This window comes from Drosophila willistoni, assembly GCF_018902025.1.
Source record: "Drosophila willistoni isolate 14030-0811.24 chromosome XL unlocalized genomic scaffold, UCI_dwil_1.1 Seg142, whole genome shotgun sequence".
NCBI classification, from domain to species: domain Eukaryota; kingdom Metazoa; phylum Arthropoda; class Insecta; order Diptera; family Drosophilidae; genus Drosophila; species Drosophila willistoni.
The window spans coordinates 714530-858708 of NW_025814053.1; the positions used below are offsets into that span (position 1 = coordinate 714530).

Below are 144179 nucleotides of genomic sequence, written 5' to 3' on the forward strand. Positions count from 1 at the left end.
TACAAATATTTTTATTAGTACTAATACTACTAAACTATATATTAAAAAAATATCAAAGAAGCTAACATCGGCTATGCCGAAGTTTATTAACCCTTGCAGTCCTTGGTAATAATAATTTTACATGTTTGTTTTCTGCAACTCAATTCATTAATATACAAACAAAACAATTTTACTCTCTATTTTACAATTTGTTCTTCTTCCCTCATTCCCAAAGCAAAGCAACGCACGCATACACATACAGTTTATGTAGCGTTGCGTCTGTGTGTGTATCCATGTACTCTGTTGATGACGAAAGACGTAGTAGACAGCAAGCAGCGATGCTGGGAGCCGAGCCGATTATTATATTGACTGTAACTTGTGTTATATTTATCCGATCACATTCAAATTTTGGGATCTGGGGTTTTATATCCAATATTATCACATACGTAAATTTCATAGCATACTCCAATTTTTATGAAAATGTTTCTTCTAGTTCTTCTAGACCTATATGATATAATGGTCCGATCCTGATGGTTTTCATACTTTATTTTTCCCGGGTAATAAATTTCAGCCCGATAGCTCTTAAGACGGCTGAGTAAAACGCAAACGCACAGACGGACGGACGGACGGACATGGCTATATCAACTCAGCTTCTCATGCTGATCAAGAATATATATACTTTATGGGGTCGGAAACGTCTCCTTCTGTTACAAACATCTGACCAATTTTATAATACCCTCTGCAAGGGTATAAATATATTCGTTTGCATTCTTATAACTTTATTGTTTACGGATATTAATGTTTTTAATCGACAAATATAGGAGTATCTTTATTAAAAATTTGATTGATTGCCATTCTGGCCAATAATTTGGCTAGTGATAATAAATTAACAAAAAATGTCTGGAAAATCCTGTTTTTCCTTGTACACTGCGGGTCAAAAGGTAAGACGCATTCTCTTACTTACATTAGATTGTTTTAAAACCAATTATAAAAAGTCGATATTGGTAATTTAATTACTTTTTCAGAATAATAGAATAAATAATGTACATACATATGTCAGAATGCGTCTAACCTCGTATATCTCTGACTCTTCGTGACTTTCTTTTGGCCTTGTTTCTACCGAATTGATGAAAAAATTATGCAAAATTTGGATAGTTTCGATATTTGGTATCTTCATTTCATCCTCAGTTTTTAAGCAAATCCCGGGCTTCAGCTACTTTAATATGGTATTCGCAAGCATAGATTTTTATGACCTTACATATTATTAGTATTAAATTTAAGTGTGCCGAATTTGATTGCATAAGGTAAAAAAATACGGGAGATAATCAAGTTTTTCAAATTACGGGGGCGGAAAAGGGCGTGGCAAAATTTTTATACATACAAAATGGGTGCATTTACTAAGCGAATATACATACCAAATATGGTGTCTCTAGCTGGAATAGTTTTTGAGATAAACGCTTTTTTTAAATTGCGGGGGCGGAAAGGGGCGTGGCAAAAATTTTAAATAAACTTGATCACTCTACATACTACACGAGTCTACATACCAAATTTGGTGGCTCTAGCTCTTACAGTCTCCGAGATCTAGGTGTTCATACGGACAGACGGACGGACGGACGGACAGACGGACAGACGGACATGGCTAGATCAACTCGGCTGTTGATCCTGATCAAGAATATATATACTTTGTGGGGTCGGAGATGCTTCCTTCTGCCTGTTACATGCATTTTGGCGACTTTAATATACCATTTCACCCTATGGGTGTATGCTATAAAAACCAGAGGGCCGGGGCTAACTTTGACCGCGTCAAAGTTTGTATACCCTTGCAAGTTTTTTGTGTAAAAGGTCTAATGCTTGCGAAAGAACGGCTTAGGAAATAACGAAGTTATTGATCAAAGTCACTGTTCACCACCGATTGTTCCTATGGGAGCTATATGATATAGTCGTCCGATCTTAATCAAATTTGGCACAGTCATTAATAGATATGCTAAACTGAGATATATAAATTTTTATGACAATTGCGTCAAAAGTAACGAAGTTATTGACAAAAGTCACTGTTTTCAAAAGATCGTTCCTATGGGAGCTATATGATATAGTTACCCGATCTTGATCAAATTTGTAATTAACTCACCAATATTAAATTTCACGACAATAGCTCAGAAAATAACGAAGTTATTAAGAAAAGTCACTGTTCGTGACTTTGTCATTTGTATGGGAGCTATATGATATAGTGATCCGATCCGGCTGAATCCGAGATATACAACGGCTGCAGTATATCCAAGCCTACATGCAAAATTTCAGCTCTGTAGCTCTTACGGTCTAGGAGGAGTTTGCGTTGATCCAGACGGACGGACGGACGGACGGACGGACATGGCTATTTGAACTCGTCTCGTCGTGCTGATCAAGAATATATATACTTTATATGGTCGGAGATGCTTCCTTCTATGCGTTGCACACTTCTGACCAAAATTAATATATCCTTTTTGCAAGGGTATAAAAATACAAAGTAGGTTTTTTTTGTTTTGAAGCAAATCTTAAAAGTACCTTGGAATTTAAAGCCTTTCAGAATCGCCAATATCTCTGTATTTGGCGTACTGTATTGAGTCATTATCTCATAAAATATTACAATTGTTTCACTCTCACATTTAAATCGTGTTTTTTGGCTGATGTCCTCCACATCTAATCGAACCGCCGTTGAATGGTTTGGACCGAAATTAATTTAGAAAATATTTGCTAGATATCAGATGCAGTTTATACAGTATTTCTGAAGCGATTCTAGAGACTCAGTCAATTGTGCTATTTTGTCTGCTTTAACCGCAATTTAACGATTCGAAACATTTTGTTCATCCAATGTGACAATTGCTTTTCATTAATCATTAACTGTAATTGTTGCCAAGTTAAAACTAAGCAATATGCCAACAAATTATACAAAAAGAATTGTGGGGCCTTCCCGAATGAAACAGCAATTGGAGATAACCCAAGCTAGAGAAGGCAAATCAAGTTTTATTAAGAAGTGTAATTTTTCCAATTGTTGTTTATATTGTTAGTTCTATCGTTAAAAAATTTTAACTTTTTTTTAATAGTCAAACTTACATGAAGCTTTTCTGCTGTTGTTTGCCAATTTGAGCGTGCTGATCTTCAATATGTACTCAGTTGCTTCCCAGAATAACAATCATTAAGCCGTTTTATTTTTATACCATGCACCCATAGGGTGAAAAGGTGGGGGCGCTAAGGTGCTCATATGCTTGACTGATATATGCTTCAATACTGAGATATGCTTGTAAAAAGCATGTGAACAGAATTTTGTATAAATACATACATACATAAATGCATTTGTTATAACAAATTCTTTAACATTTTTTGGCTTTGATTCTATTTCACAACTTTAAATTATATTGATGATCTATTTTCTTGTTACTGCATAAGAAAGTAGAGATAAATACGCGTCGAATAAGTTGATAAAATAATAAAAATTGGCTAGAACATTCTTCTAACATCGTCTCTATACCATCTGAATGACCCCTACCAGAAAAGACAGTAACTCCTCATACAGATTGAAAGCAATTATTGTGCATGCATTTTATCTCTACCCTTTTAAAGGTTTTGCATTTAAAGACTCATTTAAGTGTGCATGCATATGTATGTGTTTGTGTCGGCTTTAATTGCATTAACTGCTAAATCTCTCTACTACGCAACCCTATTGAATTAATGAAAATCATGGTGCAAGTGGCATAATGGCAAATTATTTGAGTGGACAAAATAATTAAAGTCGCTGCAGTGTTTGAGTACGATTTTATGTAGTGATTATGCGAGCAACGCACAAGTGAGAACAAGTGAACCGTCTAGCACTCCGCGGGCTCAGACGGTGCACCGCACAGTGGGGCCGCCCCTGACCGGAAAGCGCTGCACAAATCATATTTATGATTATTTGACAAAATAATACAATATTAATTGAAAGAGAATCCTTCAAAGATTACGAAACCAAAATATTTTTTAAATCAGTTGATATATTTTTAGAAAGTACCAGTAATGATAATTTTTAAAAATGTCCTAACTCTGAAATGAAAAGCTTCCGTTAAGCTTCCATAGAAATAACTGTTCAATATCGGGTGAGTGTACCAACCAACCAATAATTTCGATATTTTTCATGATATAGTCATAAAAATTATTTTATCAGTTTAAAATACTTACAATCGAATGACTATGCATATCATTTATACAAACTTCGGCGCGGTCGAAGTTAGCCCCGGCTTTCTATTAGTAAATAAAATACTTCTTAAGCTAGACACGGTGGTGTTCCACTTAGGTGGAATAGAACTGTCAAGTGTGAACGAGTTTCAAAACGGAACCACAAAAGTGGGCCATACTATTAGTATACCATTGTTTAAAGTTGTATTAAAAATACTATCTGGTTATATACATAAGTACACTATTTACGAAATGTTGATCTTCTAATTAACCCTTTGATTACGGTTTAGTTTAATTTTTTCCGGCAATGAATGGGCTGCTACGAATATGGAATGTCTCTTTTGTAATGAAATGTACAGGGTGGCGCAAAAGAAGTCATCCGGGTCAAAAGAAGTCACCCGATGTTGTTTGGCTCTAATTTTTTTTTTTATAAAAAACTTTGGTTCTGTTTTTAAATTATGTTTATTTAAACATTGAAAAATTTATTGGCCAAATAAACATAAGTTTTTTTTATTTAGAAAAAAATGAGAGCCAAACAACATAGGATGACTTCTTTTGGCCCGGATAACTTCTTTTGCGCCACCTTGTATGTGGGATGGGATAAGGTAGTTGCAGCATGGTGGCAACTCCCTTATGCAGATTGGCAACGCAGCAGCAGTCGTGAAGTACTGTGTGAAGTCAGCAGTCAGTGTTCAGCAGTCAGAAGTATCAGCAGTCGTAAGCAGCAGAAAGAAGCCGATAAATTACACAGAACCTGAGATTTTACTTGCATATTGTAATCATTATTCTACGATTTATAATACTATTAATAAACTATCAATAATACATTTGGGCACTCATTAGAGGGCTCCATCTTACATGTATAGGATCTATTTGGGGACTCATTAGAGAACTCTATCTTACATGTATAGGATCTATTCTGAAGCTAATCTACACACTACCTCTTCTTGAGGAAATACAGAGTAGAAAGGAGGTTATACAAACTAATTTCTCTCGGAAGCTAGGATTAAAAGTTTAATAAATCACGGATACGGAAATATGAATGATGAAAACAAGTCCAGGTGATTTCCCGAAAATTATCTTTCAGATTTTCAACTACGGGTGTTAATCATAAGATAATTAAAAGCTTGATTGTTATCCTAAAAGTTATAAATTGCAAGGAAATTATTATTATTAGACTGAATAGTGTCCTCAGAAATAACTTACTTCAGTGGTGTACAGGATTCGGGCTCAAAAAGAGGACTAGCAAAGGAGTTTTAAGCCAAAAAAAGTTTAATGCACTGATACATTTTTAAATTTCTCTCGCTAGACCAAATTGTTTTATTGTAGTGCCCGGTACTGTACCTCTGTTTCCCATTTATGATTTTTTCCGCATTATTATCTCAATGTTAGATATTATTTATAATTCAGAGTTTACATGTTTTATGTGTGAATGCAGCTGACATTTTGGACAATGTTTGATGTTTCAATGGTATAGGAAAACATCAAAGCATAGAAGGCACTGTAAGTAACTGTCAACTCATTTGTTAAAGCAAATGCTTTTGTAGTAGTAAATTTTGTCGTTAAGATAAGTATGAACTCATCTATAATTTGAAATATGCAATAATGTGGTAAGTTAATGATCTTTTCAATTTGAAGTTTCCTCAGATTTGTTTTAACTGATATGTTCAATGGTTTGGACATTTTTAAGATAAATGTGCATAAATTCCATAAATAGTTATTTTCTCTCTCCAAAACTAGTTCCAAATATTAAACAGATCGATTTTTATGCCGTTTAGTCAAGAGCTGTAGTTAGGTTAGGTTCAGCCGGCGGATATCCAATCGAAGTCCCACATAGACATAATGTGGTCTATGGATTTGGTTTTATTAGTAAGTACTGAGCTTAATATTAAACAGACATCAATATAAAGTTGTGGATGAAGGTAAAGATATTGTAACAAACAGGCGCTCGGAAAGAACCCACATGAACTCAGACGCCAAAAAGTTATTCAGTAGATTTGCCATAATATCGTGCAATACTATTTCGAAAGCAGCTACGACCAGCGGATGGCGAGTTTAATGTACCATTTCACTCTTTTGGTGCGCGGCATAATAATCACAGATCTTAAGTAGTTTTTATGGTGACTCACAGTTGAGGCAAAGCTATTGACGAAGCTTTTTCTGTGGCTTAAACAAGTATAATCCAAAGTTTATACCTTGACGAACGCCAAAACTAAATCTATCAACATTTTTTCGCAATTAAACTATACGAAATCAAAAACCAACTTGTGTGCATTGCGTCGCTCTCGCTCCGTGCGGATGGTCGGTCAATGCCAAGGGCGCACAATTTTTGTCGGTAACAAACAGACGACATTGCGTTGCGACGAGGTGAATGAAGCAATAAAAAACCAGCGGAACAGACTAACTTTGACCCATGCCGAAGTCTGTATGCCCTTGCTGGCAAATAAAGCTCTACATGTAGCCCACACACCGTGCAATTTTCTTTGTAGAAGAGCTATAGCTTTTTCTAGACGGACAGACAGACGCACGGACGGACATGATTGTATTAAGTGATCCTATTGGTCTGAACTAGAATATTAAGGCTTCGATCTATGCTTTGAACAAACTAATATACTCTTTTGGCAAGTGTACCTGAAGTTAAGAAAGAGAAACATCGCGGATGAAGAGACAACGCTTCAGACAATTCCAAAACTTAAAAAAAACAACAAAAATAGAAAGCCAAAAAGGTGTCAACCATTAAAACCTTCAAACGACAAAAAAAAAAAAAACAAGTATACACAAGCAATGCGGAAGAAACAAGAAATACCGGAAAATTTTTTTTTTCACGGCAATAATACGAATGCTCTAGGATTTTAAAATATTATTCTGCAATCTATTGGTTTACCCTAAAGCAACCACGTGCGGAGAAAATGAACTACATAATAGTTTAAAATTCAAATACCTAAGTGACGAACGTTTGCCTCAAGACACGTAATGACTTGGATATCTGTTAAAAGTAAGCTGACAAGGCTGATCAGGAATCAATCAGCTTTATATAACATCATCAACGACTTTTCTTTGCTTTCGAAAAATGGCAGCACATGCGGAAAGAATCAAAAAAATAGGAATAAGTTAAATAGTTTTTCAAACGATTGGTCATTGACCTATTAACAATGTTGATTTGTATAACTAAAAACAATTATTTAGTAAGTGTTACGATCAAACGAAGTAATTATTAAACAATTCACGTCCCAAAGTCAATGAACATCGATTAAGTTGTCGAACTTAATAAATAGTAACACAAAAAGCTAAGATCGAAATTTGTATACCCTTGCAAATTTTTTGTGTTATTTGTCGGTCTAATGAATTTTCCGTTGGTTAAGATGGACGGACGGACGTTAATGGTAATAGATTTTGCTCGATTGATAGATAGATAAAAGCTAATGAAAATTCTATTCAAATCCCGGCTAATAGTCTTAACTTTTAAAATATAAACAAGTTCTAAAATAAAATTTACAAATTATTACGTTCATGTATAACGCAATGCAATCATCTACGCACTCGCTTAGCAAAGAGTATTAAAATTGGCGCCAATCTTTGTAGACTCTTTGCTTATCAGCGACAATGGCAAACAATTCTTATCAGTTGAAAACTGACACCGTTTAAATGATCATAAAACAAAGCTAATTAGTGCTAGGTGGGCCAAGTCATTCTACGTTGAATGAATCAGCAGTGAATGGGAATGGAGAGATCAGGGGCCAACGGGGTTTCCCACGTGCAACAGGAAACAAATACAAATTTTTAATTTAAATTTTAACTCAAGATCGTTGATAGACTTAAAGCATGCAGGGCTAATGATGAACTAAGTACATTTTACTTGATTGAATAACTCGCTAATTTTGTAATCATATTTTCAACAGTATTAAAACATCTCTAGCTCAGTCCTCCACTTCGGGATCATTTTTGTTAAAAAAAAAAATTACATTCAATTTAAATAATTAATAATGATTAAATTAAACAATTCAATACCTATACCCGTTAATGAATCGAAAATTTGAGTAATCTTTGGTTATTCAACATCTGGCCCCTGTTCTTCTAAAACTTCTACTCGATTTACCATAGTATACCAAAACAATCATTGAATTGTTAACTAAGTAAGAGTCACACTTCTTAAACTACGCACAATTTGTTAGCCATTGGTACTAGGAGACAAATCCCAAAAAATCCACGTACCTAATATTAACGCGGAGACGAGTGACATACGAATAGATAACATCATCATTCTTGAAAGCAATGAAGTGAAATATTTGGGTCTTACCCTGGTTTGGAGGCTAACTGGAAGACCTCAGAGAACAATACTCGACGGAAGATTAAAGAAGCTGGCTGCAGCTGGAGGACACAAATCCATCCTAAAGCTAAATATACGCTTAATCTCCCACATACCCCATTTCCCAAATTCGAATTATTTTCCATTTCTATGTCACTATTACTTAATCATTATCTTCAATGAAAGTTATATATTTATTGCACATAAAACTAACAATGAATTGAAAAGTTTATTATTATATTTGATGTATATTATTTATTCACTTCAAGCGATTGATTAGATCATTCGATTATTAAACTTAATTAAAAACACTTAACCAACTTTGTAAATAAGTATTGAACATTGCATTTTGTTTGTCACATACTTAGGTACTAATACTAAATGATAATAAAAACCAGAGGGCCGGGGCTAACTTTGACCGCGTCAAAGTTTGTATACCCTTGCAAGTTTTTTGAGTAAAAGGTCTAATTTTTGCGAAAGAACGGCTTAGGAAATAACAAAGTATTGATCAAAGTCACTGTTCACCACCGATTGTTCCTATGGGAGCTATATGATATAGTCGCCCGATCTTAATCAAATTTGGCACAGTCATTAATAGTTATGCTAAACTGAGAAATATAAATTTTTATGACAATTGCTTCAAAAGTAACGAAGTAATTGACAAAAGTCACTGTTTTCGAAAGATCGTTCCTATGGGAGCTATATGATATAGTCACCCGATCTTGATCAAATTTTGCATAGTCGTTTATATGTGTAATTAACTCACCAATATTAAATTTCACGACAATAGCTCAAAAAAAAACGAAGTTATTAAGAAAAGTCACTGTTCGTGACTTCGGCGTTTGTATGGGAGCTATATGATATAGTGATCCGATCCGGCTGAATCCGAGATATACAACGCCTGCAGTATATACAAGCCTACATGCAAAATTTCAGCTCTGTAGCTCTTACGGTCTAGGAGGAGTTTGCGTTGATCCAGACGGACGGACGGACATGGCTATTTGAACTCGTCTCGTCGTGCTGATCAAGAATATATATACTTTATATGGTCGGAGATGCTTCCTTCTATGCGTTGCACACTTTTGACCAAAATTAATATACCCTTTTTGCAAGGGTATAATGAAATACGTAAGTCATCTCGCCGACTTTGGTATACCATGTAGCAAGTGATACAACTATCTTGAATGCATAAGACCAAAATTGTGCGAATAAATTTTGTCTTACGGCTCATTTTTAGTCCGATTTTAACATAATTTGGTTCGTTAATAAATGTAATTAATTAAAATGAATAAGCCAAATTTGATTGGGAAAGAAGGAGATACAAAGAGCATCGTTGTTTTTTGCCGACATTTCAAGGTGTTTTCCGATGATATTAAAGTCGGCAAAATGTACGTAACAGGCATAAGGAAGCTTTTCCGACCCCTTAAAGTATAAATGTATATGTAGGTACATCTTGTTCTTGATCAGCATCAACAGACGGGCCTAGATCCAAGTATGTAGACTCGTGTATGTAAATATATCTGACATTTATATCCAGCGACGGACTAAATTTGATAAAAATCAGACTGACAGTAGCCAAGTGATGTATTTAGGCGTTTTTCTCTAGGTCGCTCCTGCGCTTGTTAGAGCGAGCGAGATATATGCTTACTAAACATCATGGAAACAGGATTTTAAATACATTGATACATTTGCTATTATTCATATTATTTTTGTCGCACTTGGTGCATGGTATACCGAAGTCGGCAAGACGACTTACTTGCCTCATTGAAAAATTGTTGTCATGTTCTTATACTAATACTTGAACGTTAGAAACTTAAAAGTCTGAAATGAAAGCATACGATCTTTCAGTTATTATGGTGGCGAGTTTGTCATCGAGAAATAAATGTAATTAGCAATGCTCTTGAAAGCAAAGAATATTGCTCTATCATACCATACACACGATGGAATTTTGTATAAAATAAAGAAACTGCTTCCTGCTATTATTATCATATATTATTCAAGCTATTTCTATGTTCGCCAACAAGGAACAATTTCAAGACTCTTTACTATAAATGCAGGAGTTCCTCAAGGAACTGTTTTAGGCCCTGATGTTTATACAATATTTACATCTGATTTGTTTAAAGCATCTAATACTAATGTTGCATCAAGTATGATCCCTATCAGAACAACCTTTCAAGGAGAAATTTACTTAATTAAAAAATGGTTGCACAAATGAAAAATCAAAGTCAATTTACAAAAGTCTTTCGAATCAGCATACACCCTAAGAAGAGGAACTTGTCCAAAACTCACAATAATCAACAGTGAAATCTTTCAAAGTTAAATATCTAACTTGGAAGACACATATCAAAGAGAAACAGAAACAGTTAAATTCTAAATCCAAAAAATTTACTTACCATTAGGACATAAATCCCAGTTAAGTATTAAAAACAAAGTACAACATTAGAAAGCATTCTTGAAGCCTGTTTGGAGTTGTGCGCTGCAACTTTGTGTCACAGCGAGACAATCAAATATGGAATGTGTTCAATCTTCAAATTCATAAGGACCTTAATAGATTAAATAGCGGTTATTAGCAAATCTGTACAACTTATTAGCCCTAAGTCTACTTCATAATAACACAACACCCAGAAGACGTAAAAGAGAGTCTTTACATATTAGATCTTTCAGATAGACTTTAACTTTGATCTAAATATCATATTAAACAATACAAGTTGTTTAGTTACTAATGATTCTGCTTTAAAATAAAAAAAAAGGTTTGATGCACTCTACTGTGGCCGGCATCTGAGCCACTCACAACTAAACGAAATTGAAATGTTGATAGCAAATATAAAGAACATTCTGTTTTGACAGAATTTATAGAATGAATTTTGGTATATCCACTCAGATAGGAAAACTGAGTCTTTCTTCAAATGTCTTTAGTGTATTTTGTACATCATGTTTGAAAATAATTTATGATTAATTTATTCATTTGAAAAATTTTCTCCACGAAGAATCACACTTCCATTTCATACCCCCCCCCAACACTTTCGTCTCACCGTAGTCGGTAAATTTTAAGATTTTAGCACCTTTTTGATTCGTTTCAGAAACCAGTTTATCAATACGTAGAATGATTCAGATGTCATCGAATATAGGCAACAAGTTCAAGGTTAACTCACCTGGTGGCATCATGATGATGATCATTTGGAGGCAATGTTGTTGTCGTCAATGTGATGTGATTGTTGTTGTTAGTGTTCTTTATTACAGTGACAACCGGTAATGAAGCTTCCGACGGCACAGGCCTATAAATCAATGGTTTTACATTATGCTCAAAATCGTCCAAGAAGACAACATCATGAACAGGTATCAAACGATTATCGGTTGCATTAAAATGTAAATCTCGAAACGGCCCATTGAAGAGGCAACGCAAGGGTGACGTCACTGCATGTGCATCCGGCGGTGGCAACTTTATATACATGGCAAAAAATAAAAAATGTCCGAAATTATTAATTAATTTTATTGTAAATACATAAAAATAATGAGATATTGTTGCAATTTATCGATATTAGAACAGAGCCAATTCACATTCAATTCAGCGATAATATTTTATATTATACTCTTGCAAAAAAAGACTACTAATTTTTTTAACAACCAGATAAAATCCCCCAATAAAATAAATAAATAGAATAATTTTTAAAATAAAGGTTTAAAAAGGAAAGTGGAGTGAATTTAGAGAATTAGTCTAGAAATTAAATCCGTCACAGGTAAAAAGTATATAAGTTCTTAAGCTATTGAAAAAGGTTTGTACGTATAATTTGGCTTTATCTAATCCGATTTAAAATTGATATGTTGATAGGTATTAATAACAGCAATTAGTGTGTTCAATTTGATTGTGATAGCCAAACCAAAGGCTTACTGCCGAAGTTTTTATACCTCTCAAAGACAAAATTATCTTACCAAAGTGGAAAAGAGATGTAAGCTAAATTTAAATGCTGTAGCCTTAAAGGTCTAAGAGGAGATGTGTTAATCTAGACGAACATGGACAGGGGCATAAACAATCTCACTTCATATCCTTTTTGCAATGGTATGAAAATTGTGGGAGGCAATCAACTTGTTTTCCGTTACGGGAGTGCGCGGGTCAAAAAAAAAATGAATGAAAAACCAGAGGGCCGGGGCTAACTTCGACCGCGTCAAAGTTTGTATACCCTTGCAACTTTTTTGGTAACTCTTTCCTTACCTATAGCCATCAAAATGGAAAAACGTTTTTTCTAAAAAGGCTAAAGTTTGCAAAAGAACGGCCTACAATCTTAGCATAGGAAACATATTGATCAAAGTCACTGTTTTCCACCGATCGTTCCTATGGAAGCTATATAATATAGTCACCCGATTTTATCAAATTCGGCACAGCCATTAACAGATATATTAAACTAACAAATGTTTAATTTGAAAGCAATCGCGTCAAAAGTAACGAATTTATTCACAAGAGTCACTGTTTTCGAAAGATCGTTCCTATGGAAGCTATATGATATAGTGACCTGATCTTGATTAAATTTGGCACAGTTGTTTATAGGTATAATAAACACACCAATATTAAATTTCACGACAATAGCTCAGAAAATAATGAAGTTATTGAGAAAAGTCACTGTTCGGGACTTTGCTGTTTGTATGGGAGCTATATGATATAGTGGTCCGATCCGAATCTGAGATATACAACCCCTGCAGTATATACAAGCCTAAATGCAAAATTTCAGCTTATAGCTTTAACGGTCTAGGAGGAGTTTGCGTTGATCCAGACGGACGGACGGACATGGCTATTTGAACTCGTCTCGTCGTGCTGATCAAGAATATATATACTTTATATGGTCGGAGATGCTTCCTTCTATGCGTTGCATTTTTAAAGAATATGATTATTTATATGGCGAACTTGGCTATTTTAAGTATTTGGTATTTTGCTGGATATGAATAAGGTAGAAAATTACGGGCGATAGTCGAATTTTTCCAAATTACTGAGGCGGAAGGGGCCGTGGAAAATTTTTACACATACAAAATGTGCGCCTTTACTAAGCGAGTATACATACGTACCAAATTTTATGTCTCTAACTAGTAAAAAACCTGAGAAAACCTTTTTTTTTAAATTGCGGGGGCGGAAACTTTATCAGTTTACATAGTACACGAGTGTATCTACCACAATTGGTGGCCGTAGCTTTCATAGTCTCCGAGATCTGGGTGTTAATACGGACGGACAGCCCTATGAGTGCTTGGTATAAAAATCCATATATTTTCCCCAGCGAAATTGCTATTTACGGGGTTTGCAGACTGAAATATGTATGCTTGACATTTGACAAAAGATAAAAATAACTCAAAACAACATAAACCTCTAAAATAATGAGTCTTTTTGTCAATTGCTTTACCATAAATCTAAATAGTTAATGGGTTGGAGCTTTTTCGTATCTACGTACATATTGGGGAGGGAGAGGGAAAGTGGGGAATGGTATTATTTCTAAGGTTTTATACTTAAGCGTTACATTGCAAATAAATTGTTTAGTTAAGTGACGGAGCACTGAATTTGTACAGAACCTAGTGGAAAAAGTTATTTGCTAGTATTATTAAAGAAAAGGAACTTTGCTCAAAGTCGTACAAAAAAAAACCAAAATCATAACCTAAAACCTATAGGGTGAAATGGTATATTGAAATCGCCAAAATGTATGTAACAGGCAGTAGGAAGCTTTTCCGATATATTCTTGGTCAGCATTTACAGCTGAGTCGATCCAAGCATGTACGTCCGTATGAACACCTTGATCTCGGAGACTATGAGAACTAGAGCCGCCAATGTAGACTCTTATAGTGTGTACAGTAATCGAGTTTATTTTAATTATACTAGCTAGAGACACCAAATTTGGTACGTGTACTGGCTTAGCACGGGCGCAAATATTGGTTGTTTAAACGTTTTCCCACACCTACCTGGTGCATGGTATACCAAGGTATATCGGCGAGACGACTTACTTAATTTTAAATACATTTTATTAATAATATCGTTTTTATTAACTTACACAAAAAAGAGGCATTTTCATGAATTTTTCTAAACTTATACGCTAAAAACTGATAATAAAAAATTTCAATACTTTTAGCCTTAATTTTAAAACTAGTAATTTGTTGAATAGAATACAAATATTACTGGCTAGGGACGGTAAGGCATTGATATTACAACTATTTCAGGGTAACTGGAACCTATTTTTGCCCATTCAAGTTAAATCATCAAGCTTTTGATGATATTTCTATGTGGTTTAAGTCGGGACTTTGTGGTTTGGAGAGCGTATTACAAAATTGGTCAGATGTTTGCAACGCCCGGAAGGACTCGATTCCGAGCTTATACTTTATATATATCATCGAACTTATCGATCAGCATGAGAAGTTGAGTCGATAAGGCCATGTCCGTCTGTCCGTCCGCTGAACGTCTGTTCATCCGACCGTTTGTCGGATATATACATATGTATATATGTATCTATGCCGTTGGGGAAAGGCCGAAGAAAAAGAAATTGGTGATAAAGCAAAATAGAAAGGGACAGAGTAAGAATTTATGCATGTAAAAATATTATGGACAACGTCTGCAAGGGTATAAATGTATGAATACTTCTTAGCTTCATTGATGTTACATAAATATGAGATATATAAATATATGTGTATGGATATGTGGGATATTGTTTTTCTGTATTTCGAGTTTCGTTTAATAGTTTAATAAAACTCCTAAGTAGTTTTACGGCACTTCGACCTTAGTTTCTTTATTTATTTTAATGGCTTCTTTTATTTTAAATTACGCGACATCACTGGTAACCTTACAGCATTTTTTGCTTGTGTTCTTTGGTTTTGAGAGCTACACGGGGCAATTTACATTTTTCCAAAACTAGAGATGCGCCAGCTTCAATTCCCATGTGGTAAGACTGATGACCTTCTTGTTTTTTGGCAAGTTCCCCACTCTGCCGTCATTTTAAAAGCCCTATCACCGTCTGTATAGTGGAACGGCTTCTGGGAAGTATTTCTGATACTTAAGTGTTTTAAATGCAAATTTAAAACTTAAGTACGCTCCTCAACTGGCTAACTTTGTAAGCCGTCTGACCACCTGGCTCCGTCCATGGTACATATGTACCAGTCGACGCGTCGATATGGACAGGAAAAAGTAAAAATCACAAAACACGACCTAACAATATAAAAATGTTCCCTGTTGGTGGTTGACTAAACTTTTAGAATTTTGAATAGTCTCAAAATTAGACGACACTGAAAGAACTTAATAAATATATGTATTAACCCTCTTCGAATTGAGAACAAAAATGTTTTTATGCAAATATGTGTTTATTTTAGATATAGTAATATACATTTTGACAGTTTTTTACTATTTATATTAAAATAAAAAAAAATTAAGCCCTATGTACATATATGTCTTACTTAATGTATTTAATACTAATAAGTTAATGTCCTGAATGGCTTTCCGCTCGTCTCGTCGTGCTGATCAATAATATATATACTTTATATGGTCGGAGATGCTTCCTTCTATGCGTTGCACACTTCTGCACTTCGTTTTGACAAAGTTGTCTATTCTTCATTCATCTCGGAATGTGACCAATGCTCTCTATACTGTCTATAGACTAAAAATTATTACAACATAGAGTTTTTCACCAACATGGTTACTTTGAACTTGGCAATAAATTCTGTTTGTATAATAGTAAGCTGGTAAGTGACTAACGTCCAAATCTCTTGGGGACTTTCATTGGTCTGCCTTATATAGACATCTCTATATATATATATATTCCTGTGCGGCTCTATTTTATTATAACTTTGAAGCGGATCACCGATTTCGTTGACGTATTGAAAATATCCGTAAATTAATTGTACATTCATTTCTAGCAATTTAATTTTTACATGTGTAGAGAATACATTATACTATGCATTACTGTATGAAGAGCCATATATGGCACAAATAAGTCTTTATAACGCTTACCTTACAAACAAATTATATATTTTTTATGAAAGATAGCTGTATATTGTTCTAAAAAAAAAAACAAAAAATATTACTTAACGAAAAAAAATCATTTGTTTTTTGCTTAATATTCAGTGAACATTTTTTTTGTCCATCCACGTAAGACTTTTGATCAAAGTAAAGCAATTTAAAAAATTCGTCACTCAAATTTTCAACAGAAAACGGTGCAAAGAGAATTACCGATGGGAATTGACATTCTTTGTGTACCGTTATGGCGAAAAATATTTTGATATACATAAATCAAGGATTTATTTCATTTAATTAATGTTAAGTATGCAAACAGAAATGAAAAAAAAAAAAACAATTGGAAATTGTAGATAGGGCTGCTTAATGTTTCAAAGCTTTTTCCGATTTTTTGTATGATTTATCGTGATTCTATGACGAGGTAATTTTTCCAATTGGGACAAAAACAAAAAAAAATTAAATTTCACTTATGTAATATGCAATTTTATGCAATTATGCAATTTTGACTAAGTTATGAATTCTTCAGTTGAATCAAACTAAACTGTTTTGTTTTATCGGTCTAAAGTCTGTCGACTTTTTTCGAAAGAAAAACACTCTTTGAAAACAATTACAAAAATGTTTGTTCCTTTATCTAATCTAAAAAGCATCTTTGAGTTTTTTTGAATCCTTTCACGTTCTTTTGTTCAATATCAGTTATTACCCACTGTGCACATTTACATATAGATAGGTGTGTGTGTGTGTGTTTTTTCATTTCATTCACCTTGATTTTGCCATTGGATGCGGAGAACATTGAGATGAAACTGTAGGCAAAGCTGATAGATAGCCGTCCACAAAATACCACAATGGGGGCGGATGCATTTACAAACAACACCAGCAATAAGAGCAAAATGCAATATAAGTGAACTTTTTTTTAAGCACGACAAACAAGCACAACACAAATTAAGAAAAAAAAAAAAGGAAGACAAACAAAATATATTTTTAAAAACAAACAAAAACAAAACTTTCGACACGCGTGCGTACGTTGCGTTGGTCGATCTGTGCGAGGGGTCGGTCGGTTTTGGAGGGGAATACGGTTACAAGGGTTGTGTGTGTGTGTCTGTGCCTCTCTCTCTTTACAATTAGAAACACTTGCACAATGCAATTGAATTAATTTAGATTTTGCAGCTGCGTCTGCGCCGTTAATTTTGGCTTATTAACCAAAGCATTTTTCATTTAAGTTAGCAAGAGGAGAATTCAATTTATTATTTGTTTTGGATATCAACACGCGTGAAGGGGACACACACACTATACACGACAGCGAGGCGGGGGAGGAGCAACTAAAATTATTTCCAAAAATCTGACTGCTTCGGCCGATGGCGTTGCCGGACTGCCAAGTATTTAATTTGCAATTTTAAATCATCGTTTCAAATTGTTAGTCGGCAATCAAACTCGTTAAGTATGTTAAATTTAACATATAACTTAATCTCTGATTATTTTAGTTGAAACGATCATGTTAAGTTAACATACGTAAACAGTGAAGACTCTCTCACTCCCTCTCTCATCTGTTCATGCTAACATTTTACGCTCTCTCTTGCTCGCTAGTAGAGCTGGTTATTTATTAAAATATCGATGTTTAAGCCACTAACACATCGTGAATCAAAATAAATGAATAAAAATAAAGTGAACAAACACTAGATTTTATTTGTTAGTTAACAAGCATACATATGTACTTTAATACATATAAACATAAATTTGTTTTGTAGTAAGATAAAATTCCATCAAGCACAACATGTCTGTCACAGTCGCAGTGAATACCACTCATAGCTAGACTCCTCACTAGTGCACGACTTAATGGTAACCAACACTGAATAACTATCGAACTTGCCTTTTTAAATTTAATACCCTATCGAATTTTCACTATTTGTTAAATTAGGTTTTTTATAAAACAAAAGGTCTAGTGAAAAAATTCTACTTATGGACAGAAATCATGTTTACTATTTTAGTTCGAAAATTTAAATTTCTCATATCTAATTAACTATCGATGGCTAACAATCGATACTATCGATAATTTATAAGTTCTATGAAAACGGCAAGCAAGCGAGGTGAATTGTATTATTGTTAATATAAATTAAAAATTGTCGTATATACATAAGTATAAATAAGAACGCTGATATTGTCAACTTAGAGGTAAGTAACTTCAAATTGCAATTGTAATTTTGTGGAGTAACAAATATTTCGAGCCCTTGCTGCTTGCAACTTGCATTTGCAAGAATACGATGTGCGTGTTTTTTGTACGTTCCGAAGCGGCAAAAGGAAAATGTGTATTTTGTTGATTTTTTTAGATTTACATTTACATAAACAAACAAACAAATTGATTACATTCTACATTTATTGTAATATAAAATGGTTGTACTCGATGATTGCAAGAAAAACTCAACAAAATCTTAATATGCCGACACATACGTATAGAGATCTATGCTTGGGCTTGTGCATTTGTGTATGATACAGTGCTGGGTGAGAAGGTGAGGACGAGAATGGACCACACACTAATAAATAAACATATTTTCAATTCACAGGCAGTATACTAACTCCCATTGCTGGAGTCTCGGAGAAAAAACCGCAACAATATTAACAATAACAATTTGGGTAAACTGCCGTGTTTGGTGGTAAGCATTATCAAACCTATTGTCTCTCTTTCACACACACACATATATATATATATATATATATATATATATATGCACACACTGTATCTCCTTCAAATTAGATTTAAGAAGGAGAACTCCAAAAAATCAAGTAAAGTATCAGTTGGTTGAATATATATTATAGTTACGAATTCTTCCTAAAATGAACATTGATTCAAATCGCTAAAATCCTCTCTAAAAAATAAAACTATTCATATTTAAAATAACTGAAAATCTCCTCCTATTACAGGTAAAATCAAATTTTTCATAATAGAGCAACGAGTGAAAAAGATGTCCCACACCATTTTATTGGTCCAGCCCGGAGTGCGTCCGGAAACACGTACCTACTGCGACTATGAGAGTGTCAACGAGTGCATGGAAGGGGTATGCAAAATCTACGAGGAGCATCTGAAGCGCCGGAACCCAAACACTCCAACGATCACCTACGATATTAGCCAATTGTTCGATTTCATTGACACATTAATAGACATCAGCTGCATGGTATATCAGAAGAGCACCAATACCTATGCGCCCTACAACAAAGATTGGATCAAAGAGAAAATCTACGTGCTGCTGCGTCAGGCGGCTTTTAGTCCAAATGCTTAAGGACAATACTGAAACCAAAATCAACAGACTATTACTACACACACACACACACACCAAACACACACACCCGCACACACACACACACACACACACACCGAACTATTAATATTAAACGTATAGATAATAGTTGACAAAACCGCAAAACGAGTAGAAAAACCAGAAATTGAGGAATACAATGTCAAAAATATCGGGAGAAGTGAAACTTATTTAGAAATCGATCTTAAACATTATACACACTCACTCACCCTTTATATATACATACATGAATATTTATGTAATTTAGTCATATTCGCCACAAATCTCTACATTTATACATTTAATTTTTTTTATTCTGTCCGAGTGTGCGATCGTTTTCAAAGTTCTTGAGAGGAAAGTCAATATAATGTGAAACACTTGACAAATGCGAGAAAAACAAAACAAAAAGAATGAAAAGAAAACAAATGGATTCGTAAATGTAAGCAACCATTTACATTTAATAATAATGTATGATGTATATACACTTAACTAAACCCACAATCGTTTTTAAAATTATCAATCAATTTTTTGGGAGGAGTTAAATCACGTATTTACATATTCTAATCAAATGTTTAGAATCGCCCAAGGTCAGTAACGATATAGAATATAGCCGAGGAGGACTGCAAGTGAGTGTCTTTTGATCGGCAAATTATTTAGGCACTCATTTCCTTTAATTTTTATCACTATTTACTTCAGGAGTAATTGACAAACATTTAATTTACATTTGGAATTCGGTTATACGGACGGGCTCCCATTAACCGGAGATCGTTATTAGCCGGAATGAAGTTGAGTTTGTCCCTTTCCCTTGTCTCGCGTAACCGTGATTACCTCTATTGTCCAGGATAGGCAACTAAATTATTTCTTCTAAAATATCAGAGCACATTCGGGTTTTCCCCGAACTATATTAATGGCTATAGCCCAAATTTATTTCCAAATAAATCTTCAGTGATAGAAGCAATATAGACTTTCTTCGTACGGACCTGATTAAGCTTTAGGAATCTATTTTACCTGGCTAGGAGCTCGTTGTGATTCTTCAAAATATCAACCAGCAGGAGGCGTTAAGAAATGTTGAAATGTTGTATATATTTTCAGGTTGCAGAAATTAAATTAAATTGTTTGTTTATGTAATCTTCAGCTGATTAAATGAAATTAAAGAAATCTCGAACACTTGTGCCATATGGTGGATATATATTATTTGTTTTACCAGGATGCCATGAATCATAATTTGCACTAATACATTTAAATTACCAGACGAGCCATTCAAGCACTTACAATGCCGAGTATTCCGGGCCTACTTCCTAAGTAACTTCAAAATAGACTAAAAATACAAGTACAATAGAGTTTCGAGTATACAAAAACTAGTACTTTTGGTTGCTTTATTCCGTTTTGATCTATAATACTTAGTAGGCTTAAAATTTTGAATTTAGAGCTGATATTAAAAAATAAACGGGACTGTGTTCGTTTTTGATCGGATTTGAGACCTGTTCTCGATTCTGATTCCAGCCAGTAATAAGTTTCAAATTTTCTTAAAAACTTATGTAAATTACGGGTTTTCAATATTTTTATATTCATCTGTAAAATGTTGAGAACAATTCCAAGTATTAGTGGAAAATTTCTTTCTAACAATTAATTAACAAGAAATGTTCTTAACAGTCGCTTCCGATGTTTAAAATTGACTACAAATTAAATTCATTTTCCAAGACTAGAATCAAATTAGTTTAAAAAGCTCTTACAAATAAAATCGAAACTATTTTATTCGGGACTTGCACTCAAAATCAAAATTTTACCTAACTAAAGAGTTACGAACAAAGCTTCGAAAACGATTGACTCGATTTTACTTGGAAATGAGATTAGCTAGTTCGAACATGTTGCGGAATTGATCTCGATTTACGTTTAAAAACGAAGCAGAAACGAGAACAAGCTTAAAAATTTAAATATGTATAAAAAATGTAGATAAATTAGTCGCACATTTTTCAAATTTATTTTATTTGTTTAATTAAAAAGATATTACAAAAAAACCATTAACTGTCATTCATCAATATCTATTGTCAAAACAGAATTTACCTAATCAGGATAAAATACTCGAATCAGGTCACAGCTCTGAATGAGTACAACAAATATGTACATTCGATATTCAAACTCGTTCGAAACAACAGATTTGAAAACAGATTGAGTTTGCAAAATTTTCGAAAGTACTTCAAAACAAATACATACATACATATATGTGTGTGCATATGTATGCGTGTTCATATGTTTATGTTAGCAGCAAATAGAACCTTTGGTTTTAGCCACTCGTCACAATGCGAGTTGTGCGATCATCAGATTCTTGGCAAAGAGAATGAGCTTAGCGCAGCTCTAACTTGGTTTTAACCGTAAGTGACCTTGAAATGGTCAAGCTTCAGCTGCATTGAACTTGGCGTGTGATTTTTAATTAGCCCCAGCCAGACCAACTTGAAATTATATATCAACTATTTTATGTAATGTAACTCGATTTTATTTTTTTTCATATACCTTGTAGCCATAAGTATGTTAATGAGTACATTCGGTGTTAGATGTCTCAAATTCAAGTCACTAACCATATTAAGTTCAATTCAATGGAGCAAAATATACGGAAACAGTTGAACCAGAGGTAAATATCCTATTTTGCGGGTCCGAAATATGCATAACAAATACCTTAAACATTTGGTAATCGATGTGTTCATCGAGGATAATACCTGCTATAAATAGTCTTTTTTGTAGACGGTATACGAAAGTCGTATTCAGATGTTCACCTGGTTCTCTCAAGCGCAATGGCAAGATTCAAGTTTGTCCATATAGGAGAATAGTATGCCCCGCCATATATCTTTCTCTCTTTTGCCTGTTCTTACTCTATTGTCCATCTCTTTCGATTTCATTCTCAAACACACATTTCATAATTTTCGTCGTTATTTAATTTTAATTTAGGCAAATATATTTAGTTATATATACATCTATATATATATATTTAGATGGATCTGTGGGAAAGCACTCCTTATTCATTTCACTTTGTACCTGGCTAATAACGCACTTCCCTCTGCGGAGCCTCAGTTTCAACTTCATATTCGTATTCCACCTCCAATCTGGGTTTGGCACGACGTCGTTTCGTCGTTCCACTGGCTGTCGATTTCCTTTCTGATGCTGATGCTGAAGCTGAGGAGGAGGAGGTCCTCGTTTTCTTTGTAGGCACTTTGGCACTTTCCTGTAAATTGGTTTTTAATTTAGTTTTTATTTAAATGATTCGATGATTCAATCAACACAAACAAACAAAAAACAGTTCTAACAAAAACCCGCGCGCGTACCGTCTATTTTTTATTTTAACTTTTTTTGGTGTATTAAATGTTCTCTCTAGATAGAGCTACGTCCGAGCGGCTACTGGAGATGTCGAGATGACGTTCGCCGCTCAAAAAACTCTAAGCGTAGCCGACTGAAGAGCTTTATGGGTTCCGGTCGGGAGGAGGGGTCGGACTCCCGGGTAAAATGCAGCGACAACGTTGCGTCTCATTGAACTTGTTCGTTTTGTAATTATGGTAATTGTGAAATAAAAATCAACAAGTTCAAAATATACATTAAATAGAAAATAAAACGAGGGAGGGAGGCGGTGGAATTTACCGAATAACTAGCCGGGCGAGCCTCTCTCTCAAAGAAGGTAGCTAAATTCATTATGAACAAGATCGGTAAAAGTAATCAAGGCGAATATGTTCGATACCATTTCTGGTTTCAATGTGTTTGGATATGATGCAGAAATGGGATGTTCATGAATTCTATTCTAGAATCTAAATATAATCATTTGTAGCAATATTCATTTGGAATGATATGAGTCTAAGTCCATCAATCAAAACTAATTGAACTAAAGAACTTTACTATTGACAAATTATTTCGATCTTTATAGCGATCAAAAACGTAAGCGAGAAAGCAAAAAACTCGTTTCCGAATAGCTACCTCAATATCTTCGCCATCGTCGTCGTCCGACTGATCGAAATCGCTATCCATTTCGACTTGCTCTCTATGCCCAGAATCGCTATCATAGTCATCTTCCTGATCGGTATCAGCTTCAACGAATTCCTCATCCATCAGGGCGCGATGCAATTCAGCCGCTTCTGCTGGATCCTGATCGGGATCCAGTTCCATTTCATGTTCCAATTCCAATTGCTGTTCCCTCTCCGCATCTTCTTCATCCTCCTCCTCGTCCTCGTCCCCGTCAACACGTTCCGCTTCCAATGCCTTATTGAAGGCAGTTTGTGAGAAATTATAGATATCACGATATGTGCCATGCTTGAGACGCTCCAACAGCGCCTTCTCGATGTGATTGTCAATTTTGGCCGCTATCAGTGCCTTTTGTTCGCGCCGCGCTTCACGTCGCTCGATTTTAGTGGACAGGGGCACAATGAGTTTCTGTCTTCGCAATTTCAATTTTCTCATGCGCATCAGATATTGGGTGATCTTGAGGAATCTCTGCTTATTCTTGGATATCATGTATTTTGGCCAAAAGACCAAGTTTTCATTGATCTGTTCGATTGCCTTTTCAAAATTACGCGACAATTTGATGCGTTCCCACAGTTTGTTGGGCATGTGCGACCTTTCTGCCGTCTTTATGAACAAATAGATGATGCCCTTCTCCTCCCGAACAGTGGCATACTGCGAGTTGGCCAGTGGGCATGTGCGGCGTGTGCAGAGACCAGTCAAATTGTATTCATGACGGCAAAATGTCCGCGTGTCCGTCCTACGAAACAGGAATTAAAATCAGTTGAAAGTTATGTAGTTGCAAGAGGAATCCAAGAAACTTACTTGACTTTGTGAGAGCAAAACGATTTGTTGATAATACTCCAAACTACCTAAATGCGGCAAAATAGATTCATAATTTATTAGACCATTTAATGCTTAAGATTCGCTTTCTCTCTTCACTTACATCGTCGTTCTGCATTTTGTTGCTGCAGCTAAATCAATTAATATAAGTAACAAAAAAAACACGTGCAGGTAGCCGCTGCTTCAAAATAAAGGAAAACAAATAATATCGATTAATTCGTTATGTTATCGATAGACGCACATGTCATAGCGATGCGCAAAGCGTCGACTATTCGTTTCAATGAGTGCCAGGGATTTTTAATACGCGCCAATCATCCCTAACAAACCATGCTAATCGCGTCTGTGTTTTTCTATATTTAGCAATTTAGTTTGTGGTTAAGTGCGTGAGGAGCGCGCAAATATTTCATTTAAGCTCTCTATAGTTTTAAGTAGCTAAGTTCAAAGTGAAGACGGTTAAACAATCATAACCATACTGCCCTCCGTGTAAAATGATACATAACATTTTACTTACACTGACCGCCACTGCTGTGCCGATTTTGGCGCTAATTTTCGTAGCCGGATTGTTCACATACAAATTGTATATATATATACGGTAAATGATCATCAATCTCATCTTACTCCCACTCTCACTCTGTAATTTCAATTTGGTCTCCCATTTTGCAGCCGCCGCTACAATGCAACCGTAAATTGCTGGTTCTGCAATGAAAACTCAAGAGTACCGTACGAGGAACGTAATAGTTTTACCTGCCCATATTGTGAACAGTATAATGGTTTCACCAAGGACGGAGACTACAATCGGGATATGTTTATGCAGCGCGACACTTCCAAGTGTAGCAATAATTCGTCATCCAGTAAATCGGTCTATTACACTTCCACTGCCGCTGCCACAGCCGGCGCTGTCCCATCGGCGTCTGCGGCGCCCCCTTTGACCAATGGACTGTGCGATCAATGCAATGAGGCTCAACGCTTGAAAGTGGAAAAGTTGGCACAGTTCGAGCCCAAACATGAGTCCCGATTTGAACAGGAGCTTGCCGTCTACAGGTACAATATCCTTATCACAATCACTTACTGTCTTAATATGGAGTATCGTTACCAGAGGAGATAAGAAAGTCAACTAACTGTTGATATGTAGTATGTACATACATATATGTATAAGGAGTCGGACAAAAGTGTCTGTAAAAACAGGTATCATTTTTGAAAAGTGAACACGAAGAAGTAGCTTGTCACAAGTCTACTTACTCTGTAAATTGATGAAGGAATAGCCCACAAGCAAATCCGGACCTTTTCTTTCACAACTTGCTTCTTCGTATACACAGTGGGCCACGAGTTTACAGCATTTAGTATTTTCGAAATTTGTTTCTGATTTTGTGCACTCCCAAGTAAATCAGGCGATAAAATCTTATGTAATTCTACGTGTTTTATCCGAATTTAATTAATATAGAGTAGAGTTGATTAGAGAGTATCCTAACAAAAGTGCTTCAAAATCCAAAATTGGTTATCCTGTACGCTTACTCAAGGAATAGAAATCCGTAATGGTGAAATTTTGACAAAAACAAATTCTAACTTTGAAACCTTGCCTTGCTTTTTCGACTTACAGAACTTACTGTCATTGAGTGAACCTTGAAATTGAGTCCGTTTTCCAGTTATTTGAAATCGTCAAACACAATAATAAGATCCGCTTGTTTTTCTGAAGCACTTTTTTCCAGAATATCGCGAAACCCTACTTTTAGGCACATAATTCAAATATTTTTAAATTTCTCGTGAATCGTAGTGCCTAGCAACATATACATAAATAGAAAAGTATTGAATTGGCCTCAAAAGTAACTTGACTTTTACTTTGTAAAAGTGATTTGTCATATTTAAAAAAAAAACTTTAAACTTTGTTAACAATCAGTTTTTTGCTGACAAGAAAAAGTCGAAGTGTTGCCGAACCGACAGGAGTGTTTACAGTGTATGTGAGGCGGCTGCGCTGCGGCAGAGCTAGGCCCTAGCCCGGGGAATAATCTAAAAAGTAGAATTTTAACGTTGAAGCTGCTAGCAACAACAAATATTCATAGTTTTTACAATTCGAATATGTTAACTGATTGATTTTAAATATTTTCGAATTTTTGTTCCGAGTATACCATGGTTTCAAAGCTCAGAGTTCATCAAAGTCGTAAAGTCCGCATGGGCCATCATTAATGGAAAAATTCTAAAAATCATTAATGAAACCTTTACCGAAACGAGTTGAACTAAAAATAAATGTATATTTTCTTTAACTGTTTAGATAATCTAAAATTTTTTAATTGAAAACCTGGTTTTCCATTATGATTTGCTCCAATTTTGGTTACATTAATAGAAAACGAAGTAGAGAAAAAACTCAGCCTCCGTTGGACATGCAGCTTTGAAAAATGCATAGGGCTGTATGCCATAAAAGGTCCAAGAAAATATTTGGAAATTATCGAAGTCGGGAAGACAACGACACTTTTTTTTTATGAGATTTTGAATGTTTGTATTTACCTGGAAATATGTTAAATTTTACTGATTTGTGTTCAAAATTCAAACTCCTCAAAGTATGTGGTAGAGTTAGTGCACCTAATAATGTGTCCAGAGGTATTCAATTAACAAGTTTAATGAGTTAATATGTGCAAAGACGTATTCTAATTTCTATTGTTTTTTCCCCCACCCAGGAACCAGCTGGAAGAACAGTTTCGTTTATGCTCCAGCTGCGAACGTCATGTGGACAGAGTGTTGCACGAAAAGAAGAAAATGGTTTTGGGATCGAAATTCTTGAATTTTATTATCAAGGGAGCCGCCCTGCTAAAGCAGCCGCATTTCAATCGTTTAGCTCGTGTGCGACAGCAAGTGAAATTGCAACGTTATCAGTTTTTAATCGTCGTGTTCAGCATTTGCAATGTTGTGGCCCTCGTATGTGGCTTGCCGATTGCCCAGCGGGAGCAATTCAATGCTGTCTTGGGGCAGCATTTGGCCTCACCTGTATTCTTTTTCTACTCACATGTGTTGACGTTGGTAAGGGTGGTAGGAACGATATTAGAGGATCAACCAAGTGTTGCCAAATTGTTGTTATATGGCCGTACTTTTGGTAAACTAATTCTCTACTCGGTCGGCCTGAGTCAGTTGCAAGTGCAACATGCCACACTAGCGTCCTGCTATACTGACCTATATCCCTATGCCATACTGATTTTGAGTTTTTTGCATAACGTCAGCGATGGCCTTAAATTTACCCGATTCACTCTGTTGCTGCTGTTATGGAGTGTTTATGCCAAAGGATCAACGCTCCTGCACTTTGAGACCGGTGGAACTGTATTTAATTTGATGGGAAGCATTTTAACTCTTCTACTTTTGTTCTCAAAGCGAAAAAATTTGTTTTCAAAGGCATCGATACTTAACGATGAATCTGCTCGCGATAGCTTCCATCGGCTGTGCGCAGATGAATGCATCAGTGATGAGGAAACGATCAGTATGTTGAGTCAACAGTTGAATTGCAGTGCCGGCAGCAATAGCAGCACGGGTGGCATGACATCGCTAATGTCTACCTCCGGTGGCAATGACTCACTGCGCCAAAGGAGCCTAAACTGTGCCTCCTCCAGAGCTCCATCTGTGCTATCGCTAAACTCGCTGCATTTGTCATCGCAAACAAATGGACTTGGAGGCTTGAGACGTCCTCAGCCAACGACTTCATATGCGGCTGGCTGTGTGGATCAGTTGGGTGGCTGGCGATCAAACTATGCTCATTCAACAGATCCCTATATCAATAACCAATGGCCACCACGCCACCAACATCAACAGCCAATGCTTGGTGCTAATCCTCTTCTTTCGTCGCGCAATCCCGCTGCCCCTTCAACGTACAGATCAGTAGAAAAGTTATTAATGCCGCCACGTCTACTTGGCATATCCAAGAATATTAATCATGGTGGTGGCCATGATGTTAACGCCTGGTTGGCGGCTTCCAGCAATCAGGAACTCCAGAATGATCCCACCAGCTCCGCCGGCTTACTGCAGACATCACTTTCCCGCACCTCATCCCAATCGTCGGGTTTTGAGTCACAGCCCAGACCAGAATCCCAAGCGAACTCTTATGCATTTGCCTCGGCTCCGGCGCCATCTCTTTATATGTCATCTCATGATTACGGCTGGCAAAAGAATGTGCCTCCAGCTCCTGATCATTTTATTGCTCCCCTTAGTGTGGCTACACCATTAGCCTCCCCATTGCCGCAGCCGCCGACGACATTGCCTGCCTCTTCTGTGTACTCACATCCCATGGAACCAATGGATGTTCAATTTGGTTCCAATCGTCCGCATCTCCAGCCTGGGGATCTTTTACGCAAGTGGGTAGAGTCCACTTCCCGACTCACGCCACAGCGCAATTAAAAAATTACCCTTTAACATAATAAAATGCTCTGTGTTCATTAAAAGAAACTATCCTTATATATTTATACATTAAGATTTATTTGTTTACTATTGTAATAGGCCTTTTCAAATACTATATTATTTAGTAAATATACTTTTTTGATTATTATATTGATATTTATTATTGTGAATAAAGGATTACTGCCACTTGATAATACAGCAAATGTCTGGTCATTTTTCTGAGTAGATATTTGGACTATGAAACAACTACCTAGATCCACCCCTGGTTGGAATAGGGTCCCCGTTTCCATTAGCCCATTATATATAGCTAGTCCTTCTTGTCAGCAAAACACTTTTTTTTTGCTGTTAAGTATATTTTAAATATATAAAACATAGCATTAACAAAAGTACAATCAAAAAGCAAAACCGCAGGAGGGTTCATAGAGCAATCGTCATCTGCTGGGACCGAAGAGACCTGAGACCTGATCGCAGGACCTCCTTGTGGACTGAGGAAATTTGTAAGTCTCTGTGTAGAACAGAGTTCCGGACAATTGGGCTTTAGGATGGACTTGTAAGGCCGAATGTTTGATGTGCTGAGCTGCGATTTGTGGCCGATGAGCCAGTGCATCTTCCTCGTTTTTAGGTTCAGTTGCATCGACTTAGCCTTGATGTGAGCCTTCCAACTAAGTCTTGGGTCAACAGTTAAGCCGAGGTACTTTACCTTGTCTGCTGTGTGTAGGGGAGTCCCATGTAGTCTCCTGCGTATAGCGAACGCGATATGTCCAGCTGCCTCTGGACGATTTTTAAAACTTGACAAGGATTTGAAGCAGTTCCTATGAACGGAAAGGTCAGCCGTGTAAATGGTGTACAGGATGGGGCCAAGGACGCTGCCCTGGGGGACACCCGACTTAACCTTTTCAATGCGGGCCATCACGGAGTCACATGTGATGTAGAATGTTCTGTCTGCCAGGTATGATTCGCACATGAGGATCAAACGGGTCGGGAGCATAGATTTGAGTTTGAACAGGTGTCCCTCATGCCAAACTCTGTCAATCGCCTGCTTTACATCCTAGATGCTGACAGCTGAGCTATATTTTTTCTCCTCTAAGCAGCGAAGCAATCTTTGGACTATGCGGTGGCATTCCTCGGTGGTCTGGGATAATCTCGTGCAGCAATGTCAGTACTCTACCCAAAAGTATTCCTTCGAGTACCTTCGAGAGAGGGGCCAGGAGACTGAACCGACGGTATGATGAGGCGTTGCTTTCCTGTTTGGTATCATTGCAATCTCAGCTCATTTCCACTGGGATGGAAAATGACTAAGATCGAAAACAGCATTAAATAGGCTCGCAAGATGTTGGATTGCTCATGGAGGCAAAGTTTCAGGGTGACCGCATCAAAGCCGTCGTATCCTGGGCTTTTTTTTTATTTTTGCCTGTCCATTTCAGATTTCACTTACTCCGGAGTAATTCTGCTTATGGAGAGGGCCATTTGGCAGGAAGTCTGTGGTGGCATCACGATCGACTTGGATGCACATGTTAAATGGAGTGAAGGTTTTGACTACATGAGTGGCGAACTCCTCTGCCAAGTCCTCTGGTTATCTGCACCATGCTCCAATGGTACCCCGAATAGGAACTCTGCTGCTTGTGGGCCTTTTGAGATACCTCGTAGCTTCCCAGAGGCTTCTCTTGGGGTTATTAGTGTCGAGACTTTTCAAGCATTCAGCGGTAGCTGCATTTATATGCTCGAGGAAAAGCATCTTCAAAGCAAAATATGTTTTAAAATATGTACATATTATTGGTAGGCCACCAGGGATGCTGAAATACGTACAGTGAATCACATTAATATTCGGTATAACCCTTGCAAAAAGGGTATATTAATTTTGGTCAGAAGTGTGCAACGCATAAAAGGAAGCATCTCCGACCATATAAAGTATATATATTCTTGATCAGCACGACGAGACGAGTTCAAATAGCCATGTCCGTCCGTCCGTCCGTCCGTCTGGATCAGCGCAAACTCCTCCTAGACCGTAAGAGCTACAAAGCTGAAATTTTGTATGTAGGCTTGTATATACTGCAGGCGTTGTATATCTCGGATTCATTATCTCGGATCGGATCACTATATCATATAGCTCCCATACAAATGGCAAAGTCACGAACTGTGACTTTTCTTAATAACTTCGTTATTTTCTGAGCTATTGTCATGAAATTTAATATTGGTGAGTTAATTACACATTTAAATGACTATGCCAAATTTGATCAAGATCGGGTGACTATATCATATAGCTCCCATAGGAACGATCTTTCGAAAACAGTGACTTTTGTCAATAACTTCGTTACCTTTGGCGCGATTGCTTTCAAATTAAACATTTGTTAGTTTAATATATCTGTTAATGACTGTGCCGAATTTGATAAAGATCGGGTTACTATATCATATAGCTCCCATAGGAACGATCGGTGGAAAACAGTGACTTTGATCAATATCTTCGTTATTTCCAATGCTAAAATTGTTGGCCGTTCTTTCGCAAGCATTAGCCTTTTTAGATAAAACGTTTTTTCACTTTGATGGCTATAGGTAAGGAAAGAGTTACCATAAAAATTGCAAGGGTATACAAACTTTGACGCGGTCGAAGTTAGCCTCGGCCCTCTGGTTTTGCTCAACTTTGAGCGCAAGTATGTAATTTTAGCTGAAATTAAACAAATTTAAATGCTAGTAAAAGTTTAGAATGTTTTCTATCCATAGAGGCGTATTACGATAAATTTTATTCAAAACTAAAAAAGAAAACATACCAAAACGAAACAAAGTCCCAAATTCAGCGTTACATAAATATTCGGTTTTTTGCTTAATGGTTAAATTTAATACTATAGCAACTCCCAAAAGTCATAAATATTCATGGCATATGGACTTCCCCGAAAAAGAAACATGTGGCACAAAAAATTTAACTTCAAGCTCGCGCCAAAGTTTAATTGTTGAGGAGCAAATTAAAATGGGCTGTAAAGGAAAAAATGCATCCTTGTAGCAGCGAAAAGTTGTACTCCAACTACATTTAGAGGGCAAAACTTAAAAGGAGATAGGTAGAATTTTGGAAAGGAAGCCAAACACCGTTGGTGATATTGTCCGGAGATTCGGAAATGAGGGAAGAATTGCCTCAATAAAACAAAAAGGAGCGCCAAAAAAATTGGACGAGCGAGAAGAATTCGCAATTGTGCGGAAAGTGAAGAAAAGTCCGAGATTGAGTGCACCAGCGATTGCAGCTGCGATGTCCGCCGATCATGGAAAGGTCGTCTTCAGCACAAACAATTCGTGGTACCATTGAAAACAAGGGTACAACGGACGAATTGTTTCGTCCGTTCGTCCGACTTCGCTGTGTGAGCGCAACCGCAAATTGAGGAAGAAATTTGCACAGGAGTTCTCCAAGATGAATGAGACTTGGTGGAATGTTGGATAGAAAACATTCTAAACTATTACTTAGCTTACTTGCGCTGAAAGTTGAGCAAAAGAAAAAACCGAATATTAATGTGATTTTTTGTAGATATACATACATACATACGTACTTTTTTTAAAATTTAAACACAATAAAAGAAATGGATAAAACAATCATTTTTAAATTAACTGTCTTTATTGTTTTTGATTTCCGTTACATTAATGTACATTAGTATTTTTACAAAAATGTATACATGTTTTTATAAAAGTGTTTTATGTGGTTGTCAGAAGGATCTAAGTTTTCCTTTAACCCACTTCTTGTGTGAAGTAAAAAGTGTCCGTTTCTAACTTATTTCTAATATTAGTTTTAATTAAATTTATTTCAGAAGATGGTCGCGGAGATATGTCGGCGGAGATAAGTCGTTACCCCTCGCTCAACATTAGAACTGCTATGTGGCAAAATAAACTAATTTTGAGTGAACTCCATCAAGAGCGGAACCATCTGGGTTGAATATCCCTTTTTAACATTTGAAATGTAACTCAAAAAATCGTCTGGCGGTACCGCTTTCTCGTTTTAAAAGAAAAACTCATGTTTCACAGCTGCTAACCTCAAACCTCATTCCCCTCAACACTTCTGTTACATGTTTACTTTATTCACCCACTCAAAACGAAATGATGTAAGTGAGTCGTCTCGCCGACTTGGGTGTACCATGCACCAGTCCTTATGGATCGCGTAGAAAAATACGTTCATACGCATATTTTGCATGTTTCTAGTCCGATTTCAATAAAATTTGGTTGATTGGTAGAAGCTGGAAATCGATCTTTTCTAAATTATTGAGGCAAAAGTGGGCGTGGCAAAGTTTTTAAATAGCCAATATCTGCGCATCTATTAAGCTATAAGCTAATTTACTTACTAAATTTAATGTCCGTAGCTGTCATAGTCTTTAAGAAAATCTGTTTTTTGTGAATTCCAGGGGCGGAAGGGGGCGTGGCAAAAAGTTGAAACAATTATTTTCTGCGCGCTAACGTACTCGCGCTAACCGAGTATATGTATATGCCAAATAAGATGTCTCTATCTGCTACACTTTTTAAGAAAAACAGTTTTATGTAAATGGTGGGGGCGTAAGGGGGCCTGGTTAAAATTCCAATTAACTCTATACATTTACATGCTAGACGAGTCCACATACCAAATTTGGTAGCTCTAGCTCTTATTATCTCCGAGATCTGCGAGTTCATACAGACGGATGGACGGACATGACTAGATCGACTCGGCAGTTGATACCGATCAAGAATATATATACTTTATGGGGTCGGAGAAGCTTCCTTCTGCCTGTTACATACATTTTGCCGAATTTGATATACCATTTCACCCTATGGGTGCATAGTATAAAAATGATCAGGGTACGGCAACCAATTGTTTGCAATCAGATGCAGTGATACTAGCTTTTCGAACGAATCGCAACCTTGATTGTTGGCGAAAAACCGCTCACCCGATGTGATCGTTTGTAAAATAGGATTAAAGCCGAACGACTCAATCCAGTCTAGCTTCGGAATTCTTGCACATGATTTAAGTATTAGTTTATTAGACACCATTGCAAAATCAAGCACAATCGTAAGCGTTCCTATCGAACTGGTGCAGTCCGATCACTCTGTGCAAAGAACCGCATCGCCGTCTATAACTTGTGTTTTATTTATCTGATATTATTGAAATTAGGGGATATGATGTAACATTAAAAACTATCCCATAAGCCTAATTTATTAAGATACTCCAACTCCTTAACTGATTTTTCCTATAACACTATATGATCCGGTTGTCCGATCCGGAGGATTTTACACTTAATCTCACTTACTATATATGTATATACATTTTGTTTCTTAGTTTTAAGATGTTTTCCTACTTCAAATTGACATACATTTTTGTATTATGGTTATAAATGCAGTTACGATTCGCAACTTGTTTTGGTGATGAACTGCATAGCCTTGGGCTCCACCAGCAGTCAGCACCCATACAGTCAGAAATTGCATTTGTGTATGTAGCAACACACACGAAGTGCGAAACGTTTTCTTGCTTTACACGAAAAAAAACTCTTAAGCTAAAATAATTAGTTTAAAATGTTTCAAAAAATGTTTAAATGCATTATAATTATGTCATAAAGGTAATGTTATATTTTTATTAAATGAATTTTAACCTGTCTTGAAAAAATATGATTGGGAATAACGCATTGCACATCGCATCCAAGTTTTCAATAAAGATTTATTTTTCTTTATTGATACACAATTGTCCGTTCGTCAACAAACATTTTTTAAGGGTATTTTTGACATGTTGACTGATTTCTCTTCTTGAGAATCATTTTTTTCTGACAAGCACGTATTGAAGTGTTTTCTAAGTGTCGCACAGTGGGGCCTTCTGGCATTTAGCATTGCAAAAATCATAGCGTCTAAGCCAATAAAGCGATTTCAAAAGTTTAAAAAGCATATGATAAAAAATACCTTAAGCTTCAAAATGAATATTTTCTCAAAAGTGCTGGGTGTTCGTGGTGCTGTAATATTCAAGGTCAAAGTCAGAAAATATTTCCAAGCATGTTTTTCCTTTAAAAATGGATCGAAACCCGGTTTTTTTCAATCACAAATGGAATTTTTCATTGTTTTAGACGACTATGTAACATTTTTTAATGTTTTAATTTGATTTTTTAACATAATTACAAAAAGAATTATGAAAAAAGACAAAAAGAATCTTTTTTCTCGTGATCGCACGTGTCTCAGTGATGCAATAAGTGGGTCCGAAGAGGCTGCCAGCATGTTAAAAAGGTCTTAATTTTGTCTAACACGAGAAGTTTTTAATGTATTAGTGTATCCAATCCTTTTGTAGTCCTTGTTTTTACATTCCTGTGCTTCTTCGGATAGCTCTCCAATTGGTAAACACTGAAATTCTATTAAATCCTTTACGTGAGCCAAAATCTTATGTACCGTTAGGGTAAGTTTTTTTTTGCGGATACAATTCAGTCAAAAGATGAGCAGTCTTTGAAGTATATTCGGCAAATTTTTTACCATTTTCCATTTCCTTGCAATTTTTAACATTCAAGATAACAGCCAACCTTTTAATGATCTCTTGACTTATCCCTGTTATTAAAGATGTCATTTTATTATTTAAAAAAAAAACTCCTTGAAGTATTTCCATGATTACACTTATGAAGTTAAAAATAAACTGTCGCAAACGAGAGGAATAATTAGCTCTTTATATTATATTTTTTTAAATTAACTAGGTAGAACGAAAAATTGGTATTACCCTTTTTGTATTTAATATGTATTTACATCCAATTAGGTAAACAGAAATAAAAACGACCAACCTACAACTAGGAGAAATTTTTCATCAACTTAAATAACATTTACCTGTCTTGTCAGTTTTTCCAAAGCAGGTAATTAGCAATCTAACATTGTAGAAAGGCATATATATAACCAGTTAGTATTTACAAAACAGCATTACGCATTAAGCATCATTTAAATACAAAGACGCTACAGGCCAATACGCATGCGCTCTTCTTCTTCCTTATACCTGCAGCGCATTTTTTAGGCGAGGTTGCCTTAGTTTTATGGCTTACGCATGGCTGTCGCAGGTCTCCGCATATTGGGACTATATACATATGATAGGTAAATATTTCACCTACCTAGTGTATGTAGTCCGGTATTGATACTCGTTGAGTCTTGCTAGTTTTATTCCATCAAAGTTCAAAAAATGTCAATATTTAGTACATTTTTTAAACGCTTCTAGTTCAATAACGATTTAAGTAATTATTAAAATTTATGAAACATGCTATTAAAAAGAACATACTTTTCAGATAAAACCAAAAAATCCAAGATCGATTGTTGAAATCGCCCAATATTCAGTTTTAAAGTTGCGATTTTTTTTTAAAAATAATATTTTTTCCTTTTCACTAAAAATGTCTCAACTTTGGGCGCCTCTAGCACCCATGAATCTCAACCGATTTCAAAAATTTTTCGGATTCATAATCTCTGAAGTATTTCCTATCGATTGCATATATAATTTTTGCCAAACGCGATCATGAAAAAACGTATTTTTGCAACGCTATCCGAGCAGAGGCCCAACGACATGTCGTTGCCGAACCTACACGAGCATTTACAGTGTATGTGAGTCGGCAGCGCTGCGGCAGAGTTAGGCCCTAGTCCGGGGAAAGGACAGTGCTCACCACTTCTGTAAACACTCGTGTTTGTCCGGCAATGTCAATTGTCAAGAAAGTTAAATCCCTTGGTTGTTTAGCTTTTGATGGAAGCGACTAATTAAAATGCACTTAAAAATGTTTAAGAATTTGTAGGAGCTGAAACAAGCGAAAAATTCCTTGAGTTGAAAGGCAAGTATTTTTCACCTTTTGTAGCTGATATAATTGAGCAGCTGAAACCCATTTCTTCAGTGACTAAGGCGTCATACATAGTTGCATTGGCTTTAGCTCAACAATGTCGTCCCTTCGCGGACGAAATATTTTTTAAAAGTTTGATGATGGACCTACTAAAATGTCTTGGTGACAAAAACGAATATGTGCAACGTGTCCTTGAAATTCCGATTTCACCCCGAACTGTTCCACACTAAATGCAGCAAAGGTGAAAAAGACCTATGAACTCCGAATCTGTATTAAAACTGTAAATGAAGATTTCGCATGATTTGAAGAGGTTTTTAATGTTCTTTCCTTTCATGGTCAAACTTACACCAGAGTCTTCGCATTCGTTGGACAAGAAAAAATTAAGTTTAATATTCACGGACGGACCTCTTGTAATGACTGGAAAGCACAAAGGCCAAGTAGGAATGCTGAAAAATGGAATTGTTTGCCCATCCCTCACCAGGAAGTCCTTTTCGCAAAACCGTTAAACATGATATCCGTTATGAATATTTCTGTGTGTATAATAAATAAAATCACAATGCCCTGACCCACAGAAAAATTAAGGGATTTGTGGCAGTTTGGAAACAGAACGTTGGCTTATCAGGGGGAAAAGTTTGGAGCGCCTTTTTAGGTTAAGAAAAAAAGTTGACAATTTTGTTAAATCCGTCGGAAGGTAGCCCAAGATTTGAAAAGACAAATGAGAGACCAATGCTTTTTACTCGACTTAGCTTTCAGCTGTGATATTTACGAAGACGTTGAATTATTTTATTTATTTATGAGTTATTCACAACCATTAACAATCTGAAATTTAGTTTGACAGTTGGATAAGAAGACTTTTGTTAATTTGAAAAAATCAAAGAAGCTAACATCGGCTATGTCGAAGTTTATATACTCTTGCAGTCCTTGGTAATAATAATTTTACATGTTCAAAATTTGTTTTCTGCAACTCAATTCATCAATATACAAACAAAACAATTTTACTCTCTATTTTACAATTTGTTCTTCTTCTTCCCTTATTCCCAAAGCAAAGCAACGCACGCATACACATACAGTTCATGTAGCGTTGCGTCTGTGTGTGTTATATTTATCCGATCACATTCAAACTTTGGGATCTGGGGTTTTATATCCAATATTATCACATATGTAAATTTCATAGCATACTCGGATTTTTATGAAAATGTTTCTTCTAGTTCTTCTAGAGCTATATGATATAGTGGTCCGATCCTTATGAATTTTATACTTTATTTTTCCCGGGTAATAAAAAACCCCGAAACAAAATTTCAGACCGATAGCTCTTAAGACGGCTGAGTAAAACGCATACACACAGACGGACGGACAGACGTACAGACGGACATGGCTATATCAACTCAGCTTCTCATGCTGATAAAGAATATATATACTTTATGGGGTCGGAAACGTCTCTTTCTGTGCGTTACAAACATCTGACCAATTTTATAATACCCTCTGCAAGGGTATAAAAAACTACTCAGAAATCGAGGTGTATACCGAAATAGTAAAGGATTTGAATACAAATTTTCGCATCAGATTTTTGACTTAAAAAGCATTTCGAAGTTATTAGAAATTCACGACAATTCAGTAATTGTGACACATCACTGGAACTGCCATTATGTGAGAAAATTTAAAAACTGTTAAATGATGATTCCTTTATCAGCCAGTTTAACTTTGACCAGTTAATAAATTTCGAACCTATATTTCACTTTGTTTATAGTAACAGAATCTTAGGTCCCACGGAGGCGGAATAGGGGGGACACCCGATTAATGATCTTCAATCTTATATAATAAGAATAATTACGGTATAAATATGTATGGCCATTTCAGCTGCTGACAAGCGAGCTATTTTAAGATAGGCCTCAAATTTGCGTAACTATGCAGTCATTATTATTGAAATACCAGAGTTAAAGCCAGTGTTTGGACTGTCCGGAGAATCATAGCCAAGTGTAAGAATATAAAACGCCATAAATTAGAAAACCGAAAAAATTATGAAAAACATTTAAACATTGTCGCCTCGACGAAAGGGAAGAAGTTTCGTATGCACCATACTGTCAGAAATCATTAAGGATGGTAACAGTACTTTGAAGTACTTTACCTTCTCTTCACCTTTGGACAAAGAGGATGCCATTGACTCCTTCATAGCCTGGATAAATGAGGATGGCGTTTCAGTTATCCATGGCTCCGGTTTTCTCAAATTGGCAAAGTTTTTTAATTATTATTATTATTAAAGATATAGTTGTAAACTATCAACCTAGCTATATTTTACAAGCACTGGCAACTAAGGCCTTCGGCTTAGACGAAAACTACATCCATACACTAGCCTGGGATTCGAACCCGGATCCTCGTTGTTCGGTTGACCAAATTACCGGGGACTGCAGTTTTTCATTATATTGGAGCAAAATATGGAAAAGATGAGGATCTTAATCGTCTGCTTCCCGAAGCAACAATGCTTTCCCGAACAACGCTCAAAAAGGGATTGAAAAGAGTTGGCATAGACAATCAAATGTTGTAAAAGCCCTGGAGACGAATATTTGTTTGATTGAAAGGAAATAATATATTATATATTATTGATAATGTTGATAAAACTTGGCATTCAAATCCAAGTCGACTCTCGTTAATTCAAACCTGCGATAATTCGAACCTCTCTGTAATTCGAAGTTATCTCGAGTCCCCTACAAAATCTCTTGATATTTCGAATTTTGTCCCTACATTTTTATACACTCGGTAATTCGGCCGAAAAAATCATTGCTACGTCGCGGTAATTCAAACTCATATGGTCAAACCCTCGATAATTCGAATTTACAAAGTCTCTTGGTGTGTTAGTAAAAACTTTGAACTTTGGGAATCCCCTGAAAATACTTTTTCATTGCGTGGTTGCGGCTACACATAAAACATGGGCACATTTTGACGCGCGCTTCCGCACGAATCGCTTCGTTGGTGTACAGAATAAAAATTTATATTAGATATGAATCCTAAGAAGTATACATAAATGTTTGACAATTGCTGAAAAAAAATTGAAATTGAAAAAATAGAAGGAGGTGAAAAGAAAAGCGATGTTGCAAAAGAATTCAAGATTCCTCTCAGTACTCTCTCAACCATAGTCTAGACATACAAAACTTCACGGTGGCTTTCCAATTTCAAAAAGAGGAATTGAGTCGTGTTTAAAAAGTTTGTGGAGAAAGTGGAGCTGTTAATGATGCTATTTGCTCAGATTGACATGAAGATGTTGCTGTCTCAGGATCACTAACCGATGGCGAAATTTTATATCTGACAGATACAAATGAAACGAGCAACGATGAAGGCGAAGGCGACATATCAGAACCTTTGGAAGAAGTATCAGTTAAGGTAGCAAGAGCCTCATTTGAGAATTTACAAAGCTTTTGCCTACAAAACGAAACTGATGAAACAGCATATCAGGCACTTTTTGTACTTAAAAATATTATTGATAAATTGGATTATTATTGATAAATTGGATAAATTGGACCAAAATTTATTAATCAAACTTAGACCCTTTAGTTTACTATACATGTACATTTGTAAATGTATAACTTAACATATTTTGATAACTTAATGTTGCATCTCTTACATGTAAACTAATAATAAATATAAATGATCAATTTAAACTTGAAGAATGCGTTAGTTTTTTAAGTGATTCGTAATTTGAATTTGCGCTATTGCCTAGGCAATATCGATAGTTCTCGAAGCGTGAGCTATCAATTTTACCATTTGCTTAAATTTGAATAGGGGAATAGAATTTATTATTTACCTTCCAAAATTGAAACATGTTGCCATACGTTAGTTCGTTTTGATTTTGATTTTTTTTTGTTAGAGTTTTATACAAAAAACATCGATAGTTGTTGCCGTAGATCGATACACCAATTAGAACATCGATGACTTCTCCATCTCTATTGTGCCACATTATATCTTCATGGCCATCAACAAAACTGCAATTTACAACCTGACAGGCTCACAAAAATTTGATCTCATACATTTGTTGTGGCTTAAACCGAGACTATATAAGTTGACTATATAATCCTCCCATCAGCTATGGATCTGGTTAAGACAGAGCCAGAAGAAGTACATGGGGGAGATTCGCCCGTATACGTTGTTGACTTGTATATGGACATTGTCAAGGAGGACACTGAAATAAGCCCAACTAAGGACAACGTTGAGGATATGACCATTGAACTCGAATCAGAACTACCTCGTGAAGATGATGATGATGATGATGATGATGATGATGATGATGATGATCATGACGTTGATGGTCAAGAGGATGGTATGTATAAATGCATCTCCATAAAGAATCTCATTAATCGTATAATTGAATTCTAGATGAAAACAGCCAAGACGATATAAGCTATAGAATGATTGGGCCACCCAAAGTCTGTTCTAAATGTAATAAATCTTGGCAGCCGGAGTTGGTTCAGCATAAATGCCATGTTAATGATGACCTGCCCTTTAAATGTTCCATATGTCCGGAAAAGTTTAAATTTAAGCAGAAACTGAAGGAGCATGAGAAATCTCATTTGGATTCATGGAATTTCAAGATTTGTCTCGAGTGTGGATCGGTTTGTAAAAATGTGTATTTTCTGATGAAGCACATGCGACAGCATAAGCACGATAAGTCGAAATCTATAAACTTCAAATGTAATTATTGCGGTGATAAATCATTTAAGAGAAAATCCCAATTGGAATCACACATGCGCCTGGAGCACCAATGCAGCGTTTGTCGTGCAGTCTTTGATTCCAAAGACAAGGTCAAGCTGCACGCAAGATGTCATTTGAAGAGAAATCTATCACCGGCAGAAGATATAGACTGTGATAGATCAGCTATCAGAAAGTCAGATATAACTCGAACAAATCGTCATAACTCAAAGAAGAGTCACACAAAACCTCTGGCGAAAACTTCTGTAGTATCCAGTACATCCCAAGTGGAAGCTCGGCTCAAAGTTAGCCAGCAGACTGCAGCGTCAACTCCCTTGGTAATTATTTTATGCGTCAATCTAGTTAACATTGAAATATTCATTAGAATCATTTGTAGTTTTCGTGTACCCCGTGTCGCGTCAAATTGATAAATGTGAGTAAATCGAATAAATCAGCGATGGAGATAAATAGACTCGTTTGTGCTGTTAAAGCAATTGTGATTCAAAATAGGGCCATGCGATCTGTTGGTCGGGACTACAATATAGATAAATCAAAACTATCTCGCTACATATCGAAGTTGAATGAGGCGAATTTGGATCCATCAACCGCGACTGATGAAGAATTGGCTGAATTTCTAACGGTGATAAGTGGGAAAACTGGTGGAAAAACGGTATGTCTGATTAGGGATCAATAGCCCTAATTCGATATTTCTTAAATCTTTTCTTTATCTTTTCCAGATTCTGAGCGCAGAGCAAGAGAAAGTATTAATGATATATCTTATGAATGCAAGCGAGATATACTATGGCTTAAGTAGAAACGAATTAAGAACAATGGCATATGAGTTCACGAAAAAACTGGGCGTTGCCTATCCTGCAGCCTGGGACGTTAATCAAATAGCATCGTATGACTGGTACTACGGATTTATACATCGTCATCCGAACCTAATTTTAAGGACACCGGAACAAATCAGCGCGAATCGTGAAATGGGCTTCACTGCAGCCAGTGCAAGTGCTTTCTTCGCTAATCTCAGTGCTGTTCTCGATCAACAAGTATTTGAGCCACATCGTATTTGGAATGTTGATGAAGTAGGATGTCCAACAGTCAGTTCAGAAAAGTCAGCAAGTCGCCGAACCAAAAAGCAAAGGACATCAGACGAAGAGGGAAGCAATGTGTCATTGGCGTTTGCCGTAAGTGCCACTGGTCAATCGATACCGCCATTTTATATATTTCCACGGAAAACAATGGAGAAGAATTTTATGGATAACACAACACCCGGATCAGTTGGCGTTGCCAATGAGTCGGGATGGATGTCTGCCATCGAGTTCATCAAATTCATGTCACATTTCATAAAATACGCCAATGCAGCCAAAAGTTCACCCATTCTCTTGCTCTTGGATAACCATACGTCCCACCTCAGTGTGGAGGCCATAGATATGGCATTGGATCACGGCATAACGATGGTTTCGTTTCCCCCGCATTGTTCACATCGCATGCAGCCATTAGATGTCAGTGTGTTTGGTCCATTCAAAACCATGTTTCATCATCAATGCCAGGTTTGGATTAAAAACCATAAGGGCCAACCATTGGAAATACAACATGTGCCGCATATCGCTGACAAATGTCTGGATGCAGCAGCCACGCCCAAAAATATAAAATTTGGTTTCCGTGCAACGGGCATTGTGCCATTTGACCCGAATGTTTTCACACCTGAAGATTTTCTGGCAGCCACTCTGAGTGGCGAAAATCAATGCCCTGACGATCATCCCGATGATTGTCGAACTATAATGATTAATACTGATGCCACAGATGCTACCGCACAAGTGGAGGCGGCGATATCGGAATTGGCAGAGCCCTGCACATCCAGTGCATCCACAGATAGTAGTCTCCTGGAAGAGATGATTATTCGCAGTCCCAGCGGAAAGAGAAAGGCTTTGGGGCAAACACAACCAGAGCAGAAAGATGAGCTAGACCAGAGTACAGCCCGAATTCTGCGACCTAAGAGAAGCTGTCGTGTAGAAGTTATTCAGATTTCATCGGATTCTGATGGAGAAGACGACTGCATCATTTGCAAAAAACAATTACCTGTGAAACTTAATGACAAAAACTGCATTCATTGCAATGTTTGTGATCGGGCTGTTCATTTCAAATGTGTCAATCTACAAGCTGCACATTACACATGTTTTCACTGCGAATCGGATTAATTTTATTGTTTTTTTTAACATAAATAAAAGTTATTTATAAACGTTAAACAATATATTGCTACTATAAATTTACTCAGAAATCCCACAAAGAGCACTAAATAGTTTAAAAGCTAACAAAAATTATTTAATAAAAGCAATACAAATTTAACTTTTCTGTAGGAAACAAAATTTTCGAATTTAAATGTGCCGATCGAAATTCACTTTGAAATTTATCGAAATTAACAATTTTAAATGGGTAAGTTAATTGTCTTCATTCACATGAAGCCAGAAATTAGAGTTGGACTAGTAATTTTGGAGCGATGTGTCGCTCGTCCTTGGGGTTACAAATTTTACTAGGAGCATGTCTTCCTTACCATGGGTTCTATTTTCTCCGACAAATTGGTAAATGATGCTTTCGACGGTGGAATCGCTTAGTCCAACCGTTTCACTACTTTTCCCGGCATGAATATCCCGACTTAAGGTGGCTGAGAATTACTTTCCGCCGCTAAATGGTCGTGCGTCTTCCCGTTTTGATAACTAATCTGTTCTGCTAGGTGCAAACTTAAAATTCTGCAGAAATCTATTTCTCGGCATTACCAAATCATTAAAGCATAGAAACAAAACTGACGTTGTACGTGATGTATGTATTTCAATTGTCTTTCTAAATAACTTGACAAATATTTAAGATTTCATTGTGAAGATTCATCTTTCAATAATAATTTAAAACAAAAAAACAACAAAAACTTCTTTGGCTTATGAAATAATTTAAAAACCAGAGGTTAGCCCCTAACTTCGACCGCGTCAAAGTTTGTATACCCTTGCAAGTTTTTTTTTTACTCCTTACTTACCTAACCTTCAAAGTGGAAAACCGTGTTATCTAGAAAGTCGAATGTTTGCGAAAGAACGGACTACATAGGAAATACCAAAGATATTGATCGAAGTCACTGTTTTTCACCAATCGTTCCTATGGGAGCAATATGATATAGTCACCCGATTTATACCGAATTCGGCACAGCCATTAACAGATATATTAAACTAACAAATGTTTAATTTAAAAGCAATCGCGTCAAAAGTAACGAAGTTATTGACAAAAGTCACTGTTTTCGACCGATCGTTCCTATGGGAGCAATATGATATAGTGACCCGATCTTGATCAATATTGGCACAGTCATTTGGGTGTAAGAAACTCACCAATATTAAATTTCAGGACAATAGCTCATACAATAACGAAGTTATTGAAAAAACTCACTGTGACTTTGCCGTTTGTATGGGAGCTATATGATATATGGGAGCTAGATATACAACCTGTGCAGTATATACCCGGAAAAGCATCTTGTAATCCAAACACAACACAAGTCGAATACAGCTCTAAGGAGTGGCTTCTCCTATGATAACGTGACTAGGTCTCGTGGCGAGATTTCTAGAAATGTAAACCTAACGCAGGATGGAACCAGGTTGACAAATTTATATGAAGATCAAACTTTCAACAGTAAATTCCGAAGAAAAAGACATTAATGATCTCAATAGTAGAATGGATCAAATGTTCAAGCTCATACAGGAAACGATGGAGGCAAACAAAGCCTTCCGTGATCTGGTACAGAAGCTGATATCAAAAAGATTAACACGAATCTAACAATCAGATTGTGGAACGCACGAGGATTAGTCAGAAACATCGAATAACTCCGACTTTTTCTAAGTGCAAATAACATAGATGTAATGCTGTTTACAGAAACGCATATGCGCCCAGGACTACGAGTATACTTACCAGGCTTCGACCAATTTTATGCTAATCATCCCAGTGGAAATGTGGAAAAGTGGATCTGCTGTTTTCATAGGAACATATATCTCTCATATCCAAAAGGAACCTACTTTGAGTCCTACTATTCAAGCTGCAAGCGTAAATGTGCCGACCATTGGTGGATGCATCAAAATCTCCTCCATTTATCTGCCTCCCAAACAACCTTGAAATAATGTTGACTTTGAGAAACTATTTCTTGGCCTAGGCGACAAGTTTTTCGCAGGTGGTTATTACCCTGGTGGGGTAACACAAAAACATGCAGTCGAGGAAAGCGATTGCAAGAAACCATTGCTAGTTCCGCATGCCAAATTTTAGCAACTGTCGAGCCAACTTTCGTCTCGTACAGTACAAGGCTAACACCATCTGCTCTGGATTTCTTTATTGTTAACGGAGTTTCGTTAATTGGGATTGAAACCAACTATAAGCTCTCTTCGGATCACCCACCGATCATAGCAACATTACATCACAAACCTCAAGCTACAGCCAGAAAGCAAAATTTGCTCCCTCGAGGTGCATGCTTTGAAGCTTTTAAAGATGGGTTGAAACTTAAAATCAACCCTAACATTGACATCAACAGCCCAGATGATATAGAAGATGCAGTCTCAATTTTCAAGAGAAACATAAAAAGCGCTGATTCAAATGCACCACCCAATCAATGCCCACCAAGACAACGAAATGCTTCTCTCCCGGCAAGTGCTGATGCGCTCTTACGACTGCAGAGACGAGTATGAAAGGAATAAGCGAGAACAGGTGATGATCGCATCCATCAGATCTACACAAGATTATCAAACCGTTTGCAAAAGGTTCTCGCGAAAATCAAACAGAGAAATATAGATGACATCTTAGAAGCTTCTGGGCCAGATGCATCTTTTAACTATACTCTTTGGAAGCTTACGAGCCGCTCTAAGCGAGTTGTTATCCCGGAAACTTCAATTAAAGATCCAGCAGGAGGCTAGTGTTACTCCAGTCAGCAGAAAGCTGAAGTATTTGCAGACAGTTTAGAGGAAAGATTCAAGCCTTTTAACTTTACACCTGGAGAGACGCTAACGGCTGTAAAGATGAGTCAGGAAATCCCGTTTCAGAAGTCTTTACCAACAAATCCAGTAACGCTGCAATAGGTTGTGCAACAAATTAAAAACCTCAAGGTCAAGAAGTCCCCGGAAAAGGATCAACTGGACAACAAGATCCTGAAGCTTTCACCAAAAAGAGCTCTGCTGTTTATGGCCTTGCTATTAAACAGTATCTTAAGGATTGGTCACTTGCCAAACTGTTGGAAGACTGCTTTAATCACCATGGTCCCAAAGCCGGAAAAGCTGCACTCTGAAGCCAATGGATACAGACCAATTAGTCTGCTCTCATCGTTGGGCAAAATGACGGAAAGGGTGATCCTCAACCGAATAATTAATTTAAAGTCTGTAACTGAAACAATTCAAAAGTGGTAGTTTGGATTTAGGCACGGTCACGGAACCCCTGAACAACTTCATCGTGTTGTATATTTCGCCCTGGATGCTATGGAGCAAAAAAAGGAATACAGTTGCCATTTTTATGGATATGGACGGACATCAAGCTTTTAATAGGGTGTGGCATGATGGCCTCATATCTAAACTGAACTCCATATTAACGCCGCAGCTTTTCCAACTAGTTCGCAGTTTCCTAGAAAGTAGAAATTTCAGAGTTGTTGACGGAGTCAAATCCTCAAAACGCCCAATATGTGCAGGCGTACCGCATGGCAGCGTTCTTGGCCCTACGCTATATATGTTATATACAGCTGATATGCCCACCAGTACAGAAATAACTAGGTTGGCCGAAAATAATGTGCTGATAGCTACTTATGCAGACGACACTGCAGTGCTGACCAGAAGCACAAGCATCATCTGTGCCACTGAAGCTTTACAGCAATATGTGTCCAGTTTTGAAGACTAGGCTTCAAAGTGGAACATAGGCGTAAACAGCAGCAAGTGTGCAACCGTTACTTTTGCAACAAGACCCTTGTCTAGCGGAGGCGTCACAATGATGGGTTCTACAATCGAGCACAAGAGCTCTTTTAAATATCTCGGTGTCATTTTGGACAGGAAATTAAAGTTCAAATCCCACACCACCATGGTCAAGCAGTTTATAATAGCAAAATCAAAGAAAATGGCTTGGTTGCTCGCTCCTACAAACAAACTGTCATTACACAGCAAAGTGACAATCTACAAAGCCATAATAAGTTCACTATGGAAATACGGAGTACAAATATACGGAATTGCACCTAGAACAAATTTAAACAAGATAAGTGTGATGCAATCAAAGATTTTAAAGCGTATATCCAACATACCTTGGTATATACGAAACAAGGATATTGAAAGGGACCTGGGCGTCCCTAAGGTGGGTGATGCTAACATGCAACGATGTTAGCCGATGCAACGCCTCGGTCGGCGCCCAAATAGTCTAGCCAGATGTCTCACTGCCAAACCAAGGAAGAGAAGACTGATGCGATACCAACCAACGGATCTCCCTAATAGGTGCCACGATTAATCAAATCAACCGTCTTGTAAATTTTGTAAAAATGTAATATTGTAAATTTTGAATGTAACGTTATTCATCGTATGTAATTATTCTGTGATCTATTGTTGTTTCCCTTTAATGTAAAGCTTCTGAAGGTATCAGAAAACTAGTTTAAACCAAATATACAAACTTTTAATATAAAAAAAGTATACTTTTTCTCTCATATCTCTGCGTACACTCAAGAAAATATTTGAATTTTAAGTTTGACCATTAATAGCGCTCAGTATACACAAGATACAGCATTTTTTCTTTTTTTATTTGTTTTTATACCCTTGCAAAAAGGGTATATTAATTTTGGTCAGAAGTGTGCAACGCATAGAAGGAAGCATTTCCGACCATATAAAGTATATATATTCTTGATCAGCACGACGAGACGAGTTCAAATAGCCATGTCCGTCCGTCCGTCTGGATCAACGCAAACTCCTCCTAGACCGTAAGAGCTACAGAGCTGAAATTTCGCATGTAGGCTTGTATATACTGCAGGCGTTGTATATCTCGGATTCAGCCGGATCGGATCACTATATCATATAGCTCCCATACAAATGCCAAAGTCACGAACAGTGACTTTTCTTAATAACTTCGTTATTTTCTGAGCTATTGTCGTGAAATTTAATATTGGTGAGTTAGTTACACATATAAACGACTATGCCAAATTTGATCAAGATCGGGTGACTATATCATATAGCTCCCATAGTAACGATCTTTCGAAAACAGTGACTTTTGTCAATTACTTCGTTACTTTTGAAGCAATTGTCATAAAAATTTATATTTCTCAGTTTAGCATAACTATTAATGACTGTGCCAAATTTGATTAAGATCGGGTAACTATATCATATAGCTCCCATAGGAGCAATCGGTGGTGAACAGTGACTTTGATCAATATCTTCGTTATTTCCTAAGCCGTTCTTTCGCAAGCATTAGACCTTTTACACAAGGAACTTGCAAGGGTATACAAACTTTGACGCGGTCAAAGTTAGCCCCGGCCCAACTTTCGTTGCAGAATCCGGACAAATATGCCGGAATCATATTTACGAGTCCGCGCTGCGTGGAGGCCGTATCGGAGGCATTACAATTAAGTGAATTGCCTGGCGGATGGAAGCTATTGCATAACTATTCTGTTGGCGAGGTTACCCATAATCTGGCATTGAGCACATTACAACAGCTGTTCACCCATGGCAAACAAACGGGCAATGCCCGGAATCTGGGTGACTACATTGTGGACACATTCGATGGTTCAAGAAATTTGCCGATGCTCTTGCCGTGCGGGAACTTGGCCACGGACACTTTGCTCTCGAAGCTGGCAGAGAATGGCTTCAGCGTCGATAGCTCAGAAAATAACGAAGTTATTAAGAAAAGTCACTGTTCGTGACTTTGTCATTTGTATATGATATAGTGATCCGATCCTGCTGAATCCGAGATATACAACGCCTGCAGTATGTACAAGTCTACAAGTCTAAATTCAGCTCTGTAGCTCCAACAGTCTAGGAGGAGTTTGCGTTGATCCAGACGGACGGACAGACGGACGGACGGACATGGCTATTTGAACTCGTCTCGTCGTGCTGATCAAGAATATATATACTTTATATGGTCGGAGATGCTTCCTTCTATGCGTTGCACATTTTTGACCAAAATTAATATACCCTTTTTGCAAGGGTATAAAAAATCTGCATACAATGCTTATTGGTTTTGTATTAATATCTGGCCTTTTTCCTTTAGCACCTCCGCCAGACATCTAGGCATCGCATCTACAAGCTTGCGGGTATACGCTGTGGTTATTTTGCTCCATTCCTATAACCTCCTACAGATGCTCTGTTGGACTCAAGTCAGGTGATTGGGGTGGCGTAGGCAATTGTTTTTTGACGTTATAGAGGAGCCATGGTTTTACGTTATGAGCTGTGTGCTTCAGATCATTATCTTGCTGAAAGTATTAATCATCAGCAACCTCCAATTTTTCGGCACTCTGTTTCAAATTCTGCTCCAAAATGGTCAAGTAGTCCTTGTGTTCCATGGTGGATTCAATAAATGTCAGGTTCCCAACACCACTAGCCGCCATTCACCCCCAAGCAATTACTCCTCCTCTTACATGTTTCATACATCATATATCGACATTGAAAAATCGGAATACTATGTCATATTGCTTCAATAGTCAAAGTTTTTGATTTAATCAAGTTACCAAACTCGTATTATATATTAATTTGTATATTTATATTTTGCATTTAGTTGGAGATTTTAATGTTAAACTGGTGACAAAAAATTAACAGGCACCTTCTGAACCACTGTGTCCGATAATTTATCGATATTTGCGCCGAGCGATTGCCGGGCGCAAGCAAGCCGGCAAAAACAACAAGAAAAACAGACGACACAGAGCAACAATAACAACAATTTTAGGCACGAGCAAAGAAAGGAGTGCAAGAATCTAAAAGTAAATGCAACAAATATTTTCGGTCACTGCCAGACCCCAGGCGAAGTGAAGGTGTCAGATGGTGGTCGGAGCAGAGGAGGAGGCGGTGGAGCAGAGCAGGAAACTTATTTCGATATCGAGCCAATTGAGAGAGACAGAGATTGAACATTTAAATTAAAATCGCATTTTCAATCAAGATGACAAGTCGTCCGCTACGCACGGTAATTATATTCAAATCGGAATCGGAGAGTACCGAAATCTATGCTGAAACGCTCAACGCGCACAATTTCCAACCGATCTTTATACCCACTCTCAGTTTTGGTTTCAAGAATTTGGATGAGCTGCAACGAAAGTTGCAGAATCCGGACAAATATGCCGGAATCATATTTACGAGTCCGCGCTGCGTGGAGGCCGTATCGGAGGCATTACAATTAAGTGAATTGCCTGGCGGATGGAAGCTATTGCATAACTATTCTGTTGGCGAGGTTACCCATAATCTGGCATTGAGCACATTACAACAGCTGTTCACCCATGGCAAACAAACGGGCAATGCCCGGAATCTGGGTGACTACATTGTGGACACATTCGATGGTTCAAGAAATTTGCCGATGCTCTTGCCGTGCGGGAACTTGGCCACGGACACTTTGCTCTCGAAGCTGGCGGAGAATGGCTTCAGCGTCGATGCCTGTGAGGTGTATGAAACGAAATGTAATCCCCAGTTGGGTGAACTTCTGGAACGGGCCCTAGTCCAGGCATCCGATAATATTGAATATTTGGCATTCTTCTCTCCATCGGGTGTCAACTGTGTCTATGAGTATTTCAATACACGTCAGATACCGCTGGATAAATGGAAACTAGTGGCCATTGGCCCAAGTACTAGGCGAGCCATGGAGGCGATGGGTATGAAAGTGTTTTGCACTGCCGAACGTCCCACTGTCGAGCATTTGGTTAAGGTGCTGCTCAATCCTCAAGAGAGTCGAGAGCGTCTGGTACGTACGGCAGCAGCGACTGCAGATGCCAATTAGTCTGTCAATTTGTAAAACATTTAGATTTCATATTTTCTCTATAAATTAGTACAAAATCATTTGAACACTTAAGTTAGCTACCAAAAACAAACAAAATTTATCAAATTGTTGTGACATCAAATGTCTATGTATCTTTTCTATTTATAAAATAAATAGTCTATGGCTTATTTGTGTATAACTCTAAAATTATATAGTACTTATAAAATTCAACAAAAGCAAATATTTATTACAATGCAATTTGCACTCTTATAAATTACTATATGGGGCAACCTGATGTTAATCGTTAAAACTACAAAAAACCTGCACCAGAAGCCTGCGTATAATAAGTGCATTAATAAAATTTGGTGATAGAAAGTGAAAAACTGTGGCAAAAAAGTATATTTTAAGTTTGGAGCCAACATACAAAGCGTTGAATTTCTGGTATTTTTTTGTCCTGGTATTTTTTTCATTGTTCCGATATTTTTGGCTTCCACTATCTTGATTATCGATATTTAGAGATTCAAAAATATCGATACGGCTGCGATATTTTTGCAGCACTACTCACTATTCGTTTCTTCTTTTTTTTTGCGTTTTTTTTTGATTACTTTTTAACAATTTCTGTGCATTTACGACAAAAACAAGGGAAATAAAGCACATTTAAGGAAAACGTTAAAAGTTGTAATAGTAGTGATTGCGAGCCGCTAGATAAATCCACGAAAAACCAAGCTCAAAGTAAGTTAAAAAATAACAAAAAAAAACATTACAAGAAGATGAAAGGAATAAAATTGTCAACTGAATTCCGCTACACGAGAGTGAGAGAGCGAGTATACGCGCAACAAGCCTCCGCCGCCACATAAAGACTTCAATTCAATCTAGCCATCTCGTTTTAGCATACAAAGGCGGCCACCGGCAAATGCAAGACGGTGTTGTTTTTTTTTTGTGTGCTCAGCAACAACGGACTATAAATCGAAGTGTAAAATTCATAATAATTATATGGAATTAAGCATTTTTGGTGTGTATTTTTTGACTAACAGAAACTATTAAGTATAGAGGTTAGTGCGAATGTCAGTTCTTATGATGAGTGAGTGAACATTCTGAAATGCCGGTAGACCAGTCATTGCCAAGGAGTAAAAGAGAGAGTGAGAGAGCGGCTTTGAGTGTGAATCATTAACCGGCCTGACATGAGCCTTGCACAAAAACACAAAAGGAAAAAATAATATATTGCAAAAAAAAATTTAAATAAAAATGTAATATTCTCAGAAATATAAAATTTAAATATGTATGCATATGGCACTTGTATGAATTAATTAAAATATTTGATTTGCCTTGCCGAAATGTCAGAGTTTAAATATATGTACATACATATGTATAACTTTGGTGACTTTTCATGCTTGGTTTTGTTTACCGCTGTTGCAGCTGCCTCATAAATCATAAAGCGTGTGAAAATTATTGCAGCCGCTGTCATCTCACCTCATCCTCAATTTCAAATCTAACTGCCTTCCGCATCGTTTTCATTTCTTTTCTGTTGCTGACCCTTACCAACAACCACCACAACTTTTCTTCCCAGTTTTTCCAAGCAAGTTTTTTTTATCTTGCTTTGCCCCTTACTTCCGTCTTTATCAGATGTCTCCTCTTCTGTCACATTCACACACACACAACTTACACATTCACTCACACACGTGCACTATTTCTAACTTCTCTTCCATTATCTCATTAGCATTAAAGAGGAGCCTCTCTGCTCTGCTCAGGAGCAGTTAGAATAAGGCGTAAACGTAAAAGGCAGCGAAAGGCAAGAAGAAGCGGATGGTCCGATATTATTATTGAGAAGCTGTTAGAATTCTTTTCCGATTCCATATAGAATTTCTTCTTTTGTATACCCTGCAAAGCAATATACAGTCATAGAGGGTGTAATAAGTAAGTTAGAATTTTTACACACTGGATAATGCCCAAACAAGTAAAGGAGTTTAATGTTAAAAATGATATTTGCTTATTGTTAGACAAAGCTTACTTTCTCTGTCGAAAATTTAATTCAATGGGTATATTAAGGTCGATGCTTCAGTTTCCGTGTAAGGAGTGTTATTTTGTTTTTGTATCTAACATTAAGCGGTTCTCTTCGACTTGTTCTGATTTCTGGTTTTCTTTGTGTGATTTGTCAACTTTTTAAATCTTGCCACTAAGATGGCACGGTATAACTTTAGATCTTCTCAAGAGCTAATTTGTAACGGTATTTGTTTTTGATGGGAGGTGAGGCATTAGAAATACCTTAAGACATTAGTCATTGCATACACATACATGTACATACATACATAGCTAATAATTGTTGTAGTTATGTAAGTAAGCCTAAAAAAACAAAACATGTCAGGTTAAGTAATTTTCGTTTTAAATTGAATTTGATAATTAGGCTAACACCTTAAGGTAGGCTTGGTTTACTCATCGTACTAAAGTTTGGATTTTTGTTTATTGCACTCTCTATCTCTTTCTTCTATGCCATTGCTCGGTTGCGCTTGGCCCAATTCTGTTTGGACCAGAGACATTTGACGCCTACGTTTGGTATTGCTGCCAGCGGATGCTGTGGCGGCTGACTTCGCTTTGTTTACACTTTGTTTTTGCTATCTCTATCTACTTATGTATGTCCACTCTCCCCAGCTCTCCCAGATCGCTCTCTCTTTTTCTCACTGTCGTCGTCTGTGTGAATTCGTTTGTATTCATTCATTATTTGATTTATCGTTTGTACTTTTCGGACTGTAAGATTCTCTCTCATTTCTACTCAATTAGCACATTTCTCCAATTCTGGACAGATTTATTTACATATTTTTGCATTTATTTCACGAGTCCCCTTTTCCGCTCTCTCTCTGTTTTTGTCTCTGGTACTCTATGGGCATACGAAACCAGTTTTTATCTGCCAGTGTTGCCATTTAGCTTAAAATTTTCGTATTGTTGCCCACTCCATGAAGCGGTAGCTCCCCTTTCGTTAGGTCCCCCACCGTTCGGATTCGTTTTGTTCTTCTTTCATTTATTGGAATAATGTTCGCGCTGAGCAAAAATAAGCAGACATAACAGCAGCGACACGGATGGAACAGGCAGACACAGGTAGAAGAGCAAGCATCAACAGCACCCAAACTTAGTCATTTGCGGTTAGAGATGAGTGCGTGATGCCGCCGAAAGGTGCAGTTGTCGATCTTATTCAAAGAAACTTGTTTTATAACCAGTCAGCTGAACAACATACTCTGATCTTTCCAATATGTACATATAAATGTGTCCCAATATGAAAAGTATTTTCAACAATGGCGTCCTAAAGTTAACTACAATAAATATCGTCGTGCATTCTACGAACTCTGATTCATCTCTAGATTACGTCTCTGCTTCTCTACAGTCTGTTGAGTATATGCATATTTGTATATGTGTTTGTCTCTCTGTCTGTGTGTGTGTACTTTTTTTTGGCATTGAAATTCACAGAAACAGAATTTGCACGAATGCGGCTGAGAACTGACGTCATCGAATATTATTTATATATTTGGTGCTTATTTGACTTGCATTTTCAAATGTTTGGGTGGAGGAATGGTGCTTTCTTTTCAGTCACGCAACAAGTGTATGTCTCTGTGTGTGTGTACCGTTTTTTTTTGTTTAAATGTTAATTAACCCGAAAACGAGTTGTTGTTTTTTATGCTTGACTAGTTAAGCGGGCGCAGAGTTAAAGGCAACGGGGCGTAGAGAAGAGAGTTTTAGAGGCATCATCATCTAACGTTTGTTACGTAACGAGAGAAAGATAGAAAGAAAAACAGAGGCAAACAACAAAAAAAAATCGTTAAAAAACGTTCGAAATTTGAATTGAAGCCTTTGGCTGTGGGAGAGTTGCCACCTGATTTGCAGACACTTGTTGGTTACGCTCAGTGATCTTTTGATGCTGCTGCTGCCTCTCTTTCTCTCTCTCTCACTTATCTACTACGTTTCTCTCCATTGTGCTGCCGGTCGGCTTTTCTGGCTCTCTTTCTCTCTCGCGCCTGTTGCATTCATTTTTCATAGCTTCATTCCGCATTTGACTTTCGGTACGTGCAGTAGTCAGTGTAAATAAAAAACACGGTTTAAAACGTGACAGTGTGAGAGAGAGAGTGTGTGTGTGCGTTTAGAAGAGAGCGTGAGAGAAAAAGAGAAGGCCAGGCTTTATATAGAAGCCTGAGCTTTTGTTGTATCACTATATACTTAGCTAATTTTTTTTCCTTTTATTGCAAAAGTGTTGTGTTTGTGTTTGAAAATATACTTTTTTTTTGGTTATTATAAAAAAAAATATTTTCTTTTTGTTTTATAGATTTTCTATCAAGTAAGTATTGCTATGTAATTAATTTCTTGTATTCAAAATGCGTTAGGGTAAAAAAATGATTCATGGCGTTCACTTAACCCTTGTCTGCACTTCTCTCATTTCATCTTTCGGTTTAGTGGGTCAAAGACATGTCTTGTCATTGGTGACCTCCGACGATCTCAACCCCAGTGGTAATCCCCCCTCTGTCTAACGGGTTTCTCTTTCTCTCTTCGGCCCACTCTCTCCCACTCACACTTACTGTCTCTTTCTTTCGTTTTAATTGTGGGGGCCTTTACTTTTTATTTTGTGACTTTTTTGAAAGTGAAAAAGGTTTTTTTTTTTTGTATAATACAAGACACAATCCAATAAGCACATAATACATGTCTGTGTGTGTGTAAAATATATCTACATAATGAACCTACAGAATGTATACCAACATATCCATAGATATCTATACAATTTAGATTCAATTGATTTTAATTCAAAATTGTTGGATTCAATAAAATTTCAACATTGAATTAGTATAGTTGAATTCTTAATCCTTATGTACATACATATGTTGTATAATATACAATGTATCTATGTACATATGTATATAAATGTGTGTTTTAAGAACTCTTTGACCCTTAAGTAACATAAGTCACTCATGGCGATTTCCGTATTGGATATAATGTTATCCTAATGTTCAATTTCTCTCATTTCTGTCTCAAAGTCAGTATGCACAGACAATGCAGAGGCTTATTCTTTGTTTTGATATTTGATAAATTTGTGGTTAATCGACGTTAATTCAATATGTACATATGTACATATGTAAGTATTGTAGTTCCATTGAACAATTTGAATTGTTGTTTTTGGTGTAATTTGCACTTGAAGGATCATTTTGCGCATTCTTTCACATAGGAATGTCAGAAGTAATTCGTAAGAAAGCAAAAATATCGAATCCAACTTGATAGTCTTTAACTTTAAAGTAGGTAGGGTATCGTCTGTCTCTGATAAATGAAACGCTTCAATGTCAGTTTTAAGCGGTGTTGCTTATGGTTAATGCGGTTTTCGTGTAATAACTCTTCAATTCTCTTAGCCAGACGTTTGCCTTTATTGTGGATGGTCTAGTCTAGTCTAGTCGATGGATTCGGATTGGGATTTCAGAGAATCATTAGTGTAGAAGATGTTAAAAGGGAAAACTTCCCAACTAACAACTTAATTCTAGAACTTTCGACGTTCTATTGTTGGATGTGCCCCTGATGAGAAATGTTAGTCGCGAGAGAAACCTTGAAGTTTTAGTATACTCGATTATGAGTAAGTCTGTGAATGGGCAATGGGTGTGTGTGTGGAGATGTGGAGAGCTAACAGATGCATATCACCAATAACACAATTGAAGGTTTAAAGCAGCAACCAAATATGTATGTACATGTGTATGTATATATGTATGTATGTACAGTTGTCAACAGATGGCGCTTTGGTGTAATTGCAAGGCTATAAATGTGAATTTTAAAGAATGTCAGAATGTTGATAACGTGGCTATTTGTGCTTTTCCCCCCCAACCCTCTCTGTATTTCCTTACGATCGCACAACAGCCAAAATTAGAACATTACGTAAAAGAAAAGAGAAGTAGCAAACCCAAAGAGAGAACGTTTTTATTTTTTTTATCAGTATGAGAGTTGATAAAAACTTTTTCTCTCTTATCAGTTGAGCAAATATTGAGTAAAGAGTTTCGGAAAGGGAAACTCTAGAATATAATTATTGTATGAGCTAGTTAATCTCAAGTATCGATTAAGCTTAATTGGCTTAACGAAAAAGAAAAGAAACAGCGCCATCTGCCGATCATAAAACACAAATAAGTTATTCCCAAATTAGGTATAACTGATATATTGTCAGCTGGCTGAGAGAGAGAGAGAGAGATAGAGAAAGAGAAAGAAGCAAAATAAGAGAGTCACTCGCAGTAGTAAATTACACATTTAGCATAAAATAATTTATATGACAAACCGTCTTGTTTATTTATTTTTCGAGTGATCTCATTCATGAAATATTTAAACTTATTCGAGATAAGCATCTTTGATATGGGAACTGGTGACTGATTTTGTGGACACCATGGCGATGCAAAGACCTGCATAAATCTAATCAACATCGAAGTTTAAATTGGGATGCGTCACAAAAATTATAAACTGGGATGTTATGAGTTCTTCTTTCTTTCTATATAAAGGCTAATATGTTTTTTGTCAATAAAACTTAAAAATAGACACAAATCAAGTTCAAAATTATTGCAAGTCGGTATTAGGTCTGTTCTCGAAAATTGTTTTAATGATTGGTCGTCAACAAAACATCTAATACATCTACTTAACATCTCCTTAATATTTTATAGATTAAACTTTTAAATCTGCATATGGGGTGTTCTAGAGCTATTAAAACGTTTTCAAAATAAGGATATATATTATAATATACGGCCTACAACCTTAGCATAGGAAATAACGAAGATATTGATCAAAGTCACTGTTTTCGCCCGATCGTACCTATGGGAGCTATATGATAAAGTCCAAGATCTCGATCAAATTTGGGACAGTCGTTAGTAGCTGCAATAAACCCACCAATATGAAACGAAATCACGACAATAGCTCACAAAATAACGAAGCTGAGAAAAGTCACTGTTCGTGACATTGCCGTTTGTATGGCTATATGATATAGTGCTTCGATCCGTCCTACATGCAAAACTTCAGCTCTATAGCTCTTACGGTCTAGGAGGAGTTTTCGCAGATGCAGACGGACGGACATGGCTACATATATACTTTACATGGTCGGAGATGATTCCTTCTATACATTGCACACTTCTGACCAAAACTAATATACCCTTTTTGCAAGGTTATAAAAATTGTTAAAAACGTTGAACTATGGAAGTTATTGACAAAAAACATAGAAGTAGCTTGACAAACGGCTTAATGAATTAAAAACGCAAGGAAATAAAGAAAATTTTGGATTTTTCCATTGTATTTTCTTTGGATTTTTGCTGCATTGTACATCTGAGTAAGTCCTAAAAGTTATTTAACCCTTAATTAATTTCGGCAATAATAGGATAATGTAGTATCGATTATGGACTATCCTTACAAAAGTCCTTCAAAACCCAAAACGAGTGGATAAAAGATGAGGAAATACATCGCGTTGTGTTCCTTATGGAATAGAGATATATGATGCATACCGAAAATACCCACTGACTGACCCTTATTAACACTATAACCCTTCGAAGTATCAGCGAGGCTTTTTGGCATAGCGTTATTTGGGCTAAATAACAGAGTAAATTGGACATTTTTCGACAATTTATTCTTATACTAGACAAATAACGGATAGAGATCCATAAAAACTGTAATTCACTAGCCTTCAAATATTTGGTCGCGCTATAGGGTATGCTGACGCCGTTACTTCGACTGAACTTAAGGGAGTTGCTGCTGCTTTGTTTAAGGTTATGTAGGTATCGCAGCCGCACAAGTATGGGTACAATATAATATACACACAAACATATATATATATATATATATGTATGTATATACAGATGTGAGATATTATTTCCTGTGCTATCTTAAAACCTTGCGCAGCAACAAAACTGTTGTTGTTTTAGTAAGAGTAGCCTTTTAACTAGTGTTGCCGAATTGGCTTTTTTCCCGTTAAATCTGGCTCTTTCCCAAGTCCAATGGCGGACGAGTTTTTCTTCTAAAGGTTCTAATGCGAATTAAACAGAAAATGTTTGCACCGGAATTCCAATCAGCTGGGAGATTAGTTTGTGACGTCCGTTTTGTCTAACGTTGGGTTTTTGAGCCGGCTAACAAGAGTTTTAAAATTTATATGAACTTTAAATTAATTGGAACATTAAAGCGAGAAGTCATGACAAGGATCAAGCATCAGCTTTATTTTCAGCTTTTTTTCTCTCTCGAAATTTAAAATTTTTGTATGTTTCTAACAAAATACAGTTTTGTATTGTTGCTTATCAAAAAGCACAGCACCACTGCTGTTAACTGTCTTTTACTTACGCTCTTTCTGCCTCTCTCTCCCTCTCTCCTCTCTATGTGTGTGTTTGTGTATGCGCGCGTATGTGTTAAGCTTCGTCTTTGGTTGCTTGGCTGGTTTCAGGGCATAAAATTTTGCCATTTAGTCAGCAGCAAACTTGCTTACGCGTCTGTACGAAATTGAATCTCTCCCCCTGTCTACTCTCTCCACACAGGTCACAAATGCGCACACACACAAATATACACCACATAATTTGGTTGCTCTCCTTCTTCTCTCTCTCTCTCCGCGTGTAGCAGTAAGCCCAGCAGAGCCCCAACATTGTTAACGGCGCAACAGCTTTAAAGTTAGTCGCGACGGCGCGCTTGTTTCAAGCAGACGCGAATGGTTTTTTTCATGTGACTCCCAAATTTATTTTTTTTTGCATTTTTTTGTCGTATTATTAAATTTTCTCTTGTTGATTTTTGTTGTTATTAAAAAAAAACGTCGAATTCTAACAATTTTCTTGTGAAAAACGAACCAAACGGAAAAAGTATCAAAAGTGCAATAATAAACACAAATTAAAAACTGCGGTTGGTATTAACATGAGAAATAATAATGATAAAAAAAGAAAAATGCAAAACTACAATTCAATCTAATGTAATGATTAGTGGCATACCCATGGACATATGTTGTAGTTATAGTTGCAGATAGTGGACAGTCAACGGCATTTCTAAATTGACATACTTTCTAAAAGCAGCACAAATCTGACCGACCAACTAGTTGCACAGCAATCGTGCTTGCAGCAGGTTTCCCACTGCCCACCGCCCAAGTCTCACCACCCACCATCATCCACCATAACCACTACTCACTGCCGAACAGCAAGTGCCCCCCACCGTCACCTCACTGTCGTCACTCTCTTTCTCTTGATGAACAAGTTAAAATACGATGGACTCGCGCACATTTCAAAGAAAAAACCTTTTTCGGACACCGTCCACTATTGACCATTAGAGAGGAGGAGAAAAACTTTAAGAAAACCTAAAAGAGAGACTGAGAAACAAGACGAAAATAAAGACAGATTATGTGTAAAAGTTGTGTGAGTGAGTGAGTGGTGCAACATAACTGTAAAATAAAATGGAAGTTATAAAAAATTAACACAAGTCTAATAAAAATTCAAACAAAGTTGAATGCAGCCAAATGAGAATATTATTAAAAACAAATCAAAACATATCAATGACCATTTACCCAAAAGTCTTATTCTTCAGTTATCAAATGATTCAGACATATGTATATCCGTTAACCTTGAGATTTTCTTATTATTCATTTTAATAAGTAAAACAAAGTGAAAAGTGTGACAAAATAAATAAGCGACCGCTATCGATGAGCCTTTCACGCATTTCTTTAATATAAATTGAAATATTTGATCTGGATAATGAGAAAAATCGAGATATTACATTGCCAATAAAAAAAGAAGTTACAAATTGTAATATTGCTTTAAATTGACTGTATTTCGAAACACTTTTAACTTTTCCGCCACTTCTTAACCACTTACTATTATGACAAATCCTCGCACTAACAAAATGCCGTCATCGCAAAATTACTGAAACAAGTGAGCCGAAAATCTTTATTTTTAGTGAGGAGCCTCCCCGAATATATTTTCTAGATCCGTCTATGAGGGATACCAAATAGTGTACAAAAGAAACCTTTATTGTGGACTCAAAAACATGGAGCTCACGGATCAGTCGAAATATTAATTGGTTTTTTTTTCGATATTATCGTACAGTTGGCTATATTTTTTCTTTTCAAGCTTTTTTTTGCTTAGCATTGCATGCAGCACACAATGATGCGCGTGTTACGATGCATTAAAACTCGCTTTTTAACTTAACATATTTTCCTATAATTTTGTTATTAATTTAATATTTAATTGTAAGCATTTCGCTCTCTTTTAGTTGGGTTAACTCTCTTTTAATTCTCTCCCATTGCCAAAGACGTACTGACTACGGCTGATACACTCTAAAATGTGGAGACTTAGACTACACCGATGTGTGTATGTACATATGTATGTATGTATGTGTGTACGTAAGACTTGTCTAGCTGGTGGTTTGGCTAGTGATGCCATTGGCCATCATGTTGGCCGCATTGCTAAAATTCCGCAGCTTTCTTTTGTTATGTGTTTGCTGATGATGATCGTGGTGTGTATAGCTTTCTCGGCCACCTCCACTCACCTTTCTACACCTGCTTCTTTGGTTAGATGTGTGTGTGAGTAGCCAAAAGTTGTTAATTTGCCGCACCCAAGTTGAGTTCGCTTCTCCCTCTATCTGTCTCTCTGAAGGTCAATAATAGAGAAGTTCAGTTGTAGCTAAAAACAATTCCTATGCGCCTAATAGAAAAAGTTTTATTTATTCGCTTCATTGATTTTGAATAGCTTATTTACATATCGATTTATGAGTGTGTGTGTGTGTGTGTGTAGTTTTTGGCCATTAGCAGCACACAATATCCAAGCTCAAAATGTCAAAAAGGCATTCAGACCAAGCAATGACGACAATTATGCTGAAAAACTGGTATTTTCCCTTATGTTGTAGAAGACAGGCGTAATAGTGTGGCTGCATATTTTCAAGGACAAAATGCCGAAAAAAAACAATTAATTAAATGTTTTAGCGTCATTGTTTGCTAATGTGGGACAAGTGTATATACAGTTTATCGAGAAATACTTTACACAGTTAAAAAAAAATTATTATAATTTTTTTTTTTTTTTTGAAAATAACAGGTTTTTAACAATATTTTTATAATTTAAAACCACTAAAATATTAAAGAAACCCCCTTTTACACACTTTGTTTTTATTAGTCTTAAATCAAAATATAATACACGGTTTTCTAATGATATGTGTAAAGAGTATCTTGTTCGTTAATTTCAAGTGAAAACTGTTTTGAAAATAAAGTTAAAAATGTGATTTTTTTTTAGTATGTGTAAAGTATTTTTTGACAGACTGTAGAAACTGTACATTTCGCATTTGAAGATCAACTTGATGTTGCTGCTGCTGCTTGCTGCACTTCACACTCACCTTCGACGTTGGCGTTGACGTTGACGTGGCCGTTGGCGATGCGTCGTCGGTTGCGATGTTGTTGCGTCAAAGTTCAAGGTGTAAAAAATACAATAAATCTTGAATCACACAGGCTGTGTGTGTGTGTGTGGTGTGTGTCGAGTACCACTGAGTGATGTGTGTGTCTGTATGAAAAATTGTTCATAACTGAGCTCATCAACGTTTAGTGCGCGCGCAGATTCACACACACACACATACTTGATCATCATCGACACAGGTTTAAAAATAGTCAGCCAATTATTAATTAAAGAAATGTCTAATTTTTGCAATTGATTGTGATTTTTTTCTCCTTTGTCTTTTACATTACTCGTTGTTGTTGTTGTTGTTCAAGCAAGTTAAGCGCATCCAATTGAATTTAACGGCGCTTCATGACTCACACCTGATGTGTCAGCGGTGTCAGGTGGGAAATAGAAATGCAAATATGAATATAAAGATTGTTTTCTATTTTGTTAATGCTTCATCTAGGTAAATATAGCAAAATTTATGTGTATATATGTACATATGTGCAACATCTTATATTTAGTGGTCACGCGCTTGAAATTTCCATTCAATTTTTGGGGATTATTTTTCAATGATTGATTTGATGGCAATACTCAAAAATACACATATGTATCTGTGTTTCTTATCTATCATAAAATAGAAAGAAAATTAAATTTAGGTAGTTTTTGTGTGTTGAAGGCCTTTTGCAGCAGATGCTGCTGCAATTAATCAACACTTCCGTTGATTAATTTTTACAACACTGCGATTTTTCTTCTCTTGGATGCAATCTCATTTATACGTTTTGCTTTTTATTTTCCCTATTATCATACTGTAATATGATAAGACACACGAACAATTGAACACATATGTATGTACATACAATGAGTATATACATATGTTTATGTGTATTTGCGTGTGTCTGTCTCTCTCTCTCTCTGTATGTATCATCGTAACCTCAAAACTCAATGTCACGCATATTATTTACTGTTTTTTTTTTATTATTTATTTATTTTTGTTGTTTTTATTATTATTCTACTATTAGTTTCTATTGTCTTTAATATTATTTGCACGACTGTATTTCTATACCCTTGCCCATGAAAAGGGTATATCGAATTTCTAGCAATTTAACATTTTAATATATTTTGAAATGAAAAAGCTTTTTGTCAGAGGTCATTAGTTGGTATAAAAACGATTTGCAATTAGCACAGTTGAGGCAAAAATATAGATAACACAGTTATCCTATTAGTTTAAAACTACAAATCTTGGTTATTAACATTTAATTAAATTATCGACAAGAAGTATTTCCAAACACAGTTTAAGTTACATTTGAAAATACAGACAAAAGAGGGGCAGTCTTCATAATGCCGGGGCGACATTCCTTGCAAATCTGGGCCTGTTTAAAGTTCTAACTCAATCACCGTTTGCACCCAATTGCATAACTCGAAAACGAGTATTCGCATAGAAATTTCGGAGCAGATAAAGTTCGGTTTAGTCCCTTTTGCTGGTTTCTATTTGAGACTGAGCTGGCAAAGTTTCGCGGCTGTCGTCGTGGCGCTTTAAAGCAAGTTGCAAAAATAAATAATAATAGAGATAATAGCAATAACACTGCAAAATGACAGATGAGGTATAGATGTGTGTGTGTGTGAGTGTTGCATCATAAAACATGTCGCTTGAATGGTGTGTACAATTTTTGCATGCAAATTCGTTGTTATTTGTGTTGGTTTCATAATGATAGCTGAAAACGAAAGCAATAAGGCAGGCGACTCCGCAATTGGCCCAAAAAACGAGGCATGCATAAAAAACAATTAGATACGTCTAACAATACAATAATAATGATTATCATGATGAGTAATACTGGATTTGACTTTCAAAGAGAGAGAGGGAGAAAAGATGTAACAAATACCAGTATTTTTCAACGGTATTTGTGATTAGAAGGCATATATGTATGTACGTATAAAGATCCTTTTTTTGGTATCTTATTGCATAAGTTTTTCGTTTTAATTCATTTCCGAATTTGGCTATCTCAACTATCACTCTCTCGCTCTCTCTGTTCCTCGCTCTGCTGATTGAAGCAATCATTAGTTGTTGTTAACTGTTTTTATCAATTGTTAACATTGTTATAGTAAACCAAGGTAAACAAGGGCCCAGAGGGCAAACTTTGACCAAAGCCAAAGCTTGTATACTCTTTCGTTATTTTTCGGCCTGTTTGTTCCTATGGGAAGCTATATATGATATAGCGGACTGATCCGACTGAATAAGAAGATATAAAATGCATTGGAGTCTATATGATAAATTTCTCGAAGTTCTAACCAATGAAATAGTTAGTAGGTGCCCGGTACCAACACTCCAGTTAACACTCTAGTTAATTGACGAAATATTCCAGTCAGTGCAGTCAATGAAAGGAAAGTTTTTCCCGCTCTTAGTGAATCGGGTTAATTTTAAACAAAACGACACGACAAAAAACACACATTTGTTTTAAAACCAAAAGTTTCTACATGAAGTAAAGGTAATGCAAGGACGGACGTACGTACTTACATACTGAAATTACGTTATATTTCTATCGATAATCTTAATTGGGTCAAATTGCATAACGTGACGTGGTGGTCGCCGCTGCCGCTTATCATACATGGCGTTGAGAGAGTGTTGGTGTGTGTGTGTGCTGGTAGTGTTGAGTTAACAGTCTTTTAGATTTCTTTAATTATTATGCGATAAAAAGCAAATAAATTAAAGTGCACGAATTGTTTTCTGATTTGCTCATCATCATCATCACTATGAAACATGTGAAGTAACACACAATATTGTAATAAAATCAAAAGTTAGTGTTGTCCAAACGTCACTTCCGCTCGAAGTGCTGTACGAAATGAAATCATGTGCATATCTTATCTAAGACAACGACAACACACATACCAATAATGACTCTCTCACTCTCTCTCTTTGTGTGCGTGTGCTCCAAAAATATTTTATATATCCCACCGAAAAAGAAAAAACCAAAAACCAATTACAAATTGGCAAATAGACACCAGGAAAACCTAAGCGTCGGGGCGTTGTCGACGCCGCATCGTTCGGATCCTCCATAAAATTTAGCAAACAACAAAAATCAATTGGGTCGCATGGTATACGCCACTCCAACCCACCAAAACAACATCATCAACAAAGACATACATACATACATACATATGTATGCACACATAAAATATCGATGATAAACACCCGCGACAATATACTACATTGGAGCAATTGTGATGTACTCCAACACACGCGATTCACTCAATTTTTGTTGTCGCGTCAACAAATCTTTTGAAAACGACGCACGACGACGAGCAAAACTTCAAAAATCCCCGGAAAGACGCATTCATCAGAGATTTCGATCTCTGGAGGATAATTAAGTGACGTTAGTCGTTGTCCTACCGATTAAGACACAATGAACGCAGTGTGCCCCAGTTGAAAAAAAAATAATAATTGTGCAAAATCTTTGATGACTTATTTACTTGCGTATAGATAAACCCGATTGGTTCTCTATATCAAGGTTAATTATTTGGCGTGTGCTTGAAACGAAGAATGTTTGTCTGTACATAGAGTTCTCAAATGTTCTCGACATGTTTCAAATTCTAATTGGCCGATTGACCTGCAAATCCTTTTTATGTACAATGTAATGCCAATGTAGCCAAAAAGGAATAAAGAATATATTGAAAATGAGCTATGTGTATACGGTTACTTTTGGCCTTATTATAACTATAACTTGTAATCCAAAAATCCGCAGTTTTGTTCACTCGGTATTAAATGTTGTCAACATACATATGACCAAAGGACACAGGGCAGAAAAAGCAGTTTGCAAAATTTTTTACCTCCATACAGTAGTAATTAATGTCTACCATTTGGGTATAATTATCTATAAAAAGAAAGCAAGACAACGAACTGGTCAAACTACTTTTCTACCATTCTATATATAATTTTGTCCTTTTTCACCTCATTTTTGTCTTCAACGGCGCATGACTAATTTTGCTTTTGCTTTTTCGTAGTCTAAAGATATCAATTAACAATGATGTTTTTATCATCAAAAATCGTGCTTCTAGACATCGAATACCCCCTAAATCCGGTGACTTACAGAAACGACTGGTATTTCCAATAGATAGACCACACTATATAGGTTCGTTGGCAACAAAACTTTTAGTCAAAACCTGACTTCTTAGCACTTTATTGCATTCCATTTTGGCTAAAACGTGCAACTACATTTAAACAGGGGAGTTGTTAAGAATTTGATTGCTAAAACAAAATACTAAATTAAAATATAAATTATTAAAAAAAACAAACAATAAAACGCTTTAAAAGCGAAAAAATTTACATTAAAAAACATTAGTTTTCGCTATGTGACACACACACATATGTACATATATGTGTTTGTATCTCACCTTTGGCCGATGTTTTTGTACCTTGTACTTACAATTCTTACTCTCTATATAAGTTAGTTGTTCGGCAATGTTTATTATTTGGAAAATGTCATCGCAATTTGCGATTTGAAGGGGGGAGACAAATTGAGGGCTAACAAGATAACAGGCTTAAGGCCTGAAACGAAACGAGGCACAAAGCATTGAAAGCAAAAAGGATAACGACGCATCTGCTATAGAATAAAGTTCGATCGAAGCCTATTAGTTCTAGGATGATTTGGCTGCAGAGGGTATCTTAAAGTCGATGTAGCGCCAAAAAAATTTTATGATTGTACGAATTTTAAAATGTTCTACTTTTGCTATGTCTGTCTCCCTCCCTCTCATTTCTTCTTCCGATGTGTGCGTGCGTGCCTGCGTATGTGTTAATTATGGCCGCGTTTATGTTTTCATTTTCACTTCTTTCAAAGGTGTCCAATGTTTTCGTGCCCGTGTCTGTGTCTGTGTCATGTCGTGTCGTGTCGTGTGGGCCGCGCTGTCAAAGCCAACATAACTTATTGTTGTTGTTGATGTGGCTCTTTTGGCTGTTATTGTTGTTGTAGTCAGCCATTTGTATGTATTTTCTTTACGTGCACGAATTTGTTTAGCTTGCTATCTAGAACATTTAAGCCTAATTTGCTTCATTAAATTGTCACATTTGTTATTTTATTGCTTGCTGTTCTTTAAGTTTTTTCTGTTTTTATTGCTTCAAAGAAGAAAAGTTGGTGCGGCGGGGCTGCCCAGTTGATTTGTCTTTTTAATTAACAGCTGTGAGAAACAATAAGTAAACATCTATCTGTATATAATGTATTTAGAGTGGAATATTTAACAGTTGTAGTGAAATAAAAACGCAACTCCTTTTTTATTTTTATTGTATAATTATTCCTAAACTCCGACTTAAATCAAATCAATCGTATGGAAAATGCTTAGCCAAAAAATTAAAGAGGGACGTTCAGTTAATATTAATATGTAGAATGTACACATTTTATTAATTTCGTGATTTATTTGCTAATTTTTAAATTTCTAAGCAGTAGCCAGCTTTTTTTCTTTTTCTTTATTTTTGCAAATTTATCTTTATTCAAGTGCTTTTATAGCGATTTTTTTGTTTTTCAATAAAAACTCGTTCTCTGGATATTTACATTGGGATTCAAGTCCGGAGGCTATTCCCAATTCCCATGTCTATTTCCAATAGAACTTTAAAATATTTCACTCTAAGTGTAACTGCTTATGCGCCTATTATTTTGGCCATAAGTGTAAATATTTATCTTTTTGTAGTAATTAAAATTAACATTTAAAGTCTGTTTCTGTGTTTATTTGTCTTGCATTTATTTTGTTGCTTCGGCCATAAATTTTTCGTTTACCTTTTAAATACTTGTCTTTATTTTTTCTCTCTCTCTCTCTTTCTCTTGCTTGATTGCCTTCTTATGTGTAGGGTAATTCGTACTACTAAAAACATAAAGGGTCGACGAATGTGATGTACTTAGCTATTACACTTTTGGTTATGGATCAACGATTGATCTACATTGGGAAAAGTCTCCCCCAATCTACAGTTATTATCTCATGCCGGTTATATTAGTATATACTTTTCAATAGTTTGACTTATTATGAAGAACGAAATAAATTAATTTGATTAAGTGTATCATTTCACCCTCTATATCATATTTTATATTTTACATAGTTATGATAGAGAGACAAATTGCCAGTTCTTAAAAGTGTGTAAATACTTCAAACTTAGACTATTTTTTTTTTTAAATTTTATTTATTTACCGACTACAAGAAATCCACGCTCCATGAAAATAGAAATAATTACTGAAATTAAGTGTGTGTGTGTGTGTGGCTTAAAGAAGAAAATTGCTTTGTCGTTCATTATATTAAATATGATGAGCTGAAAAATGAAAATCCAAAAGAGGTCTCCTCCCACTTTTTTTCATCTCTTTCATCCTCTCTCACCCTCTATTTTCCTCTTTGTCAGTACCTCTCATTCATTTATATTTGACAACGTTGCGCATACGCAATGTAATTCAGTGTGTTGAATTTCTGCTTCATCTCGCTCCTCCCTCCCCCCATTCATCATCACTCTTTCAGTTGAGTTCAGTTCACTTTGTAGTTTGTGGTTCCAGTGGTCAAACAATAAACGTGATTTTGGCTTTTAAAAGTTGAACTCATTAATGTAGTTAATGGATATTAAACAGAAACAAAACAACAAACGAAAACGAAAGATACACAGACATATTTATACATATATATCGCAATGGGGTCTCCAAACAGCTAAACTGAAAAAGAGAGGAAAAATAAAAATAAATAAAACGGACACATTATGTAAACGTTTATATAACCGAATGAACCGAATAAATGACTGATGGTTAGGTCAAGAAAGATGAGCATATTGTTGTCTTCGTTACAGAAAGGAAAATGAGGACGGGGAAATGAGAGTAATGTGAAAATCCATTTATTAAATGTTTTCGATTTCCCGTGTTTGTGTTGCGAAATGCGGGAAATGTGTAAAAAAGAATTAAATGCTTATATTAATTGAATCAAATATTAGAAATCAATTACGGAGAAAACATAACATCTTCTATATGATAGATAACTTAATATTTATACACAGTGTTGGAAGAAACAATAGAAACGACTTCTACCCTGTACCTTAAAAATCATATTATCTAGTTTAAATGCAACTTTGTGACCTCGAATTAGTTACAACATACATATGTATATATAGGATGCTTAAAATTTGAACTTGACTTTTTATTTGATTTTACATTCTTTTTAGTCAAGTGTCGTGGAAGTTTAGTTTAGTAGTGTAGTGAAATATCGTCAAATAACTTTGACTTGGTCAAAATCGAAAAAAAAACACTTTCTTTTATTAAGGAGAAGCTAAACACTAGCAATGTACGATTAATGACGGTTTCAATTTCATTAATATACTGATACCTACCACGTTAAACGCAAACAATTGTCAAACTAAAAAACTTAAGTTTGCTTTTAGGACTAAAATAGGACTGGAAATTACTTCAAGAAAGACTTGTGCCACCTTTTACAAATGGCTTGAATATGGTTGTGATATCAAAGTATATGTAATGAAGTAAGTAAGTCGTCTCGCCGACTTGGGTATACCATACACCAGGTGAAACAAATATTTAAAATTTCGAAAACCAAATGTATGTCTATTAAATTGCTTTAACATGCCCTCATACCATATGCTATCTCGCTCACTCTGCAAACACACGAGCACTCTAGCGCCGCCACTAGCCAACGGCCAATTCTGCCCTTATGGATCGCGTAGCAAAATACGTTCATACGCATATTTTGCATGTTTCTAGTCCGATTTCAATCAAATTTGGTCAAAAAATTGCAAGAGCCAATCGGTTTTTTCTAAATTATGGAGTCGGAAGTGGGCGTGGCAACATATTAAAATATATGTATTCTGCGCGCATACTAAGCCAATATACATACTAAATTTGGTGTCTTTAGCTTTGTTAGTTTTCGAGAAAATCAGTTTTGTTTAATTTTCGGGGGCAAAAATGGGCGTGGCAAAATTTTTAAATAGTCAATATCTGCGCGTCTATTAAGCTAGCTTACATACCAAATTTAATGTCGGTAGCTTTCATAGTTTTTAAGAAAATCAGAGTTATGTAAATTCCGGGGGCGGAAGGGGGCGTGGCAAAAAGTTGGAACAATTATTTTCTGCGCGCTAACTAAAGAAGTATATAACCCAAATTTGATGTCTCTATCTGCCATACTTTTTAAGAAATACAGTTTTATGTAAATTCCGGGGGCGGAAGGGGGCGTGGCAAAAATTTGAAACAAACTCGATAAGCGTACATACTACACGAGACTGCATACCAAATGTGGTGGCTCTAGCTCCTATAGTCTCCGAGATCTAGGTGTTCATATGGACGGACGGACGGACAGACGGACATGGCTAGATCGACTCGGTTTTTGATCCTGATCAAGAATATATATACTTTGTGGGGTCGGAGATGCTTTCTTCTGCCTGTTACATACATTTTGGCGACTTTAATATACCATTTCACCCTATGGGTGTATGGTATAAAAAGTCCTAAACGTCAACGTATGATTATTGACTTAAAAGAGACACCCTAAAGGCGGAATGTATTGAGCTTTTAAGATGAATTGAGATTGAGATTTAAGTTGTTGTCAATTAAAGTTATGTCACTCGTTTCTTACGAGTTCTTACCCCTAAATATACGCCCAACACGCTGTAAGGAGAAATATAACTAAACCAATAATAATCCTGGATAAACATTTGGCGATATACGAAGAGACATGTGCTCTTCAATTGGGGAATTTCATAGGCCCTGTAATCTGAATTACAAACCATAATAATTAAGAATAAAAAATAAAACTGTGCAAGAAGTTTAAATATTTTAGTTATAAGTTTGGTTTTGAAACAATCAAAATATTTAATTTCTTATGAAACGAACTTAACTCAACATTGCCCTAAAACGTAGATATGCAATCTCTTCTTAATAATTATTCAATTCCCTTTAACTATTTTGTGGTTGAGCAAACATTTCCACTCTTATCGTCGTATCCCAAAACAAAAATATGTATAACAATTCGAAACATTTATCAGCAAATGTCCTTGATAAGTTTAAGATTGCTCTTTGCAAGAAAGGTATATTAATTTTAATCAGAAGTGTGCAACGCATAGAAGGAAGCATCTCCGTCCATACAAGGTATATATAGTCTTGATTAGCACGACGATACGAGTTTCGTCTCCGTTTGTCTGGATTAAATGTTCTCCTAGGCGGCTTGAGCTGCAGCAGGGGTTGTATGTCTTAAATGTAGGCGGATCAGACTACTATATCATATATCTTTCGTAGAAACGATCGGTCAAAAACCGTGACTTTTATCATTTTATAAAATGGCATCCCAATTGACGACTGTAGGTAACGAAAGAGTAAGAGAAAGACTTGCAAGGGTATACAAACTTCGGCGCGGTCAAAGTTAGCCCCGGCCCTCTGGTTCTTTAACCATATATGGTTAAACGTTGTATTGCAAAATCACTTCCGTTTACTGCGGCAAAACTTAAAAAGAATTAAACCCAATGCCTTCAGGTTTCATGGTTGTGTTTCCTTCGTTATATTCCCATTTTTTTTCATTCTAATGAAATAAAATCAAATGACTGTGAAGGAAATGACGCATAATCTGTTCAGTTTCTGTTATCTTCGGTCATGGAACGAAACAATGGAGAGATGCACTCCATACCCATTCAATGATCGAGTCATGCGATTCAGCTTAAAGCAAAAAGCAGCTATTAGCCACATTTATTTTGGCAAATACTATAAAGTTATATATATAATATAGTAGTAGTAGAGGGCACGTATGGGTGGATGACTTATTTCTGCTATTAGCTTTGATTCAGTCCAAAGGAATTTTCGTTGGGAGCTCCAAAAAAAACTGAAACTGAAACTGGCATTGAATGAGCTCATTTTCATTTACTTAAGTTTTTTTGTTTCTTCCATTTTGTTAGCTTTTAACAAGCGACAAAACATTTTTACTTACATTTATATACACATATGTATGTACATATATATAGATAGATATTTATACATATGTATATGTTTGAAGTTCACGCAGAAGCGATAATAAATACGGCATGATGTCATAATTTGTTTTATGAAATATTGTACGCCTTGAAAGAAGCATTTTTTAGTATTATCACTCTGCACACTCCAGTCGCTTGTATTTTGATTTAACATTTTAAATGAAGTTTTGTCGAATTGACGTCATAAAAGTTTGCTTTTCGGACGGTCGGTCGGTCGGTCAAATGTCAACTGTGTGTGTGTCAACTTTAAGTGGATAATTTGTGGTAGACAACCTTGTCCAAAAGGAAATTTAATGTAAAACAATGTATTAAATCTACACCATATAAGGAAACACTTTTTACATTTTGATTGAGCTGGGGAGAGAACATACTCATTAAAATTTACTCGTATGTCTATATATGTATCTAGGTTGACCCTCACTACTAGCCAGTGGATCAGTCGTTGTTCTCGTTTTTACTCATTAGTTGTGTATTCAACGTGATCTGTCATTTTATTTATTTATTGTTAAATACGAAATCTACCAGAACTTTTAAATATTCACAAAAGATAAACATAAACAGGACTTAAACTTGTGTACATATATTGCATGAAATCGATTAGTTATGGGGAAATCGATAACTGATATTAAAGGATATTGAAATTTCAAAATATTTACAAAAAACGGCATCTTACAAGTTTTTGTATTACTCTATCTGTATCTCCAATTTATATGTCAGATTTGTGTTAAAGCCAATCGATTCTGTGTTTCACTATTGACGAAAACCATTTGATTAAGTCCTTCAAACTTGATGAAATTTGCAATAGATAAATAATTTTTGGGGTTATGGCAATCGCGTAAATAAAAAAGGTCTCAGTTTCACAGCCCTCTAATCCACATTATTCCATTATTCTGGTAATACTAAGAACAATAAAGGTGCAGTAAGAAAGTCTATCTAAATATCATAAAGTACTACTTGTAGCTATCATGTCGCTATCATTACGATTTCCTTTCAAATTTATAATATATATATATATTTTTATTTTGTTATTTTTAAAATGTACTTGCAAAAACAAACTATAATTTTTCTATTTTTTTATTCTGCTTTTTCATTTACAGTTTTAAGCTTCACATAGTAGGAATAAACACAACGAAAAAAAGGAAGGCAAATTAATAGCAACTTAAACTAAAAACAACATCTTTAACAAAAACTAAGGCGAAAAAGGACAAGAAAAGCAGCAAAATGTCGCCGAAATCGGTAAGTTCAGTTATCAAAATTATCACACAGAAATTAAAGCCGATATTATGCTAGTATCGAGCGAGACAGGATCGTGGGGCTTTCTCAACTTACCGTTAGTTAAGTCAACCTTTTAGTAACCAAATTGTATTAGAATCAAATGTCTGACAAAATGATTCCATTTCAATTCGTCGCAATGCAAAAGACTTTAATTTATTTATTTGTTTATTAGAAATGAATTGAAGTTGTTAGAAAAATATAAGAGAGAGAGAGAGAGAGAGAGAGAGAAAGCGAAAGAGACAGAGAGACAGGGAGAGAGAGAGAGAGAGAGAGAGAGAGAGAGAGAGAGAGAGAGAGAGAGAGAGAGAGAGAGAGAGAGGGAGAGAGAGAGAGAACAAAACACACAAAATCGATGTGTGCAAGAAAATTTGTATTAAATCTAGCTTTCCTAAGATATATTCTTTTCCACATTTGCACTAGCCGACATACTTCTATAGGTCAGAAATAAAATCCGGCCAACAGTTATATGCAAATCTAAGAAAATCGTTTTCTTTCCTGCTTAACAAACATTTGATAAATTTTTTAATACCCCGCTCCAAGGGTATAAAAAACAAAGTAAAAAAGCACGTAGAAAAGAAATAAAGTGAGATATACTTTGTTGGACATCATCAAAATGAATATATTGCTTTTCTTATGTATCATGTGATAACTATCAGTTAGTTGAAATAAGAAATTCATCGTCTTTAGTTTTAAATATTATTATCAGTAAACTATCAAGCAAGAATTGCTCCGTCGGCTTAGACGAAAACTATACTCATAGACTACCCTGGGATTCGAGAACCCGGATCCTCGTTGTTCCGTTGCCTAAATGACTGGGCCACTTAGACAACTCATCTACCGAGGACTGCAACCCCCCCCCCCAAATATTTATGACATTTTTGCTAATTTTACAATTTTACATATAGCTCTATGAACTCATTTAAGAAGTTGTGGATCTAGCAAAACTATTAACCAAAAATCGATTTGGGCCTTATTAATATTGTGAATTCTCTTTTTAAATTTTTGGTCTTCTGTGAATATGTAAATATGTTCGCGATCTTAGAGAGTTTTTCACACAATTTAATAGAATTTCATCGAACAAAGAATACATGATTATAGACGACAATTCTTTATTTGTCGACATGCAGGTGAAAATTTTATTTGTTTCTCTTACAATTTGTCATATTGGTCTACATATATATAACTTTTTTATACTTTTGATTACTAAATCAAAATGATAACTACCTCATATTCTTATTTAAAAAATTTCCGTCTGTGTGTATTTGTTCAGCAATTAATCAGAATTTTGTAAATCAATATGAATATATATGGTCTTTGTAAGAAAATAGCTGATTGTATACGTGTGTATATGTATAGATAATGACAAAAATTGCATGAGGGTATTTTTTGTGCTCAATCATCAGATCCAGAGAGGAAGAGCATGAAAGTCGACGTGTGTGTTGCATTTGACGTCAGTCTTTTGGGTTACTTAGTTTCTTTTGGCTTAGTGCCAATTTGGTCTTGGCTTGGTGTGTGTGTAGTGTGCACATGACGTCGATAGATAGACAGAGAGAGAGAAGGAGAGAGACAGAGAGATTAGAGACAACGTCATAGTCGTCTACACCCACTCCCTGCCCCCACTCCCACTTGTTCATGTTAAACTACAAAAAAAAAAAAAAAAAAAAAAATACACTTGACCGTGCCCCTGTCTTGGGGCGCTTTTCAAGTGTCAACTGACAAACTGAAAAAATTTTTAACAATAAAGAAAAAACGGAAAATAAATGTACTAACTCTTGATTGGCAGGAGACAGACTCTCATCTAACTATTGTATATATATATATATATATGTGTATAAATCAGTCAAATGCGGAAATCGCTGTCCCAAAACCCATTTGGACAGGTCTCATTGTTATCTCAGATAGTGAGAAAGGCAAGCAGGGGGTAATGGAAGTTACGACCGGGCGAGGGATGGAGAGGGGGTCTACTGATGGTTCTTTCTTTCTGCTAGCTCATGTTGCTTAAATGTACTTACATAAATTTTGATACGAGTTTACCGCTGTTTGTGTCTGTGAAGACCAAAAGTTAAAATTTACTTAAAAAGGGCTCTCAGATTTTGAATAAAGATAAAAGTAATGTTGAAAATAAAAACAAGACAAAAAAAAGAGGGTTTAATTTGCCTGATCAAAAGGTTATTTACCCATTCATTTTCGAAAGTCACTTGGAAAACATGAACTTATGTATTATTCTAAACCTTATCTACTTACATATGTTTCATTAACAAAAACGCACTTAAACACCGAAAAAAAAATTTTGTATGTCAGCTGAAGGTTGCCTTTTTGTGGTTTGTTTAAAAAAAGAAATTGTCTACTTACGTACTTTTGTCTAGCTACTTTGATTTTTGTTTTTCTTCAAATGAAGTTAAATTTGCCCCTGAATTCTGGTTTACATTTTACCTATTTCAATCTTCTGGAAATCTATACAATATAGTCTTCCTTCTGTGCGTTGTGTATACTTCTAACTAAAATAAGTAAGAGGGAGAGGGATCGAGGCTAACTGGAATTTATATATAGATTAATGATATGTTTAACAAAAATCGAGCTATTGCATGTTGTGATTTCTGTCGGTTATGTTTTTTCTATTTGACTTTAGCAAAAAGCTTTCGCCTTTTCTCTCCCCCCGATTCATAAATACAAAATTTCTCTAGTCATAATTGCAGGCGTGTGCCTTTGATTGACAGTGATTTGTTTGATCAACTCATATCTGGATTGGGGATGGGTAGCACAGGGAGGCCTGCGGAGCCCTCCACTGACCTTTAGCTAAGCACCATCAGTCCAATCTGGGCTTCTTTTATTCTCTTTCATACTATTTTTAGCTGCATAATTAACGTGCAATTATTAACTGACTGTCGGTCGGTCGGTCGGTCGGTCGGTCAGTTCGTCTGACTGTCCGTTCCCCTAGTTGTCTTATTGTCTCTGCTAACAATTTAAATTTTAGTTTCTCCCACCGCCCAATCCCCACTCCCCACTCCCCACTTGCCCACACCAGTGCCCGAGTACATATATGTATTTTGTTTCCCACTTTCTTTCATTTCCTATTTTCCTCTCAATGGGGGAAAACACAAAAGCAACTTAAATACCTGGCCTAAGTTTTCCATTTTCCTCAGTTGCCGCTAGACTACAGAACGACGCGCATTGTCTTTAATTCTTTGTCTCTTCTCACTCTCTGTCTCTCCTTCCGTCTCTCTCTCGCATATAGTGTGAAGGCGTGTACAGTAGTTCCTTAAACGAAGAAAAAAACCATTACTTTTTTTTGGATTATAAATTCGTAATAATTCAAAAATTACTGAAAAATTCACTGCGACCCAAAATGGTCGTCGTCTCGGACAGTCATGTCCGTATGCCCAGATACGGTGGGAGCGTGAAACGTAAAACGGTTTGTTGCCAGACTCTCCCCCTCCCTCCTCCTTTTATTTTGAATGCAGTTTTATGGTTTCCGTTATTTTTATTTTTTTTTTAAATTTGGCAAAAAAAAAAGAGGAAAAAATAGTCTCTGTTTTTTAGATGGCAATTTGTCATGTTGCTGCGGCTGCAGGCAAATCGGAGTCATGACGAAAGAAAAACAATTGCAGCAACAACTGGTTTACGCATAGATGTTAAAACTATTTACTTCCGTCCGTTACAACCACCATATTTTAAAACAGGGGGGGGCTGTTTCGGAGGAGACAGATGCATACATACGTACCACATGTGTCTATGTATGTGCATTAACCCAAAAACGTTAATTGGATTGGAAATGAAAACGTTTTTCAATTTCCTTCCAATGTGTCACGTTTGATTTTTGCTTCTCTCTCTCTCTCTCTCTCTCTCCCTCCCTCCCTCTTGAGTCTTTTTTCGTTTTGCCAGTTTGAGAATTTTGCAAAAAAGGTAGGTTACTTTTACAATTACATAGTGTCTTATAAGAGAATTTTTTGTGAAGCCGGAGACGTTGTGCAAAAGGACTTTATAATTGTTATAAACCAACGTAATCAATATCCTTTGATTCGTTTGGATGTAATAGAATTACTTACAAACTTTCATCATAGAAAAGTATTTATATGAATTCAGGTAAAAGAAGCATCGCAGTGTTTAAGTTCTCTCCTTTCCAAAACTGAACACCTCCTAAACCTGTTACCTAAAAATAACACAAACTTTTCACATAGAATCGATCGGTCAAAAAGTTTCAGATCAATACCTTTGTTATTATACCCTTGCAAAAAGGGTATATTAATTTTGGTCAGAAGTGTGCAACGCATAGAAGGAAGCAGCTCCGACCATATAAAGTATATATATTCATGATCAGCACGACGAGACGAGTGCAAATGGCCATGTCCGTCCGTCCGTCCGTCCGTCTGGATCAACGCAAACTCCTCCTAGACCGTTGGAGCTACAGAGCTGAAATTTTGCATGTAGGCTTGTATATACTGCAGGCGTTGATCTCTCGGATTCAGCCGGATCGGATCACTGTATCATATAGCTCCGATACAAATGGCAAAGTCACGAACAGTGACTTTTCCTAATAACTTCGTTATTTTCTGAGCTATGATCATGAAATTTAATATTGGTGAGTTAATTACACATATAAACGACTATGCCAAATTTGATCAAGATCGAGTGACTATATCATATAGCTCGCATAGGAACGATCTTTCGAACACAGTGACTTTTGTCAATAACTTCGTTACTTTTGAAGCGATTGCTTTCAAATTAAACATTTGTTAGTTTAATATATCTATTAATGACTGTGCCGAATTCGATAAATATCGGGTAACTGTATCATATAGCTGCCATAGGAACGATCGGTGGAAAACAGTGACTTTGATTAATATTTTCGTTATTTCCACTTTTATGGCTAGAGGTAAGGAAAAAGTTACCAAAAAAGTTGCAAGGGTATACAAACTTTGACGCGGTCGAAGTTAGCCCCGGCCCTCTGGTTTAAACTTGACTTGAGATTTTCAAGTGGTGTTCAAGTGTGAGACAGAGGGGTCCTTTGGTAAGCATTTTTCCTGGCACCTTGCAAATCGATTTAGGAATGCGGATTTAATTGAATTTGGTTTATATTATTGATGCACTTGGACTGCGATTAAAGCACGTGTGAAGAGCTCAGCTTTTTCTGGGATTTACGTAAGCCGCGACATGTTTTCACTTAACTGCACGTCTTGACCAAAACAAAAGAAGAAAGCGTTTAAGAGAAAATTACGCTCGGGAAACGCAATAGCCAATCAGCCATAACAGACAAAACAGTCAAAAAACAACAAAGAAGAAGCAACAACAATAACAAAACGTCAATGAACGTATTGTAAATAGATAGCTGTCGGTCTTTCTAACGTACTGATTGACTCTCTGGCTATCACAATTGACAGTTCTATGAGTATCAGTCTCTTTTAACCTAATATCATCACATGCTGCACAACTATATATATACATGTGTGTGTGTGTGTGTGTGTGTGTATGTGCCTGTGTGTCACTTGACCAATTTTATTTGTCGGGTTTCTGTTGTTATGAAAGCGCATTTACCAATACCAATACCACGTGACTTTGATGTACATGTACATATATCGGTGTTAACTGGTGGTTGATGGGTCAATTTGACCCTACGGATACCGCATTCTTTTGGTGTTTGCACGAACTTAAGAAGTGAAATTACATGAAACGGCACACGTGTAACTAAATACTTGATTCTTGCTACTGTACCAAAAATATTGCATCATCTACATAAGTATAATATCAAATCAAAGCGGAACCAAAGAGTACTCAAAATAAGACATCTAAAGAATGTAGCCCTTATATGTACATACATACATATGTATGTATATAGAGACGTTTATGATATCTTACAAATTCATTTTCCTAAGCAATTGGAAGAGAATTATTGATATGGTTAATTGAAACGCGGTGTTTTAGTGTTTGGACTATATTTTTTAACTTTTAATTAACTGTCAGTGAGCTAATTTTTAACAAATATCAATTTCTCAGTATTATTTATGCCAGTTCTCTACTATAATTCAATTTCTTATCATTTATCTTTGCAGCTAAATGTGCGCGTTACAACAATGGACGCCGAACTGGAGTTCGCCATCCAGTCGACAACAACGGGCAAACAATTGTTCGATCAGGTGGTCAAGACAATCGGATTGCGTGAGGTTTGGTTCTTTGGTCTGCAGTATACCGACTCAAAGGGTGATTCCACATGGATCAAGCTATACAAAAAGGTAAGCATGTCATCAAAAACATACTCAATGGCCAATTCATTTATGGGTTACATGAAATTAAGTTTATGGAATATACTATATAAAAATGTATACATATATAGCCCGAATCCCCGGCCATAAAGACTATTAAATATCTGAAACGGGTCAAGAAATATGTGGATAAAAAGACAGATAACAATGGACAGAGTCAGGCAGATACAAGTACAGAAGATGATGATGCTGATGATATGGTGGGCAAATAAAAAATAATAAAACCCCCATCTAACCAATCCAAAATCCCCGCAAATTGCTATGGAAAAAGATTTATCGATCGTTTCGATAACATTCTTAGATATCGATCGCGTCCATTCCCTTGTACGCTAAAAAAAAGTTGGAGAAAAAAGATTAGGCGTAGCATACTTTTAGGCTAAAATTTCCTTTATGTTTTTTCAATGTGATTTTAAAAACTTTAATATATATACACATAATATTCATGAAATTTCTCTATAATTTAAATGCTGCACAAACAAAAACAATTACACAGACTGGATCAATGCCGTTTTCCACATGGGTAACAACTAAAAGCAGTCTCGCACATCATTTTTTATTATGTTTAATTGACTTTTATTTAAAATGTAGTTTTAGTTTTATGGTTTTGTTTTTTCTAATATGTTTTGCATTCGTATTATGGCTTATTTTAATTCATTTTATTTTTGGTTTTCTCGCACAGGTTATGAATCAGGATGTGAAAAAGGAGAATCCCTTGCAATTCAGATTCCGTGCCAAGTTCTATCCGGAAGATGTGGCCGAAGAGTTGATACAGGATATCACACTTCGTTTATTCTATTTGCAAGTAAAGAATGCCATATTAACGGACGAAATCTATTGTCCACCCGAGACATCGGTACTGTTGGCCTCATACGCCGTCCAGGCTCGTCACGGTGATCACAATAAGACGACTCACACAGCCGGATTTTTGGCAAACGATCGCCTATTGCCACAACGTGTCATCGATCAGCACAAGATGTCCAAGGATGAATGGGAACAGTCGATAATGACCTGGTGGCAGGAGCATCGCAGCATGTTGCGCGAGGATGCCATGATGGAATATCTAAAAATCGCCCAAGATCTGGAAATGTATGGTGTTAACTATTTTGAAATTCGCAACAAGAAGGGCACCGACCTCTGGCTGGGCGTTGACGCATTGGGTTTGAATATCTATGAACAGGACGATCGTCTAACGCCGAAAATTGGTTTCCCTTGGTCGGAAATTCGCAATATTTCGTTCTCCGAGAAGAAGTTCATTATCAAGCCCATCGACAAGAAGGCTCCCGATTTCATGTTCTTTGCACCACGTGTTCGCATCAATAAACGCATCTTGGCCCTTTGCATGGGTAACCATGAGCTGTATATGCGTCGTCGCAAGCCCGACACAATCGATGTGCAGCAGATGAAGGCGCAGGCGCGCGAGGAGAAGAATGCTAAACAGCAAGAGCGGTAGGTGAAATTCAAATACATACATAAACATGCATGTATGTATGTATGTATCTTGTTTCTTTTATGTTTAACGTTTCTTCTTCTTTGTCTTCCAGTGAGAAACTGCAGCTGGCGCTGGCCGCTCGCGAACGTGCCGAAAAGAAGCAGCAGGAATATGAGGACCGTTTGAAGCAAATGCAAGAGGAAATGGAACGCTCGCAGCGTGATCTGTTTGAGGCCCAGGAGATGATACGCCGACTGGAGGAGCAACTTAAACAACTGCAGGCCGCCAAGGATGAGCTCGAGTTGCGTCAAAAGGAATTGCAGGCCATGTTGCAGCGTCTCGAAGAGGCCAAAAACATGGAGGCTGCTGAGAAGATCAAACTTGAGGAAGAGATCATGGCCAAGCAGTTGGAAGTGCAGCGCATTCAGGATGAGGTCAACGCCAAGGATGAGGAGACAAAACGTCTGCAAGACGAGGTCGAAGAAGCAAGAACCAAGCAGGTATGTTCCCCTCCATCTGTACTCTACATTGCAAATGAATTTTGTAATTTATTTCCCCTTGTGTTTTTTCCGTTGCCTGTAGGCTGAAGCGGCTGCTGCTTTGCTTGCCGCTTCCACTACGCCCCAACATCATCATGTTGCCGAGGATGAAAACGAAAATGAAGAGGAGCTGACGAACGGCGATGCAGGCGGCGATGTTAGCCGCGATCTGGACACTGATGAGCATATCAAGGATCCCATCGAGGATAGACGCACGCTGGCCGAGCGTAATGAACGCTTACATGATCAGCTGAAGGTATTAATACTATTTACACATAGACAAATTAGAAAACAAATGAGGAATGGCACGATGTCGAGGATCTGCCTGCTATAGAGTGAGATTCAGATGAACCATAACTGGTCTATTAATGAAACTCCATGACTCTTACTATTGGACTAGACTGACTCACTACCGTATATAGTTAATTATATAATGAGTAACTAATGCAAATGTTATCGAAAACTTATCTTTCATTTTCAGGCCCTGAAACAAGATCTGGCGCAATCACGGGACGAAACGAAAGAGACGGCAAACGATAAGATTCATCGCGAGAATGTTCGTCAGGGTCGTGACAAGTACAAGACGCTGCGTGAGATCCGTAAGGGCAACACAAAGCGTCGTGTGGACCAATTTGAAAATATGTAAAGAAATCAGCCAGCTGCAAATGCCGCCACGTCCCAAAAAAAAAAAAGAAAAACAAAACAATAAGAAGATAAAGTAAAAAAATAAAGTGGAAAGAAAAAGAAAAGAAAGAGAAACAATAAAAAAAATATGAGAAAATCAATTATTCCCGTCGACGCCGACAAAAAACCCCCAAAAACAACAACTAACACACATACCTCTATATACACACACACACAGACACTTAATTCGCCTCCTGTGCTCCTCCAGCACCCGAGAAAACAAATGCTCTTCCTTTTGACTTAACAAAGACAAAAAACACTTGTCGGGCCTGTATAGAGCAATGCATGAGAATCAGAGATGTTAAGAGAATACACGAAGAAAGGAATATGAAAGACACACCTACATACACACATTCACACACTCAATTACCCCGATTGGGGGCTAATTTTTTCTTGGGCGTCCCTTATAGTATATAAACGACAATCAATTTAAATGAAATCAAATCAAATCAATCTAAATCGCTTCTAGCGATTCTGATGACAGAATTGCTTTTCCCACAACCAACACTTCCCCTTTCAATTCCCCCTTTCTCCATTTCTTTGTCGTTTTGCGTGCATCGAAATGAAAGAGAGATACAAAAGCCGAAAAGTACAGTACAGATACAGTTACAGCTACGGATATGGATAAAACTAACACAGATACAAAAGATTATATATATATATAATGTAACAGAGAAAAACAAAACGAAAAACCAACAATTATTTGCATTTTTCCCTCTCCCCCCGTTATAATTATTATTTTTATTATTATATAATTACTATTTTTTTTTAAATTTGTATCATAAACTAAGAACTTGATTAATTGTTTCTTAAAATAACTTGAAAAAAGGAAAGAAAAAATATATTATATAAAATATTTTTCTTCTTGAATTTTTTGTTTTGAAATGCATAAAACAAACAACAACAACAACTATTGTGAAAACCAAACAAAGAGTTTTTAAATTAAACAATAAAAATGTCAAACAAAAAAAAAAAAAAAGAAACATCGATAAAATACTGTGTATCCACATACGAATTTCTTCGCCGAACATGTCATCTTCGACGAACTATTTCCGTTTTTATATTCTTGCAAAAAGGGTATATTAATTTTGGTCAGAAGTGTGCAACGCATAGAAGGAAGCAGTTCCAACCATATAAAGTATATATATTCTTGATCAGCACGACGAGACGAGTTCAAATAGCCATGTCCGTCCGTCCGTGAATCTGTCCATCCGTCTGGATCAACGCAAACTCCTAGACCATTAGAGCTACAGAGTTGAAATTTTGCATGTAGGCTTGTATATATTGCAGGGGTTGTTTATCCGGATTCAGCCGAATCGGACCACTATATCATGTAGCTCCCATACAAATGGCAAAGTCACGAACAGTGACTTTTCTCAATAACTTCGTTATTTTCTGACTTAATATTGGTGAGTTTATTACACATATAAATGACTATGCCAGATTTGATCAAGATCGGGTGACTATATCATATAGCTCCCATAGGAACGATCGATCGAAAACAGTGACTTTGATTAATATCTTAGTTATGCTGCTCCTATGCTAAGAATGTGGGCCGTTCTTTCTCAAACATTAGCCTTTTTAGCTAAAACGTTTTTCCACTTTGAAATAGGTAAGGAAAGAGGGACCAAAAAAGTTGCAAGGGTATAAAACTTGTATTGTAAGAAAGATTTCACAATATTCAAACTGAAGTAAGTCGTTTCGCCGACTTAAGTATACCATGCACCAAGTGAAGTTTTTTTTTTTTCAAATTTCGAAAACCAAATGTATGTCTTTTAAATTCTTTTTACATGCCTCATAGCATTCGCTATCTCGCTCACTCTTACCAACACACTAGCGCCGCCACTAGCCTACGTCCAACTCCTACCTAGTGAAACTCATTACGTCTATAATGAAAACTCGTTTACACGTATATATTAGATGTCCGCTAGTTCGATTAATTAGACCGTCGAATTTTATTTCGATAGTCAAATGAAGTAAGTAAGTCGTCTCGCCGACTTAGGTATACCATACACCAGTAAAGCAAATATTTCAAATTTATTAAACAAATGCATTTTCACATGCTTCTTACAAGCATATCTTACTATCTCCCTCACTCAAGCATACGAGCACCCTAGCGCCCCCACAAGCCAACGGCCAACTCTGGCCTTATGGAAAAACGTTTATATGCATAATTCGACTGTTTTTTGTCCGACTTTGATCAAATTTGGTATTTTGCTAGATATTAGTATCAAATTTATGTGTGCCAAATTTGATTGCATAAGGTAAAAAAATACGGAAGATAATCAAGTTTTTCAAATTACGGGGGCGGAAAAGGGCGTGGCAAAATCTTTATATAAACAAAATGTGTGCATTTACTAAGCGAATATACATACCAAATATGGTGTCTCTAGCTGGAATAGTTTTTGAGATAAACGCTTTTTTTAAATTGCGGGGGCGGAAAGGGGCGTGGCAAAAATTTGAAATAAACTTGATCACTCTACATACTACACGAGTCTACATACCAAATTTGGTGGCTCTAGCTCTTACAGTCTCCGAGATCTAGGTGTTCATACGGACAGACGGACAGACGGACGGACGGACAGACGGACGGACAGACGGACATGGCTAGATCGACTCGGTTGTTGATCCTGATCAAGAATATATATACTTTGTGGGGTCGGAGATGCTTCCTTCTGCCTGTTACATACATTTTGGCGACTTTAATATACCATTTCACCCTATGGGTGTATGGTATAAAAATTGCGAAAGGATGGTTTTTTCTAATTTATAGAGGCGAAAGTGCCTAAAATTTTAAACAATCATAATCTGCTCGCATACTAAACAAGTCGACGTACCAAATTTGGTGACTTTAACTTTGTTAGTTTTCGATAAAATCAGTTTTATTCAAATGCCGCGGTATGTAAACAATTATCTGCACGGGTATTAAGCAAGAGTACATACCAAATTTGATAGCTGGTATAGTCTTTTAGGTGTTCACATGGACGAACGAACGGGCATGGCTATATCGACTCGGCTGTTGATGCTGATCAAGAATGCATGTACATACATATATTCCGTCATTTTAAGTGTTTAATTTTATGCTTTATGCTGTCGTTATCTTGTTGAAACGGGAAATTTCTACGATCAAGCCCCAATTTTTCGACACTTGGCATTAAGTTTTCACTCAAAATGTCTTTGTATCTGTAAACACCATTTGTCCAGGCCCAGATTTTTCTATAAATTTCCACACCATTACGTTTCCACCGCCATGCTTCGCTGCTGGGAAAAGGTCTTTCTCTTTCAAGCTTCATTCTCCTTTCTCCATACTTTGTAAGGTCCATCATGGCCAAAGATATTATATTTAGATTCATTGGTTAAGTGAGGCTTGGCGGAGTCCAGCCCATGGTGAAATAAGTATCCAGCCCATCATGGTCCAGCCCTTTCTTTTTGTTCACAGCTAAGATGAGTGGTTTTCGACGTGCAACTTTACCATGTAATCCAGCCTATGTAGGCAGTTACGTACGTCCGGGATAAACTTTTCGTTTCGGCAAGGTGTTGCCGACGAAATTTGTGGTTGTTTTTGGACGGTCGACACGATTTTTCGCTCTTCCCGAGCGGTTGAAATTTTTTGTCTTCCAGCTAACTTGTGTTTTGTAGTCAAATCTCCAGTGTTTATGTAATTTTGCATACCGATATAACGAATACTGCGATTTTTGAAATGAAATTTTAGTATAGTTTTATGCAAATTTACTGAGCAAAACTATCGTCAAAACTTAGAAATATTAAATTACAAAGCATAAAGCGCTCCGATTAGTATTGCATTTTCTAACAATAAAAAATGAAGTAAGTAAGTCGTCTCGCCGACTTAGGTATACCATACACCAGTAAAGCAAACATTTCAACTTTATTAAACAAATGCATTTTCACATGCTTCTTACAAGCATATCTTAGTATCTCGCTCACTCAATGATACGAGCACCCTAGCGCCCCCCGGCAGCCAACGGCCAACTCCGGCCTTTTGGAAAAACGTTTATATGCATAACTCGACTGTTTTTCATCCGATTTTGATCAAATTTGGTATTTTGATAGATATTAGTATTAAATTTAAGTGTGCCAAATTTGATTGCATAAGGTAAAAAAATACGGGAGATAATCAAGCTTTTCAAATTACGGGGGCGGAAAAGGGCGTGGCAAAATTTTTACACATACAAAATGTGCGTGTTTACTAAACAAATATACATACCAAATATGGTGTCTCTAGCTGGAATAGTTTTTGAGATAAACGCTTTTTTTAAATTGCATTTCACCCTATGGGTGTATGGTATAAAAATAGATAAGATGTTTTAGGGCAGTCAGGAGCCCCTGATTTTGTTCGGGAGCACCCGGATTCAATGAAGCACATTAACATTAACATTAATAAACGAACATTGTCCATGGCAATGCGTTGCGACTATTCCATTCCGTATACGTGGTAGTATGTCCTGAAGTTCATTGCTTCATGTTAAATTCACTTGATAAACATTGACAGGACCGATAGGCTCGAATACCCAAACGCAATTAAACGTGAAGGTGCTTTTAAACGCTTGCACACATCCTGATTATTTTATGACTGGACCGCACAACCACGTGTTCTTCGAATTGACTCCGGGCAAAAATGGACAGAAAAATTTTGGTTAAAACTTCCTGCTCTCGAATTCCGTTATTAAATTGGGACTGTGTCTTCTTTCCACCGGTCAAAACTCAGACTTGGCGGGCCTACCGCTCGGGCTTAATTTGCTACGCACTTGTGGTGCCAGTCCCTAGTAGGAACAGGTTCATTCGCTATACGTCAAATAATTATATATAGGGTAAGAGAGACACCACAGTCACAATAATTTTGAATAATTTTATTTCGGTGGAGCGGCGTTGGCCAAAACTCCACAATAAGCGAAGTTATGGGACGCGAAATTAGTTTCTGTGAAAACTCACGGAAGCTCCGCGGGTATTATCCCAAATGCACTATAGGATAGCACACCATCCTATGAAAGATGCAATCTAAAGTGTTTTTTTTTTTTTTATTGTTCTTCGCTTTGGTGCAGCGAAGGTTGCAGCACCTCTGTCTGCTTTGGCAGTTGGGTTAAGAAAGATCGAGGCCACGCGTATTAAATCTTTTAATGTCCGTTTCGCCATCTATTTTTTATCTTTTCTTTTCTTTATCCAGGGCTGAGCTTTAAGCCGATATCTCACCGATCGATAAGTGACGACTTACGCAAATACGTAAGGTCATAAATAATCGATAACACTATGTTCTCATTGGGGTACAAAATGCTAAGAACAAGCTATATTTCTTGTTTCCAGGTTTAAATATTTTCGTTGATTTTTCGAATTTTGAACAACAAGCGCAAGTTACAACTTGGTATAAAATATTAATATACTTATTTCAACCACTTACAACGTCAGATTTGTGTCTATGCTTTAATGATTTGGTAATGCCGAGAAATAGATTTCTGCAGAATTTTAAGTTTATTGGGAAGACGCACGACCATTTAGCGGCGGGAAGTAATTCTCAGCCACTTTAAATCGGGGTATTCATGCCGGGAAAAGTGGTGAAATGGTTGGACGAAGCGATTAGACCGTCCAAAGCATCATTTGCCGATTTGTCAGAGAAGATGGAACCCATGGACGGACGAGCGCTACATTTTTCCAAAATTACGTGTCCAACTCTTATTTTTGAAGTTTACAGTGTTATTCTGTGATCAATCTAAATTTAATATCTTTGGATTAGATGTCGACTTATACATACATATGTATGTATGCACATATGTATGTATGTTCAGGGATTGAAAATGCTATGCTACGTCGGAGTTTTTTTTTTTTGCTCCCGCTACTGCTCTGATTTCGAACGGCTACGTAGCATAGCAGAGAGCACAAACGAAAAACGATTGCTCATCTGCTCTGCTCCGTAGCATACATCGTCGGAGCACAGAGCAATAGCAAGAGCAAAAAATTTTCGATACGCTATTTGTAGTTGTAGCAATAGCACAAGCATTAAAAGCGAGATGAGAGCGGAGCAAACAAAATAAATTTTTGTGCTACTGCTACGGAGCATTTCCTTTTCTGTTGCTCTCGTAGCAATTTCGTAGTCGCTCTCGTAGCAACTTCGTAGTCGCTCTCATAGTAGATCTGTGCTAGAGGTGGGCATGGGCCGAATTGTTACATCCAACCCGACCCATGGGCTAAAAATTTCACCCGCACCCGAAAGCTAAAAAAAATTTGGACATTCAGAAGAAACTGTAATTCCACAAACTAGGAGCACAACAGAAATAAATCCAACATGCAAGTTAAGATGGACAAGAGGGTATAGCGGATGCATCTACAATATTAGCAGTGGCCACGATCGCTGGGTAACATGAGTCAGCCAATGCTTGTGATTCTTGGATTTGGCGCCTACATTCACAGTTGCTTGGCGATAGGCATCAATGTATTTCGCAAGGTGAAAGTCCAAGGATCAACTCTGGAGTGATGCCACTATTGTGCTCCTAGTTTGTGGAATTACAGTTTCTTCTGAATGTCCAAATTTTTTTTAGCTTTCGGGTGCGGGTGAAATTTTTAGCCCATGGGTCGGGTTGGATGTAACAATTCGGCCCATGCCCACCTCTAGCACAGATCTACTATGAGAGCGACTACGAAATTGCTACGAGAGCAACAGAAAAGGAAATGCTCCGTAGCAGTAGCACAAAAATTTATTTTGTTTGCTCCGCTCTCATCTCGCTTTTAATGCTTGTGCTATTGCTACAACTACAAATAGCGTATCGAAAATTTTTTGCTCTTGCTATTGCTCTGTGCTCCGACGATGTATGCTACGGAGCAGAGCAGATGAGCAATCGTTTTCCGTTTGTGCTCTCTGCTATGCTAAGTAGCCGTTCGAAATCAGAGCAGTAGCGGGAGCAGAGGAATATTTTTATTGAAATTGCTGCTATGTAGCAGCAAATGCAAACACTGTGTATGTTTGGCGTAGCCAAATATAGAGCTGGGAACATTTTTTTAGTTTTTAATTATTATTTCAGTTAAAACAAAAAACTAACAACTTGCATTTGAATTTTTTTCAAAGGCCCTTTTAGTTTAGGTTTTACACAGAGTCAAATATTTTCGAAGACGGTTTATTTAATTATTTATTTTATTTTTTTTTTTTGAATTTTTATGCATTTAATATTTATTTAAAAAAAAAAGAGGGCGTCTAACGGTTAGACACGATAGAAGTGAAACCTTCCGTAAAACAAACTGAGAGAATGAGACGAAAGCAGCATTAGGAGCGGGATAATTATAGGTTCATTATAATTGCTATAAAGGTCATGTTTTATTTTCTTCATTTTATTATTATTCATCCTCAATGTTTTCAATTTTAACAAATGATACGAGTGGCTTATGATAGTTAAAATATGATACAAATGCTTTGGTTTCGATGTTATCAACATATCTTTGAAATACCGCGTCAATTGTTGTTTTTGATCGTGTTGTTGATTCAGTGCGATTGTTACACATTTTCAAACTGAATGTTGTATTGAGAAAGTCAATTAAAGGAACCGCTGTGTCCAATGCAAAATTTACGTTAAAATCGCCACTTAAAATCATTGGAACTTTATCGTAATCTTTTCTAAGTATCCGCGATACTTCTGGTGTATACTTTATTAAATTTTCATGAATGAATTCCGTGATGCTATTTATTGATTGATTGGGTGAAATATAAATTGCCACAATTAAAACTGTTTTTCCATTGCTCAATCTGGTTTCGCATGCACATATTTCTCCCACTTTAGAGAGCTGAACAGACAGTGATTCTAGTTGCTGTGCATTCATTCATTATATATTTTGTGATACATTTTTATTTACTTTTTATACCCTTGCAGAGGGTATTGTAAAATTGGTCAGATGTTCGTAACGCACAGAAGGAGGCGTTTACGACCTGAGAAGCTGAGTTGATATAGCCATGTCCATCTGTCCGTCCGTCTGTGCGTATGCGTTTTACTCAGCCGTCTTAAGAGCTATCGGGATGAAATCTTTTTTTGGGGTTTTTTATTACCCGGGTAAGATAGAGTATGAAAATCCTTAGGATCGGACCACTATATCATATAGGTCTAGAAGAAAACATTTTGCGGACATGGCTATATCAACTCAGCTTCTCATGCTGATCAAGAATTTATATACTTTATGGGGTCGTAAACGCCTCCTTCTGTGCGTTACTAACATCTGACCAATTTTACAATACCCTCTGCAAGGGTATAAAAAGTAAATAAAAATGTATCACAAAAAAATATATAAATATATAAAAAGCATTATGAATAATTTTATATATTTATATATTTGCATCTCATTCTTTCGCAGGCTAAATACTATAAGATCTATATGTGTCTCTTTTTAGTGTCGCTTTTTCGTTTCATCGAGTCTCAAATCACTCCCAACGATTCTAAAGAAGTTTTCACTTCAAAAATATTTAGCTCTGAATCATAGTTTTACAGCAAATATCATACGTAGTCAACGTACTTTTGTAACATAGAGCATGGCAAAATAAGTGCTTTTGTAAGTCTACTCGGCTGCCTTTGCCTTCGGTATGTGATGCTAATGTAAAATTATTTTAAAACTAGAATTTATTTTAGACTTAAATATTTTAACAAAAACTTAGCTATTAAGAATCAAAAACAACGTTTAGTTGGAAATTTAAAATTATTAAAAACAAAATTATCAACACAAAAATAATATCGTCTCAATGCATTATTGTAAGCTATTTTCTACCCCAACAGGCAACAAGGGGTTAATCAACACAAAGCAGTCCGTTTCAGTCGCACTCATGTACTAGGTGCCATTTCACTCGCACTCACAGTTTGGCAGCCGAGTAGACTACCTTTCAGACAAGCACTTATTTTGCCATGACATAGAGTAAGAGAGAGTAAGAGAGTATGTATCGTATGTTGTGTACTTCTTCATTCCATGCTCTTCCAAGCTTGTGCTGTCTGCGAGAGGCCGACGCGCGCAAATAACGGCAAAGAAAAGAAAGAGTGAACAGGTTTGAGTCGCGTTGCCTGCCGTTCTAGGGTCTAGTTCATGATGAAATAACATAAGGTGGTCCCGTCGGCAAGGGATATACACATAACTTATGCTTGAAATAAGTGCGAGTAGGATGAACATTGTATACTGAGTATTGAGTGTGAGTGAGATGGTGATGTGATCGTTGATTAACTTTCTTGTCAGCATGCAAACGTGCATGAAGTTAACTTCGGAAAGCTTCGGCTTTTGACGAGACCAAGATAAACTAACTTAGTTCAAATCATGGCAAAACGAGTGCTTTCGTAAGGTAGTCTACTTGGCTGCCTTTGACTTCGGGTTTACTAGCTCTTTTGCCAGTGCACGTTTGCTTGTCAAAGCAAACGCACTCATACAATTATACAAGAGCTAGTTTGGCAGCAGAGTAGACTACCTTACACTTATTTTGCCATGGTTCAAATAAGTGTAAGGTAGTCCCGTCGGCAGCAGTGCTGCTCACGACGAGGTCTTATTTGGGTTGTCGTTCGACTTTGAACAAGTGAAAGGTTCTGTGGGTTAATCAACCCACACCGTCTCACTCAATACAACACTCAGTATACTATGTTCCTTTCACTCGCACTTATTGCAAACATACATTAAGTGCCGACGCTTGCCGACGGGACCACCTTATGTTATTTCATCATGGTTTAGTTTGTCATATGCCTTTTGTCAATTGTCGAGACCAGTTGTGTCTCAATTATTGATCATTTAAAACTAACACCAAATTAATTTGCCATGCAAATTAAGACCAAAGTGTAAATTATCTAACAAATACATTGGAAAAAGTGTTTTAAAAGAAAATATTGAAATTTCTCTTAAATTCGGTGAAAGGTGCAACACAGTCCATGTTCTGATCCTTTTTTTTTTTTAGAAATCGAGTCGCAATTTCTAAATTTTTAAATTAAAAATCAGATTTTTAAAGAAAAACATAAAAAATATATTTCTGCATTCATACAAAAATATATTTCTTCATAGCAAATTGTGGTGCCAAACATTGAGTACATTTATAATAAGTGGATACTTATGGAAATAGTAAGTGGAAGCTTTTTCCGCGCATTTAAAAGAATGCCAAAATCATTTTGCAGTTTTTCAATTTTCTCACATAATGGCAGTTCCAGTGATGTGTAACAATTACTGAATTGTCATGAATTTCTATTAACTTCGAAATGCTTTCAAGTCAGAAAACTGATCCGAAATTTTTTATTCAAATCCTTAACTATTTGGGTAACACCTCGATTTCTGAGCAATTGAAATTGAATTCTTAGGTAATAACAGACGTTTTTACCAAATTAACAAACGTCTTGTTATCCAACTGTCAAATTAAATTTCCGGTTGTTAATGGTTGTGAATAACTCATAAATAAATAAAATCATGCAAGATCTTCGTAAATATCACAGCGGAAAGCTAAGTCGAGTAAAAAGTACCTTCCGTCGGATTTAACAAAATTGTCAACTTTTTTTCTTAACCTAAAAAGGTCCAAGCATTTCCCCCTGATAAGCCAACGTTCTGTTTCCAAACTGCCACAAATCCCTTAATTTTTCTGTGGGTCAGGGCATTGTGATTTTATTTAATATACACACAGAAATATTCATAACGGATATCATGTTTAACGGTTTTGCGAAAAGGACTTCCTGGTGAGGGATGGGCAAACAATTCCATTTTTCAGCATTCCTACTTGGCCTTTGTGCTTTCCAGTCATTACAAAAGGTCCGTCCGTGAATATTGAACTTAATTTTTTCTTGTCCAACGAATGCGAAGACTCTGGTGTAAGTTTGACCATGAAAGGAAAGAACATTAAAAACCTCTTCAAATCATGCGAAATCTTCATTTACAGTTTTAATACAGATTCGGAGTTCATAGGTCTTTTTCACCTTTGCTGCATTTAGCGTGGAACAGTTCGGGGTGAAATCGGAATTTCAAGGACACGTTGCACATATTCGTTTTTGTCACCAAGACATTTTAGTAGGTCCATCATCAAACTTTTAAAAAATATTCCGTCCGCGAAGGGACGACATTGTTGAGCTAAAGCCAATGCAACTATGTATGACGCCTCAGTCACTGGAGAAATGGGTTTCAGCTGCTCAATTATATCAGCTACAAAAGGTGAAAAATACTTGCCTTTCAACTCAAGGAATTTTTCGCTTGTTTCAGCTCCTACAAATTCTTCATAATGCTTTTGTTTGTTTTCATTAAGTCTACCTTGAAAAATTTAGATACAAAATAACGTATTGCCCATATTTTCAATAATGAAAAATAAATTTTCGCAATTCACATTAAACACTTTTTTGTGTATGTTAATATGTCGCTATAAAATGGTCTTCCCCCATCAAATGCTGAACAGCAATTGATTTAACTTTCTTGACAAGCATCAAAACCATGATGAAATATGTCGGTTTACTTATTTTATCGTGCATAGTAGAGTTTATTTAACGTGACGTGTACCCATTAATAGGGTTTACAACCACGATACTCTAATATGCCACATTTGTGACATATAGTACAGCGGGTCAAAACAATGCGTCAACCAATGCCCTTCAGAGATGGGAATGGATCATCCCTGACTCGCCCCTCATGGGGCTCATCTACCAGATTGCAGGTTTGGCAGGCTGTTCGCAGTCGAAACTACTAGCCATTTTAGTTCAACACGAACATGGAATGGATCATCCCCGACTCGCCTCGATGGGGGTTTATCTGCCAGATTAAAGCACTTTGGTATGGCTTTGCAGTGTGTGTGAGGTACTGCTACCAGTTTTGGCCCGTCCGACCCGGCACTAATTGATCCTGTGACATTCGTCGCCGCCTTTTAAATGCCGCTCGCGCAAACAATTCCAGCAAGCACCTGCAGTGCCACAGTGGACACTGTACGGCATACCGGCAGGCATCCCAAGAGCATGACTCTCTGGCAAGAGCAGAGTGGCCTCCTGGCGACCATCGTACTCTTAACCGCGGGAGCTCTTTAGCTCCCCAGGCTCCCACGACGGACATCAGCTCCTTTCCACGACGTTCCAGCTCGGCTCTCGACCTTCCCTCGACGAGGACCAGCAGATCGTCTGCAAACGCACTGAATACGCACAGGGGCTCCAAACGTTGCAACAGCACATTCATCATAGTGTTCAAAATAAATGGTCCACTGATGGAACCCTGCGGACATCCTCGAGTGACCTCCATGTCAACCTCTCCTAATCTGCTGGTCATCCTCGCTTTTCTGCCACTGAAGAAGCTTCTCCATAAGCTGGCTTCCTGGCATCCCGCGTCGATCAAGCGGCACATCACAGCGCTCCACTCAACGTTGTCGAAGGCACCCTGGAAATCCACGAAAAGACCCAACACGTATACCACCTTGCTGGCGGCAACGCTGGCCCTTACATGATGCACGGCATCCTCAACACAGCGTCCAGGTCGAAGGCCGAATTGCCATCTATTTCCAACCGGAAGCACCTCTTTCATCCGATTCACCATGATCCCCTCTAGCACCTTGACAAACACTGGCAGCAGGCAGATGCCCCGATAGGAAGCTGGATCACTCCTTTGAGGAGCCTTTTGGGCCTCTGAGGAGCGCCACTACTCTCGGGCATTTCCACTCAAGGGGAAAATATCCCTCTGCCACACAGCGAGATAACAACACTGTTATGTGCTCGGGGATAGCACGTCATACTGCCTTGCAGATACCACCTGTGATGCCGACGCATACTCCGATCTCGAAGGCTTCGAGAGTCGGTGTAGCTTCGCTTGGAATGACAATGTCATCACTCGCTGCCGCAACTGGAAAAAAGTTATGAAGGAGGACACTCGCGCTGTCGTGCCAGGTTACGACCGGCCTGCCATCCTCGCGAAGGCATCCCAACTCTGTGGACCGCTTTCGTCCTCGGCAAATCTTTTAGGCATGCCCCCATGGGTCATCTCTGTGGTCTCCAACGAAGTTCCGCCAATGGTCCTCCTTCGTCTTCAGGATGAGCTTCTTGAACTCGTAGATCGTCGTCCGCAGATGAGTTGCAAGAAACTGCGCAGATTCGTTCCCTCTGCGCCTAGCATCCTGGAGCCTCCGCCTAAGTCTCCTGACTTTATGACGTTTTGTACTCAGCTCAGTGGACCACCACTTCACCTTTCCAGCGGCTCGCGACGTTCTGCGACCTAGCACCCTGTCGAACGTAGACTGTACGGTAAGGCGTAGCGCAGACACCGAGGAGTCCAACGGCGACATCCTGATGTGCTCCAACAGAAGGTGCTCCCGAATTTCCTACCAGTTTAGAGTCGAACAACCGCCAGTTAGCCAGTCAGTCCACACTCCAGTCATACGCGCCCCACGCAGACGCTGCTTCGCTAATGATTGTTACGTCAATATCGCTCTGTCCACGGCGATTATCGAACGTGTTCACCTCGCTGAATCTGTTGACGACTCCGGCTCGGCTTGCGGGAATCCAATCCTGTAGCTGCTAACCCCGTCTGTAGTTCGGTTGGCCACGATAGCTATCGTAGCGTTTACAGAACCACATCGGAGATTCAGCGTTCGCATCTAGGCAGAGGATGACCGGAGTACTGCTCGCCAGTAGCAGTATGGCATCCATGTACTGGAAAGCGGCCGTCAACTCAGCATGTGCACGGCAGTAAAGTGAGGTCAGGTAAATAGAGCCAAATTTACCCGTGACTCTCACGCATACTCCAGCATCGGTGATTAGCGACTCGACCGGTAGGCAGATGGCATCTGGATCGTCGATAATGACGGCAGAGTTCCTTCGGTGTCCCTCGAAGATTCGACTACCGAAAACTTTCATCCCGGCTGGGACAGTACGATTTGCCGACGGGACCACCTTATACTTATTTCACCATACCCCGGACCATGATGATATAACATAAGGTGGTCTCGTCGGAAGCCGAAGCTTACCGAAGTATACACTTAACTTCAGTGCACGTTTGCTCACTCACATCACCGTCTCGCTCACCCTCCTTTCACTCGCACTTATTGCAAGCATACGTTAATACGTGTCTCTTGCCGACGGGACCACCTTATGTTATTTCATCATGCCCCGGACCATGATGAAATAAGTACAAGGGGGTCCCGTCGGGAAATCGTACGGTCCTATGTATCTTAACAATAAGTGCAAGTGAGATGAACGTAGCTCAGGAAGTGTAAGAGAGATGTCAATATTGTATGTTGCTTAACCCGTACGTGGCCTAAGGGGTTTAAATTAGCACAGCGAAATAGAAACTTCCAACTAAACGTTGTTTTGCATTTTAATACATATTTTTTTGTTTAAGGCCTTAACTCTAAAGTAGATTCTAATTTTAAAAGAACATTTTTTTATATTTAAATTTATATGGGATGCAGAATTTTACAGGTTTTCCTTAACATTTTTTTTTATCTCAAAATTCTTGTTAGTGAAACTTTAAAATATGTGTTCCAATTTTTTTAATGTGTCTCGAAATTATAATGAATTTTATCAGTTCGCCATGCGAGACTTCATCGACATATGTAAATGACAAAGACTCGTCGCGAAACTCATAGAAAAGGTTCAGTTTTTTAATTATGTAGCCAGCGGCATATTCAATGGCATCCTCCGTCAGCTCATCGACATCATTGTCTCCTGGAATGTTACTGGCGACATCATGCCATCATGATGTCTTCAGGCTCTTTATTTTCTTTATTAGCCACCGAAGAGTAGTCTAAATTCAACTGTATTTTCAGTCTGTATTTTTAGCTGAATCAAATTAAGGTTTGGTTATAAATTATAATAGTTAAATAAAAACATAAAACGCAGAACATAGCTACCAACAATCACGATCAAAACATTGCTTAAACATGAAGCTGCACATGAGACAATTATTATTATTTGTTTGAGTTCTTAATGTAATTTCTTAAATTTTATCTTACCTGCAATATATTTTCTTAGCCTATACTTAAATTGGAGTGGAGTTGGATGGTCATACTGCCCACCACTTGACCGCATGTTGCCAAAAAAATTTTCAACAATGTCTTGATTGAGCCGACTTGTCGAAATATATTGCATTTTATATTTGTCACTTAAGTAAACGTGTAGTTCATCCAGGGGCATTATTAACAATAATACCTTTTTGAAAAGGCAATCTGTGGGGTTTGTCAAACAAATTAGTGCTCATAATGTCTGACATTTTTTTCAAAATGTTTCGCTGAAACTCAAGTTGTCTTCCATAAGGCTGTGATGATTTAATGCAATATCAAGTGGCCAACGCTGAGCATGAAATATATGTAAACAATTTTCAACCCCCGAAAATATGGGTCATTAGAATAAGTATTTTTAAGAAAAATTGTCGCCTAGAGTCTAAGAGTTCATTTATATACACAACACTTTTGTAAATAAAACCAGTTCATATTTTGAATTCAACGAATGAAGTTTGGGTTTTTGTATCCGGTTTTTTTGGTGTATCCGCAAAAACGAAAATTTTAAGTTGGTCATCCGCTGGATGACTAAACCAGGTTTTTGCTAGAAAGAATAAAAATATGACATATGTTTCATTAACCTCTTGTAGCACACTTACTTTCAGATATACCAAGCTCTCTCCAAAGTCTCTGGTTTCCCGGACCCAAATCACACACCATTGATACAACAGGATATCCTTGTGTGTGGAGCTTTATAATTATTGTATATAAAGTATCCGCGTCCATTCGAGAATTGAAAGCAAAGAAAACTGGTTGCTTCAAGATTTTTTCAAGCCACGAACAAAAGCCATTTGTACTTGGTCACTTGGCTCATACACCATGTCTGATGAGCTGTCAAACTTTGTCGGCCTCATCCATTTCTTCATTTTTCATGAGGTCTATGCAAATATCTAGGGTACCCGTATTTATTTCCACGTCTGATAACCATTTAAACAGCGTTGAACGACTTAACGGAAATCCTTTTTTATACAAATGGTTGTACGCTCGAGGGCCTGCGGCATGTAGGCAAATAGCTGCAGAAATGTCATCGTAATTAAAGTTGCATCTTTTTCCACCACTTTTTAATATTTCTATTTGGGTTTCCGTGAAAATTTTTGACAAGCTCTCTTTTAAGTGGCGACATTCCTAAATCTGCTGCCTATAGTCGTCTATTTCCTCCTGCATAGCACAAATCTTCTGCTTTAGACTCTCAATTTCTATTGACATGCCATTATTTCTTTAAGAAAAATGTACATTGCGATTATCAATTTGTTTCTTTCCATATATAACAATAAGTTTACTTACTCTGTTTGCGTGCCGGAATTAGCGTAGCCTTCTTTAACATTAGTCAGGTCTCGATACGGAACTGCACCACTTTCTAATCTTTGCCTTTTCAACGGGCGCCCGTTAGAAGTTTCAGACTTCACCTAAGAATCTTTAAAATGTTTTTCACAGACCTTTGAATAGTCACTGAGGCTGCACTGGAGGCTTTCTTCCCACAACTTCTTTTTTTTTTCATTTTTTCCCACGCGAAAAACTAGACTAATTCTGTTTTTATGTTCTCAAGTGCACTTCGTGTTGACTTCGGGCGCCTACCCTGATTTAAACCGAATGAATAACCCCGAAGTAACTTCGGATTTCTTGCACATGATTTGAGTAGAGTTTGACATTCCAAATCGATATGAATTGCGGTATTCGAAATGCCTTGAATTAAAAAACAATGTGTTTAAAAGTTACATTATTTAATGATTATAATTTTTAAAGGTATAAGGAACAAGTTGATTTGATTTCCGACAATATCGACCAAATCGGACTGCGTCCTTTGGGTTTGCTGGACAAAGTAAAGGTAACATTTTCAATTTGCTCAGTTATATAACCTCAGTTTGAATTATTTTCATCCATTTTTGAAAAGAACTTAGAAAACTTATATTTTTGGTTTTGGTGATGACAAAAATTTGAAAAATATTGGCACGAGCCTCTCAATCACAGACAATCGAAAAGTGTGATTGTGAGCAAACAGACGATAACTCCCTCGGACCAAACGAAAATCTTCGGTCACTGCCATTTGCCGAACAATTCTGAGCGACTTGTTTTGGAATCGCTGTATTATTATTCTGGACAAACTAGCAGTACCCCAGAATGGCACTGCATAGGTCCATACTGGCTTAGCTATGGTCTTATAGATGAGAGTTTTTAGACTTATGCTTAGGGTTGATTTGCGTCCCACCAGCCAGAGGTACTTTCAATCTACCGTCCAGTATTTACCTCTTGTCCAGAATGTGAGGCCTCCATGTAAGCCTTCTGTCCAGCCTATTTTGCTAGGTTGCTGTCAGAAATGATGGTGTTGTCCATTCGTATGCGTGGACAGATCCCTCGTGTTATATGTGTAGACTTTACGGGATGTACCATCCCGTGAAGCAACTCGCTGGCATCTGTCGGCCAGTATGCCACACTCTGTCAAGGGCCTGTTTCACATCCAAAAAGGTTGCTGTACACTACTTCTTGTCCTCAAACGCTTCCAGTATGGTGTCACTCTCTGAAGCCAAACTGGTGATCAGGGATGAAACGGTCCTCCTTCATTATTGGCCGCAATCTACGTAAAAATAGTCTCTCAACTATTTTGGAGAATACGGCCAATAGACTTATCGGACGATATGAGGCGACATTGGCTGCAGATTTCCCAGGTTTGAGGACTAGGAGGATTTCGGCGCATTCCACTGGGTGGGGAAATGCTCTTGTTGGAAGCATTTGTTGGTAATGGCGAGAAGAAGTTGTACCTTTTCGGTTAGCGCTTTGATCGATGGGACAACGATTCCGTCGTATTCCGGGGACTTGGATAGCTTGAGCCGGGAAATTTTTCCCCTCAGCTCATCCATATCAATGGCCCGGAAAAATCGGCTTTGAACCCTGGCTTTTGAAATTCGTGTCAAGCATTGAAACGCTTTACCATCTCAATTCAGTGCTTTAATCAAATTTTTCACAATTCTCAAGTTCTCGAGTTCATATAGCCATGTCCGTCCGTCCGTCTGTCCGTCCGTCTGGATCAACGCAAACTCCTTCTAGACCGTAAGAGCTACAGAGTTGAAATTTTTGCATGTAGGCTTGTATATACTGCAGGGGTTCTCGGATTCAGCCGGATCGGACCACTAAATCATATAGCTCCCATACAAACCGCAAAGTCACGAACAGTGACTTTTTTCAATAACTTCGCTATTTTCTGAGCTATTGTCGTGAAATTTAATATTGGTGATTTATTATACATATAAACGACTATGCCAAATTTGATCAAGATCGGGTGACTATATCATATAGCTCCCACAGGAACGATCGGTCGAAAACAGTGACTTTCTTCAATAATTTCGTTACTTTTGACGCGATTGCTTTCAAATTAAATAGTTGTTAGTTTAGTATATCTGTTAATGACTGTGCCGAATTTTATAAATATCGGGTTACTATATCATATAGCTCCCATAGGAACGATCGGTGGAAAACAGTGACTTTGATTAATATTTTCGTTATTTCCACTTTTATGGCTAGAGGTAAGGAAAAAGTTACCAAAAAAGTTGCAAGGGTATACAAACTTTGACGCGGTCGAAGTTAGCCCCGGCCCTCTGGTTTTGTATTTCACAAAGTGAAGGTATGTATTTAAACAAACTAAGTGTTTTGTGACCAGTGAATATATGTTGTGTTTTTTAATTGTTCTTTTAACCATCTGTCTCTCTAATACCCTATTGTTAACTAATTTCATCTTCTGTAGAATTCAAAATTATGAGGCCCGTATTGGCCCGTAAAAATGTTTTTTTTGTGATATTATATAGTTCGTCCACTATGTGAATTGTCCAACACTAGCTGCCCTGAGCTGCCCATTCTAATAATGTAGCTTTTTATAGGATCGGACTGTAATGAGCAGTACTACAATTCAATTATGGATAAACTTAAAATTTTCCACACAAATTGTCTGAAAAGTGAAAGAAAAGTAACAGATATACAGAGACAGAGCAACGATTTGGTTCCTTTAAACACCGTAGAAAAATTGGCTTCAGGGCGAAAACCAAAAGAAATTGAAAATTGCCACCCTAACCGTCATTGCACAAAATATTAATTAGCCGAAATTATAGAATGTGTACCACTTCCGAGTGGCATGATGTCGGAAAAAGCTTTGGAACATACAAAAAAATTTGCGAAATTTTCGGCTCAAAAAATTTTCATACACGAAAAAACTCCCTTGTAAATACAATGGATGATTTAATGAATTCATTATTAGTTGCTTCAGATCCACTTACATATAACAAGTTTGTGCGAAAGCAAAGGAAATAAATCTTGAAGAAATAGTGTTTGATAAGGAAGTTCAAAGCCTGCTATTGAAATACCCTTCGGATTCAGAAAATTCCGATTCGGATTCGGATAACTGATATTATTAATAATAATAATAGTTAAAATAATAGTTACAAATGCAGACAATAAAAATGTTAAAAACATATGAAAAAAAAGCAAAACAAAGAATTTTAGGGTGCAAAAAATGATTAAATGTTGTGCCTTGAAGGGTCCAAATAATATAAAAATTACCATTTTTGAAAAATTGTAATTAATTTCGTTACGCTAAATCAGCTAAATCGCCCACTGTGCCTGGGTCCGAATTGACAATTTGTGGTATGCTGTTTATCTTAGTTTTACTAGACCTAAAACTTTTTTTAGGCGTACAATTAATTTTAAAAATTTGCAAAATGTGTCTTTTTTTTGCCGGATCCGAATTTTGGGGCTTTTTTTCGAAATTCATTTAAAAAAAACCGTTACAAAATTTGCACAACATTAACTAAATAGAATGACCAATTGAACGCTATAAATTAAAACAAGGATGGCCACGTAGTGGCTCTTTTGGCTCCCGTGGCTCTTTACCGGCAGAGGCTGGGCAGAGAAAAAGGTCACTTTTGCGAGTCGACGCACACAAAAATTTGTGTGCTCGAGTTTTATGACGGGTCATAAAACGACCTTTTTTGGGTCGAGCGAGCGATCGTCGTCGAACTTGTAGGCAGAGGGACGGACAAGTCCCGAATTTGGCGGGGAGGGGGAAAAAGGAACGCGATCTCGAGCACTCATCAACAACAACCCTTATTTTTTACTTGTCCCTCACTCCCTCTGCCCACAAGCTGCGAGCTCGAGATCGCGACCCTTTTTCCCCCTCCCCGCAAAATTCGGTACTTGTCCGTCCCTCTGCCTACAAGTTCGACGACGATCGCTCGCTCGACCCAAAAAAGGTCGTTTTATGACCCGTCATAAAACTCGAGCACACAAATTTTTGTGTGCGTCGACTCGCAAAAGTGACCTTTTTCTCTGCCCAGCCTCTGCCGGTAAAGAGCCGGCTCCCAAGTTAAATTTCCGTGGCCACCCTTGAGTTAAAACATCAAAACTTTTCACTAACATTATATAAAAATCGCTTGAAATCAGAATTCAATTTAAAAAAAAGTGTTTTTTTTTTGCCGCCACTGTACGTAGCAAATTATGGAAAAACTTGTCGGACACTTTTTCTTTGTAAATTAAGCTCAACGCAAAACATTTCTATTCGAAACTTTGGAGTCAAAACTATGATGATCAGTAGAAGTAATTTCTTATTGGTGCTCTGATAAGTACTTACCGATATTAGCAGAATATCGGTAAATGGTTTGAGTATTGAAAGCTCATGGGATTATTTAAATTTGTGAGGAGGACTAATTTTTTTTACTTAACTTAACTTAACTTTTTTAATACATTTTTATTTGAAAACCTATAAAAAGTTTAATGAGCTTCATATTTAAGAAATCTGCTTTAAATGCACCCCTCCTCTCCCAGACTACGCCCTTGACTTATGTTGTCAAACAAATAATATGCAGTTATTATATATTAAATAAAACACTGAACAAATATAGTTAGCTTCTTTCTGCTTGTTACATACATTTTGGTGACTCACCATTTTATATATCATAGGGTGAATTCATGGGATAAAAAAGGATCAGGATATTGATTGTTTTGTTACAAGAATACAATTCAGAATTGAGGCTAACATGTTGAAAAAACACTTAAATAAATAAAAATGCATAAAATACCTCAACCCGAAAGTCCGAATCTTTTGGACGATTTTGTCGTTTCGCCCCCCAAAGTTAGATAAAACCGATTTTCTCTAAGACTATTCTAGCTAGAGACATTAAATGGTATGTATACCAGCTTATCACGGGAGCAGATTTGGTTTGGTTCAGAATTTCGACAATAGAATAAAGTTGAAGACTAGGAAAGATAAAGCCAAATTTTTTATTGCCACGCCCACGTCCGCCTCTATAAATTCGAAAAATCCGATTGCTGCCGCAATTCTTTATCAATCAAAATCAGCTCACTAATCATTATCATCACTTAGTGCATAGTCGGCGAGACGACTTACTTACTTCATTTACAAAAGGGTTATCGATAATATTAAGGATGTTAGTTGTTTAAGGCGAAGCCCTTTACACTAATTCTGATGGCGCCAGACAGTATGCACATAAAAAAGGTGGAATCTGCAGTTGCAACCTTTAGCGTTCTATTTTTGCTTTATATATTTTAAATTCAAAACTAATTTAATTAGCGTTGAAGATACGGAATGCCTCTGGAACTCTGGATTCTTTAGCAGTCTGCTGATGATAGAACTTGGTGGTTCTTGAAAAAGCTATACACACAACCTGCTCACCTTAAAATAAAGTAAGTAAGTCGTCTCGCCGACTAAGGTATACCATACACCAGTAAAGCGAATATTTCAAATTTATTAAACAAATGCATATTCACATGCTTATTACAAGCATATCTTAGTATCGCGCTCACTCAAGCATACGAGCACCCTAGCGCCCCCACCAGCCAACGGCCAACTCCGGCCTTATGGAAAAACGTTTATATGCATAACTTGGCTATTTTATGTCCGATTTTGATCAAATATTTTGTTTTGCTGAAAATTAGTATCAAATTTAAGTGCGCCAAATTTGATTGCACAAGGTAGAAAATTACGGGTGATAATCGAGGTTTTTAAATTACGGGGGCGGAAAGGGGCGTAGCAAAAATTTAAAATAAACTTGATCACTTTACATACTACATGAGTCTATATACCAAATTTGGTGGCTCTTGCTTTTACAGTCTCCGAGATCTGCGTGCTCATACGGACAGACGGACATGGCTAGATCGAATCCGTTGTTGATCCTGATCAAGAATACATATACTTTATGAGGTCGGAGAAGCTTTCTTCTGCCTGTTACATACATTTTTGCGACTTTAATATACCATATTACCCTATGGGTGTATGGTATAAAAAGTTACAAAGTTACTTGCGAATGGGGAAAATCAGAGTTAAAGGTTAATAGGATAATGGATTTGGTCAGACTCATTCCAGTAAGTTGAACATTTTACTCTTGTTTTTGTTTACTAGTATTTTATTTATGCAAATATCAAGATGACAACAATATATATATATATAAAATATTTCGATTAATTTTCATACAAGTCAAATACAAATGTATTGTTACAAAAAAAAAAAAAAAGAAAAAACAAATTAACCGCGCAACTTAATATTAGTCCAAAAAAAAAAAACAATAGAGTAATAATAATTTCCATTATTTAACATATACAATCCCATTGCGAATAATGGAAAGATAGTTCATATTCTTAATCGTCATATATGTATGTATATAGATATAGAAGTGTATGTATATGCATGTAAAATATTTAGAAGGCACATAATTACAGGGGCAGGCGGCAGGCACTTTGTGCCCGACCCCCATTCAAGGCGCATATACGGGGGGAATCGTTTGGACTTGTGGCTAGGGGTAAGTGAGGGAACGGATTGGGTTCTAATGTACAGCTGATTATATATTTATTATTATATATATATGTAATACGTATGCAGATCGAGCTAGTGATCAAAATCAGATCAGTCGTTCATACGGTGTAAAATTTCGATATGTATCATCTACAAATGTGTTTATATGCATATTAATATAGATATATTTGTTTCCAATTAGTAGATTTACTCGTTGCACGGTTTTTTCTGTTTACTGTTGTCCTTTAGCTCCTAGTTAATAGGGATTGACTGCGGCTAGGCCCACACGCCCACCATTCCGGGCAAAGACCGGTTCCGCATAGCTATGACGATAGCCCTTGGGCATACTGGCTAATGGTTTGCCAGACGATGATGAGTTACCATTTGGATGATTTTCATTCGATCTGCCTCCGCCACCGCCACCTTCCCCTCCGGCTTTTCCACCACCAACACCTCCGGTATGGGCATTTCTGGTTGGTGTTGGCGCTGGCGAGGGATAACGCTCGATTACCACATGATGTGAGCCGCCACGAGCGGATGTCGATCCAGAACTAGACTTTGTGTCGTGCATATACTCACGGGAGTGAGCACGAACTGGATGGGATGGGCCATGTTCCCGTGTATCTCTTTCACGTTCGCGGTCACGGTCACGCTCTCGATATGGATCCCGGGATTGTTCTCGGTGTGGCGGTAAATCATCAACCCTACGATTAAATTCGCACTCACGCTCTCTCTCCCTCGGCCGGGGAATGGATTGCTGTGGTTCTTGCTCGCGCTCCCAATCACTACGGGACCTTGCTCGCGAACGATTCCCTATTAGATGTGGTGGAGGGGCTGGTGGTTCCTCCTCCTCGCTCCATTGCTCGTAGCTGACTGCTGGTTCGACTGAGCCACGTCGACGACGTGATGAGGACCGAAACGGATCGGGGGCAGGGTTATCGCGCTCATCCGTTTCGTAGCGACTGCTGGAGCGTTGCTGCTCCATTGCTCTAAATTTATCCTTGGCATCGTGGAAACGATCCCGCTGAGAGTTTTGGTTTGGTGGGAGAAAATCGCGTTCACGCTCACGCTCCCTTAGGCCTTCGCGATCCCCCACTCTGTCCCTCTCCAAACGGGCCTTCGAAGAGTTGGGGATTGGTGGCTCAGCATAGCGCATGCCCGTGGATTTCATCATTTTCTCCATGCTCTGTATGTAGGGAAGGCTCTCAGCTTCGCGGTAGGGATTACGGTCACGTGAATGATCCCTATCACGTTCTCGCTCCCTCTCTCGATCACGGTCCCGTTCTCGTTCTCGATCAGAACGCTCGCGATCGTGACGCCGCTCGGTGGTGCCACGATGCACAGCTGCATACTTATTATGAGCCGGCTGGTTAGCTGGCGGATTCATCTGGAGCCCCTCGGGTTCAATGTAACGGTGGCGATAACGTTGTGAGTCTTGATGTTGCTGCTGCTTCATGAATTTTTGCTTATCTGTAAGATTTTCTTTGCGATAATGATGAATCGAATGAAGAGCCTGCTCGCTACCCTGATCGGAGTCCTCAAAATCGTCAATGTCGTCTTCATGACGCGATCGGCCACCAGTTTTCCGATGTGGCTGGTCGCGCTCCAATTTTTTGTTGAGTAAACGATTTATCTCATTATATTTATCTGTATCCCTTAGCTTATTCGGCTGTTGAGGTTGTGTATCCAATTGCATGACCCGATTGAATTTAGCATCATAATCAGCTGGTCTCATTATGATCGGCTTGATATCATCTTCTCGTGTCCATGATTTGTTTGATGTAGACGCTGGGGTCTTGATGCGTTCTCTATCTCGCTCTCGCTCTCTGTCTCTTTCCCTCTCCCTCTCTCGTTCCCTTTCTCGTTCGCGCTCACGTTCTCGTTCGCGTTCCCGTTCTCTTTCTCTCTCCCTTTCCCTTTCAATTTCTCTGTCTGTGGACCTAGGTTGATATGGTTTAACAGGTAGATCCCTCAGGTAACTATCCTCTGGCGGTTGTACGGCACTTTTTCTCTTTAACTGGCCTGGGGGAACGGCAATTTGTGACGGTTTCAGCGCTATAACTGAATTGTCTGCCTCATTTGACCAATGTTCGTCATCTGTTTTAATAATATAATTATTCTTATTAATACCAATAATGTCTACAATTCGCTTCAATCGCCACTTACCACTTGAACTATTAAGGTCTTGTCTTTCAGGGCTGGGGGCCAAGTCTGAACCAATCCCCGATGAACCTCGCGATGAGACCTGCTTTCCATTCACAGTTCCAGTTGTACCGCCAGCCGGCGCTCCTGCTTTACCAGTGGGTGGGGATCCACCGACTATCAAAGCATTGCGACACCTTCTCAACTCAATGGCCGTGAGATTACCCTTGGAACGATGAACTGTATCGTAATCACGGGGCGGCAGGAGCAGCGGTGGTCCGTTGCCATTCAACTTGGCACGTAATTCCGCTGCAAGGGAATCAAAGAGTTCGCTATTCTGCTGGGGCGTCAGTGGCGGATGATGCAGCTGCTGCGGTTGGGACTGGGAATGATGCTTCCCATGTGGCGGCGACCGGGATATTGGAGAATTGGCCAAGCCATGCTCCTGTTCACTGCATTCCGATTCGCGTGTACTATTCCCAGTATCACTACCCAGTGAACTGCTAAAACGTTTCGGCGACGAAGTCTCATGCCGACGACTCTGGTGGTGTTGCGAATAACTTCCACCGGCAGCCGCCGACGAAGATTGTGTCTGATGGTGCAATGCCGATGACGAGGATGACATGGATTTCTGCAGGGAGTCATGTCGCTTTTCACCACAGTTGTTATTGTTATTGCTGGGAATAGGTGGTAAAATGCCCAATCTGTGGAAATGAATATAAAAATAATTAAGTTGAAAGTTTTAAGCTTGCATATCACTGAAGAATAGATATGTATTTGGAGGATTCATTGATAATAGAATCACCAGGGGCGTATCGAGGGCGGGGGGGGGGGGGGGGGGGTGACACCCCCCCCCAGGTTTTTAGAGTCGGCAATTTGTTTAAAAGTAATCGGCTAATCAACAACTTTTGATTCTCAAAATCGAAAAATATATTTTTATTTTATAATTGTCGACATGCATTCGGTAATCAGAATATTGTATGATTGATTAACCCAATAACGGGAAAACGGGAGAAGAGTAGTCCAATAAAATTGTAGTTGCACTTTACTCACTCAATATCTCGACCAAAAACATTATTTTTCAATCATACGACTTTGCTAATAACATGTCCGGTAAATATATTGGCACACAAAAAAAACTGTCCGAAAAATGTGAAAAAGAAATCCCTTACATTCCATGCCAAGATCATCGGAACAACACATTTGTTGAAACAGCATGCAATGCAAGTGTTTTTATTTCACATTGTCAATGTTTTAGAAGCTTTGTATGTATTTTTCTATGGTAGCACAAAACGTTTCCAAAGTTTAAGTGAAGAATTGAAAAGTATTGAAAATTCATTGCAATTGAAAGATTTGTCGAAAACTCGATGGACTGCTAGAGCTGAGTCAGTCAAAGCCATGTGGATTTCTTTTGAAGGAATTGTGGACGTTTTGAAAAATATGATAAACGATCCAGAATTTTTCGATTCTCGTACACGTATGTACGTCCGCTTCTGGTTTGCTCAAAAAAATTCTGGATTTTGATTTTATCAGCTCGTTATTTTTTTGCAAAAATGTCATGTTCAAAGTCAAACATTTGACGGAAAATTTGGAGGCAGTAGAATTGAACGTCATTGATGCTTCTATATTGATTCAAAGTACAAGCGCATCATTTGAACAAATGGACGATGACGACCAGATCAATGCATTGATAAATAGCTCGGCTGTATTTGCTGAAAAATTGAAGATTAATCCTCGAGACGATTTTTCGAAACGTCACAAAACGCGTCATGTACCAAAAAAGTATGATGTAAATCCAGAAACAGCTCACAATTTTGACATTTTATCGAAAAGAATTCAGGACTGTGCTTCAAGTTTTCAACAATTGCATTCAAGAAAACTTGAAAGACACTTTTTCAACATTTGCGTGTGTCCAGAAAGTTTTCCAAATTCCAATTGACAGAAAAAATGTCACAATGAATTCAATCGAATCCATTGTGCAATTAGAACCCTTTTATTTTAGCGAGGAACCAGAATGTTTGCTTGCTGAGTTGCAAGTTCTTTTCGATTCATGTAAAGAGTGTACGAATTTCAAAGATATTGCGGAAGTTGTGTTTAAGTTGAAACATGTGATTCCCTTAGTCTACAAACTCGTTTGTTTTATTTTGACTGCTCCTGTAACATCAGCTTCTTGTGAACGATCATTTAGTAAATTGAAATTGGTTTTCAATCATTTGCGAACAACGATGGGAGATGATCGGTTGAATGCATTGATGCTACTTTATTCTTCAAACGATAAGGTAGACGACACGTAGAAAAATGGTCGTTATTGAAACACCGCAGAGTGAAAATTTAAATAGAATTGATCAACGAATAAAAGGAACTTAGAAATATTTATCGTCCATTTCTGCGCAATGTTAGTTTTAGTTACACATTCATGTACGTACCAAATGCTGTAATTATAATTTTTGCCAAATTATCTTCAAAGAATAAATTCCTTATATACTGACCTTGTTTTATCGAAGTAAATTTATTTCTACCGCAAATCTACATGCTGTTGGCAAATACACGAGGTAAGTCGGCAATTCAATGAGAATCACCCCCCCATTATCGACAACCTCGCTACGCCCCTGAGAATCACTATCAAAGAATGTGTCTTCAAACCGTTCTTTCCAAATATTATAAGTGTACAATTCTAAATAGTTTTATTGAATGATATTTTTAAATGAATGATATTTTGCTTTTAAAAACTAATTCCATCCTAATACTAATTTAGTAACAAGGTGTTAATTGTCAATTTAGATATCTGATGTACATATATTAATAGAAAGGGCTTGGCTAGTACTGTTTAAGAAACATTATACAGCTAATGCAACTCTGTATAATTCAAATTCGTTTTTAAAACACATTCAATTCAATATTTTATTGAAATTGGATTGAATTATAATTGGATTATAATAATATAATTCTAATGGATCTGAATTATTTAAAATAGAAAATTCTTTATAGTGTGTAAGAAACTATGAACGTTTATCGGATCTTAATATATTGTTTAATATATACAGTGAAAGCTATGGTTCCAGTATTTTGTTGGTAAGATATATAAGACATAAAAGATATAAAATGAAGGCTCGCTAATTTTTTTAATCGTTTCACTTGTTGCAATGCCGTTTGGAATGTTTTTATTGAGGTAATTGGCTGTTCAATAACCTCTTAATCAGATTTAAGACATGATTTATAGAAAAAGTTAAAAAGAATCAGGTCCGCGTCTGGCCCGGGGAACGGCTTGTCTATGAAAGTCATGCTAAAACTCTTTTGAATTTTGTATCAAAAAATTCAGCGATACAATCGATACTATCGATTTCTTCTCCATAAACTATTGAGAATGTCGAATGGATCCACTATCGATAGTTTACCAACTCTATCCAATATCACATTTAAAAATATGTATCGCCTTGGTAAATAAAACTTTGGTTTTTCAAAAACAGTGGTAGTTATTAATTATTTCTATATTATTACTATTTCGTTCTACATAGATATATCATAGGTGAGATAAATGTTTATATACTATATCACTTGTCTAGATGGTAGTTTTGATCTAATAAATAAGCTACCGGTTTCGATATTACTTCGTCCAAAAGAATATATAAACGATAGTTATAAGATAGACAGATACAACTAGCATTCAAACTGTAGTTCAGTTGAATATGGTCTTAAATTCAAAGTTATCAATATGGGAGAATCTGTGACTAATGTTAGAAACTGTTACGTGGCAAATGCCAAAAATGAACTCCAAAATGTTATCATCAACTTTTTAAGGAAATGCCATGCAGTGTGTGACAATGCCATAACAGGAGCTGCCTAACATTTAACATTAAACTCAATATGGGTGCGTTGACATTTTGGACGGCTTGTGTGGGTGCAGAACTAGTTCCCAAGTATCTTGGCATTTCGAAATATCGATGCATTTAAACAATATGATATACCGTTTCATTTGAATTAATTTAAACTTACCTTGTCTCAAGCTCTTCGAAACGTTTCTGATTGTCGGGACGATTGATGAGTATTTGCAATTGTAGATGCAGCGCCTCGGCCGTTGTCTCTGAATCGCAACGATAGGCATGGACATGCAATGGACATTTGGTGGCCGGATTGTATAGCAATAAGACACAAGCCACTATGTCGTCGGTTTGCACGGAGCTGGTTATGGCACTGTGTGGAATTAAATGCTTCGATGATCCCTACGCCACACAGGAATCGATGAGAAGAAACAAAAATATGGGTTGGAAGAGTATGTTTATAAGGTGATCATGTTGACGTGTTACCTGAACAATCTTAATGCCCTTGTGCGAAACTTGAAGCGTCACCTTGAGCGGCTCTTGGCCCCTTGATCTGTCTACGAGATAGGGCAAGACGGAGTTAATTACACGAGCTCCACGCAAGCCTTTCGCCTCCTCGGCACCCAAGAACCACACATAGTATGAGGCTTTCTGTACATCCCGACGCAGACGAAGCGCCATTTTTGTCGTTTTAGATTTCCGTGTATAGTGTGTAGAATGCTAATCGATAATTTTATATTATAAATGCATCTGAAAAAACAATTCAACTTCAAATTGTTAAAATTGTGAAGAATCAATAGTTTGGTATTTCATTTATAAAAGTTTGCAGCCACACTTTTTTTGGTTAATGTATTAGCAAGGAGATACTTCATCTCTCTAGGATTCTGGAAATTTGCTATATCAGTGGCTTTCTCTGGGTTTTTTTCACGGTGGATAACGGATACAAACTCATACAAAGTCCTAATAATATGGAGTTATGGCAGTTAACTTGTATCCAAGACGAGTTCATGTCAAAATGGATTCAAAGTTGATCGAAATTGTTGACGCTTTGGATGCAAGAGAAGATAACAAAATGGTATCCTAACGGCAAACCAAGATGAAATCAAGTCTCAGAAAAATCAAGAAATTCAAATGCATGTGTCATAATCTCTTTACATTCCAAAACTGGTGCCAAAACCACAAAAACATTTCAACGGTATTAACCCGTCCGTCTTCATCCCAGCGAGTGTGTGTGCCATATGTGTGTGTGTGTTGTATCTCTCCAATAACGCTTATAATCGATGATCTTGTACAACTTGTTGTGCGGCGTAGGCCACAAAGAATCTTGTTTTTGTTTCTTTTTTTTTTTTGGTTTTTTTTTGTACACATTTCTACTCACTCAATGCTGTAGCGTATTGTGTGTGTCTGTGTGTTTAAAAAATTTACATATGACACAAAAGCCAGCAAAACCAGCAACAAGCAACAAGAATAACAACCAAACTGCTAAACAAGCAATATTATTAACCTCAAAAGCGGATTTAAATACATGCATATGTATATATGTAGGTATATATCGAAATTTTTATATTCTTGATTGATATACACAGGAATATTAAAAGATTCCAATAGCATATTCAAGAATGGGGGTAAAGGCCTCGAACTACGCTCTACAGTGTAGAAGATACAACTAGAAGATGATTTGAATGGTAATTCTAATGTGATACATGCAGAAGGAATAATCGAAATATAGAGCATTAATATAGCATTTCTGGTTTGAAACAATTTAATTCATTAAGTTTTAGATTGTTGCAAACGATTCTCCTCCAATCGTTCTTAGAATAATCTAAATTATTGGCTGTCTCAATATACCCCATTTAACGTATGTATATAGAGGGTATCTTATAAGCCAAGGCACGAGTCAAATCAAAGTTACCGAAAATATGCGATATATTCTTTGAAATTCCCCTTTGGATTCATTCCCGTACATATACATATTGAAGAACATAAACAATCAAAATATTAGTATGCAAATATTTGTTATCTAAAGTGTATTTTATTATAACTTAAAAGTTTCTTATGTGCCATTTCCAATTCGACTGAATATTTTTAATCTTCTAAGACCTTTTATTAAATTATTTATTTTAAAGCCGATTGCAAATTTAAGTCATTTAAAAAAGGGAAAAAGCTTTTAAATCTGTTCGTGTTTCAAATTTAATATAGGGCCCAATATCGCGTACTTATAGATTCTTAATTCATCAGTAACAAATATATATATAAGTAAGCAAAATTGGTAAAAAGGCAAAAGGGGCTTAAGAACGTGACCGCAATTCATTTATCACCTTTCAGAAGCATTTCGCATGCATCCAGCAGATACAAATATTTCTTTAAATTCAAAACTGCTATCAGAACTTTGCGAATCGTGAGTAATAAATAAGCAGTTCTGAATAGAATTTTCTTTAGTTTATGACACCATCAAATGTGCATTAATCAACATTCCTTTCATTCAAATATTCAATTTATTTTTAGCTGGCAAATACGTATTATAAATTAATAGACGAAACATGCAAATATCTTTTATTTTATATTTGCCTCAATATGTCGGACTGGTGATCATAGCATAAGCAAAAACAAAACATGATGTTTCTATCAATACATAGAATATATGAATATTCCCATCGAGGTGGTTCACAATCAACAAAACTTTCTTACATAAATTAACATAAATTGTCTGAATTATATTTATTTGTTGTTTTTTTTTTTTAAAGAAAACATATGAAATTGTTGATGACTAAATATGAATATTATTTTAGGTAATTAAGAATCTTATCTTCAATGTAATAATTATTTTTCTTATAGCTTAATATATACATATAACTGTAAGCATGAAGTTATGACTTAGTGATATTTTTATGGATTTAAGGTATTAAAAAAATTACTGCATTTTACAATTACTTTTGGCTCAATTTTAATTTTGTATAATATAATAGAGGAAAAAAATGTATTTTTTTTCGAAGAGTTTCAAAGTTAAAACCACAAAATTTTTGTCTAATAGGTACTCTGCAGATTGTCTTTTAGATTTGTGCCTCCGTGATTGGAATAAAATTTATTTTCCCCAGCAATACTTCATCTATTAGAATGAATTTTGAAGCAATACAACAAACTTAAAACTTTATGCTTGGCAACGGGGGGCAGAAATTGAGTTGAGATACCAGGTTTAATGGTGAAAGTTTGTTAGAACTCTTTTTAGAATCCGATTTTGGACAAAACAATTTGATCCGCCGTGTTATGGCCAAATGAAGAGATCAAATCGTGGGGTATATACATATGTGAGATGGCCAAGCACGTTTTGACTGAAAGCTCTATTTAGCATACACAATCTGTTAAGTGTTTAGCCAAGCATTAAATATACAATTTGCGAATATGTAAATCTTTTACAACGTTAATTTGGCCGTAATAACACCTGTTGTCTTTGTTTTTGTTTTTTTTGGTAACAAATTCGCATTTATTTCGGTACAATGCGAGTACATGGCCAAGAGACTTAGACCCACTTTACGTTTATGAGGTGGAATGTCTATTGGAATTTTGTTTAGTGGATTCTCTTTTAGGGTCTACTTGGAAAATGGGTTAAGCTTCTTTGCACCTTACAATTGCTGATTATGATGTAGACGATGATGATGATGTTGATGATGGTGAAGCTGGTAGGGGAGGGAGGCAAGAGGCACACACACATACACACAGAAGAGAAACACTTGCACTGTTAGTTATTCGGATTCTTCATTTGTTTTGCTCTATTTTGAGATTGAACTCGATCAATGAACCATTTAAAACTCTCCACACACACACAAATACACTGATACAAACGCACACACCGAAGTCGAGCGTTTAAATTTCTACAAAACTTATTTGATTAACGGTAATTGCAAAAAGAGAGCTATTAATGGGTCGCTCTATCTCTCATATCTCTTGCTATCACTCACTCTCTATCCAACTTCTTTCTCTCTCTTTCTCTTTCTCTGTCTCGACTACACATACACACCTTTGTTAACAACAAAAAAAAAAAATGAAATAAAAAAAAATTTAACACCAAACCAAAGCTGTTTTCTATGGACCTTCTTTTTACTGTATTTGTTGGTTTTTTCTTCTTTTTTCTGTTTTTGCTGTGGTTGAGTCTTGTTTTTGTTTTTGACGGTGAAAGGGGGGGGAATTTGTGTACTGAAATCGGTTAACGCGTCCGTCACGCGCGTCTTAACGGTTTGAACGCCAACTATCAACTGACTGCGACTTGGCTGACTGCCTTCAAAAAACTGGTGCTCGTGGTGTTACCCACAGCGGGCCGAGAGCTCGGCCACAATTTTCGTTGCTATTTGTTGGAGCTCGATTTTGTGCGGCGATCCGAGCCCGAACTTGTTTTTGTAGTTGTTGTTGGCTTGTAAGCCGCAGCAAAGAAAGTCAAGTCGCGCGTACATACATACACACAAAGCCGCACACATACACACTGACATGTATGTATATGCATGCAGGTATCCCATAGCTTACCACCGTGGTCGAGGGTCTGTGGAAATAGTTCATTTTCAAACCAATTCCAATTCTCGTTCTCTTCAGAAATTTACACTTTAATCCTGCGAAAAAATTTCGTCCTTCTGTCTGTTTCTATGCAAACTAGTCTCTCACTTTTTAAGGATATACTACGAAAGTTCGTATTTAAACTCAGTTCTGATCTATGCACGACATTTTCCAAAATTAAACCGATCGGCCACTCGTACAGTATTGAAATTGGTTAAACAAAAAATGAATTCATATTCGATCTGATAGTTTCATTTTTTTCGGGTGTGTGGTTCGTTTGGTCAGAATTGAGAGAGAAGGACGTTTAATCGTAGAGCGGTTAGTAAGAGATATATAGAAGGGGAATATAAAAAAGCTTTTTTCTGTCAAGTTTAATTTGTGTATTCGCATATCGATTGAAATGTAGTTAGAATGTGAAAAGATTTAATGGTCGAAGAGTTTACACTCAAGACTTAGTAAAACTTCGATTCTCCGGATTAAGTAGAAGCTAATAATAGAAAATTATATGTTTACAATTTTATGTTTATTGCCGTTGGTGAAAATTATATGATGTGATTTTTCAAAAAAATGATACTCAAACAGTTCACATCAAAAACGGTGGCTCTAGTATAGTCTAGTATAGTATAGTTTTGGCTCTTATAGTTTTCAAGATTTAGGCCTTTATAAAGTAGAGCGAATACAGAGCTAGACTGACGGTCATGGCTATATCGTCTCCAGCCTGACAAGTATAATTCTATTGCCTACAGTTGGAAAGAGATGTTGGAAGACAAGCAGAGATTTCCAATGAGCTTTGGCCCAAGGTGCAGCAAGTCTTGATTGTGTTGGATTGTCTTGTGCTGGAATGTGTTGAAATTAAAAGTTGTTGGGTTTTTGGGCGCAGCAGCAACAAAAGCAGCGGCGGCGGCGGCTTTGGCAGCAACGTCAACATCGGCCCTGAGCCAAGAGGCTGGCGGCCCAGCGCATGCGTTTTGCCGTTTTTCTTTTTGTTTTGGCTTAGACAGGTGTACAGTGGCGACTCTTGATGTGGTTGGTGTTATTGATATAGCATTGAGCACTTTTTGAAAAGCCGTTCATAGTGCATTCTACAGGTTTTCCATCTACCACAGACACACACACACACACACTCAAATACACACATTTGTGAAAATCTTGGCATTTAAGCTTTGTTTGGTTTGTCTTTTTATCATTATTTTTTTTTGTTTTGCCATTTTTTTTTCAAGTCGGAGTGAAATCGACAAAGTGATTCTGATTACCAAAACGGAAATGTTCAAATTTAATCAAGGTATCGATATTTCTCTATGAGAATAACTTGTCTTTGTTGTTTGGCACAGTTTTAGTCCGTTGTTGGTAATATGGTTTCCGGTCATTCTATCTTACAACTTTGTACGTAAGATGGAAAAATTTCCATCTTAGTCTATCGACTTTTCTGGAAATTACAAAAACAAAAACAAAACACTAAGAATTGTTTTATTCTAGCAAAATTTGGCGCGTATCAAAATGGAGCCAAATAAACTAAGCTAACTTAATACAAAAGGGTGCACTTTAAAGTTTAGTGACTATGAAGAGCAAGATACATATGTATTTAAGAGGTAAATATGTATCTATAGGTAAATATGTAGATGCTTAGAAAACGAAACTTCCTTTTAGCACCTTTCATACCCTTACGGTAGCTTCATGTTAGTTTTTCTTAAAAAAAGTGATAATTTATTACGAAATTTCATCATTAACTGAAGGGTATATAAAGTTCGACAATGCTGGCCATCTGAATCAAAATTCTGGCTCTATTATTTTTGTGTTTTTTCACTCTAACTACCTCTTCCGCAATCATCATAGCCCTTTTGTGAGAATCTTTAAGCACTCAACAAATTGCTTAACCCCAAGCATGATAGTGCATAAAAATATTTGAGAATTGGAAGAGACAACGAAGGAGAGGGGGCGGGAGAGAGAGGGAGCTTAATTGACTTGATTTTAGGTTGAGTGCATGAACCATTTGCATTATAATACAAAAATCCATAGTTTAAGTCGTGACATATCTTGAATTGATAGACATGGCATCTCTTTGGTAGCCATGGACAAGTCAAGCCAAATACTTGTAATTTAATGACCTTGTTCAGATTTTGGAATGCAATTTCGGCACAAAAGATTTCACCAACTTTTGCTGGCGTCTTTTATTTTTGACAAATCCCTGCTAACCCGCTGACATAAATGGAATTTCACTTTTCTTTCGTTTCGATGGAAAAACTAAAAGAAATAACAACAGAAAAAAAAACACAAAAATTACATACATACGACACGATAATTTGCAATTAAATTCACTTGGGAACTGGTTGCTCAAAAATATTTAGTTTTGGTTTTGGTTTTTTCTTATTCGGTTTTCGGGAGAAATTCGAAATCGGCAAGGCAAAGCCAAGGAAGAAGAGGAGCTCGTCTTGTACAATTTACAATGTACACATGTATCTACCACGCCTATTTCAATAGGAGGCTGGAGCAAGTGGCTGGCTTTCTTACTTTCTTACGGTCTGCTTTTTTGGGGTGCGACAGACACAGACACGACTCTCATCTTGGACACTCTTTGAATACAACTTTTTTTTGCTAAGCGTTTTTAATTGAATTGCAATGGAAAGAGAAGAGACTATATGAAATATTAAAGAAAATAACAAAAAAAAACAGAAAAATAAAGTTGCGAGAAACGCGTTAAACCGCTTTTGATTTTTATATGTGCCCGGTGCTTGGGTAAAAGTGGGTAATCATCATTAGTAGAGGCACAAACCAATCAAGTCAAGATTAGGCCTCAGCATCAGTTCCAGAGAGAGAGCAAAAGAAATTGTCAGAGACAGAGAGTGAGAGAGAGGGAGCAGTTTGAGGTATGTGAGACAAGAAGAATATGAGAGATAGAGAATACTCTCTACACCAAAGTCAGAAAAATTTAATGGGTAGATCAAATAATTCATTGACTCTGAGTTACCCTGTAAGTCACTCGATTAATTGAACCCACGATATAATCTAATTCGATTCAGCATTTGACTTACTACAATCCCAATATACCCCATAACTATATAACTTAAGCATTTCCATTTTATCAAGTTGATATATTTATTATAGCATGTATACGTAGTTAAGTTCAAGTCAACCCACTCAATCGGATTTATCAGCCAGGCAAGTGAAATTCCAACTTCTCCCCATCGTCGTCGTCATCATCATCATCTTGGCTCTCTCATCATGATCATCATTATATCAACTGTGCCGACAAAAAAAGAAATTTGATCTATTTAATGTGATTAGCTCTATATAAATTACCTTTCAAGCTGCTTTGAAAATGAAAAAGAGGTGGAAGGAAGACTTGTCGGCGGCGAAAATTGATTGAAGATTGGGTGAAAACTGAAAAGTATTTATGATTACATACATATCCACACAAATACATACTCCATATATGTAGAAATATATATTGTTTTGTGTGTAGTTTGCGGGCGTGTCTCCTCAAAATCCAAACAGTTATTTCAAATGCGTGGGATAGAAATTTTAAAATCAAATAGCCGGCAACTTGCCGATCAATTAGGTTCTTATTATTTCTCACACTGAGTTAGCCATTCAGCTGGAAACACTTTTATACCCTTTGCAAAAAGGTATATGAATTTTGGACAGCAATGTGCAACGCATATATTCGTGGTCAGCACGACGAGTTCATATACCGTTGTCCGTTCATCTGTCTGCCTGCCCGACCGTCTGCCCTTCTAAGCCAGAGCAAACTCCTTCTTTCTCAATAACTTTTTTCATTGTCTAAACTATTATCATATTTGTGAGTTTTTTTTCCCTATAAATGACTGTGTCATATATATACATATGTCAAGAGCGACTATAACATATGTACATGTATGAATCATATATTATATCAATAACTTTGTTACTCTTGATATGATTGCCTTAAAATTTCTCATCTTAATATAGCTGTTTATTACTTTGTCATATGGGCAAAAGATAGGTTAGTGACTTACCATACGCTCAGACTTAATCAAAATCGGATAAGCTGTTACATGTTTTGCGGAAACTTTAAATATTAAAAGTTTTTCCGATTAGACTCCTATAAATAACGAAAGGGTTACAAAAAAACTTGACAGGGTAAACAAACTTCGGTGTGGTCGAAGTTAGCCCTAGCCCTCCGATTTTTAACCAAATGTAGTTGCCAATTGACCGACTAAATTTGGGATAGCTTTTGATTATAATATTAAATACTCTAAAGGGAAAATCGTTCTTGAGTCTATAAGTAAAATTTTTGGTTTTGTTTGTTCCATTACTTCTGAGACGACTGATTCCAAAATATCCATACATTATATAAAAACTCATACTCATAATGTCGGCACTGTATTTTTTACGGAGTTTGCTCTGATCTAGATGGATAGGCGTCGTTCCATACTGGACAATATTGCCGGATTAAGGCCTAAAGCGATTTAAAAAAACCCAAATTCGAGTTTTCGGGGTATTAAAGCAAATGAAAAAATCACTTTCTAAAGGTAAAAGTAAGGACAGAAATAAGAATTCGTAAAAAGCTAGTACATTTTCGTAAAGACAATTGTTTTTTTAAATTTTTTATATAATTTTTCAAGTTAGTTTTTTCATAATTTATCTATTTTGCTCACACTGTATTTTGAATAAAAAATGATCATTGATTTGCGTTTCAGTGATCAAAAATCGGGGCTTCCAAAAGCACCTATAATATCCGCATTATCTAAATTAAAGACCAAACCGTATTTGAGCAGACTTTCGTTAATGTTCTATCATTGAAATGGTTTTCATGAGTTAAGAGAACAAACACCTCACCCTATATGTGTGTATGTATGTATATAAAGTTCGTTTGGCATGTGCTGACATAAAATTCTGACCAAGTTTCTTAGAAATAGAACAAAACATTAGCTTAATCAAGACCACAAAAAAAGAGGAGCAAGCAGGAGGTTGATGGAAGGTTATGGGGTGTCTCTGATTGCCAAAGACACGCGCCCGAAAAAATTCTTGAAGCAAAACAGAAAACATTTGGAGAGGAATTTAATGAGGTTGAGAGTTAATGTTGATGTTGGAAAATAGGAATAGTACGAACAGTAATTATATCATTTAATTTCGAAGCTCAAGAAGATGAAGCAGGGGCATGGATGTGGGGAACTTCAGCGGTTGTATTGTAATTGTAAAGTTACGAAGCGTTAACACGGCGTAAAGATTGTCCAAACTTGATTATGTGTGTGCAACTCAAACTGGAATTGGACTCGAAATCGGAGGTATTTCTTCAGCTGCATAGGTTGAGCTTATATAAAGCGTCATTAAATCTCGTTGCCTCTGTCGCCCATCTAGAAAAAAGAAATCCATCTCCGACTTGGTCCAATTAATATTCAATCTGTAAATAAGATGAACGTTTGTTTTTCTCTTTCGATTGATGTTTGCTTTATCAGTCAATTTATCAATGATTTCGTTGGGCCAACGAAAGGCGTGGCAATTACCATTCGAAAGCAAAAAGTTAAATATCTAACTTACAGAAAAGCAAAACACAAAAACAAATACTTTTCTGCTGGCTTTTTGAAAATAAGCCATACCCACACTTTTCGATTTATTAGTTCATTTAAATCTAATTAAAGGACGTTATTTTAAGTTTGAATGCATCATATAGCCAATTGGTAACAACCGTTCCTAACGTTTTAATGGAAATTTCTACTGCAAGTTTGTTTTTATTTAGTCATATATTAACCGTTAATAATGTGGAAATTGAATTCTTTATATTGAAAGATTGCATGTCTTCAAAAACACGAAAAGTAACAATAAACCAGAGGGCCGGGGCTAACTTCGACCGCGTCAAAGTTTGTATACCCTTGCAATTTTTTTGGTAACTCTTTCCTTACCTATAGCCATTAAAGTGGAAAAACGTTTTATCTAAAAAAGCTGTTTCCGAAAGAACGGCCTACAATCTTAGCATAGCAAATAACGACGATATTGATCAAAGTCACTGTTTTCCACCGATCGTTCCTATGGGAGCTATATTATATAGTTACCCGATCTTTATCAAATTCGGCACAGACATTAATAGATATATAAAACTAACAAATATTTAATTTGAAAGCAATCGCGAAGCAAAGCAATCAAAAGTGACGAAGTTATTGACAAAAGTCACTGTTTTCGGAAGATCGTTCCTATGGGAGCTATATGATATAGTCACCCGATCTTGATCAAATTTGGCATAGTCGTTTATATGTGTAATTAACTCACCAATATTAAATTTCACGACAATAGCTCAGAAAATAACGAAGATATTGAGAAAAGTCACTTCGTGACTTTGCCATTTGTATGGGAGCTATATGATATAGTGATCCGATCCGGCTGAATCCGAGATATACAACGCCTGCAGTATATACAAGCCTTCATGCAAAATTTCAACTCTGTAGCTCTAACGGTCTAGGAGGAGTTTGCGTTGATCCAGACGGACGGACAGACGGACAGACGGACGGACGGACGGACGGACGGACGGACGGACATGGCTATATGAACTCGTCTCGTCATGCTGATCAAGAATATATATACTTTATATGGTCGGAGATGCTTCCTTCTATGCGTTGCACACTTCTGACCAAAATTAATATACCCTTTTTCCAAGGGTATAAAAATTGTTGAGGATAGGAAAAAACGTACATCTAAGGCTTTGAATTTGATCACGAAAGGTCATTTTGAGCTAGCCATTATCCTTCAAAATAAAGAATAATGTTAAGGTATCTTGTTTTTATTGATTAAGTGCAATGTAGGAAACAGAGTTAGTGTTAAATTAATTTAATTTAACAAAAACTTAATACCTGTCAACAAATATTTACTTGGAATTTTTGGTTCTTATATCCAGATAGAAATTTTCGGAGATTTTCTTGTTAAATTAATTTCTTAATACATTGTGACTTAATTTTCTTAACGCTAATTTACAAAAAGTCAATTAGTTTCTAGACAAATGAATAAATTGGACCATGTTGATTATTTTTGTGAGGTAAGATCACTATTAAGCTAATCTATTAATGCTAAGTGAGCGAGAATTTGATGGTTAAGCAAAAAATCCTTTTGAATACATTTGTATGCTCTCTATATTGGATTTTGATAGAGTGGATTCTAAGAACTTCTAAAGACTTGTTGATTATCACTGGTACTTGTGTGATATCATCCTGGCCATTTGGACATGGACATGGCCCATGGCGAGCTACCGCCTACCCATCTTGTATGTGTATACTGTTATATAAGTCGACTATAAGTCGACTATGTGCTTTTAGTTGATTGTCCAAATCCAAATTGAGTTTCAAAATGAAAACAAATTTTGTGTGTTTTGGCTGGCTACGTACGGAATCCGTACTACGGATGTATGTATGTATGTAGAATTCTGTGGTGATTTTGACATTAAAACTGCTTAATGTGTATCGTTTTGAATAGCCGAATTAGTTTTGAATTGTCTTGGGTAATTTGGTATTTGTTTTGTTTTTGGGTATGTGTTTTTCTTTGTTTAAATTGTGCAATAAGTTTTGAAAGTTTTCTTGTTTGGAAATCTGTGGCTAGTGCTGTGGCCTCTGGGCTAGACCATTTCCGGCAAGAACTGTGCACAAGAACTAAAAGCAACAACCATCATCACCTGCTGCTGGGTGAGAAAAAGGCTGTGGAGGAGGAAGCGCGGGGTATAAGCAAGAGAGTTGCTCTCTGGGCAATCTCTGGTCAAGTTTTTGTAGCTGATGTTTGCCTCTTGCTCTTGCCCTCAATTGAAAGGCCCGTACTTGAAATGACATCATTTGCACGACTTTTGTTTCTTTTCTATATATGTAGGTATATATTTATCGGTATATGTAGGTTTTGTTTACCCACAAATCAAGGTTAATAGTCTGGCTCTCCGACCGTCCGTACTTCTCGCACCTTTCTCAATCAATCAGTGCTACAAAATATTTGTTGTCATGCACGCAATTTGCATAAAAGAGCCACACAATTGACACACATAAGTCGTATAACGACGGTTAACTGTAATCTCTAGTCTTTAAATGGTCACGAACAATCCCACCCCGACACTCGCGTCCCACTCCTGACGCCCACACTCAACATCTAGTCAACAGTTTTCCTTTATATGGCGCTTTGGGAAAGTTCCCCAATTCTAGGGTAAGCAAGTGGTCGCGACTCTTTCTAGGCAATGCAATACGGGTTCCCAAAAGGGAACCTTTCCTCCCAATCTACCATCTTCTTCGTCTATGACATCAGCCCTCTAAATTAACTATTAAAAAAACACAAAACACAAATATCATAAACATCATCATTATAATTATCGACAATAATTTCGAGGCAAGAACCATAGAATATAAAATAACAAAATATTCGGTGGAAAAATTAAATACATGTTTTTAATTTGCGGCCGCCTCGAGCACATTCTTCTTTTTGCTCACAAAAAAAAAAAAAAAAAAAAAATAAATAAATAAAAAACTGAAAAAAGTGGGTATCTAAAAGAAGAGAATCAGTCTGGCAGTAAATCGTCTTAATGTTTTTATACCCTTGCAAAAAGGGTATATTAATTTTGGTCAAAAGTGTGCAACGCATAGAAGGAAGCATCTCCGACCATATAAAGTATATATATTCTTGATCAGCACGACGAGACGAGTTCAAATCGCCATGTCCGTCCGTCCGTCCGTCCGTCCGTCCGTCTGTCCGTCCGTCTGGATCAACGCAAACTCCTCCTAGACCGTAAGAGCTACATAGCTACATGAAATTTTGCATGTAGGCTTGTATATACTGCAGGTGTTGTATATCTCGGATTCAGCCGGATCGGATCACTATATCATATAGCTCCCATACAAATGGCAAAGTCACGAACAGTGACTTTTCTTAATAACTTAATTACACATATAAACGACTATGCCAAATTTGATCAAGATCGGGTGACTATATCATATAGCTCCCATAGGAACGATCTCTCGAAAACAGTGACTTTTGTGAATAACTTCGTTACTTTTGACGCGATTGCTTTCAAATTAAATAGTTGTTAGTTTAATATATCTGTTAATGACTGTGCCGAATTTGATAAAGATCGGGTTACTATATCATATAGCTCCCATAAGAACGATCGGTGGAAAACAGTGACTTTGATCAATATCTTGGCCGTTCTTTCGGAAACATTAGCCCTTTTAGCTTAAACGTTTTTTCACTTTGATGACTATAGGTAAGAAAAAAGTTACCAAAAAAGTTGCAAGGGTATACAAACTTTGACGCGGTCAAAGTTAGCTGTTTTTGCTGTTGGCTTTGTTTTGGGGTTTTGCGGATGCGACTTATGGAGGCATGACGCTGAATTTCGAGGGTTGCCCAAAAAGTTATCCACATCAACTGGCAACTAGAGTTGCCCTCTGGCCTTAATCTTTGTCTTATCCATAGTCTTTGTCTTCTAGGAGTAAATGTAGGTTTAATTTTTGCCAAAGGATATTCTAGTAGTCGATTTGTATGACAGACTCATGATATAGTCCTCAATGGTTTGTTCTTGATGAAATTCGACACAGCACATGATACTATGAATTGCTTATGACAATCGTTTGGAACATGACTAAATTATTCATCTTGAATGGTATTAAACGTTTCCAAGGAGTTTCCAATGGATATACTTTTCATATTTCGTTATCATTTCGTTATCAGTCAGAAATGTTAGTTAATTTTCCCTCAACTGGGCCAGGGTATTGAGATAAGTTGAAACAGTTTTTCATGTAACAGATCCAATTGTACACTTGAACTAAGCTAAAATCTCTCACGGTAATTCTCTGATGAAGTTGAGAATCCGAACTTGTTGGTTACCATGGGAACATTGGGTTTATAGTTGGTAATTTCAATTGTGGCTTTTGCTGATAGCGCGAATTTGACACATTTTCAAAACTCATTGCAATACCCTCTAGCTATTTGTGGAAGCTACCTTTCTCTCGATTTCTATATCTTTTTCGCCTATATGTGTTTGAGTTCTATTTCTTTACACAAGTTCTACATGGTGTGTAATGTACTTAACTATTTCTGGCAGTTGGTGGTGCCATCAATGCCCTCTCACTCCTACTTACTAAGCCAGCTATCGTTGGGCTTGCTGGCTCTGTCTTTGTCTACCGCTATCTTTTGTGTCTGCAGTCGGTGTCTGTGTCGGTGTCGCTGGCTTCTTCTTCTCTTTCTGCGCCTGTTTGGGGGCCTCTTTTGTCAATTCATTGTCAACAAGTCAGTGAACTTGTGTGTGCCCAGCAGAAACTCTCCAGAGTTGAGACTCTTCTTGGGACTCAACGAGCCAACCAGCAGCAAAGAGCCAACAACAGCAAACCAAGTGGGGCATCATCATCATGGTGTGCTTTTTCTTTTAAAAATAATTAACATAAATTAATAGGAAATGAGTAGAAACAGCAGCAGCAGCAGCAGCTGGAGCTGGAGCTAATACAGTTAGAAAAACATTAACACGAAAGGAGCAAAAAAAAAGAAACAAAAAAAATTCAGATAGAGTTTGTGTCTAAAGTCTTTTATTTTGCATTTTGGTTTTGGTTTTTTGTTTCTCGCTGATGTTACATAACATTCCTACCCTAACACACACACACACAAACAAATTTTATGGGCTCATACTCTCTTGCCTGTTATCTATGGACGCAAGTTTGTGGCATTAAAAATCTGCAAGCTTGCTGCAAGTCAGTTGCAAGCTAATCAACTCCTGTCACATGCGTTCAACGCAAAATCAGGAAAACAGTCGCAACTGCCTGGCTCTGTGTCTGTGTCTGTGTCGATGATTAGGTTACGTATAGATATATGTAAAGTGTAAAATGATGTAACCTTCTCTCCCTATACTATGCATATGGAACGAGGCGGCGAGGGGAAACAAGTTTCTTGCGAAAGTAAACTGAGCAACAATTTATTGTTTAATTTAATCAAAAATTCATTTCGAATCTAACATGTGTGTAAACTTATAAACAAACACTCTCCATGAGTTTGGATTGACTCGACAATACCCTGCAACTTCGTCCAATTTTTGTAGTCATGACTTGACAGAAAATAATAAATTCTTTGCCGAACCTTATAACTCTTCTCCGAATTTCGTCGACTGCTGGCCACGGCAATCCTTGCCATAATCAATCGAAGAAGAAGCTGTGAAAGAAGATCCTTAAGATCAAGAATGATCGCCATTTCGTCTATTAAACAAAAAGATTGGTCTAAAGTTTAATACAAATATTTATATTATATAATAGCATATGTAAATAATATTGAAAAATGATTCCTCTTTCCACTAAGAGGGTGGTAAATTATCTTCCGCATCGTTCGCCCGAAGTCACTGATAAGAAATGATTGTGAGAAAGTTCAAGCTCATATTTTTACTTTTAATTCAGGAGTTCAAGAATTATCCATATGTAATCATCTGCCATGTTCTAGAAGTTAGAATGATGGTAGCTAACATAACAGGCAATATATCCTTTTAAGTCTCTATATATTAAACACCTTAATTTGTCCTTTAGGCACAATAGCCTATTGTGATTCTGTGATGGCTCAAGTGTTTTGTTGTGTTGAAAACTCACAAAAACATTACTAGCTAATATGAAAAGAAGTAGTAAAAACCTCTGTTGAGTCATTTCTTTTAATTAAAATTGCATATCAAGACAAAAATTGAGATGGTTGCTTCTAAATAAAGCGAAAAAGGGAATATCATGGCGTACAACTACAATCACTTCCACCTGTCTACAAATAAAATCGATGAGAAGGTATGGACAATATTGTCAAGAAGAAAGAAAGGGCCATAAATTATGTAACCTTTAACACACATATTTCCACCATGGTTACAAAAGACATGGGTGTTTTTGGTTTCATTAAGAGATGGTCAAAAGAATTTGACGATCCATACATATAATGTTCTTTCTACTTCGCTTGTTCGTCCTATTTTAGAGTATGGATCTCGCCTCAGTTCTTGCTATTTACTAATCGTGCCTTAAGCTGAGGTGGCAATGTCTAGTAGTCTTATTTTGATTAAAATTCCCTCCTTAATTAACCGTAGAATTATGCTTGCCTGAGTTATTGACTTAAGTTAACCTGTCGGTGCCATGCATACAAACTAGACATCCGAGTATACTTTTAACCCTTAGACGCTATTCTACTAACTATGCCTTGCTTGAACCTGTTAGGGTCCTCTGCTCGGATTACATCCTCCTATTCCCTGATTAAATCTGCTTAAAGTCTTGTATTACTTTACTTATAGCATCTATCCTCTCCTATTTATTTCATAAATAACTTTCGGATTATGATTTGTTTGTTTGTTTTTCTTAAGTGTATTTGTCAGCCCTCTGCTTGGGCTCGCGCGTGACAGTCTTGTATACCCTTGCAACTTTTTTGGTAACTCTTTCCTTACCTATAGCCATCAAAGAGGAAAAACGTTTTATCTAAAAAATCTATTGTTTGGGAAAGAACGGCCTACAATCTTAGCATAGGAAATAACGAAGATATTGATCAGAGGCACTGTTTTTCACCGATCGTTTCTATGGGAACTATATGATATAGTAACCCGATCTTTATCAAATTTGGCAGAGTCGTTTATGTAATAAACACACCAATATTTCACTACAATAGCTCAGAAAATAACGAAGTTATGGTCGGAGATGCTTCCTTCTATGCGTTGCACACTTCTGGCCAAAATTAATATACCCTTTTTGCAAGGGTAAAATAACATAATTATATCTACAAGACACCAAACCAAACACAGGATTGCAAGTTCAGGTCACTATTCCATGAAGTTTTTTTAAATAATCGATTCGATAGAGAACTGAATTTCGGAAAGCTACCTAAAAGTACAAGCTCTAGTTGTAGTAGAAATATGTACATATGATAAAATTAAGTTGATCGTAATGATAAATGATGGCATTTGGTAGTCTTCGAAATAACCCCAGACAACAAACAACCCTGCACATTTTATTTACTCCAATAAACGACTTCAAGCCGATAGACGATAATACTTCAGGCAATTTTTCTATATTTTTACTGTAAATATCTACAGCCACACTGTTTTTGGGTTGTCATTGTAGAAGGCTCTGACCCAAAGGGGTATAAATAGAGGCACTTCGCCCACTTTTCTCATTCACTTCCTTAACACATCAAGGGCAGCATCTATTTTTTTCCTTGTTTTTCACTTCTCACTAAATTAAAACCTTATCCTGGTACAAAACTTTATTCATCAAACCTTTTAAAATCTACGGGTTGAATTGTGCACATCGTGGTTCTGTTTAAGTCCAGAAATCACACTTGAGCAAATGCAAGTACTAATAACATAATTATTTTACTTTATGTAATTCAATTACCCATGAGGTAATTTCTTAGTTTCCCTTTTTGTTCATGTTTAATTCTGAACCTAGGACATACAAGTTACAGCTACTTTCAATATGACGCTCAAAAAAACAATGTAGAGATTTTATTACCCTTATTACCCGAAATAATATAAATATCCCTCAATATACATATTTTCCCTTAAATTGTTACTTCACACCTTTTGACTTTGAAACTCTGTCACCAAAGTCCTCTCATAAGCAGGCGAGTTTCTAAGTTAAGCAATCCATTCGGACGTATGCAACGAGTGTGCTCGCATCCCACATTTGGATAACATAAAAATAAATCGATAACGTTAAAAATCTGTTAAAATAATCAAGTTTTTTATTGGAATGAACTATCATTCAATATAAATATTAGGTTAGTTCACTTCTTTCTCGCCTTAAAACTTTTATACAGAATGCTTCTGTAGTGACTAAATGACCTACATATATAGTTTGCCTAAAGTTTGATTAAGTTGAACTAATTAGTAGTCCAAGGTTATGATTCACATTGTCAGTTCTTTTTGTTTTAAGTGTCTGCTTATTTTTGTGCCTAATGAAGCTTCGCTGTAATTGTATATTAAAAGTAACAATTTAAAAATATTTCTGTGCATTTTGTGCAAACATCATTTTTATACCCTTGCAAAAAGGGTATATTAATTTTGGTCAGAAGTGTGCAACGCATAGAAGGAAGCATCTCCGACCATATAAAGTATATATATTCTTGATCAGCACGACGAGACGAGTTCAAATAGCCATGTCCGTCCGTCCGTCCGTCCGTCCGTCCGTCTGTCCGTCTGTCCGTCCGTCTGTCCGTCTGTCCGTCCGTCTGGATCAACGCAAACTCCTCCTAGACCGTAAGAGCTACAGAGCTGAAATTTTGCATGTAAGCTTGTATATACTGCAGGCGTTGTATATCTCGGATTCAGCCGGATCGGATCACTATATCATATAGCTCCCATACAAATGGCAAAGTCACGAACAGTGACTTTTTTCAATAACTTCGCTATTTTCTGAGCTATTGTCGTGAAATTTAATATTGGTGATTTATTATACATATAAACGACTATGCCAAATTTGATCAAGATCGGGTGACTATATCATATAGCTCCCACAGGAACGATCGGTCGAAAACAGTGACTTTCTTCAATAATTTCGTTACTTTTGACGCGATTGCTTTCAAATTAAATAGTTGTTAGTTTAGTATATCTGTTAATGACTGTGCCGAATTTGATAAATATCGGGTTACTATATCATATAGCTCCCATAGGAACGATCAGTGCAAAACAGTGACTTTGATCAATATCTTAGTTTTTTACTATGTTAAGATTGTAGGCCGTTCTTTCGGAAACAGAAGCCTTTTTAGCTTAAACGTTTTTCCACTTTTGATGGCTATAGGTAAGGAAAGAGTTACCAAAAATGTTGCAAGGGTATACAAACTTTGACGCGGTCGAAGTTAGCCCCGGCCCTCTGGTTTTTTTGCAGTTTCATTTGATTTTATTTTGAGTATTTTTTGGCAACAATTATTTAGGCATTAGTTCATCGATTATTGTTATTATTATGGCAATTTCTGTTATTTGTTTTTGTTGTTTGTGTGCTTATTATACAATACCAATAGAAGAACATATAATATTGAAGGCATTGTATGCACAGTGTAATGAAACGAGGCAAATAAACAAATAAATATGCGAAATAAATTATCAACAAATAATTGATTTTTATTCGAGTTCGACTTTGATGTTTGTTCGAATTGAATTGAGTTGACTTGACTCGAGTTGACTTGACTTCAGTTGAGTGAGTGACCGATCTGCACTTTCACTTTATAATTTTTTATATAAATAGAAATTCGGTGTTTATTTTCAATACATTTGAGAAAGTATGAATCATCCATTCATCAAATGAAACGCAAATAACTATGTAAATATGTAAAGGCGAAAAACCATTAAGTTTTCGGAGAAAAATATTTAAGCTAGCTAATCTTAATGTAGTTAATTTGATATAGCTTTGACACGATTTCTGCGACATCAGCACAAATAGATTTTCAGTTTCGAGATGTGTATATGAATGAAGACCATGGGCAATAAAGAAAGTTAAGCAACCAACAGGAATAACTGATAGTGTCTTTCATAAAGTATCGATAAGATGTCGAGTGGCGACACAATTGACCTTATTTAATCAGGATCATTGCCCAAAGCAAAATCGATAAGTGAGCCAACAATATAACGAAGATACATACATACTTATATGTAAAATTTAACACTCGAAATGAGGCTGAGGTTACTATGAACGAAGAGAAACAGATAAAGAGGCAAACGTAGTAACCCTTTTTAAGTTTCCTCTCATGCACCTTTTGTCAATTGCCAGTTAACCTTCAATATTTCTCAATGAAATTTCATTTGAAGTGTAATCAACCTGCATGTCGATATGCCAATGTGTGTGTGTGTGTGTGTGTGTGGATGAATATACATACATGTACACACACGGCTGTGGCTGGCATATTTGATGGACGATTTTTTGCTACATCTCACAGAGTCAGTCCTCTTCAATGTCGCCATTTGGCAGGTATTTGTATGTATGTACCTCTTCTTCTTCTTCTTCACTGGGGCTCCATCCACCCTCTCTCTCCCTGTCTCCCTCTCTCCCTCTCCCTCTCTCTCTCTATGTCTCTTTCTCCATATATATTTCTCTGTCTTCAGCGGTCTTTTTTTTTTTTTGTTGTGTCTGACATGAGAGTTGGTGGTGAAAGTTGTTTTGCCTGTCATGTTTAAACATTTGAATGTTTAATTGTTAATTGTATTTTTCACTTGCTTCAGCTTTGACCTTTAACAGCTTTGTCATCGTCCTTCAGAAATGTGCCAAAAAAGAGAAAAACAAGAAACGAAAACAAGTGAACTTCACTTGAGTCTGTTAGTTGGCTAGGCTCGAGGCTGGGCCAGTATGTTAAGCATAGTCTTTCATATCATAAATCCTCCCAAGACATCCCACACCTGGCTGCCAATGGCCGAGGAAGATGATCGAGCATCGGTTCGGGGGAGGGGGCTCTTGGTTTGCCTTTCTCCCGCTTTTCAATGGGTTTAGTTGTTTGCCATTTTTAGCATGATTATGCGAACATGCGAAATTGCCTACTCGACATCGACTTTCATTGATTTTTTTTCAGTCTTTTTTTTTGGCGTTTTATGCCTCATGCGATTGTCGTTAGTGCCCCAAAATATGTGAAAAATCAACAAAAAACGTGCACAAAAACAACCAAAAAACAAACACTAAAAATGGCAAAAGCAACTAAACTTATCGAGACAATTTCACTTTTCATTGTTGTGTCAGGAATGAACTAACGAACGATTGCTGAAAAATGCATATGAGCTGCTGGCAAAGTTTGTGGGGTGCAGGGCGAATTGCATTGTCCATTCCTATACTAAGAGATTGAGTCTGCTTTCATTTTGGTTTATAATTGTGCTCTAATATAAATTTTTGGATTTAACTTGGGCTGTATCATAGCTCTACGTTCGTGTAATTAATTGAGAAATTACTTTAAATTCTGAAGTGAATATGTGTATGTTCTATTCCTAGGACAATTTATTTTTTGTCAAATCTTGCTGTCGATTTTGTTAGTGTTTTTAAAAATATATAAGGCTTTATTTCTTACTACCTTATTTGCCAATCTAGAAAAACACAATTTGATTTATTGCTAAACCTTTTTAAAAATATTCTCTTTCAATAAATTTAGATTTTATTCTCTTTCTAAATAGGAAAATGAAGTTTAAGTACATTCGGTACTTAAGAACTCCAGTAAAACGACATATGTACCTATGTATGTTATTCTGGAGTAAGTCAAGACTGCTTTGGGGGTGTGGGTGAATGTGGATAAAGGAAACCACAAAGGCAAGTGAAGGCAAAGGTGCCAACTGTTATTACCATACCTTTTTCTCATACTCTTTACATTAATCATTGTTTTGTTGAAGGAATTTACCACATATCGACCTCAGTTTCAGTAAGTCATCGCCGATCGACTGCAGGTTTTTATACAGACCTATATACATGTTGTAAATAATTGATTAGATATTGCAACTTGGGCAACTTCATTTTCAACTTCCCTCTTCGATAGTTTTATCGAGTCAATTTCCATTCAAATGCAAAATGCATTGCTGTTATTTGTTTGTTTATATTTTATACTCGTTTAGTGCACATTTTTCATTGTTGTTGCTTCATTAACTTTCTTTTCTGTTGCCGTTGTCGTTGTCGTTGTTTAAACAAATAAACACCCAAAATATTTGTATGTCATTTTAATGTGCCTTTTGTGTGGATTGCCTTCTGTTGCTGTTGTCAAATGCATTTTGTATGCCCATGTGAAAATGACAAAGGGACAAACCAAATGGAAAGTAATATACCACAACAACAACAACAAAACACTTTACTTAACAAAAAGCAAAAGAAAAGAAATAACAATCATAAATTGTCAACATGACAATGGCACAATTTATGCAAAATGCATTTCAAATATCTATACATAAATATTTGCATATATGCAATGACATTTGAAATAATTGGTTGTCTCTTTCCTTTTAATGTTTAATGAACTTTGCTTAACAAATATGTGCAAAAACAGAAAAACACATTTGAATATAATTTGTGGTAAAATTTTTTAGTCTAACAACCTCTTCCTCCGGTTTTTTTCCCCCACATATGGGTACTTAAACACTATTCAGATCAAACGCTAGATAAGGGCCTTTTCGTCGATTTGATTGTGGACAATAAAACCAACTAAGCAAATATTGTTAAATTTACTTCCAAAAGTCTTGTCCGTGGAATATTTTACTTTAATTCAGGATCATAAGGGTTTTTTCTGTTAATGAAGGAAAAATCATCGTTCATCATCTTTATGTGCTTGACTGGACATTTTAGCACGAACCCGAAAGCATTAAGACTTACCAATTTGTGTTTTCTTACCATAGTCCTTGGATTGAATCATTTTGAGAACATGTGAAGAATACTATTGCCAGAATGCACTAGCCCCGTCATTCTGAGTCATCAAATCATTTTCGTTAAACGCAAAAACTTAATTATTGAATAATTACAGTAACATGGCACCAAGGTACAGTAAAACCGCTCATTCCGAGTGCCTCCTATTAGCGAACAGTCCAATAGCCGAACTCAAACGCGCATTGTTGGCCAAAAATAAAAGCAAAACCTCGCATTAAGAAAAACATTGTTCAGTAAAATAACTTTGCCGATGGAGTTGAGTGAAAATATAAAGAATGATTTGTATAACATTGACGACGTTAATATTAATTTGAAAAGTCTTAGTATCAGTTGAGAATAAAACAAAAATGTAAAAAAATCAAAAAGTTTTACGCCTCAAAAAAATGCTCTAATAAAATTTTTTGAAACCGGTTGTAATATTGAGTTCGACATTATTAATATGCATGTAAAAGAAAACAAGCATTTATATATTTATAATTCTATTTAAATTCTGTTAACATGCTGTTAACAAGAATATAGCACTATCTCGCTCACTCTTACAACCAAATGAGCACGGCCAATTCCGTCCTAATGAACCATCTGGAGAAAAATGTTTCATGCTTAACATGGCTATTTTCAGTCCGATTTTGATCAAATTTGGGACACTACTGGATATTAATGACAAAGTAATACCAAATTTAATTGCATTAAGTAGAAAATTAAGGGTAATAAAAGGTTTTTTCACATTACGGTGGCGGAAGGGGGAGTGTCAAAATTTGTACACAAACAAAATCTACATTCTACATACTAGACTCTTAGTTCTAGCTCATATAGTCTCCAAAATCGAGGTGTCCATACAGGAGGAAGGACAGACTTACTGAATTCTATTTGATCATATTTCTAATCTTACAATTCGATATTAGTTGAATTTGAAGAAAAGATATTATTCCTTTGGAAATTATTTGCATATTTGTAAGAACCTATTGATAAGGTTTGGCTATCAAAATTAAAATAACTAGTAAACGAGTAAGTATTCTTTTATGACATAGAAGTAAAAAACAACTATATTTTGTCTTATAATTTATACCGTAGACTACTTTAAAACTGTTATAACAAGTTCTTTCGAAATGGTTGAAATTAGAAATAAATTTGCTTTACAAAGTAATTCGACAACTGATTAAAGTCTTTCCAATTGCATGAGATACAATATTCGAGAAGCCCAATTTTGTGTAGGAGATAAAAAAGAATTGAAAAAATGTTCGGATACGTTACCAAAATGAAATGTCGTCCAATTCACCTCACAGCAGCTGCAATTAAGCATAATTCGTTAGTTAATAATAATATAACAAAGCCAAAAAAAATAATAAAACCAGTCTGGACAGTTTATTCAAATGGCACATGAAAATGTCATAATAACAAACCAGACAAAAAATTTTGTTTAATAATAATAATAAAAAATAAAACAAACAAAAATGGCAAAACAAATAAGCCAAAAATTGCAATTGAAATGCCAAAGCCAAGCGACAAATAGCATCATAAAAGCCAAACCCAAATTTTTGTGCAAAGGCAGACATTTTTTTTATATTTTTTAACAGCTAGACAGATGAAGGGTGTTTTTTAACTATTAGACTTTGAAATACTCTGCGTTGCTGTGTAAAAATATTACTTTACTTTAGTTTCATATATGTAGGTTTGAGTAAGTTTTAACACTGCTCATACTTCTCTTACCTAACACGAAACCACTTCTCATAAAACAGGACATTTTCTATAGTTTCCTTCCTAACCTATCTAAGAGCAAAGAAATTAAACTTTATTTTGCTGCTTTTTGAAACTTCGTTTTAAATCGTTAGATAAGCTATGGCCTGCTGCTAAGATATATCGAGATCAAACACATTATTTTTCTAAATCATTTATAAGCAATATACAAATGATTCAAATATATATATGCAAACTTCTCTGTGTTGTATATACATATGTACATAGTTTCGACCATTTAAATATACCCTGTATAGAGATGTGGTAGAATCAAACAAACAACATCAATTATATTCTGGTAGCCAGCTGGCTGCTGTGACCCACAAATAAAAGAAAAAAACACTCTCCCAAAGTTGTTATTTCTTCTGTTTGCTGTATAATTGCGGCATTTTGTAGCCAACCGCCTGGCTTGGTTGGCCTGGTCTATGCATTGTCTTTATTTTCAAGCTGGTGGATTATGCAATTCAGAGGAGCTGCAACTCGAATGGAAACATGGAAAAACAGTTATCTGTGAAATTGCATCGGCGAAACGTGATGAACGTTACCCCAATACATGCATAGTTAGTGACTTGAGTGTAGTCAAGAGGATATACAAACACATAAACACATGCATTACACATATACATACATACATGCATATATACAAAAAAATACATATACAGGGCGAGAGAGAGGGTGAGAGACAGAGATACATAAGTATCTAGCACAAAGCTCTTCCGACTTTGTGTGCGCTTTTGAGCCTAATTCTCATGTCATGGCAACTAAGCGACTTTAGACACAATGCCAACTGAATCTCAATTCACTGGAATCGTGATCTGCCGTTGAGAGAAGATGCACCGCCATTTGGTTGCACTTTTACCTGCACACATAATTCCCACGCCCACAATAAAGTTGACATACTCTCACAGGAAAAGTTAAGTTAGTTACTTTGATAGTCGTTGTTGTTTAGCCAAAGCGAGTCTGGGTTCAAAAATTACATACTTTAAACTCCACATAAGACTCGATAGTATCATAGTTTCTAAAGAAAATACCATTTCTGTACCAATTAAATATATGTACATATATATCAGTTCGATTTGCTGAATTCGTGCATTTTGCTGTTTTCCTTTACAAAAACATCAATCTGACGAATTTTTTCTTTCATAAATATCCATTTAACTGGCAAATTTGAAAATTACTATTATCAGCTTTTATTTAAAAAAATTTTGAATAGTTCAAAGTCCCAACTTTTTTTGATAGAATGAAATGTTTACTCTTTTACTCTAACACTTATTTGCTCTTATTAAGAGTATCAAAATGATTGAAAAAATTTCACAACTTGAGGGTGAGTTCTTGAGGCATTTTTTAACTTGTATATGTCCATCGTATGTATTTTACGATAAAATTCATTTACGTTTTTATTTATAGTTGGGCTATTATGGGCAATAAAATGAAGTTGAATTGACAGAAAATATGTTTTTCTTTTATACGGGTGTTTTGTTTTGTTTTTTGGTTTCATTTCCTTACATCAAATTGATGAATGAATAGAAAATCAATTACACAAAGGTTAAGTAATTAACTAGTTGTTGGCTTAAAGTTAAAAGAAAAATGTACCTATTTATTTAAATGCAACAAAAAAATGGCAACAATTTTCATGTCAACTCTCGTATGTGTGTGTGTGAGTATGTGTGTTTGTGTGTTGGTGGGGAATTTGTGTTAACATTAAAGTTGCGCCTGTTCGGGTAATTACATTGCCGGCAACAACGACAAAAACAACAACGACCACAAAAATTCACAGTTGCAGTTTAATGCGCCTAATGAGTGGTTTGTTCTGCAACAAAAGCAACAACAACAACTTATACTACTACTACTACTACTACTACTACTACTTCAGACAGCAACAACAATGAGAGCAACTAATTCGCCTAGTTGTTGCCTGTGCCACATTTTTTACATCACTTGTCTTGGGGGCAAGTTCGTTTCCTAAGTCTTTTGTTTTATTTGGCGTGGGTAAAAACAAAAAAAAAAAATAAAAACAGAAAATACACAACAAAAACCGAAAAATTCAAACAGTATGCGCTGATTTCTATGGCTACGCCTTCTACACCTCTGTCACACTCCTCCTACTCCTCCCACCCCCCGTCCCATTTGCCACCATTGGTGGCCAAACTGTGCCAGCCAACAGAGAATTTTCGTCAAGCAAGCAAAAAGAAAAAAAAAAACGAACAAAAAATTCGATTATGACATTGATTATGCAACTTTTTATAGGAAGAGCGAAAAACAAATACAATACTTGGTTTCTTCTTTTTTCTTTTTAGCTGTTCAAATTTATTTCTCTGTCCTACGAAAAGTGGCATAGTCACGCTTTCTTTGAAATACAATTTGGAAATCCAAAGAAACATAACCAATTTGACATTTGCACTAATTAAAAGTCATGTGTAAATTAAATTAAATTTACAACCCAAACAACATTTTATGTTTGTCAAGGGTGGCAAACTTTTCGCTGGTCTTTCAATTTGTATTTTTGATTTTCTTACATAAGTTTGAACCAAAAAATTAAGTTGAATTGACAGAAAATATGTTTTTGTTTACATTCATACAAAATATATTATGTGTTTTATAATTATTGAGAAAGGCAAAAGCATAAAAGCATATATACTAGCTATTCGAAAAGTATCTTGAAAGAAATCATCTGTAGTGACAACCAGTGTCAGAATTCTAAAGTTTAACTACAGCTGGTTTATTTTTATTTGTTCAGCCCTAATTGAAATTGGCTCTTTGTTGCCTTGACCCTGGTCAACATGAGAGGTTCAGATTTGTCAAGATTGTGTCAATACAAAAGTCTTAAACTATTTCAGTAGTTAACCATAATTTTAGAAAAACTCTTTTCTTCAAGGTGGCATTGCAACTTACCTGCGCAAGTTTAGGTCTAAACGGTTTTGGCAGCTTTTCAACCATAAATCAGTCAGCCAATCTATAAGTATTTAGCCTGTTGACCTATTTAACTTGCGAGTTATTTTAGTTTTCAGCGTATGTATGTATGTCTAACTTTCATTTACATCAGTTTGCAAAAAAAAAAACATACTTTTACTTCATATTATATTAGTATTCGGATATGTTCAAATAATGTGAATGTTAGTTTTTGTTTGTTTTCAGTCTTCTCAGTGATATTTGGTATTTGGTTGTTTCTGGTTGTTTAATGACTGTCGACATTTGATGGGACGATACCAGCCAAGATGACTATAAAATCAAGCTTAAAGGAAAACCAAAAAGCCATCAACAAATACAAATTAAGCATGTTGCTTGTTCATTACGTGGCGGGAGGGTAAACAGGCAACAAAGAGAGAGAGAGATGGAGTCGGAGTGAAATCATTACATCACCGTCTTCATTAAAATCGAAGACCCACAAAAGACAATGGGCCAACGCCTTGATGGTGCCATGGTAGTGGTAGGTACACAGTAAATAACTAACTTCGAACTACGTACAACATCGACAAGTTTTGCTTGCATGTCAATGCAGACGACGCAAGAGATCCAATATTTTTTGACCAAGTAAATACTTTAAAAACACGAAATGCCCATTTTTTGAATACGGAAAAATGAGGCCTTTCGGGTAATGTCTTAAAGTTGGTCATAAGACTTTAAAAAGTATATATATTCTTGATCAGCATGACGAGACGAGTTTGTAACCTTTTCCGTCCGTCACTCCTTTGGATCAATGTAAAATCTCTCTTAAAGCTAACGTGCTGAGAATTTGTTCAATCAGAGAAAATTCAAACCCCTTGGGAAATTTGAAGGTCTCTAAATGAGACTATTGTGGCATATAGGAAACAAATGGGAACACACGAGCTTGCAAGGGTATACAAACTTCGACGCCAGAGTTAGGCCCTTATTTTTTAGTATCATATTATGTGCACATATATGTATATTGTTTTTATACCCTTGCAAAAAGCGTATATTAATTTTGGTCAGAAGTGTGCAACGCATAGAAGGAAGCATTTCCGACTATATAAAGTATATATATTCTTGATCAGCACGACGAGACGAGTTCATATAGCCATGTCCGTCCGCCCGTCCGTCCGTCCGTCCGTCCGTCTGTCCGTCTGTCCGTCCGTCTGGATCAACGCAAACTCCTCCTAGACCGTAAGAGCTACAGAGCTGAAATTTTGCATGTAGGCTTGTATATACTGCAGGCGTTGTATATCTCGGATTCAGCCGGATCGGATCACTATATCATATAGCTCCCATACAAACCGCAAAGTCACGAACAGTGACTTTTCTCAATAACTTCGTTATTTTCTGAGCTGTTGTCATGAAATTTAATATTGGTGAGTTAATTACACATATAAACGACTGTGCCAAATTTGATCAAGATCGGGTGACTATATCATATAGCTCCCATAGGAACGATCTTTCGAAAACAGTGACTTTTGTCAATAACTTCGTCACTTTTGACGCGATTGCTTTCAAATTAAACATTTGTTAGTTTAATATATCTGTTAATGACTGTGCCGAATTTGATAAAGATCGGGTTACTATATCATATAGCTCCCATAGGAACGATCGGTGGAAAACAGTGACTTTGATCAATATCTTAGTTTATTCCTATGCTAAGATTGTTTTCGTTTGCGAAAATGTTTGCATTAGCCTTTTTAGCTTGAACGTTTTTTCACTTTGATGGCTATAGAGTTACCATAAAAGTTGCGAGGGTATTCAAACTTTGACGCGGTCGAAGTTAGCCCCGGCCCTCTGGTTTTGTGGAGGGTTGGTGGATTGTGCACCTAAATGCTTGACGCTTGAATGGAGTCATGTGATAGCATGGGCATGGGCTTGCAACTGGAACTGGAACTAGTGGGATATTAGAAGGCAGGGGCTCTTTGATGAGTGAATGAGCGATGACTGGGTCTCGGCTGAGGTTTTGCTTGACTTCATTTGCTACCTACTCCGATTGTTGCTTGCAATTAAGGTTTGGTTTGGTTTTACTTTTTTGTGCTTGTTTTTTTTTTTGTGCGCTCGGCTGAGTCGAGTTTCGGGAGGAGCTATCTTACGGAATATGGGGAAGTGTTTGCTGTAATCGATCTTCGCATAGCAGGTATTGAACAAAATAAAAAAACAAAACACCAACGAAACGAACCACAAACAGACCTACTAAGACGGAGTCTCAACTCTGTCATATTCGTATTGTAATTGGCATAATTGTGTGGCATTAGTTGTTGCATTCAACCGCAGATAGTCTGCAAATACTTATATACATATGTAAGCATACATATTTATGATCAATCAAAAAGCCCAGCCAATCTGAGTGTGTGTGCGTGAGCATTATTATTATGTCACACTTTTGCTTTTGCGCTTCCTGATAATGATCGCAACAACAACATCAACAACAACAGCTCATCATATACATGTGATTTGCCTGATCAATGATATTCACAATTTTAATGACTGTGATGGGATAAGTTTGGTAATAATAGCTGTTTATCGTATATTATAATGATGGGTTGTTTAGCATTTTCTATGAGTTGTTAAATACAAAAAGGTGGATCTATTTGGTATATACATAGTTAGGTATAGCAGATATATGCAGATATGGCAATTCAATCCGATATCGCTTCAGAAAGAAACAAGGAACATGACTTAACAAATTTTACCGACTTTTTATATTCCATATACAAATTTTGATTTTTGAATAAGATTGACATTTCAGCACTTGCTGCACAGCTTTTATTTTATATTGATAAAATGAAGATCTTTGTTCTATTTATTCAAGCAATATAAATACAAAATAATGTACTAAAGTTATTTTATTTATTTATTTATAATTTGATTGGGCAGTGATTGTAAATTACAGCCAACTTACTAGCTATAGCTACTAGGCCTTAAGCTAAATCTAAAATTAACTAAAAAGTTGATCGATGATCGAAGAAAATTGATTAAAATTAAAAATACTTAGCCTAAATCGTTTTTATACCCTTGCAAAAAGGGTATATTAATTTTGGTCAGAAGTGTGCAACGCATAGAAGGAAGCATCTCCGACCATAAAAGGTATATATATTCTTGATCAGCACGACGAGACGAGTTCAAATAGCCATGTCGGTCCGTCTGTCCGTCCGCCCGTCTGGATCAGCGCAAACTCCTCCTTAAATACATTTACAATCAACTACAGAATCTTTGAAAGTTTACAAAAAGTCCATCAAACTATTTCAATTGAATGTAATGTCAATTATCAATGAATGAACCAAGTGGCCAGTTTGCTGAAGTTTAATTAATAAGTCCCAGTCGGTGGTTTTTATGTAGTATCAATCAATGTCCAATCAAAGTCGAATAATTATGGTAATATGACTAGGAATTGTTATGCCATGATTCTGAGACCTTCCCTTGATTGTTGAAAACCATTCCCTTTTCCCTTTCGAATGGTAACTTTATGACTCGTCAAAGTTGATAACTCTTGAAATTTGATAATAGCCTTAAATTTGTTTGGTTTTTGTTTGTTTTGTCTTGTTTTTTTTTTGTTTGTTGTCTCTTTTCCACATTTGACCTTTTCAAACACAAATAAATTTTGTATATTTAAACAAATAATAACAAAGCAAATTTGTTTGCCATTTGCCACTCCAGTCCAGTCAAGTCAAATATCATCAATGACCCACTGACTTGGTTACCTTGTTGTTGGCTTTGTTATTGGATTTTGAAGTTAAAGAATCGATTTACCTCAACTTGATTACAAATTTTGCATGCTCCATAAACCGTAACAACAACAACAACAACAGCATCAAAAATGTTTGTCTTGTCTTGTCTTTTCAAATATGTATATATGTACATATATGTATATGTATATGTATATGTATATGTACATATGTATGTATATTTGTGTAATCGTTTTCAAGCAATTAATAATTGTTTGTTGGACAGAACCACAGCGGCAGCTTTTCATGTCATAATTTCCTACTTCCGCCACAGAAAATAATTGTATGGAAAATTTTTTAGAATGATTCATGCATTTGGTTTATTTAATAAACATGATTAGCGTTTTTTTTTTGGTTGGTTTTAGAGTTTGAGTTTTAATTTTTGTTTTGCTAACAAGTGCCTCTAATTGAACAAAAGACACCCAAAAGTAGACTAGAGATTTTATTCGGTTCGAACTTTGGCAAACTTTGTTTTGCCAAAAGAATGGTGTCTGATGAATAAATATGTACATACGAATACATACCTATGAAATGTCCATAGGTTAAACCACTTGGCGCTAACCTTGAAAAGTTCCCACAAATGGCGCAGAAAAAGAAGAATTCGCTAAAAGAGAAGAAGTATACTTTGACTATTAGTTGATATGACAAACTTCAAGAATATACATATATAGATGAAGATATCTCTATGTACGTATCACTGAAATTATTATACCCTTTGTGCAAGAGTATTCGAATTGTAAAGTTCCAAAAACATTTCCCTATTCAATATGCAACTTCAAGGCGAAACCTTTCAATGACTCTGCTGTAGGGTTAAAGGGGGCGTGGAAGTGGTATTCCGCCCACTGTGTCCGTGTGTGTGTGTGTGCGTGTTTATTAAATACATATATTGTATAAATGACACCAACAGAAACCCAAGTGCATGAAGGTTATATGACAACATGAAGTCGTTGAAGTTTAAGTACACATAACCAAATGAAAGAGCACAAAATATTGAAAAAGAAGAAGTAAATAAGTCGTCGTGCCGACTTGGATATACTAGGCACCAGGTTAATAAATTAATTTAAATTCATTGAATATTAATTAATAAGTTTAATTTGATAATAAATATTGGCTAGATCAACTCAGCTAATGCTGATCAACAATTTGTATAGTTTGAGGAGTCGAAAATGCTTTCCTCCTTCTTGTGCATGCATTTTGGCGACCTTAATATGCCTTCTGATATTATGGGTGCATGGTATGCCACAGTGTAAATAAACTTGATTAAAATATATACAAATATTTTCATTTCAATGTGTGTGCGCGCATGTGGTTGTGAGTGTGGAGTACAGTGGGCATTGCCTTAAAATACCTACTTTCTGCGAGTTTTTTCACATAAATGTTTTAATTTAATTTACATTTTTTATTCAATTTGATTTAAACCTAA

At 36.6% G+C, this 144179-nt stretch overlaps 8 protein-coding genes across 10 annotated transcripts; 5 read left to right on the forward strand and 3 right to left on the reverse strand.

The window, feature by feature from the left end:
* Window positions 1-11618: 11618 nt before the first annotated feature.
* LOC111519649 lies at window positions 11619-17911 on the reverse strand. The gene is made up of 2 exons (XM_023181431.2): window positions 17200-17911; window positions 11619-11909 (listed from the first exon to the last, which is right to left on the reverse strand). The coding sequence occupies exons 1-2, from the start codon at window positions 17227-17229 to the stop codon at window positions 11619-11621; spliced, it is 321 nt and encodes a 106-aa protein (XP_023037199.1). The 5' UTR covers window positions 17230-17911.
* Window positions 17912-18486: 575 nt separating this feature from the next.
* On the forward strand, window positions 18487-20217 carry LOC6653041 (protein enhancer of rudimentary). 2 transcript variants are annotated; one of them, XM_002075188.4, is made up of 3 exons: window positions 18487-18605; window positions 18995-19084; window positions 19353-20217. In XM_002075188.4, the coding sequence occupies exon 3, from the start codon at window positions 19394-19396 to the stop codon at window positions 19706-19708; it is 315 nt and encodes a 104-aa protein (XP_002075224.1). In that variant the 5' UTR covers window positions 18487-18605; window positions 18995-19084; window positions 19353-19393; the 3' UTR covers window positions 19709-20217. The 2 variants fall into 2 exon arrangements, with proteins under 2 accessions (XP_002075224.1, XP_023037136.1); XM_023181368.2 differs by lacking the exon at window positions 18487-18605 and adding an exon at window positions 18919-18940.
* Window positions 20218-22651: 2434 nt separating this feature from the next.
* On the reverse strand, window positions 22652-24746 carry LOC6653090 (protein MAK16 homolog). Its single transcript, XM_002075189.4, has 4 exons — window positions 24648-24746; window positions 24527-24573; window positions 23681-24461; window positions 22652-22940 (listed from the first exon to the last, which is right to left on the reverse strand). Exons 1-4 carry the CDS (start codon window positions 24660-24662, stop codon window positions 22758-22760), a joined length of 1026 nt encoding a protein of 341 aa, XP_002075225.1. The 5' UTR covers window positions 24663-24746; the 3' UTR covers window positions 22652-22757.
* Window positions 24747-24842: 96 nt separating this feature from the next.
* On the forward strand, window positions 24843-29063 carry LOC6653091. Its single transcript, XM_002075190.4, has 3 exons — window positions 24843-25136; window positions 25208-25585; window positions 27214-29063. Exons 1-3 carry the CDS (start codon window positions 25033-25035, stop codon window positions 28913-28915), a joined length of 2184 nt encoding a protein of 727 aa, XP_002075226.1. The 5' UTR covers window positions 24843-25032; the 3' UTR covers window positions 28916-29063.
* An 11544-nt stretch (window positions 29064-40607) lies between these two features.
* On the forward strand, window positions 40608-43645 carry LOC6653092. Its single transcript, XM_023181353.2, has 4 exons — window positions 40608-40996; window positions 41053-41702; window positions 41762-42034; window positions 42102-43645. The coding sequence occupies exons 1-4, from the start codon at window positions 40765-40767 to the stop codon at window positions 43563-43565; spliced, it is 2619 nt and encodes an 872-aa protein (XP_023037121.1). The 5' UTR covers window positions 40608-40764; the 3' UTR covers window positions 43566-43645.
* A 6565-nt stretch (window positions 43646-50210) lies between these two features.
* On the forward strand, window positions 50211-51677 carry LOC6653093 (uroporphyrinogen-III synthase). The gene has a single exon (XM_002075192.4). It carries the CDS (start codon window positions 50488-50490, stop codon window positions 51313-51315), a length of 828 nt encoding a protein of 275 aa, XP_002075228.1. The 5' UTR covers window positions 50211-50487; the 3' UTR covers window positions 51316-51677.
* Window positions 51678-73811: 22134 nt separating this feature from the next.
* On the forward strand, window positions 73812-83451 carry LOC6653094 (moesin/ezrin/radixin homolog 1). 2 transcript variants are annotated; one of them, XM_015176441.3, is made up of 6 exons: window positions 73812-73869; window positions 79956-80135; window positions 80845-81611; window positions 81707-82094; window positions 82177-82389; window positions 82615-83451. In XM_015176441.3, the coding sequence occupies exons 1-6, from the start codon at window positions 73855-73857 to the stop codon at window positions 82777-82779; spliced, it is 1728 nt and encodes a 575-aa protein (XP_015031927.1). In that variant the 5' UTR covers window positions 73812-73854; the 3' UTR covers window positions 82780-83451. The 2 variants fall into 2 exon arrangements, with proteins under 2 accessions (XP_015031927.1, XP_015031928.1); XM_015176442.3 differs by lacking the exon at window positions 73812-73869 and adding an exon at window positions 77240-77320.
* Window positions 83452-105302: 21851 nt separating this feature from the next.
* Window positions 105303-115627, reverse strand: LOC111519650 (zinc finger CCCH domain-containing protein 13). Its single transcript, XM_047011548.1, has 5 exons — window positions 115535-115627; window positions 112006-112269; window positions 111695-111921; window positions 107726-108405; window positions 105303-107656 (listed from the first exon to the last, which is right to left on the reverse strand). The coding sequence occupies exons 2-5, from the start codon at window positions 112198-112200 to the stop codon at window positions 105816-105818; spliced, it is 2943 nt and encodes a 980-aa protein (XP_046867504.1). The 5' UTR covers window positions 112201-112269; window positions 115535-115627; the 3' UTR covers window positions 105303-105815.
* Between the last annotated feature and the right edge of the window lie 28552 nt (window positions 115628-144179).

Excerpts from the sequence above, each read along its gene's own strand:
- LOC111519649 (XM_023181431.2), bottom strand. The coding sequence starts at position 17,229 with ATGTTCTCCGCATCCAATGGCAAAATCAAG. Across the intron at positions 11,910-17,199 it reads CATCCAATGGCAAAATCAAG|TTGCCACCGCCGGATGCACA; the intron begins GTGAATGAAATG and ends ATGTATATAAAG.
- LOC6653041 (XM_002075188.4), top strand. The coding sequence starts at position 19,394 with ATGTCCCACACCATTTTATTGGTCCAGCCCGGAGTGCGTCCGGAAACA.
- LOC6653090 (XM_002075189.4), bottom strand. Across the intron at positions 24,462-24,526 it reads TTTTGCTCTCACAAAGTCAA|GACGGACACGCGGACATTTT; the intron begins GTAAGTTTCTTG and ends CCTGTTTCGTAG. Across the intron at positions 22,941-23,680 it reads ACGATGGCGAAGATATTGAG|GAAAGTGCCAAAGTGCCTAC; the intron begins GTAGCTATTCGG and ends ACCAATTTACAG.
- LOC6653091 (XM_002075190.4), top strand. The coding sequence starts at position 25,033 with ATGATACATAACATTTTACTTACACTGACCGCCACTGCTGTGCCGATT. Across the intron at positions 25,137-25,207 it reads AAATTGTATATATATATACG|CCGCCGCTACAATGCAACCG; the intron begins GTAAATGATCAT and ends CCCATTTTGCAG. Across the intron at positions 25,586-27,213 it reads CAGGAGCTTGCCGTCTACAG|GAACCAGCTGGAAGAACAGT; the intron begins GTACAATATCCT and ends TCCCCCACCCAG.
- LOC6653092 (XM_023181353.2), top strand. The coding sequence starts at position 40,765 with ATGGATCTGGTTAAGACAGAGCCAGAAGAAGTACATGGGGGAGATTCG. Across the intron at positions 40,997-41,052 it reads CGTTGATGGTCAAGAGGATG|ATGAAAACAGCCAAGACGAT; the intron begins GTATGTATAAAT and ends ATTGAATTCTAG. Across the intron at positions 41,703-41,761 it reads CTGCAGCGTCAACTCCCTTG|TTTTCGTGTACCCCGTGTCG; the intron begins GTAATTATTTTA and ends AATCATTTGTAG.
- LOC6653093 (XM_002075192.4), top strand. The coding sequence starts at position 50,488 with ATGACAAGTCGTCCGCTACGCACGGTAATTATATTCAAATCGGAATCG.
- LOC6653094 (XM_015176442.3), top strand. The coding sequence starts at position 77,255 with ATGGTCGTCGTCTCGGACAGTCATGTCCGTATGCCCAGATACGGTGGG. Across the intron at positions 80,136-80,844 it reads GGATCAAGCTATACAAAAAG|GTTATGAATCAGGATGTGAA; the intron begins GTAAGCATGTCA and ends TTTCTCGCACAG. Across the intron at positions 82,390-82,614 it reads GCTTACATGATCAGCTGAAG|GCCCTGAAACAAGATCTGGC; the intron begins GTATTAATACTA and ends TTTCATTTTCAG.
- LOC111519650 (XM_047011548.1), bottom strand. The coding sequence starts at position 112,200 with ATGGCGCTTCGTCTGCGTCGGGATGTACAGAAAGCCTCATACTATGTG. Across the intron at positions 111,922-112,005 it reads AGGGCATTAAGATTGTTCAG|GGATCATCGAAGCATTTAAT; the intron begins GTAACACGTCAA and ends TGTGTGGCGTAG. Across the intron at positions 107,657-107,725 it reads AGACCTTAATAGTTCAAGTG|ATGACGAACATTGGTCAAAT; the intron begins GTAAGTGGCGAT and ends TTATTAAAACAG.